Source organism: Vulpes lagopus, chromosome 6, assembly GCF_018345385.1.
Source record: "Vulpes lagopus strain Blue_001 chromosome 6, ASM1834538v1, whole genome shotgun sequence".
Lineage (NCBI taxonomy): Eukaryota > Metazoa > Chordata > Mammalia > Carnivora > Canidae > Vulpes > Vulpes lagopus.
This window is the reverse complement of record NC_054829.1, coordinates 30253990-30360164: the sequence shown is the minus strand read 5'-3', so window position 1 is coordinate 30360164 and position 106175 is coordinate 30253990. Positions and strand designations below refer to the sequence as shown.

Genomic DNA, 106175 nt, shown 5'->3' with positions numbered 1-106175 from the left:
TTCAGCGAGAGGGGACATGTATGACTGTAAACACTGGCAGTAAAAACCCTCAATTGCTTTGAAATGGTAAATTTCCAGGCAATGTGGATCTGATGTTACACGCCTCCTGCATTAACAGCTTTTTCTTCCTGTTCAATTATTTTGGCTGGTAAGGGAGTGGAAATTACACTTCAAAATATATCGATGGATATTTTCAGCCTTGCTGAGAGCTTCAAAATATGTACCAATCCCAGGAACATTCCCTTTCTTTCCAACTTCCAGTTTCTCAGGGAAAATGGAGGTATCAATGGCAGGCCCAATTAGACCAAAGGAGATGCAGGAGCAGGGCCGGGACAGAGGGAGGGGGATGTCCCTTTGCATTTCAATTTTATCTGGTCTTATTGCATAATCTCTTTCTCAGCCAAAGTTTGCTCCAGCCCTAAGTCTAGGGGTCCATCCTAATATGTGCCAGGTGATGAGGTCCTTGATAAAGAAACAAGTATTCCCAAGAGCTTAGGTCTGGGGCCTTGAAACAGGGTATCTGATGGAGTGGGGAAAAAACTGCCAGTTCTCTGTGGCTTCGTTTTCACTCGAGGGATCCAGAAGTCCTAATCTCTGATGCACATGGTTCTCTCCTATGACCTAGATGCTGGGCACAGTGGGCAGCCACCCAGGAGTGCATTTGCCCCAATTGTGCCTCTGGTTTTCTCTTCTCTACCTGACCACCTGACCAGCTTCTTCCACTCCTCTTCCTAAGCACCAGACCTGGACTTCAGCAACCTTTCTGGGCAGACCACAGAGACCTCAGGTTCAGTTGAACATGTCTCTCAAATTGTTCCTCCTCCTGTATTTCCCATTTCAATGAATGGTTCCTGACCTTACACCAAAGCACTTGTCTTTAACACAAGAAATCTGCATGCTCTTCTTAACTCCCTTCTCTAACCCCACTTCCTACTGATTGCCACATCCTTTGAGTCTGCCCTCTCCCTCTCTTCCAGAGTTTGTTTCTGTCCTCACCCAGGCCCACAACAACGACTTGCTTGGACTATTATATCATTGTGATCTTCTGCTAGTCTCCAGCCTCCTCACTAAAATTTATAACTGATCATGTCACTCCCTGTTTCAAAATCTTAGATGGTTCTCCATGGCTTACCAGAGTCAGTCCAAATGTCCTATAAAGACATGAAAGATACCTGCTAACAGGTTGATGCCTACACCTCTAACCTTGTCACTGCCCCCTACCCTGTTTCCTGGGCTCCCGTGCACTTCCACATCCTAGTGTCCTCTGTTTGCCTCTTCTTCCCAGAACACCCTTCCACCTCTTGCCTACCTGCCTACCCTTAGAGATTCCGTTCCCAGATGAGTTCTTACTCTAAGAAGCCCCCTTTGTGCTTCAATAGAATTCTATTATTATATCCTCTGTGGCAATTGATGTGTACTTCCCCATGATCAGCTAGCTACTGGGCTCCTCTGAAGCTGTGATCAGGTTTTGCTCATTTTTGTATCCCTGGAATGTAAAATTGCCTGGTGTGGTAGGCTTCAAGAAGGAAAGGAAAGAAAAGGACCAGGAACAGCACCCTGTGGGTAAGCAGCCTTTGCATTCTGAGCAGGCTTGTGGAATTTTCATGGGACAGAAGGGGGAGTCACAGCAGCCCTCCACCCTAGGTATTTACTCATCCACTCATTGCACAGATACTCAAGGAGTGCTGCCATGATGCTCAAAAACTGCTAGAAACTGGTGACAAAAGAAGGCTGCCAGGCCCTGCTCAGAGGAACTCTCATTCAAGGGTGAGAGACGGACATATAACAAGCACTGCCCTGGTATTTCGGGCCATCTGTTTGGCTCTGAGGACCTTTGCCACTCATCTCCATAGAGGCTGTGGAGAGGGGGAAGGGATGAAGGAGAGCACTGCAGAGATGAGGAGGGCAGGGAGGCCTTGCAGAGGGCTCTGCCTCTGGGACCAATTCTGCTGACCAGCTGGCTTTATTTTTGCATTTCTCCTTTGTAGAAATTCCTTACTGTTAAGAAAAAAAGCATTTGACACATTTCTAATTAACCCTCAGCCACTGCAATCTTATTATCCCCAAATGCAACAGCTGGCTCATTTTATGATCAGTAATAATACGTAGTTCCTGCAGTTATCCACCAGAACCAGGGTCACTCCTCCCAAATTCTGATGGGACCACAGGGGACCTTTCCATACACCATACCCCCTGCCCCACCATTGTGGGGCAGCAACATTTGGCCCCTGGTCCCGTGGTTGCAGGAAGGGGAACAGTGCTCCTGGGGAGGCACTGTTGGGGAACCGAGTTACTCCCCCCACTGGCCCACGCTGACTGACCCCCAGATGAGTCACTCCCTTTCTCTGGGCTCTAGTCCTGCACTGATGGTGCTCACAGCCGCCCATTCCTTCTCTTCCCTCCCTTCCTTGCATCAATAAGTACTTAACAAGCATGTACTGTGTGCGGCTATATGCCAAGTGCTGTTCTAAGTGCTGGGGAGACAGTGGTGAAGAAAACACACAAGAACTCCTGCCCTCATGGAGCTTACATTCCAGTGGCAGAAATCGATATGAAAAGCCAAATGGGAGAACAATGCCTGGGACGCCTGGGTGGCTGAGTGGTTGAGCTTCTGCCTTCAGCTCAGATTGTGATCCTGGAGTCCTGGGATCAAGTTCTGCATCAGGCTCACCACAGGGAGCCTGCTTCTCCCTCTGCCCCTCTCTCTGTGTCTCTCATGAATAAATAAAATCTTTTAAAAAGGGGAGGGGGAGACGATGACTGATCAGAAGATTCTTGGAGTTTCTTTCAAAGAGCCAGGTGCTCTCCTTGATGGTTTATAGAAACTTAGAAATAACATTCCCTTAGGTACAATGGTGCCTTAAGTGTGGCCAGCTGACAGTGGTGATCCTATGATGGCTGGGTGACCTCTTACGGGCACCAGTCTCTTCGTCTGTGAAATGGAGAGGGTCCCACCTTCGTCACCGGGTCATCGTGAGTATTCTGAGATCTTGCTTTGGCACAGTGCCTGTTGCATGGTAACACACATTCTATTCACCATGTTTGCCTCCTTTTCTGCTGAGGGCAGACACGGCGGTCTAACGAATCCCCCTCCCTCACTATCCGGGTCCCTGCTGCAGCTGCAAACAGGGCAAGAGGCTTCCGAGTTGATGGAGTCTCAAGGGTAATGGGTATGCTGACAAGAATGGACACCCAGCAGCAGCCAGGGCCCATACTCTGCGTCTCCCCTGCCCCCTCGGGGCTGCTCAGCACAGGCTCTAAAGAGGGAGGCAGCCACACACTTCTGGGGCAGGACGGTCATCCTTGTTGGGCCTGTCTGGGGTCTTTTCTCCTTCACAGCCCTGGTGAGCCGTCCCCTGCATGCACCCTGGCCAGGCCTTTCGAGAGCCCCTGGTGCCAGCAGCCAGCAGCAGTGCCTGTGAGAGGGGCGGGGTGAGGTGGGTGCCTGGAGTGGTGACCAGCACTGGACTTTCCGTACTTTATTTCCTATCTCTCCCAACAGTGCAGCAAGTTAAGCGCTGTCAATGCCCCTTGAGGAAACAGGATAGGAATATGCCCAAGCCACTCTCCTAATAGGTGACTCTCCTAACAGCTTTTGAATGCAGGTTACCTAGCTCCAGAGCTAGGATCCCACCCAGACTATATGCCCTTTTCCCCCTGTTATCCATCCCCACATCAAATGCACAGGGGCAGAGTGTTCCCTGGGGCCTCTGGGAGTGCCAAGGGCACGTGGCTTTGCCCAACTGCTGGCTTCAATGGCTTCAAAAGAGAAAGGGAGGTGACGGAGAACAATGCCACATTTTGAAAGAAAGTGCCCAAGGAACCAGCAGTCCAAAAAGGCACACTTGGAGGGACCTTGGAGGTCATCTCCGCGCATCTCTCCTTCTCCAGAGGACAAAATGGAGGCCCCAACCTGGAGGTGAGGTCCCAGCCTACAGAACTTCTGACCACCCTGTAGACCACCTAGGGTGCTCAGAAGCCCTGCACAGGCGCCCAGACACTGGCATAGGGAATGGACTCAAATCCAGCCCACCTCTTACCTGCTGTATAAGAGTTTCCCCAAGCCCGGGTCTGCAGGCTGTGGCGCTTCAGAGATCACATATGTGAGGAGCCAGCTCAGCAGCTGGCACCTGCTGGGTGCCCAGTGAACTACAGCGACTATCACCACTCTTGTTCAATGGATGCTGGGCAACACCAAGTTTCTTAGGTGTTGCTTTGATTCTATGATTCTACGGTTCCATTCCTAGGACCAGAGAGAAAACAATGCTCACTGTCATATCTGAACACTAAATGCCATCTCGGGGAGGGCTGAGCCTCAGCCATGCACCTATTTAGGATTCAAATCTGGAAGAAAGCCCATGGGCTGTAGGTAAGGTGACAGCCCGTATTCCCAGGCTCTTGCGATGTACCTGTGGCTGGAGACCCCATCACCTAACTCCTGCCTAGGTCAAATTTCTGTTGGCCAAATGAGCATGGTAATGACCTGCCTCCCGACCCCTGCCCCCACCCTGGCCCTGCCCTGGGGAAAGTTTACTGCGTCTACCCTAAGGGAAGACTGGCTGTGAAGTCTAACATCACAGAGAAGTTATGGGGTTTTTCTGGTGGTGGTGGCATGGGTGTGTGTGTTGGGGGACAGCCTTCTCTTTGGGACAGAGCTCCCAGGAAGTGACAGTTGGTACAGCGCTATAGCATCCTCACCACTGACCCCTGAGGAGGAAGAGAAGAGCCATGTAGAAATCCTGCCAAATTCCAGCTTCTGCTTCCCTCCCTCTCTTCACACAGTCCTCCTCCTTCTAGAACCATCAGAAAACCCATCAGTCTGATTTTGGTTTCCAGCTCCACCCCCACCCCCACCACCCCCAATGCCTAGGGGTGAGTTTGGAGCTCCTCACTAGGAGTTGATGTAATGTCTTTGGATCCCACATCCTCTCACCTGGTTTTCCCAAGACCAGAGGCAACTACATATGCATAGGCCAGGCCTGGCTGAGGGAAGCAGCCAGTGGCAACAGAGGGCCATTCCCCAAGTCTTTCCACTTCGCTGGCCTGAGGGCCTGTGTGGAAGTGGGGACTCCAAGAAGGCAGTTCCCGTACCTTTTCTTGATGTTTGGAAATGCCTGTGGGGCCCAACTCTTAAGCAGCAAGGTTTTTCTCACTTCTCATGGAGGACATGGCCACCGGATCAGCTCCATGATTCCAGTGGAAACCAGGCTATGGCTTAACAGTGGTTTTCTCCATCTGTGGGAGTGAATCCTGCCCCTACTGCAGTCTAATTAAACTCCCCAGGCAAGAGACACCCAGGAGGGCAAGGCTGGCCCACAGCTCCAGGGCCAGTGGCATCTCCACACTCAGGCCTCGGATTCTCTGCTACTCTTTTTGAGACCCTCTTTGTACACTCCTTTTCCAGGGTCGTATTCTTGGTGGGGTTATTTTTGGACGTGTCTACGTGTCCTCGAGGTTCATGTTCTGAGTGAGGAGGAGGGTACTGCAGTGCCAATGATGATCTTTCTGCAGCAAAAACTCATTAGGCTTTTCCTTCCTTCATTTTATTTCTTTCCAATAGCAACATAATGAGGGTCTATTACATGCATGGGTCAGTCCTTCATGCTGGAGAAACAGGGAAAAAACAAGTGGTGCAGATGGAGGTGGTTGGGGAAGGCATGCGCGGTGACCTCACCTTTGCCTGATACCTGAGGCAGCTTCATATTTAGAGTCAGGGACCTTATGTGGGCCAGGACCCTCCGTGAGAGCCAGTGTCCAACAGCAACAGCAAGAAGTAAGCTCCCTGCCAGCTCTGCCCCTGGCATTCCAGGGCTCAGCCTGCCCAAGTCAAGCCCCACCAAGCCCTTTCCAGCATCCTGGGCCCCAGCAATGCCAGGCAGCTCTCTTTTCTGGAGCACATCAAGTACTGCCATCCTCTAGACCTTTGCTCTGGCTATTCCATGCATCTAATGCTTACCCTGCCCTCCCCCTGCCCCGCCTCTTAAGAATTTATTCAAAGGTTTGTCCACCTCCTGTGAGAAGCCTTCTCTAAGACTACCTCGCCATACGGTATTTATTCCTCTGTGCCCGACACTGTGCTGCTCTCCTAGAACTAATTCAGCCCACCTTGCCTTCTGCTCTGAACAATGCCTCCAGGGCTGGGGCAAAATCTCCGTGATTTCTGTGTCCGTCTCTCACCACCGTGTTTTGCACTTTGTGGAAAGTGCAAACGGAGAGGTGGCTTCTCGGCTAGGCTCTGCCCACTAATTAGTAGTGTGTGGCCTCGGGCCAGTCTTCCAGCCTCCTCTGGCCTCCTTCCTCCCTAGACAAATAGCGGTGATGATACCCCGCGGTTGTTCAGAGGACAATGAAAGGTCTGGAGGGAAGCCTCAGGAAAGCTGGGAGCCCCGGGCCAAAGGAAGCTGTGGGGCAGCGGTACCCCCATCTTTCTTTCACTGGCTGTGAAGCAGAGCCCCATCCCTTCCGCTCTCTGCGATCGTCAAGTGCACCGGCTGCCAATCCTTCCTCCGCGCGGGCCCGGGCCGGCTCGGCATCCGAGGCTGCGGAGGGTCCCCGTGCAAACTCCAGACTGTCCTCCGCCCAGCCGTCCCTTCCCGAGGCCTCGCCGCACACACCTTGAACCCCGCGCCGGAACGCACTTGCGAGCGCAGCCCGGGCTGCAGCCGGTGACTCAGGGCCGCTCGGGCCGGCGCGGGTGGAGGGAGGCGGGGCCGGCCAGGGCCGCGCGGGGGCAGCCGCCGGGCGCTCGGTCGCGGAGCGGTGGGAGCAGAGGCCGGCTTGGCCCGTCGCCATTCCACCGCGGGCGGGCGGCTCTCGGGGCCTTGCTCCCGCGCCGCTGGGCACCCGCCGTGCTCCTCTCCCCGCGCGCGGCGGCCCCGCGGCCCGGCGGGGGCTGGAGCGCGGGGCGGGCTCTGCGCGCGAATGAATGGGCGCCCGGGGGACGCGCGCTCAGGCTGAAGGGCATTAGGACCGTGAGGATCGCTCCGCGCTCCTGTCTCTCCCTATCACCCCCCACCCCCCACCTCTCTCCCTTTTCTGCTCTGCAGGACTGAGCAGCCAGGCGCGAGCGAAAACAAACAGCTGGGGCTGCGAGCGCCCCCACTCCGGCCCCCAGAGCAAGCCGGCCCGCGCCCCCACTCGGGGCGCCCGCCCGCCCACCATGAGGAAGATCCGCGCCAATGCCATCGCCATCCTGACCGTAGCCTGGATCCTGGGCACTTTCTACTACTTATGGCAGGACAACCGAGCCCACGCAGCATCGTCCGGCGGCCGGGGCGCGCAGAGGGCCGGCGGGAGGCCGGAGCAGCTCCGCGAGGACCGCACCATCCCGCTCATTGTGAGTACGCCCCGCGCGCAGGGCGGCCGGCGGGGAGGCGCGCGCGTCCGGAGCCCCGCGCGGCTGCGGAGGGCCGGGGCCGGGGGCTGCGTGCCCGCCGCGCGCTGCCGGCTTTGTATTTGTTGGAGCATTCCTGCCCGTTGTTATGGCAACCCCTGCCGGGCCGGCCGGGCCGGGGCGCGCGGACGGAGGGAGGGTGACAGCGGGTGGGGGCTGGGAGAAAGTGCTGCAAGTTTGGTGGGCCCGGCGTGCGCGCGCGACTGGGAACGTGGCTCCCGGAGCGCTGCGCCGCGCCGCGGGGGCCGGGCCGGGCCGGGGCCGGGGCGGGGGCCGGGGCCGGGGCCGGGGCCGGGGCCGGGCCGGCCGCACCTCGCCTGCCCCAGGAAGGCGGCGGGACCGCGCGCACGGCGACCCGGCAGTGGGAACCCCGCGCGGCGGAGCGCGTAGGTGGCCGCGCGCACCCCTCTCTAGTCTCCGGGGGCAGAGGACGTGGGGTGGGGGCGCTGGGCAAGGGAGGGTCGCTAGGGGCTGAGCCCGGATCAACTTGAACTTGCTTCTTTGGCGCGGAGGACCGACTCCCCCACTCGCACGCGCGGCATTCGGCATGCTCCGGGTCCTGTGCGCGCCCTTCACCCCAACACGAGGGTCCGCGGCGGCGGCGAGCCGGCGGTGTGTGCGCTCGGGCCGGGAGATCTCCTCTCTCGAGGTCAGCCCCGCGACGCGCGAGCAGGGAAACAAAGGTGGCGGAGCGCGGCGGGGGCCTCCGCGCCTCTGCCCGGGCCCTAGGCGCTCCGGGGACCAGAGCTGGGCGTGCGGAGCCCCCTCCGCCCTGCAGGGGGCGTCCCTGCCCCCGCCTCCGCCCGGGCCCGGGTGACAGCCTCGTGGGGCAGGGGCACCTGTTGAGGCTGGAGGGGCGGGCGGGCCGCGCTCTCCCGACCCGGGCCGGTGGCGGCCGAGAGCCTCGGGCGACCCTGGGACACGCTGCCAGGCTGGGGCGGCTGGGCCAGAAGCGCCCCGGGAAGGAGGAGGGGGAGCAAAGCGCGGGGCCCAGTGTGGGCCTCCCAGAGTGGAGCTGGGGGGCCGTTCTGATGGGAAAGAGCTGGGCCCCGGGAGGGAGGAGCGTGGAGCTCCCCCGGGAGGTGCAGGTCCAGGAGGGCGAAGGCTCGTGTGGAGTAGGATCTGGGATATTTCTGCAAAGGCAGCTGAGCCCCGGGAATATGGTGGAGGCGGGTGTCGGTGTGGAAGCGTTCTTATATTCCCAACCTGCCCCAGATGCCGTGTCTTCTTACCCCCCTTCCTCCCCCGGGAAGAAGTAAAAAAACCTCTGCAAAGGAACCGCATTTCCTAGCTTTGCCTGCGGCGACCTTGGGGTTTATGGGTTTTCCCCAGCCCCCCCCCCCCATTCCCAGATCCCTGGCCTGTTGAACTCCGGGGATGAGCCTGATCAGACGGAGTGTTCCCTTTTGAGCTGAGGGTCCCTGTCACCAGGAACAGTTTCCAGAGCACTTGAGGGTATTTGGCCCCAAAGGCCGATGAGGATAAAGCCTCCCGTGTGAAGACCCCAGGGTATTGGGATCTTGGCAGGCTGACAGCTTGGAGTGGGATCTGGCCAAACCAGTAGTGGCCCCAGGCGGCAGGGAGCTTCCACAGGCGGGGCCCCTACGGGCTGCCCGCCGGCTCCTACAGCTCCTACACCGACAGGGCCGGCCAGGTCTTGGCGGAGGCGGGCTGGCCAGGCGGTCTGTCCTTCGGTGACGGTGACAGTGTCGGTGATGTGTTGGGAGGAGGGTCTGAGCCCGAGGGGGAGGAGGAGGGGAGCTTCCAGGGGAGAATGAAAGGGGAATGCCAAGGAACGAGCACAGGGTGACCGCTCCTCGGAGCAGCGCCGGAGGCCGGGTCTTCTCACGTGTGTCTCTTCTTCAGAATCCTGACCTTGCTCTTGGGCCTCTCTTCACTCCTCCTTAGCCTGCGACATCTGCCAGAAAGGCCACTCAGACTGAGAACCCTGGCGTGGCTGGGTGGGCCCTGCTGGAGGCATGTGGCACTTGTTTGGAAGGGTGGAAATTGGAGGTCCTGGGGGCGCTCCAGTGAGCATCCTCTGGCCCGCTCCTTGTTCCCGTGGGGTTTGACTTGCTGCAGATTGGAACAGGGCTGTGAACTGGAAGCTAAGTTTAAAGTGTGAAGGATTATGTGGAAGATCCCAGGGAGCCAGGGAGGACCTGTGCAGGAAGAGGGAGAGTGGGAGTCCCCGGGAGTGAGGGGAGTGAGCCGCAGACAGTCCTCTGGCCCCCGGGGGGCATGGCCAGCTCCCTCTCTGTTAAGTTTGAGCCCTGGGTGTCTGTTTCATGAGCACCGGTCCCCACACCTCCCTGGATACAGCCTTGCATTGTCTTCCTACCTCCTGAGGTATTTGACTTCTTGACGATTCTTAGTCATATACGCTGTCACACAGCGACTATGCTGGAAGCTTCTTACATCTCCATACTGATGCACACAGCAAGACTTAATAAGTACTTGTTAGGCGAAAGAAGTCGGATTTCTGCCCATCTCTGGGAGTAGCCAAGCTTCATACCTGCCTCCCCCGCCCTCGACTATTTTGTTCCTGGCTTCAACCTGACTATAGGGGAATACATGTTCATCTTCTCCAGAATTTGAACTCTGTGTCCAGTCTAAAAGAGGCAGGTGCAGCTGAGCTTTGCTTGCTCCCGGAACGCTGTGGTGAACCTCTCCCTGGTCTTCTTGCCATTCCAAAACACGTCCCTGTCTAGTTGGGCCAGGACGCTGCATGTGGGTTTTCAAATTCTTAGGGAATGATGTGGCCAGCCCTGCTGACAGAGGTTGAGAAAATTCAGACAAGCGTCATCATCACTCCCCTGGGGAATCAGAGAGCAGGGCTGGGAAGGGGGGGTCTGCATAACAGCCTGGGCCAGGGGGGCAGCTCTGCCTTCACAATGTCTGGGCTATTCGAAGCCAGCCAAGTTGCTTCTAGACCTTGGAGGCGCCGTTTGGCATTGTGGGGTGTCGGCATAGCAACCGTATGGCCCGGATTTCTCAGGGAGGTCCTGATTTTTAATACTCTGTCCTGCTGTCAGCCCGTGTGTCACAAATTTTGATGTGAAAAACTGGTTACGGAACATGTAAAAACTACAGGGAGATACTGACTCCATCCCTAAATGGCTGCTTACAATGTGGCAGCGTTTGTGATTTTTCCATGCTGTATTTTCTGGGCAAGGCATGCATGTGGGGAAATCCACTTGAGTCCACATGGATGCACGCTGGCCCTGGACAGCAGCTAATGCGGGCGGCGGAGCAGACACGGCCGGCCTTCAGTCTTCAGACCTCACAGTTGGGAAGAACATTTGTGATTGGTTTGGCACTCAGGTTTTCCATATGCTAGTTCTCTAAGAGGCATGGGTGGGATGCTAAGGTGCCACACGGAATTTCACTTTGCAGACATATTTTTAAAAGACTGTCCATTATGAATGTTTTCGGATAGAGGTACTCATTTGCAACACTTCCTGTTTGGAACTGTTAAAGTCTTAGGCATGAGTTTTCTTAGACTAGGGTTTTCTTAACCTACAATTGCAATACTGCTGATGACCGTGGACAAAATATGTGTATGTCTGGACCTTGGTTATTTTATGTCAAATTGGGGTTAAATGATTTGTCAGGTTTGTTGATCCTTAGACAAGCTAATGAGAACTTCATTTCTAGAAGCAAATAGTGGCTTTTTTTTTTTTTTTTTAATTCATGAGAGACACACAGAGAGAAGTAGAGACAGAGGCAGAGGAAGAAGGAGAAGCAGGCTCCTCTAAGGGAGCCTGATGAGGGACTCGATCTCAGGGCCCCGGGATCATGACCCAAGCCAAAGGCAGAGGCTCAACCACTGAGCCACCTAGGCACCCCGCAAATCAATGGCTTTAAGGGAATTTTCCTGAAAGGTGTTAGGTTTATTGCTTGCGGAGGGACAGTCCTCTGTCAGGAGAAGGTCCTGCAATGACACCCTCCACTGCCCCCGGCCCTGCAGGGATCCCTGCTCACCTCTCAAGAGAGGACACAGATTTGGTGCTTTTTTGGTACTATTCTCTGAGAGCAGGGACTTCAATCAGATCTGGATAGGTTTATATTTTATTTATAATGTGTGCATTTCGGAACTGTGGGAATATGCTTTGCCTAAATGACAGAAAATGATTTTATATTTCATTTGTCTAGGTGCCACACACCAGAAAGAGGGTGGGGAGAGAGATGTGTGAACACCCACAGCTCCCCCTTGCCAAAATGCTCAGATGGGCAGGGCCTGGTCTCCCGTCACTGTCACTGGGGCCCCATCCCGGGTCATGTTGAAGCCTGCCAATAGGACCTGCCAATAGGGACAGCACAGAGGCGCCAGGACTGGTAAAGGCCTGACAGGCCAAGAGTCCCCTCCCTGAGAGGCCTGAGGCCCAAGGTTCCAGGATTCGTTTTACGGTGATGCTCACTCTTCTGATGGGCCCTATATTTCTGTGTAGTAGCAGCAGTTTCGCCACTGGCTGCTCCAGGCATTGGGCCTGTCTTTCTTCTCTGGCTCGCAGAGTTTATCAGCTCTGCAAGCAGAAGAAGCCCTCAGGTCTGGAAATGTCATTTCAAGAGATGTGGAGGGCACTGGCAGGCAACGCAGGGTAGAACCACCCAGGAAGCTGTCTTGCTGTAGCAGAGGAAACCACCCGGGGGGTCAGAGGTGAGCCTGTATCGGAGCAGTTCATTACAGTTAGAAGATTGAAGATTTAGCCCCTGTCTGCTTCTGGAGAAGACCTGAAACACCTTCCCTGTGACTTGGGGGCAAAGACATAAGGAGGCTAACTAGATGGGAAACCCAGGGCTTCTGAGAGGAGCAGGGAGCAATGACTGGAGTCACTGATGATCAGGCCTGGGCAGCAGTTGTGTTCACTGAATCAGACAGTTTGCGCAGTACACTCACAGGCGGTGTGCAACTGGCTCTGGAAACGGTCTGCAGGGGCTTGGTGTCTCTCCGCAAAACAGATACTTGTGCTCTTTGATCTGTACCTGTGGGGCCTCTGTGATAGCCGTTGCCTCTGTATTTTTATGGAGGCCACATTCATTGGATACTTAGATGTCTCGCAAACTTTAACCTCTCTGATTCCCTCCAACAACCTAACAAGGTAGGTGCCATTACCAGGTCCAGTGAACATATGAGTAAACTGAGGCTTACTCATCCATGATCAGGCAACTAAGAAGTGCCTTTAAAAGGAGGTGTTTCTGTTTCTGTTTCTTTTTTTTTTTAAGATTTATTTATTTATTCATGAGAGACAGAGAGAGAGAGAGAGGCAGAGGGAGAAGCAGGCTCCATGCAGGGAGCCCAACGTGGGACTCGATCCCCGGTCTCCAGGATTCCGCCCTGGACTGAAGGCGGCCCTAAACCGCTGAGCCACCGGGACTGCCCAGTGTTTCTGTTTCTGCGGCCCATGTTATGTCTTCTTTCCCTTGAAGCATCGTTAGGGCAAGATCCAAGTCTGACGTACCTGCGTGTCCTTCCTGGATCCTAGATCAGCATCTTGCTTTGGGTTTACTCCATCAACATTTGTGGGGGGAAGAAATGCAAAAACCATATAGACCAAAATGTTAGCAGTAGGAAAGTAGAGTTATGGATAATCTCCCCTTCTGTCTTTTGGCTTTTTCAGCATTTTTTTTTTTTTTTTTTTTTTTTTTTTGGTTAAGTAGGCTCCATGCCCAGGGTGGGGCTTGAACTCATGACTGTGAGATCAAGATCTGAGCCGAGGTCAAGAATCAGATGCTTAACTGACGGAGCCACCCAGGTGCCCCTCACCTTTTTTTTTTTTAAAAAAAGATTTATTTATTTATTTTAGAGAAAGAGAGAGCAAGCATGATAGGGGGCAGAGGGAGAGGGAGAAAGAAACTCAAGCAGACTCTGAGCTGAGCGCAGGGCCAGATGCGGGGCTCGAACCTATGACCCTGAGATCAGACCTGACCCAAAACCAAGAGTCCGGTGCTTTAACCAACTGCACCATCCAGGCACCCCTCAACATTTTTATAATAAACATCTCTTAACATTACAATGATAAAGCCCATCAGGATAATTATTTTTAAAAGTATTCAGTGACTGAATAGAATCACTCTTGATTCCTCAATGAAAGTAGACTTCTTAACCATGTCTCACACTTCTGAATCTCCCATCAGTGCTTAGCATTGAGCCAACAGAAGAAGCAGCAGACTTATGGGACTTATTCTGTAGGGTGTGAAGGAGTAGAACTGGGGCCAGTGAGTAGAAGTTGCAGAGAGTGAGAAGGAAAACTTTGTCCCTGAACCATCCATCACTGGGATAGTCCAAAGCTGGCCAGGGTTTCTTTTCTCGCGCCCGTCAACAGGTCAGTGCTTCCTTCCAGCAGCAGTTGCAAGGGGGTGAGAAGAGGCTTGCTGTCCCACCCATCCCCTAAGACATCAGGCAGCTCTGTAACAGGGTTTGAAATAGGGTCCAATTTTTGCACCCCGAGAGACCTGGCGCCCTGGGAAGCAGGGCTGGCTGAGCACACGGACGCAGGCCAGGGAGGAGGATGACTAAAGGACCCATAACTGCTGCTGTGCTGTCCCCTCCCTGTTCCTTTGGAGCCGCCAAACAGGGAAGCAGACGGGGCCAAGGCTGGTCAGAGGCAAAGCTGCAAATAGCAAACATCTTTAGCGTCTTTCCTGCTCTTCAGAACGAGGCGCACAAAGCTTTGCTGCCCGACTGAAGCCCAGTCCTGCCTATCTCCCCCACACCCTGAATTTCAGCTATACCCTGTAAGAGTATCTGGCCAGAGACAGAGTGACCACCCGGAGGACTTTTGTGAACACATCAGAATAGGTAGGAGTGGCAGGCTGGAGTATTTTGGAACAGTGGGGGCAAATGGAAGAACCCTTTTTGATTATACTCCCTAAGCAAGATAAGGCTCGGGCCACATTTCAGAGACACGGAGGCAAGTCTGCCCCAGGTATACCCTTTCTGCTCCTCTGGACCCATCAGGAAGAGCTCCAAGTGTAGCTCAAGGGCAGCAGTGCCTCCTTCCTGCCATCCCACGACCGAGGTGTGGCTGCGTGTACAACACGAGCAACATTGTCTCAGAGCTCAGAGGTGGGGGACATCTCTTGGCATGCTCAGAGCGTGAGATCTGCCCTTCTGGCACTTGCAAGGCCAGGACCAGCAGAACAGAGTGGCCCCAGATGGAACAGATGTTGGCCACCGGGGATGAAGGTATGGGGGGATGGAGAGATGGTGTGGAATGAAAACCAACTGACCCACTTCTAGGGCTCAGCCTTGCCCTCAAGGGGCTATGTTTTCTTAGGTGAGGCACTTCCTTTCTCTGAGCCGTAGTCTCCTCATCTGTTAGATGAGGCTTGAACTTAGGATCTCCGAGGTGCCTCCCAACTCAAACCATCTTTGATTTTGTTGACCTGCTTCTGTAGAAGTAAGGTGGCCCCAAGCATAGCTGAAGGGCTGAAAGTGTTTAGATGAAGGAGAATAAGGCCAGAGGGTGAAGTGTACAAAGACCCAGACCACTGGTGTTCAGTAGAGTGGGAAACCTTAAAATTCTCACAAAGAATAAACTGGACCTACTCCTTCCCCACTCTCTTCCCTTGAAACACTGTCTAATGGAGCTATGCAGCTTCCCTTCTGCTAAACTAGAAGCCTAAAATGCTTGTGGATGTGTCTGGGGATGCTCAAGACACACATGTAGAAGAGTTTATGGGTGGACTCCAGACATCAGACTAGAAGGAAGCTACAAAGATCCCTGAGCAGAGAACTAATAGTCCTGCACCCTTGGACTTAACCCAGAAGACAGGTGTGGAATTGCCCTTAGGCCACAGCCTGGAAACAAACATTGTAAAAATCAGCTTAAGTACATCAGAGGGTTGGCCATCTCCTGGCAACCTTTAGGTTTTCCTGCATTACGAATACAGCAGATGAGAAGAAGCAAGATGAGAGAATTGCTAGGAGCTGCTGCTATACTGAGAAGGGACAGTTGACAGCAAAAGACCAACCAGAACGTGCCATAGGAGGTTGGAGCACCACCCCCCCTTCCCCAACAAGCACACGCTGGTCAGAAGTGCCGGTGGCATCATTTAGTCCTTCACTTAGCCGTTATTTACTGAGCACTATGTGTCAGGACTGTTCCAGGCTCTGGGATAACAATATGGGTAAAAGCCCTGCTCTTGAGGGGCTCACATCCTTGGGGGAGAGACAGACCATAAACAGATAAATATACAATGCATTGCATGGGCAGGAGAGGGGGGGAAGAGCACGAAAATAAAATCAAGCCACAAAAGGGGACAGAGAGCTGAGAAGGATGGCCAGGAAAGGCCTCTCGGGTAAGATGGTGTTTGAGCTGTGGCATGAATGGAAAAGAGAGAATCATACAGGCATCTAGCGGGAGAGTGTTCCAGATGACCAGGGCCCAGAGCACAATCTCTGCAGGGTGTGCGCTCCTTTCGCTTGGCCAGAGGGTAGGCTCAGCCAGGGTAAAAGTGGCCCAAGGTGGAAGTCCAGATCATTAGGCCTGTAGGCTGTGGTAAAGAGGGCTCAGAAACATGTCCCTGAGTCATCAGGAAGTGATAAATTACACTCAGTGTACCGGTTTGGTACGTCAGCAGACTGTCATTCAGTTCAGAAAATTTTCCAGAAATATGATCAAATATAATAGGAAGTGTTGATTCTTAAAGCGGTAAACCTAAGTTCTTTGAAAAATATTCTATGGCTGGAACACTTCATTTCCTTATAATGTGAGATCAATGAGGTACTTGTGTGTTCTCTCTCTCTCTCTCTCTCTCTCTCTCTCTGGCTGGTGAGGGGGAATGGAGGGTGCTGGTGTCTGAAGAGATTTAAAAGACAAAAGATAATAGGGCCCTTGTTGAAATGCTGGAGTGAAGCAGGCTGGGGGAGGGCTCCGTCTCGTCTCGAGGGAAGAGTTCCTAGGAGGGAGGACCCTCTGCGGAGTACCTGATGGACCCCGGCCCTCCGTTGCCCCGTCCCACTCCTCGTGTCCTCCTTGTGCATTTGGGACTCTGGAAAGGACGTTTTCTGGCCGTGCAAGAACTTGGAAGTCTTGTCCTTCGTGTATAAACCGATTCCCCTTCGGTGGCAGCAGAACCCCGAAGGCGGGAGCATCCGGGCCTTCCCTCCGACACCGGGTGGGCACCCAGGGCCTGGCAGGATCAAGGACCCCCACGCAGCCCGCTGTCAGGAGGCAGTGCCTTCAGGAGCGACACGGCCCCGCCCCGGCCTGTCTGCCACTGTGTCCGCTGCCGCTCAGGTGGCTTCCCCTGTGTCCCCGGAAAGCTGCCGGCGCTCCCTCGCCGTGGTCCAGGTCACACGCGCTCCATTACAGACAGTCAGTCATGCCCCTTCAGATGCTGCTTCTCAGAGTTCAGATTTTCATCCCTTTATCTTTTCCCAGCGGTGCTGGCTTTTAGCTTCTTTCAACCAACTGTTGGGGAGTATTTCTGACGTTCCCGGGGCTTTCATTTCAGGGAGCTCTGGCCCTGGGAGGTCGTGGCCAGAGGGGACCCGTGTGGCCGCGTTGCCAAGTCTGCATCCATTTGGGGGTGGGGGGTCGCTTCTGGTGCCTCAGTCTGTGACCGGATTCCTTGCTTCGAAGCCATCTTTTCCCCTCCCTGTGAAATTCCTCACTAGGGAGTGGGACAGGGCAAGGTTGAGGGGAGCAGCATGACAGGTTGGGGGCATTATCTCAGGGGTTGGGATGGAGCCCTGCCCGAGGCTCAGGGAGAAGGGGCATGTGATCCATTAGTGACGTCTGCGATGGTGCCTTTTTTTTTTTTTTTTAAGATTTTATTTATTTATTCATGATAGACACAGAGAGAGGGGGAGGCAGAGACACAGGCAGAGGGAGAAGCAGGCTCCATGCAGGGAGCCCGACACGGGACTCGATCCCGGGGCTCCAGGATCACGCCCTGGGCCAAAGGCAGGCGCCAAACCGCTGAGCCACCCAGGGATCCCCGGTAGTGGTGCCTTGAAGGAGCCAAGTGGTAGGATTGAGCCCCATCCCCTAAACAGTTCACCAACCTGAGGCCAGAGGGAGAGAGGAAGCCAAGGGACAGAGCAACACACTGCAGGGGCCAGGGAAGGTGATGGGAGTCTTTTGGAGGCATAAACCAAAAGGAGTTTGCCAAGTAGAGATCAGAGGCTCTCCATGGTAATGTTTTATTACAGCCTTGGTGCCACCTTGTAGGGGCATGAAAATGGCAGGGACTGTCTCCAATACATGGAAAGAAAATGGCTTGGGACGCCTGGGTGGCTCAATGGTTGAATGTCTGCCTTTGGCTCAGGTCATGATTCCAGGGTCCTGGGATCGAGTCCCACATCAGGCTCCCTGCAGGGAGCCTGCTTCTCCCTCTGTCTGTGTCTCTGCCTCTCTCTTGGTATCTCTCATGAATAAATAAATAAAATCTTAAAAAAGAAAGTGGCTTGCCCCTGAGTGTACCCCAAGATTGCCAACCCCTGGTTTTTTGCATAGCAGAGAACACCACATCACCTACTCAGGCCTCCCAGGTAAGCAGGGTCCCTGAACCATGCCTGTGCGGGGGCTGGGAGCCAGGTGGGGGTGGGCCAGCCCAAGAACTGCAGAGCACGGAGCCTGGGAGATCCAAAAGGCTGAGATGGAGCACCGCTGAGGTCAAGCCACGCAGAGAGAGTTGGAAAGGGCCTGGGCCCGGTCAGACAGTGAAAGTGGTTATGAGGTGACACACCTGAATGAGAGTCTTTTGTTTTTTTTTTTAAGATTTTATTTATTTACTCATGAGAGACACACACAGAACAGAGAGAGAGAGAGAGGCAGACACACAGGCAGAGGGAGAAGCAGGCTCCATGCAGAGAGCCCAATGTGGGACGCCATCCTGGGACTCCAGGATCATGGCCGGGGCCAAAGGCAGGCACTAAACCGCTGAATGGATCCCTGGGATCCCTGAATGAGAGTGTTCTGAAGAGTCAGGCCACAGGGACCCTGAGCAGAGTCACAGGGGCTCTGGTGGAGGACAGCACCTGCCCTCAGGCAGTGAGAACCTTGCACAGTCCAGATGTGCACTGACCAATATGTGGCCACCAGCCACATGTGGCTACTGAGCCCTTGATGTGTGGCCAGTGTGACAGGAGGAACTGAGGTTTAATTTTATTTAATTTTAGTTGATTTAAATTGAAAAGCAGACGCTCATTTCCATTATTGATAAACTTTTAAGAGTGTTTAGAAGAACTGAAATATGTGGAATCTACATTTTCAACTGTAAATTTTATGAAATCTCAATATGGATCAAGTATTTCTGCTGAAAATTTAGTGTCTAAGTTGAAATGTGCTGTCAATGTAAAATACACTGGATTTCAAAGATTTAATAAAAGAAAAGATGAAAATATCTCACCAGGGGTGCTGGGTGGCTCAATTGTTGAGTGGCTACCTTTGGCTCAGGTTGTGATCCCAGGGTCCTAGTATAGAGCCCCGTGTAGGGCTCCCTGCTCTGCCGAGAGCCTGCTTCTTCTTCTCTCTCTGCTCCCCCCGCCCAGCTTGTGTTTACTCTATCTCAAATAAATAAAATCTTTTAAAAAAAAAACCTCATTAATATTTTAAAATATTGACTAGACTATGTTTTGAAATGATAATACTTGGAGATATTAGGCTAAACAATATATATTATTAAAATTAATTTTACCTGTTTTTTTTTTTTACTCTTTTAATGTGGCTACTAGATATTGTAAATTCTCTATGTGGCTAGCATTCTATTTCTTTGGGCTGTGCGGGTCCTTACACATGTTCATGACATGTAACTTGTGTATTACTTATTTAATGCTGTGTAACAAATCACCCTAAAACTTGAATAGCTGAAAACAACCCTAAGCATTTATTCTCTCTCATTGTTTCTGGGAGTGGCATGGCTCCGGATTTCTCAGTGAGGTTGTAGCCAGATGTCAGCTGGGGCTGCAGTCATCCTCTCTAAAATGCTAAGAGGTTGTTGGCAGAAGATTTTATGTAAAGAATGTGACAGATTCCTAGTTTACCTTGACTTCAGGCTAAGTCTTTTCTGGTCGAACTGCTGCAGAGTCCTTGGTTCCCAATGCACAGTTGTCTATGGGCACAGGACACCTCCCAGCATGGGCCTTCGTCCTCATACCTTCATTAAAACCAAGGTCAATGTTTTCTTGCAGCCTCTTCTCTTTTCAAAATCCCTTCTAAGCTCTCACTGTGATGAAAATGGGTTTTGGGTAGGAGGGGTAGGAGCAGTGGAGGTGGGGAGCCTTTTACTCCCTTGGAAAGTAGAGGGATTAGTTCCAGTCTGTTGCTTTTAGTGTTTCGTCTTTATCCTGTTAGAGCCAGAATGATAAATAGGTCTCAGCTCCACTGCCAGCCCAGAACCTGTGGAAAGGCAGCCTGCAGCCTTGCAAGGAGAGTGGGAAAGAAGCGATTGATTAGCCATGTCTGTAAAGGGCATGGACTAGGACTGTAGAACTTGTGCTTTGTATATCCCGGTCCTGCCCTGATGAAGTCGTCTTCTTTGAGAATTTTTCCTCCACTTTAAAGATCTGACATGTTTTAAGAAGATGGCCAATTTGAGGTACCTGGGTGGCTCAGTGGTTGGGCGTCTGCCTTTGGCTCATGATCCTGGGGTCCTGGGATCAAGTCCTGCATAGGGTTCTCCAAAGAGAGTCTGCTTCTCCCTCTGCCTGTGTCTCTGCCTCTGTGTCTCTCATGAATAAATAAATAAAATCTTAAAAAAAAAAAAAAAAGAAGTTGGCCACCTTGAAGAAGCAGGGATGAGGTTTGCATGGAGTCAAGAGATGTGAAGAGGGGAAGTTGGTCATCTCAATGGATCAGAATCCTAACCAAGGAGATGTGAAGCTCCTTGAGCTTTAAAACACTGTGCAGACTTTTAGCAACACGTTTTCACTGACTCAGGAGAGGTGAGTTGGCTCTGGTCTGGGACCAGTCTACTGGCAGCATGGATGCAGAGCTGTAAATCCAAGGAGGAGGCTGTAAACCTGGAGGATTGGGGAGAAAAGAAGAGGCTCAATTCTTTTCCTTTTTCTCCCCATCTTCCCTCCCTTAAAAGTGGGCTCTGTGAACTTTAGAATGTTTTCTGCTTCTTTTTTAAAGATTTTATTTATTTATTCATGAGACACAGAGAGAGAGGCAGAGACACAGGCAGAGGGAGAAGCAGGCTCCATGCAGGGAGCCCGATAGGGGACTCGATCCCAGGACTCAAGGATCACACCCTGAGCTGAAGGCAGATGCTCAACCATTGAGCCACCCAGACATCCCCATTTTCTGCTTCTTGATGCCACATTTCTGGTTATAGCTTTGTTCAGGATGCAGCATGAGAGTGGTCAGGAGCACAGCCCCTGGAGTCACACCATGTCAGTGTTCATGTCCCAGCTCTGCTGCTTCCTGCAACTTATGTAAACATGCTATGCCTCAGTTTTCCTATATGTGCAATAGAGATACTAGCATTTCCCATTTCCGACAGTTGCTATGAACATTAAATGAGTTAATGCCCATAGGGTGTTTGGAATCATGCCTCCCACATAGTTAAGTGCTACACTAGCGTTAGTGTACAAGTTAGTAACTACAATGTAAATTGTCATCATTTGTTAGCTTGTGTATTACATATTTAATGCCGTGTAACAAATCACCCTAAAACTTGAATGGCTGAAAACAATGCTAAGCATTTTTTTCTCTGTCATTGTTTCTGGGAGTGGCTTGGCTCCAGATTTCTCAGTGAGGTTGTAGCCAGATGTCAGCTGGGGCTGCAGGCATCCGAAGGAGCAGGAGTGAGGGTGGCTCTGTCACATGGCGGCTGACTGGTGCTGGCTGCTGGCCAGAGACCTTGGTCCTTCTCTGTAGGATCTCTCCATGTGTCTGCTTGAGTGTTTTCATGGTGCACTGGCTGGCTCCCCCTGAAGCAAGCCATCCAGGAGACCAAGACGGATATTGCAAAGACTTCTTGACGTAACCTGGGAAGTCACACAAGCAAAGTAGTGATGTGATCCAACTCACATTTTGAGGGATGTCTGTGGCTGCTAGTTTGAGAAAAGACAGGGGAAGGGCAAGGTCACAAGCACTTTCTGACTGCCTGGTATGTACCAGAACCCTACCAGTTGGGTTTCATATACTTTCCCTTTCCCTACTATCCATCGTAGCAGGCTTGTGGCCTGAGTATTACTACCCTCATTTTACAGATAAGGAACCTGACACAGAGAGGGCAGGTTACCTGCCAACAGAGCCATGATTCACCTGGGCTGGCCTGGCACCAAAGCAAGGGGAGATGCACAACCTCTCAGGATGCCCACCTCATGATGGTATGGCTTACAAGGGAAAACAGACTTGACAAGGGTCTTAATTCCTGTATTTCTTGAAGTCAGGATGAGGAACCTGAGAAGGCCAAGAGACACTCACAGGTCAGACAAGGGAGGGGAGTGGGGCCCCAGTGATCTTGGCAACGGCCAGAGCTGGGGGGGATGATCAAGGGGCTGGGGCAAGGTTTGGAGAATTATATGGGCCAAAAGATATGCGTTGGGGAGAGTGCCCACACTTGGCTTGGCTCTCCAAATTAGCAGAACTTCTGAGGTCAGGGAAGCCTTGGTGTTACCTGAGCCCTAGGGATTTCCATGTAGAGGGAAGGCTCTCCCACCTGGCAGTAGTAAAATCAATTAGCTTGACCAGGATATATCTGTACAAATGGAGCTTAAAAACATGATATTAAGGGCACCAGGGTGGCTCGGTTGGTTAAGTGTCAGACTCTTGATTTTGGCTCAGGTCGTGAGCCAGGGGGTTGTGGGATCGAGCCCTGAGTCAGGCTCCCTGCTGGGCATGGAGTCTGCTTAAGATTCTCTCTCTCCCTCTCCCTCCGCCCCTCACCCCCTGCATGGACTCTCTCTCCCTCTAAAAAACAAAACAAAAAATCCCACCTGATGTCAGAGGGGGGATTGGAGATGATTTTTTATGATACTTTTATACAAATTTGAATAGTACAGTTGTGTCTATTGTTCCTGACTGTAATTTGTGTATGTGGGCATATGTAGCTCAAAGTGTAACAAAGAGGATGCACAGCACACTCAGAGAAGTGAATGTTCCTGGAGAGAGACGGAGGAGGGGACCAACAGGGAGTTTGACTTTATTTGCATATTTTGGTTGTTTTTTGAAAAGAGAGGCTTGAAGCCAATCTGACAAAAAGTTAACAAGTTGTTAATTCTGGTAGCTGTGCAGGTGATTCCTAGTCTTTGTACATTTTGGAATTAAAAAAAAAAAAAGACCTTAAATCAAAAAACATTTTAAAAGGAAAGGAAAGGAAAGAAAGAGCTAGTGCCCCGAGGTTGCTGGGTCTCAGCTGCGTGAAGATGGAGAAAGAGGGTAGTAGAGGACTGAAAGCAAGATACCTGCACCCCAGGCCCCCAGAAGGCCTGTCACCCACGCAACACTGTTTTCACTTGCCTGGAGGGCAGCAAAGCAATTCTCGATCCTCAATTCTCCGGGCCCAGGTGTGTCTTCTCTACCTGAAGATCGACCCAGGAGGGACTGGCATTGAGGGTAGTGGTGGTAGAGACAGCACTCTCTCCAACAAAATCCCAAGTGTTGGGGGTGCAGGAGCTGGAGGCAAAAAAGGGTCAGGGAGGGGATGCCGGGAGCCCAGGCAAGACAGATTGAGAGCTAGGGCCTGGGAGTTCCATCTATGAAAGGACATTAAGAGTAAAAATGAATGCCTCTTCACCTCTGTCAAGGGTGGAGGGGATGACAGTCTTTTGATAGATCAAAGTCATGAGAGTTTTCTTTATTGTTCTTTTCTTTCCCTTTAGACATAATACATGTTTAATATACAAAAGACGGAAAATAGAAAAGGAGGTGAAAATCACCCCAAATCCTACCATCGGGCTTACTATTATTAACATTTTGGTGAATAATCAATTCAGATCCTTTTTGGTGGGTTTTAAAAAATGAAATCATACATTTTATACTGTTTTGTAACTCAGTTTCTTTTTCCATTTAAGACTGTATCATGAACACCTTTCTCTGTCATAGTCTTCTTCCAAATATTTTTAAATGGCTTGCCTAGATTTTCATTGCATGAATATTCCATAGATTATATTATCACAGTTCATGGACACTGGAGATTAAGTTAGTTTGGATAATACAAAATTGTTGTTTTTAGGTAAAACATGGTCAACTCTTGGCAGTTTCAAATGGTTCAACCAAATATGTTTTCCAGTTTTTCATTTTTATAAACAATACAACAGTGAACATCTCTGTAGGTGCACCTTTACACATACACATAGGCTCAATTAATTCCTTAGATAAAATCCTGGCAATGGAATTGTTGAACAAAATATCAAAAATTCTAATAAAGACAGAATCAGATAGGGCTGGGATTAGGAAGCACTGAGTGGGATGAGTGGTATAAGTCAGGGCCAGATTTGTCCATATCTCAAATGTTAGTTTTTGTTCATTCTGGATATTTTGCAGTAATTTTGATTTAAAAATATTACTTTAAAGTATCTATCTTGGGGATCCCTGGGTGGCTCAGCGGTTTGGCACCTGCCTTTGGCCCAGGGCACGATCCTGGAGTCCCAGGATCGAGTCCCACGCCGGGCTCCCGGCATGGAGCCTGCTTCTGCTTCTCCCTCTGCCTGTGTCTCTGCCTCTGTGTGTGTGTGTGTGTGTGTGTGTGTCTATCATAAATAAATAAATAAATCTTTAAAAAAAATAAAATAAAATATCTATCTTGGGGGCGCCTGGGTAGCACAGTTGGTTAACCGTCTGCCTTCGGCTCAGGTCATGATCCCAGGGTCCTGGGATCAAGTCTCGTGGTTGGGCTCCCTGCCATGCAGGGAGTCTGCTTCTCCCTCTGCACCTCCCGCACTTGTTCACTTTCTCTCCCTCCCTCTTTCTCAAATAAATAGATAAAAATCTTAATAGAGTATCTATCTCGGGGTGCCTGGCTGGCTCAGTTGGTAGAGCATGTGAGTCTTAGTGGTTAGTTCAAGCTCCACTTTGGGTGTAGAGCTTCCTTTTAAAAAGTCTTTTATTTTTTTAAAAAAGGATTTTATTTATTTATTTATTTATTTATTTATTTATTTATTTATTTATAAGAGAGAAGTGTGTGTGTGTGTGTGTGTGTGTGTGTGTGTGTGTGTGAAATAGCATGAACAGGGGTGGGTCAGAGGGAGAAACAGACTCCCTGCTAAGCAGGGATCCAGACTTAGGACTTGATCCTGGGACTCCAACCTGAGTCGGAGGCAGACCCTTAACCAACTGAGCCACCCAGGCGCCCCCCCCACACACACACACACACGCAAAAAGTCTACAATTTTTTTTAAGTAGGCTCCGTACCCAGCATGGAGCCCAGTGCGTTACTTGAACTCATGACCCTGAGATCAAGAGCCGGATGTTTAACTGACAGAGCGACCCAGGCACCTCCCAAAATAAAATCATTAAAAAAAATAAATTAAAATATCTATCTTGGTTCTGGAGTTTGTGTGGTGCCCCCTTGCATTTTGCACTCAACATAAGGGCCTCACTACCTCCCCCTGCTCTGGCCCCAGATAGCAATATATTGTTTCCCTCGTGGAGTTGTCATGGTGAGTGAGGCTTTACTCAGAACAGCGTCCAGAGTAAGTGCACTCAGTAAGTGTTAGGTTTATCTCCTCTCAGAAAACATTTGTCATCCAGCATATGACAAGCTCTAAGCTAGAAGCTGGGATGCCAGGGTGAGTAAGACCCAGTTCCTGCCCTCAAGCTGCTTGGGAGTGTAAGGGGGCCGGCCGGGGTGAGGAAGGTGGTGGGTGCCATTGCAGGGCGTGTGTTGGGTACAGCGAAGTCTTTGCCCCATACACTGAGGGGTGATAATGTGGGCGCATGCTAGTTGCACATGAAGCAAAAGGCGCATCCTGCAGGAGGTGCGCCCCGAGCCAACAGGCAGCATGGGAAGCCCAGTTCCAAGCCATTCTGCTAGGAAAGTCATAGCCTGGAATGGGAGGAGGGCCAGGCCAAGAATGAGCCTGGGTGACGGTGGGGAGACCCTGGGCTCCTGGGATTGTGCCCAGAGCCCCATATCTGTTCCCAAGTCACACTGACTACAGGGAGGCCAGCCTCCAAAGGTCTGCTCGCAGTCTGGAGGGCCACTTTTCCTGTGTAACAGAAAAGGGTGACATGGATGCCCAACATTGATTTCTTCTTATTTTTTTATTTTTTAATCGTGGTGTGATATACACAGCATGCACTGTACCATGTTTACTATGTTTAAGGGTACACGGTGTCATTAAGTAGCATTAACACTCACATGGTTGTACATCCATCACCACTGTCCATCTGCAGAACTTTTTCATCATCCCAAACCCAAATGCTGTCCCTGTGAACCACTAATGCCCCAACCTCTCCTTCCCCACCATTCTACCTCCTTTTCTATGAATGTGCCTATTTTAGGTGCCTCATATAAGTGGAATCATAGGTACTTGTCTTCTTGTGACTGGCTTATCTCATTAGCATAATGTCCTCACGGTTCAGCCGTGTTGTAGCACATGTCAGAATTTCCTGCCCTTTAGAGGCTGAATAATAGTCCATTGTATGCATATACCACATTCTGCTTATCCGTTCATTCAAGGAGGGTACACTTGGGTTGTTTCTACCTTTGGGCTGTTGGAAATGATGAAGCTGTCAACATGAGTGTATAAATATCTGTTTGAGACCCGGCTTTCAATTTTGGTTGTGTATTCCCTGAAATGGAATTGCTGGGTCACATGGTAATTCCATTTTTAACATTTTGAGGAACTACTGTACTGTTTGCCTATTCTTATTATTTTTACCAGATAAGTCAGCTGAGGCACCCAACACGGTGCCTGCCCCTAGAGTGTGCAGTGAACACTGGTTGCCTGGGTGAGGCTCCTGGAGGTTGAGTAACTCGCCCCAGGCCCCACAGCTGGAGGTGAGGAGAGGGCACAGAGCACATTGGAACCCAGGGGCCAGCCCCAGGAGCCAAAGGCTCTTTATTTCCAGGCTGCACCTGCTGTGTGAGAGCTCCAGGCTCTCATCAGCCCTGGGAGAAGCCTCACGCTCCCCACTCCCCGCTTCCCTCCCCTTGGGGCAGAAGCTGAGGATACAGTCCTTAGGGAGCCCCCAAGCTTCAGAGCAATGGTTGCAAAAGTTGCCAGTGACCATGACTACTCTTAGGAAAAGAAAGGGGCAGACGGGTCCAATTTCAGTCACCCCAAGTTCAGGAGAAAATCTCAGCTTGAGCAGCTCTTGACAAATAGAAACCAGGAGCACTCACCACAGGCCCACACCACTCCCTGAGTTGCACCCGGGTCATGCCTGTCTCTGTCTCAGCCCAGCCACACTATGATTGCTTTCCTTTAGCTGTTCTGTGCACACCAGTGGCCAGAGGCGGCATTTGTGTGTGACCTCTGCAGGGCTGGGTACATGGTGAGCACTCAGGGACTCTGTGATGACTGAGCCTCCCGGGTGCCTACTGTATGCCAGGCCCGGAAGTCCTTGCCACACGCTCCTGGATTTAACTTTATGAGCAAGGGACATCCCCATATCCACTGAACAGATAGAGAAACTGAGGCCCTGAGAGGGAGCGACTTGCTTGATGTTTGCAGCCGGTCAGTCCCGGTGCTGGGGCAGGAAGCAGGCATCTGGGCTCCTCAGCATACTCTCATCTAAGGAGAGGGAAACCCACTTCAGCTCCAGACCTTGTCCCGTTTGGGAGGCTGCACGGAGGCATCCCTTGGACCCCTGGGATGAGAGGGAGGAAAAGGATGGGAGGAAACAGGCGGTTCCCAAGCAAGTGGACCCCAGTGCTCTGCTTGTCTGCCCTCGCAGCCCTTCAGTGTTTTGTGAGCTCCAGGGTTGCAAATGCCTCCTCCCCTCTGCTGCTGGCAACAGGGCTGTGTGGTCATGCCACCAGCCCTCCATCCTCCTGGGCTTCCTTATGCTCTCATGTGACCCCGGGGGAGCCCAGGCCTGGGGGAGCCCAGGCCTGCTTGAGAACGATAACCTCACTTTCTCTCCTCCCAGGACATTGGCCTGCAGCATTTCTGAGACCTGATGTTTCTCAGGCCTGATTCAGTCCCCTTTCACTCCGGGCGTAGCCCTCTGCCCAGACATAGGAGTGCTGGGTAGGAGCCGAGTCTGTCTAAATCCCAGGCCGCTATGATAGTCGTTAGAAAAACAATATTCATTCTCAGATTACTTCCTGCTGGCAAGTGCTTGCATACACAGAGCACTTCAGAGGCCAAGTGCTTGGACTATGACTTTTTTAAGTTAGGTGTTGGGATTTGCCCCAAAGGACCTCTAGGAGATGTCAGAATTGACAAAGTTTATGTCCACACTCACTGATTTTTTTTTCTTTACCTGTAGACAACTCAAGCTGCACGATGAGGTTTTATAACCTTCAGAGGGGCTTAGAGCCCAAGACTGCCCCTGTCGTCCAGACCCGAATTCTGTGTAGTTCCTGCACACTGCCTGCTGCACACAGCATTGCGTGTCGGAGCGCACGGTCAGCCAGGCCTGGTTCGAGACCTCCACTTTGCTGAGCCCTTTCGTTCCCCCTGTTTGCTGCACCCCAGCCACACGGCCCTCCCGTCTTCCCACAGGCACCCCAAGTTGTCCTGCCTCCAGCCAGCTGGCAGGTCCTCCCCTCTACCCAGTGCCTCCTTTCCTCTACCCCTGGCTCCCCAGCGCCCCACACTGGCTCCTCTCTCAAACCCTCTCCAACCCTCCAAGCTCTTCACCTTGTTTTACTGCCTTCCACAGACTCATGGCTCCTGGAAATGCTCTTGCTCGGGTGCTCTTTACTGTGCTCTGTCTCACCTGCTCCACTGGCACAGGCAGCCCGCGGGGCGAGAGGAGAGACGGTGTGCTGTGCCCTTCCGTACCGCTGGGGCAGGGCCTGCCGAGCAGACACCTGTAAACATGTGTGGTTCACCACGGGACACATGACTTGCCTCTGTTTCTGCATCTGTGCAGTGGGTGTAAAGGCTCATGAGGGCCGCATTAAAAGAGCTCTACCTTGCACCTGGGGGGGAGCACAGAGTAGACACATCCGCCAAGGACTGTCCATCTTGCTGTGCCAGACAGTGCCTGGCACCTAATGGGCATGCAGTAAATGTTCACAGATTTGGAGGGAGGCTGACCATTTGGGGTATGGCTGCTGTTTCTTTGCTCACCACATGGCCCTTTGTGGGCTGCCTCACCCGTGTCTGGGTTGTCAAGACAATGTGTTTGCCAGGTTCACACCTGGCCTCTTACAGGTCCCGATTCTTGGGCTCGGGCAGGTGAGAAGCTTGGTATAATATGCCAGGAAGCTTTTCCAGGAGAGGAAAGCTAGGGTGATGGGAATCACAGGAGCTAAGACCATGGACTCTGCTGGGGTTCAAATCTAGCTCCACTACTTACTGGCTGTGTGGTCTTGGGCAAGTTACTTCACCTGTCTGGGCCTCGGTACTTGCATCACATGGTAATACAAGGATTTGATTCCTTCCTATACATAGTCTCTTAGAATCGTGCCTGGCACTTCGTAATGCTACCTGGCTTTTGTTATCAGTATCCCTCTGTTTTCTCGGCTTCCCTGTGTCATGTCTTCATACATTTAAGATCTGTTCATTAGGAATCCACTATGTGTCTCGAGCTGTGCAGGGTGCCAGGGAATCAAAGATGAATGAGACATCCTGGCCCCTGTCCTCCAGGTGGGGGAATAGATGACAGGGGCATGGATAAATGCTAGGGGAGGACATCTCTAAAAATGTTCAGCTCAGGGCAGCCCAGGTGGCTCAGAGATGTAGCACCGCCTTCAACCCAGGACGTAATCCTGGAGACCTGGTATCGAGTCCCATGTCAGGCTCCCTGCATGGAGCCTGCTTCTTCCTCTGCCTGTGTCTCTGCCTCTCTCTCTCTCTGTGTGTGTGTGTGTGTCTCTATGAATAAATAAATAAAACTTTTTAAAAAATAAAATAATAAAATAAAATGAAAATGTTCAGCTCAGCCATGCCCTCCTGCTTTGGGAAAATGGATTTCTGCTTTGGGTATTCACACCTGCCTGCTGAACGATCTCTCTGGCCCTCTTCTGGGACTAGAATCCTAACTTCTCAGAGCTGGCAGGGGCCATGGAGAGCCTGCACCTCGTTCTCCTCTTCCACCCGAATACCTGCTGCAATTCCTCCAGGAAGGGATGCCTGTTCTTCAGCTACAGGGAACAGGGGGTGGAGGTGCCTCCTTGATGCTGACAGTGTAGTGTCCTGCCACCATGCAGCCTCAAGAGCCCCGGGGCCTGTCACCCTCAGCAAGGACAGATCAACATGGCTGTCTCGGGAATGGGGGTGGAGCAGCAGTGTTGTTCTGGGAGACACAGTGACACAGATGGGTAGACCTGAGGAAGGCCCAGGTCAGCTCCTGGGCATGCCACTTTAGGTAATTCACCTGCCTGGTGTGTTCCAAGAAAGGTGATGGTTAGGAGCTAGGGCAAGGAGGCTCTTTGCATGTGGGCTCACTTATGACAAATGTTCCAGGGTAGAAAACTCACCACCCATCCTGCACCTGATGCTGGGGCCTCCCTGAGCACCTGTTCAGACACACGTGAGGATGGATGATTCCTGAATGCAGCGAGCTCTGCTTCCACAGCTTTCAGTGAGCTTGAGCAAATGATGTCTCCGTCCTGTGTCTGCTTCTTCAACTGCAGAGCGGGGACAATGGGAGCAAAGTGCCTCTATTTGGAAAAGATTACTGGGAGGATCAGCTGAGATTATGCATTAAAACGTGCAGTATTGAACTTGGCTTTATTACCATTTATTATGCTGACACCATTTATTATGGTTCTCATTTTCCAGGGATATGTTGGTCATACCTAGAGCTCATCCCACACAGACATAGGATGGCTGTCATGTAAGAAAGATCTTTCTTTTCCAAAACAAACTGTCCTATATACCATTGTGTGTATTTCTCTTTCAGGGGGTGCTGTGGGAGTTGCACGGAGAGATGCATCCAGGTTGCCTCAGACTCCGGGCACCTAAGGGAAACTGAGGTTCTCTCTCCTGTCCCTCTCTTAGGGACCCTGTTGTCCCTCACACAGAGGTGCTGTGTCTCCTGGGCACACAACCCCGCGTTCCTCACTGGCCCTGGCTTCTCTGTACCTCTGCTGGCATGTGGCTTGTGACCATTGTGACTCTAGCCCCAGATCTGCTCAGTGTCTTTGCCCAACCAGGGCAGCCCCACTCTCCGACCTCCTGAGAGAGACCCTGATTGACCCAGCTTGTCCAGGCCACAGAGGTGAAAGGTCTCTAGCGAACACCTAGAGGGGCTCCTTTGGGTCAGGTGCCCACCCTGGGCAAATCGCTGCATCAAAGCGTTCAGGCACAGGACACAGAACACAGAGACTAAAGCAGCAAGGGGCATGGGGATGGGGTGGAGAGAAGGGGCAGAGTGGAGTCCTTAAGAAGGAGTGGATGGGGAAACTCTCCGAAGTAATATGGATGTTCTATTTCTTGGTAGAGATGTGGATTACACAGGTGTATGCATTTATCAAAATTCATTTGAAGGTATTCTTAAGATGTGTGCATTTTACATCCGCTTGCACACACAACCTTAAACAGATTTTGAACTCTAGTTAATGATGTGTGTGCCAGAAGTATTTAGGGGTGAAATACACTGAGGTCCACAACTTCCTTTGAATACACCAAACCATGAAGATTGACTGATGGGCAGACGAAAGGCTGGACAGAAGGATGGATCTATGATGCGGCAAACAGAGCAAAATGCTGATAGTGAAATCCATATGGGGGTGGGGGGGTATGTTGGGTTCCCATATAATTCTTTCAACCTTTTGGTACATTCAAAAATTTTTATGATAAAATGTGAAAGCTTTAGTAGAAAAAGAAGGGGCACTTGGGTGGCTCAGATGGTTAAGTATCTGCCTTTGGCTCACGTCATGATCTCAGGGTCCTGGGATCGAGCCCCACGACAGGCTCCCTGTTCAGCAGGGAGTCTGCTTTTCCCTGTGTCATGTCTTGTATGCTCTCGCTCTCTCTCAAATGAATAAATAAAAAATCTTTAAAAAAAAAAAGACAAAGAGGGCCACCTGGGTGGCTCAGCAGTGTCTGCCTTCGGCTCAGGGCACGATCCCAGGATCCTGGGATCCAGTCCTGCATTGGACTCCTCGCTGGGATCCTGCTTCTCCCTCTGCCTATGTCTCTGCCTCTCTCTCTCTGTGTGTGTCTCATGAATAAATTAAAAAAATCTTTTTTAAAAAGAAAAAGAAAAGGAGGGTGAGCAGACAGGCACTGTATGTCTCAACACAGTGTGCCCCTCCCAGAATACTGGTGCCCCATCCTGGCCACAGAAGGCTCAGCAGTGCTTGACCAGTATCTCACTCCCATCAGAAGCTGAGATGAGTTGATGAATAATTAAGAGAGTCTCTAGGATATGTGTGAGTCACCCACCACTCCTGTTTTTCCAGACCAGGCCCACATCAAGCCAGGTCATTGGAAAGGGGCATACATTTGGTGGTGATTTGGGATCTTGCTCCCTGTTGGATGGTCTTCCTTGAATTGCAGCTCTGTACCACACCCTCACTTCTATAGTGAGCATCTCTTGTGCCACTGCTAGTGGCATCATTGTTGTATTTCCACAGCGTGAGAGTCTCCAAGATAAAACCCCTGTCACCAGGGCCTCGGGTCTGATTGCTTTTGTAGGCCAGCATGGTAGGGCCTCTCCCACATGCTCAGTAAATGTTTACTGGCTACATGCAGGGATGAGTGAATTGTAGAATTCAGTGCAGGAAAGAAGCCTCTCTCTCCTGACTGATGGGTAAGCTTTCTCTTAGCAAACAGCGAGGACAAAGCAGCACATAGCACTTCCCTTTTGGTGTGGCTAGAAATTCAATATAGCAATTACAGCTGCTCTGGTGGCCTGAGGTCCCTCACTGGCAGTGGGAAGACTACCCACTCCCTCCCTTTAGCGACTCTGGAGTTTTTGCCTCTTTATGTCTAAAGCTACAGGGGATGCATAATAAATACATGAATAATGGGATCCCTGGGTGGCGCAGCGGTTTGGCGCCTGCCTTTGGCCCAGGGCGCGATCCTGGAGACCCGGGATCGAATCCCACATCAGGCTCCCGGTGCATGGAGCCTGCTTCTCCCTCCGCCTGTGTCTCTGCCTCTCTCTCTCTCTCTGTGACTATCATAAATAAATAAATTAATTAATTAAAAAAAAATACATGAATAATGTCAAGTCCAGTTCCTTTATTTTGCCGTTGAGGAAAATGATGCAGAGAGGTTTAGTGACTTGCCCAAAGGCAAACAGCAGTCGGCTGGGCAGCAGAGCCAACCCAGATCCCGCCTCTCTAGCCTCCAGAGTTCTTTCTCCTGGACCACACCGCCTCTCGTGCTCTGATCTGAGGCAAAGCCACAGCCTGGAAACGATGCAACTGCCTCTGAGTGAGATGTGTTAACCAAAAATCCTCACTGTGGGGCCCAAATCCAGTAGAAAATTCTCCATTTGATCCTCATCTGAGTGAATAATTCTGAGGACTCAGAGAGAGCCCTCCATGGCACCTGGAGCTCTGAATTGTCCCTGGTCTCCTGAGTCCTGAAAGACTGTGGTGCTAAGAAACCAAAATGTTCCTTGGGTTCAGTGACCTTGCAGGTCCAAAGAAAGCAAATTAGCCAAAGTATCTGCCACACCTCTCTCAAGCCCCAGCACCCTGCTTCCCAGCAGGGCCTCAGAGAAGGGCCAGTAGGGTCTGAGGAAGTGACCTGGAGGGCCACCTAGTGATCTGATTTACGGGATGGCGGGAAGGTCACAGCTGGCTCCAGTAGACAGGGCTGGGATCCAGGCCTCCCGTCTCCAGCCACAAGTCTTCCCACTACACCATGCTGCCTCTTCACAAAGCCACAGGACAGTTGTTCTGCATTAGGGCAAACCAGAAGGCAGTTGGAACGGTTGACAGCCAGCTGTGAAGAGACCTCTGATGCAATTGGTGGTGAATGAATTCAGCAGAGATGCTACCAAACCTGACCTGCACCAACATGTCAGGCCCTCGGGACCACAGGACCCCTGCCAGAGACCCCAGCACCAGAGTGTCGCCAAGGCCCTGCAGGTCCAGTGGCACTGCCTCTGTTACTTCTGCATTGAGTGAGCTCCTACGCTGGCCCAGGGCCTTGTGTTTCCAGACCTTAGTAGGAATCATTCGGACATGATGAGATTCATGGGCCTTTCAGAGGGTACATCCTGGAGGGCCAAAGCGTCCATTCGGTTTCCATCAACCCAGAAATCTGTGGATTGGAAAATAGTCTCTACAGCCTCAGAAACTTACAAACTCAACCCAGAGTCTAGAAAAGTCAGCACCTAGAGAATGAGAGAATATATGCCTGGCCCAGGCTCATGTTTGGATCTGATTTTGACAGGGACTTTTTTCCTGGCCAGTGGACAGAGGTGGTTAGTTGCTTTTCCTTTGGGGCCCCTGAGGGATGCTGAGGGGTGGAGGCTTTGGAGAGGCTGAAAGTAGGTGGGCCTGTATGCAAGTCATCACTTTGATGGGAGTGCCAATTTGGAGTCTCTGGTGGTAAGTTAGCATGACAAACAAGTCATGGGCCATGTATTGCTAGGATACCTGGAAGGCTGGGAACCAGCCACATTAGGTGATCCAAACCTCTGAAGACTTCACTTTGCTGGAAGGCTTAGACTACAATACCCTTGCTGCCCGGCTTCTGTCCTGTGGTTACCCTTTGGTAGGAAGAAACGAGATGCCTCCAAAGGAGCCTGCAAGGACCCCTTTGGCTTCCTGGGTCATGTTGGAGGAGGTGAGGGAGAAAACCCTTAGAGTTACCCTCCCAGTGAGGTTGCCCTCAGAGACCAGAGGGAATTCCATTAAAGGAAACCAGGGTGCTCTCCAAGAGTTAGCTCAATTGATTAAGTGTCTGCCTTTGGCTCAGGTCATGATCCCAGGGTCCTGGGATCGAGCCCTGTGTCAGGCACCCTGCTCAGCAGGGAGTCTACTTTCTCCCTCTCCCTCTAACTCTCCCTGATGCTCTTGCTCTTGCTCACTCTCTCTGTCTCTCTCAAATGAATAAATTTAAAAATCTTTTTTAAAAAAAGGAAACCAGGGTGCTCTTCCAAGGAGAAATGAAAAAACAAAACAAAACAAAAACAAAGGAGAAATGGATGCTGGCTTCCCAAAACAAAGACTGTGTTCCATGGCCAGTGTAGAAATTGTTCTGGGCTATTTTTGTTAATTAACTTAATATGACCATATGCTTTGTTGGTCAGTGTCAGTGATCTAACATGTAAGATTCTTAGAAGTGGAAGACAGCGCCACAGTGCTAATTACTGGTGCACACCCCTATGTGCATTTTTATTGTCAGAACTCCTATGCGTCGGAACTCTTGAGTTTGCACTTTGGCCCACACCGTCTTGCTCCATCTTTGCAAGGTTCCTGGGAGGCAGTTACTGGACTGCATTCAGTCTTCCTAGGAGAAGGACACTTTGCCTCTGGAAAACAACATCTGGGATGGCCTTACATGCAAACAGGAAGGCGGGGGAAGAGAAAGCTGTCCCAGGACCTCAGCATAGAACCCAGGCTGCCTGTGCTGGGAACCACTCTCTGGGACAGACTCCACCATCATCTGTCTTTGGTGCCCTGGAGGAGCTAAGACAAAGCGTCAGTGTGGGCTTTGCCCTTTGCTTTCACTGTTGATGATTTTAAACTGACAGAAGCAAACAAGAAGGTTATAAAAAGAGTAAGGTTCTCATTGACCCCAAGATGCTACAGTGGAAAGTGATTGAAAGATTCACATTAAGAATGTGACTCCCAAGAGCACCAACTGGCACTCGGAGCTGCTGGGGAAAATTCTCTGTATGCTCTACCTCTGGGCTGGGAACAAAATCACAGCCCAAATGGTAATGGTCTCAGAAAATCACCAGGGCTTGAAAATGAGGGTGGAGGAAGAAAATGTTATTTCAGCCCTCTCTGGAAAGAATTAAATGCCCAAACCCTCCATCCCAGCTCCACTCCTGGTGATAGTTCGGTGGTGTCAGAGGAAGCAGACGTCCCCTGGGAAGGCTCCCAGGGCTTTCAGGACACATGGAGCTCCCTGGACACCTGTGATTCTCGGAGGAAGTGGCAACTGTGGCCCACAGGGCAGGAGAGGCTGTTGGAGGTCTTCCACCCAATGGGGCTTCCTGACCCTCTTTTCATGTTTAAATTCTCAGCTTCAGTGGTTTTTACCTTAAGGGTACGGGATAAGGGAGATTCTTTTTGTTTTTGTTTTAAAATTTTTTATGTATTTACTCATGAGAGAGAGAGAGAGACAGAGACACAGGCAGAGGGAGAAGCAGGCTCCATGCAGGGAGCCCGATGTGGGACTCGATCCCCGGTCTCCAGGATCACGCCCTGGGCTGAAGGCGGCGCCAAACCGCTGAGCCACCCAGGGATCCCAGGGAGATTCTTTTTGGAAGGACCAGTCTTTGTTTGGTTATACTTAATATCTTTAAATTTTTCATAGAAAGGGTTGAGGTTTGTCCCAGGTCTCTTGGGGAGACTCAACTCTGACCTTCTGACATCACTTCACTGGCTGACTCCAGGTAAACCAGGCAGCGGCGACAGCATCTTTGGTTGGTGCAGACAAAGCCTCGTGGGACTATGAGCCTGCCGCACCTGCCCTGTTCTTTCTGGCCAGGGCAGTGGGAAGGACCACGCCTTCCACAGACACACACCAGGCCCAGACTTGACCCTGGCCTGCCAGGCCTGTGTTTGCTGACTGCTGGGCCCAGAAGCTCAGACAGGAGAGTGAGGGTGACGGGCCAGGTCAAACCCTTGTCTCTGCCAGTAAGACCCAGAATGATGTGGAACAGGAGCGTGATGCGTTGGGTTTCAGGCCCTCTTTCATAGCTGTGGAGCTCCTCTTGAATCTCAATTTTTTAATCTGTAAAATGACTATCGTGGTAAGACACAGAGGCTTATCAAATGAGATCGTGCGTGGGAAGTTGCTTTACACACTGTCTGGTGTCGTAAGGAACCTACAGTCGTTTCTGTAGTGGGTACCCCAAGTCCTCTAATGGGTGCGATGCCACAGGCACTGCTATCTAGGGAGCCAAGTGGATGTCCCTCCAAGGCTCAGACCACGAGGCATCCTGGTGGCTCCGTCTCCCAGATGGGAACCTGGGATGGGAAAGGGGACCTATGGATGGCCTGGTCTCAGCCTCAACACTAGAGGCTGCTGTTTGTGGAGCACTAACTCAGTGCTCAGCACCCGCGCTAAGCATTTACACACACAATGTCATTTTCTTTTCCCTGCATCCCTGTAGGATAGGCACTGGGGCACAGAGGGGTTGAGTAAATTGCCCAAGGCTACATGGCTGGTAAGTGACAGAGCTGGGACTCCCCACCAGGTTGTCTCCTTCTTAAGTTAATGCTCTTAGCCTGTATGCCAGATCACCTCTTTGTTTTCCCTTATGACCTCTGTGCTGGGGCAGAGGAGGAAGGTGGATCAGCTGCCTTAATGGCATTGCCTGTGCTGGGCCCTGCTCCTCCTGGGAGTTGTGACAGAAGCCAAGGGAGGCAGGGTAGGGAGCGGGAGCACCATCCTAGAGCTCCAGGGGAGCATATCTGACTGTATTCCCCTGAAGACACCAAGACAGGGCTCACTCCACACCTTGTGCTGGTCTCCTGGGCCGCAGGATGTCCTTTGTGCCTCAACTCTGGCCTCCTGCCCCAGCCTCACTCTCTCTGCTCCCTGGGGAGGATTATTCCATCTATATCTTTTTCCAGACTCACAAATCTTCAAGTCCCTCACCCTTTGCTCCTCAGTGATGCTGGCTTCCCCTCACCCATTCAGTTGGCAGGCATCCTGTGGGGAAGCTGGCAGATGCCTCCTGGGGAACAGTGGCTGCGGTGCCCAACGTTCCTCCAGTATGAAGACCGGGTTGGCCCGCTGGGCAGCCTGGACCCATTGTGGACAGTCAGATCACAGTGCTGGGAGCAATGTTTGTTTAAGCATTTGGCTCATCTTCCTCCATGAAGAGCAGTGCTTTTTTTAATGATCTGCAATGTGAAATTCATCTGTAGGTGACAAGAAATTTAGATAGAAGACATCACCTCTATTCGGGAAGGCCTATGTGCCTGCTGGGAACCTGTGCTGCTCCCTCTACACATACTGTAGCCCTCACGCACGCCCCCCAAGCTGGTACTTCTCTTTTCTTACTCATTCTACAGATGAGGAAGCTGGGACTTAGCAGAACTTAAGTATATCATCATTCGTCAGATGGCCAAAATTGGTGGAGGAGCCAGGACCAAACCTCATTCTGTCTTGCCCCAAAGTCTTGGTTCTAAATTCCTCAGCACACTGTCCCACCACCTTGCAAAGAAACACAGGCACTGAAGTACACATTAGAGATTGCATTGACTCCTCACTACTGTCTCCACCCTTTAATGTCTAAACCAGATAGGAAAATGATTTCTTTATGGCTACTCTGTAGAGTTAGCACTTTCTTTTCAGACAGACTATTGCTTTTCTTTTCAAGATTGTATTTTTTTAAAGATTTTATTTATTTATTTATTTTGAGAGACAGAGAGAGAGAGAGAGAGAGAGAGAGGCAGAGACACAGGCAGAGGGAGAAGCAGGCTCCATGCAGGGAGCCCGATGTGGGGCTCCATCTCCAGGCTCCAGGATCACGCCCTGAGCCAATGGCAGGCACTGAGCCACCCAGGGATCCCCTAAAGATTGTATTTTTTTATTTGAGAGACAGCACAAGCAGAAGGAGGGGCAGAAGGATAGGGAGAAGCAGGCTTCCCACTGAGAAGGAAGCTGATGTAGGGACTCAATCCCCGGACCCTGAAATCCTGACCTGAGTCGAAGGCCGACACTTAATTGACTGAGCAATCCAGGTGCCCTGAGACAAATTATTTCTTAAACAGGTTTGGCTGTTTACTCCATAAACATTTCAGAATACAACTGGACAACCCCAAGCCCTTTGAGTCAATTAGACAGTGGTTTCTTCCTTGGCTACCATTTACTGAGTACTTAATGTCTATCAAGTATTTTATGTTAATCATTTTTATTTAGTTCTCATAATTTGAGTTAGGTGATGGTATTGTGAGTGCAGTCCATGGTTAAGCACTTGACCCTTAAAATCAGGCTACCTGATCTGTGGCTTATGCGACCATGGGCAAGTCACTTAACCTCTCTGTGCCCAGTTTCCTCATTTGTAAAATGACCCGCACGGGAGAGTTGTGAGGCTTAAATGGGTTAACTATGTAAAGTACTTGGAACAGTGCCTGACATTCTAGTAAGCCTTAGTTATTGCACACCACTTTCCAGATGAGAACATTGGAAGGCAAGTAGCTTGCCCAGCTACAGTGGGAGAGCAGACTCTTTAATCCAATGAGTCTAATGTCAGGACCCGTGCTCTTAACCACTACCACCTCTTAGTGCCCCCAGGTTCATTCCTTAAAAAAAAAAAATCACTTTACTGGGGCATCTGGCTGGCTCAGTCAGTGGAGCATGTGACTCTTGATCTTGAGCTTATGGGTTCAAGCCCCACAGTGGGTATAGAGATTGCTTAAAAATAAAATCTTAAAAGAAAAAAGAACAAACCCCAAAACCCACTTTACTGAGGTATAATTTGCATATTGCAAAATGCACTCATTTTAAGTGTATATTTCAGTAACTTTTACTAATTTATAGAGTTGTGCAGCCATCACCGTAATGAAGTTTAGAACATTTCTATGATTCCCCCAAAAGATCCCTCCTGCCTATTTGTAGTCACTTCTCAGGCCCACCTGAAGACCTAGGCAACCACTAATCTACTCTTTGTGTCTACAGATTTGCCTTTATGGTACATTGCATATAAATGGAATCATTCCACTGGGGGTCATGTGTTTGGTTTCTTTCACTTCCTGTGATGCTTTTGCAGTTTTTATTGGTAGTTTGTTCCTTTTTACTGATGAATAGTATTTCATTGTATGGATAGACCACATTTTGTTTATTCATTCCATTCATTCCAGTTGATGGTCATTTAGATTATTTGTACCTTTTAACTAGGATGAAAACCTTTTAAATTTTAATAATTTATTATTAAATAATATTATTAAATAATTTATTATTTTTCATAATAAAATTTTTCAAACGATCCCCATAGACCCATCAATAAGCTTCATCATGAACATTAACACCTACCATGTGGTTTCATGTAGATCCCCTCAGATATCCTATCATCTCACTCTTTAACTTCTTCCTTCAAACATATGAATTTTCATTTAATTTAGAATAGGGAATATATTCATAAGATTCTAAGATCGAAGAGTATAAAAGATGTACAGTGAAAAGTTTCGCTCTGGAAACTTTTATCCCCCATCTGCTCAGTTTTCACTCAGTGCCTTTCAAAGACTGTTATTTTCGTGGATTCTTCTAAAATGCATATCTAGGAAAATATGAGTATACCATCTTTAGCCACTTTTTACACAAAAGGTAGCAAATATTATCATACTATTTTGCACCTTGATTTTTTCACTTAATAATATAGTTTAGAAAACCTTTCAAATCAGAAGATAATGTCTTTATTCTTTTATTTTTATTTTTATAGCTTCACATCATTCCACTGTGTGAAGGTGCCTTAACGTATTCAGTCAGCCACCTACTGATGGACAATTGGGCTGTTTCCAGTCTTCAATAGGCAATGCCATGGTTCATAAACTTGCATATACATCGTTTCTCACTTATAAAAGAATATCTGTATGTAAATTTCTTTAAAAGGAATTGCCGGGTCAGAGTATATGCATTTGTAGCATTTGTGATTTTCATTGATTTGCCCTCCTTGGCAGTTGTACCAACTAACATCCCCTACCCCCATGCAATATACGCAAGTACTTGATTCCCCATATTTTAACTTTTACATAATAGTTCAATTCTTGCCGCATTTTCTTTCTTTTCTTTCTTTCCTTTCTTCCTTTCTTTCACTTGTTTCACTTTATACATTTTTATGTTCAGAAGTTTTGAATGGGTTATTACCTGCACTCCTTGAGTCATTTTTAAAAATATGTATTTATTTATTTATTTATTCATGAGAGACACAGAGAGACAGAGACACAGGCAGAGGGAGAAGCAGGCTCTCTGCAGGAGCCCATGTGGGACTCCATCCCAGAACCCCAGCATCATGCCTTGAGTCGAAGGCAGACAACCACTGAGCCACCCAGGCGTCCCCCTTGAGTCATTTTTTAAGGCATTTCTGTTAACAGCTCTGTTGTGGTATAATTCACATACCACACAATTTACTCACTTAAAGTACACCTCTCGATGGTTTTTACTCTGTAGCCCATTTTTAATGCTCATCTCTAACCTTTAAAAAAAAAGTGTTTTTTTTTTCTAATTACAGAAGTAATACCTGTTCAGTTCAGAAAACTTGGAAAAAACAAAAGCCACCAAGAAAAATAATAGTGCCATCACCTAAACATATCCATTGCTAACATTTCTTTTTAAGCAAAAATGGTACCTGATGTATCTACTATGCTGAGGTTTGCTTTTGTCACTCTTAGGCCCTTAATTCTGTCACTCAGGTCTTCAACCTCTAGGACTGCTAATCCACCTTGGCACCATCATTACGATCATGATGACAATCCCAGTGCTAATCCTCCTCACTCACAGTGAGTTTGCTGTGTGCCAGGGGCTGGCTGTTGCACACTTTATGTACTCAGTCTCAACGAACCCTGAAGATAATTTGGTAACATTCATACTATGTTCATCCCATTTTTTAAAGAATTTTATTTATTCATGAGACACAGAAAGAGAGAGGCAGAGACATAGGCAGAGGGAGAAGCAGTCACCCTTTGGGAAGCCAGATGCAGGACTCCATCCTAGGACCCTGGGACCATGACCTGAGCCAAAGGCAGATAGATGCTCAACCACTGAGCCACCCAGGTGCCCCTGCTCATTCCATTTTATAGCTACAGAAACTGAGGCTCAGAGTAGTTAAGTAAACTGCCAAATGTTAAATAGGTAGCAAGTGAAGGAGCTATGGCTTGAACTCTGTGTGACTTCAGAAGCCCTGGTGACTAATCTGTACTTCAAACTAAAGACATTCAGGCTTGGTTTAAAGAAACCAGCTTTTCCCTTGGGAAGTCAGAAGGCACAGGGGTTACAGCCCCTGGAGAGCAGCCTGGGGCCCACCAACACCACCTCCAGAGGGCCTGCTCTGGAGATGGGGCTGCCTCAGGCACAATGCCTTACATTTACATTTGCAGGATTTTCTCCTGGCCTCGCATGGACTCTGTGGACCATCTCTGCTGCATGTGGACATCTCTGCTCCTTTAGCTTGCAGAAAGGGAGTGGAGGGTCAGGAGATGAGTGGCTGGGGAAGTGGCTCCCATCTCAAGAAGATGTGGAGACCTCTTCCAGTACAGTCACCAACCCATTGGTGGAGACTTATGGAGCAATTGTAAAAGCACTGAACTCTGTACTTCATGGACACCCTTCTGTTCCCTGCTCTTATTTCCCACATCCCCCCAACCATGTTCCAGCCTCACAGCCACTTTGGGGGTATCTTGCCCTGAGTTTGCTAAGCCAAATAGCCAGCGGGAGGCTTCTGGCTGTTAAGTAGAACAGCAGGCTGGCTGCTTGGTTGCCGTGGCAACAGCTGTTGTGAGTAAGTGGTCCTTGTGGCAGAAGACAATTTAATAAACCAAATTTGGAAAAAAAAATAAATTTGGGAACCCAGTGGGCATCTACTAGAGGCTTTATTGGGTGTTTTCTGTGGCGCTGGGCTGCATGCAGGGGTGTGACTGAGGAGGTACCAGCCCAGGGGTGCATACTATGTCCTCAGAGATCCTGAGAATCGGCTGTAACATCACCCAAGGCCGAAGCCTTGCACGTCATGTATTGGAGCAGCCCTCCCACTGAGAACCGCTGGAAAATCTGGACAAAGCATTAAAAAGCCTGTGTGAGTTTGAGAATGAGGCAGATAGGATAGATGTCCATCCCTAGGAGCCCATTTTGGGGCAGGCACAGTGGCCCCGGGGGAAGCGGTGCGCTGTTTCTGTGTCTGTGCTGCTGTTAAAAGAGCAAAACTCCTGCAAAAAGTTGTCGAGGCTTGCTGCACGGCGTCTCTTCCATTCCCTTCTGATCCACTCCAGCCAGGCTTTTGTCCCTACCTTTCCTCTAAAATGCTCTTGTCAAGGTCATCGATGACCTCCGGACAGATCCCATCCTTAATTCTTGGTTCACATCTTTCTTTTCTAGCAGCTTATTTTGCCACTGCTAGTCACCCTCTCTTCTCCTGTCCCTCTTGGCTTCAGGGAGACCACACTCACCAGCTGTTCCTTCCCCATCTCTGCACTGGGGCTTCCTCCTCCCTGACCCTTAGCTTTGGAGGGCCCCAGGCTCAGAGCTTGGTCCTCGGGTTTGTTCAGTCTCCACTTGTTCCCTGAGAGATCTCATGACACTCAGGTTCCCAGGAAACAGGCTCTGAGCCAGAGACTTGCTTGCGGGCTTCACTGGGAGCACCTCCGGATGAATACCTATAAGAGAGCAAGGGACTCTGGTGCACAGAGGGACAAGTTGATCTGTGATAGTGTCTGTCGCAGCAAAGGCATTAACCCACAGCACCGGGATCTAGGGAGTGCCCGGTACTGTGCTGTGCAGGAATTCACTTAGTAGGGTACCTGGGGGGCTCAGGTGGTTAAGCATCTACCTTTGGCTCAGGTCACGGTCCCAGAGTCCCGGGACCAAGCCCAGCATCGGGCTCCCTGCTCAGCAGTGAGTCTGCTTCTCCCTCTCCTCCCTCTTCTTTCTTGCTATCTGTTTCTCTCCCTCAAATAAAAATAAATAAATAAATAATCTTAAAAAAAAAAAAAAAAGAATTCGCTTGCTAAATTTGCCTAAAGCCCTCGTGAAGGGTGTTTTGTCATTGTCTCCATCTGCAGGTATAGAGGTTGAGGCTGGATGAGGTTATCCAGCCTGCTCACTGCAAGTTGCTGGGACTCAGACCCAGTCTGGCTGCCTTCCAGAACCCTAGCCTCCTGCTGCTCTCCAGAGGTCTGAGCCAGGGCCTCAGGCCCCACAAAGCTGTGCGAGACTCTTGTTTCATTCAAAGATGCATGAGAAGTTTGTACCTGCTGCTTGTTTAATAGAAAAGCAATGTCTGCTCTCCAAAATACCTGAGCAAAAGGAAGAAGCAGTGTGATTATCTCATGTCTTTGTGCTTCCCTGGATGGATTACCTCATATTCTTGACCCCTTTATCTAGTAGATGTGGGGACTCATAATGAGGGCAGGAGAGCAGAGTTTGTGCGCCACCTCCCCATCCTTCCCTTCCTGCCTTTTCTCCAGGTGCTATGACTCACAGCCCCCTGGGCTGGCTGCCGTCAGGCTGGGGGTGGGGTGGTGGAAGGTGCTGCTAGAGGAGCCTCCCTCGGATTCTGTCCCTATCTGCTCCTAATATACCAAGGCTGCTGTGTTTCAGATCTGACAGTGCTATTCTCTGCTGATGAAAGAATTTGAGCAGCCCCAGAGGCAAGATGAAGGGATGAGCACCCGGAGAGCCAGACCCCTCTTTTCCCAAGGCCCCTAGTGGCTGCTTTCAGCAGACAGCGTGCAGATTTCAGGGAGGCACATTTCATATCTTACTGCCATATGTCACAAATGGTTCAGAAATAGGATGAAAAAAAAAGTTCAATGCCAAAATAAGCAATGCTAACCTTTGGGGATGAACCCCTCTGCCTTTCTGAAGAGCTTTTATATTTAAAGGACACGGGGCACCTGGGTGGCTCAGTCGGTTAAGTGTCTGCCTTCGGCTCAAGTCATGATCCTGGGGTCCTGGGTTGGAGCCCCACATCTGGGTCCCTTCTCAGCAGGGAGTCTGCTTCTCCCTCTCCCTCTGCCCTTCCCTCCCACTCTTGCTCTCCTTCTCTCTCAAATAAAAAAAAAAATCTTTAAAGTATATGTGTATGTGCCACACATATATGCCCCACACTCACAAATGTGCCCGTATCCACACAAAAGCTTGTACCTATATATATGCGTAAGTACACCTGTGCTGCCCGCAAGTAGGCCCGTGCATACACGCAAGTGTGCCCATGTACTCATACAAGCACACAGACCCAGAACTGGAGACCCTGACCTGAGTGAGTCAGGACTGGAATGAAGCCATTCTCCCCATTGCTGTTGGTGCTGTGGTTGCTGCCAAGGCCACCTCCAAGAGTTGCTGTTCCCCAGGGGCTGGGCGACCGTCTCTGATCTCTCAGAAAACCATTCTTGCTTTTGCCTACTCAGAGCTGGGCTGATGTTTGAAGTGTGCAGAAGAGGCTTTGCATGTAGATTTGGGGGATGGCCAAGGAAGCATCTGCAGAATCTTCACAGCATCCACCCTGAGGCTGGAGGGAGAGTAGAGTAGACTGGCTTTAGATGTGATGTTCTGGGTTCCTCTGACTTTTGAGGTGCTGGGGACATCAGATGGGGGCCCCCAGGAGGAGGGCTGAGTACCAGGCTCTTAGTGGGGTGGTAGGAGTTGGAGGTGGAGGAAGGGCACTGGTCCACTGTGGAGTCTGTAGGGTGGGGTCCTGCCCAGACCGGGGAGGAAAGGAATGGCCCCCATGGCAGAGGCCAAGGACTACAATTGGCCAGTACCTGAGAAAGCCAGCTACCTGTGGTCAGTTTTAGGGCTGCAGACTGTGCCCCTACCCTTCGCCCAGCCAGACAGCACAGGAAGGACTGGAGCTTGGCAGATCCCTCCAGAGGAGCAAGAGCCACATGGCAGGCATTGTCCCCATTTCACAGAGAGGACATCGGGTCAGACAGCTCATGAATAGCAGAATCAAGAATGAAAGCCCATGTTCTTTCTTTAAAAAAGATGATTAGATTTTTAAAAAAATCACAAAAGTGTGGGCAGCCTGGGTGACTCAGTCGGTTAAGCGTCTGCCTTCTGCTCAGGTCATGATCCTGGGGTCCTGGGGTCCTGGGATCAAGCCGGGCGGCAGCAGGCTCCCATTGCCCCTCCCTCTGCTCTCACCCCGAGCTCTCTCATGTGCTACCTTGCTCTCTCTCAAATAAATAAATAAAATATAATATTTAAAAAAATAGGGCAGCCCGGGTGGCTCAGCGGTTTAGCGCCTGCCTTTGGCCCAGGGCGTGATCCTGGTCCCCGGATTGAGTCCCACGTCGGGCTCCCTGCATGGAGCCTACTTCTCCCTCTGCCTGTGTCTCTGCCTCTCTCTCTGTGTCTCTCATGAATAAATAAATAAGATCTTTAAAAATCAATCAATCAATCACAAAAGCTACACATGCCTGTTTTAGCAAAGGCAATATAATACAGAGTTATCTAAAGGAGAAGTTAAAACTCGCCTCCTGCCCCTTCTTGCCACCCCGCTCCAACACCATCTACCTGAGCTAAACAGTCACAGCCTGCCATGTAATTTTATTTGCCCCATGATCACAGAAATACACACACACATACATAGCTAGCCTCCTCTCCCCTGCTCTCTCTTTACACAGAAGATGGAATCTTACCCTTATACATGATCTATCCAATGTGCTTTTCCCCTTAAAAACTGGGGACATCTTTCCAAGACAGGGTGCTGGCTTGGATCTGCCTCATTCTGTAAAACAGCCTTACCACAGTTTGTATAATGGGTCCCCACTAACGGACACTCAGGGTATTTCAAGCCTTTGCCAATATACATGATGCTAGAGGAAACACTCATACAGGGGACTTTACACACTCGTGCTTTTCTTTCTGTTGTGCAGAGTTCCCAAACAAGGGTTACCACTCAAAGCTCTGTATGTTTTATTTTTTTAATTAAAGACGCTTTTTTTAAGCTCCGTATGTTTTCCATTTAAACACACCTTGCCAATTTATTTTCCCCAGAGTGTTAGAAAGGAATACCTCTGCTAGCTGTGTTGTTCAAAGCCTGACCAGCCGCGGACCGTGCTCTTCTTTTTTCATGCCTGCCCATCCGATAGATGAAGACGGCCTCTTCTTTTATTCTGATTCTCTCTCAGTTGTTTCATGTGTTCATTTGCATTTCTTCCTTGAGGAATTGTCCATGTCCTTTGCCCATTTATTATTTGGCTTGTTTTCCTTTATTTATTTATTTATTTATTTATTTATTTATTTATTTATTTTTTTATTTTAAAGGTTTTATTTATTTATTCATGAAAGCCACAGAGGCAGAGACATAGGCAGAGGGAGAAGCAGGCTCCCCGTAGGGAGCCCGATGTGGGACTCGATCCCAGGACCCCAGGATCATGTCCTGAGCTGAAGGCAGATGCTTAACCACTGAACCACCTAGGTGTCCCATTTTTTTTTTTTTTTTAAGTAAGCTCATAGACCCAACACAGTCATCAAACTCAAGACTCGGAGAGTGAGAACCACATGCTTTATGGACTGAGCCAGCCAGGCGCCCCTGTTTGACTTTTTCCTATCAGTTTGGCAGAGCTCTTAACATATTTCAGGCATTAACCTTTTCTCTGTCAAATGTATAAATATTGACTTATTAAATAATAGGATATTATTATTTTGAATTTGTTAATAGTACTTCTGTTGTGGGAAAATTCTTGATTTTTGTATTACCCAGTCTAGTTACATTTTCCTTAATTGTTTATGGGCTTCCTGTCCTCCTTAAGGATCTTCCTCATTGTTTGGTTATTCAACTACATTTTATTACAATATATTCTTTTTCTTTTTTTTTTTTTTAAGATTTTATTTATTTATTCATGAGAGACACAGAGAGAGAGGCAGAGACACAGGCAGAGGGAGAAGCAGGCTCCATGCAGGGAGCCCAATATTGGACTCCATCCCGGGTTTCCAGGATCACGCCCTGGGCTGAAGGCGGCACTAAACCGCTGAGCCACCGGGCTGCCCACAATATATTCTTTTTCATATGTATATTTTACTTTATTATATTTTTCTTCAAGTTTTTATTTAATGTCTAGTTAGTTAACATATATGGTAAAATTGGATTCAGGAGTAGATTTTTTTAAAGATTTATTTATTTATTTGTTTATTTATTTATTTATGAGAAACCCAGAGAGAGAGAGACAGAGATATAGGCAGAGGGAGAAGCAGGCCCTGTGGGAAGAACCTAATGCAGGACTTGATCCCAGGACTCCGGGATCAGGACCTGAGCCAAAGGCAGACGCTCAACTACTGAGCCACCAGGTACCCTCAGGAGTAGAACTAGTGACTCGTCATTTACATACAACACCCAGTTCTCATCACAAGTGCCCTCCTTAATGCCCATCCCCCATCTAAACGGTCCTCCGCCCACCTCCCCTTCATCAACCCTCTATATTTAAGAGTCTCTTATCATATGTATATTTTAAATTCATCTGGAATTTGTTTCAGTATCTGTTATGACGTGAGGGCCTAATTTTGTTTTCTTCCATATGAATAGCCAGTTATGCCAACACTATTTATGCCAGACTATCTTTTCCTCACTGAATTAGAATGCCAATTTGTCATATACTGAGTTCTTGTATATATTATTTCTAGATTATATTCTGTTCCACTGACCTGTTTGTCTTTTCCTCAGCCAGCACCATATCATTTTGATTATAGAGGCTTTAGGTTAGGTTTCATAACTGGCAAGGCAAGTCTCTTCATTGGTTTTGCTTTTTTTTAGGGTGGAGAGGGTGGGATGGAGATGTTAGGCTCTTTTCAGAGATTTGTTCTTCCAGAGGAACTTTCAAATCTTTTTATCAAGATGAAACTAAAGAGAGAGAAGACGAAAAAAAAAAAAAAAGAGAAGACGGTTGGTCCTCCCACTGGAAGGGTGTCTGTGTGGGTCTTGCATGGGTTTGGAAGCCCATGCTCCCACCACTGTACAGGGCTGTCGCCGGCCTTGGCTGGCCTTGCAATCCCTGGATCACATAGGAGTGCAGGGAAAAAGATAAAGGCAGCCTTAGCCTGAGCTTGGAACTTCCCCTCTGCAGAGTATTGTTGTGTTTTCCTTGGGAAAAGAGACGCAAATTCCTATTATGTTCATTGGGTTTGATGGTTATGTTTTGGTTTAAAACCAATAATGGATCAGAGATAACCTTGTGCTGCTTGACGTACTGCCAAAAACGCCCTGTACATGTCTTCTTGGGCATGTAGGGAAATTTTGTTTGTTCATTTTTAAGAGATGCCAAGAGAGAGTTGCTAGATGGGAGGGCGTGCACGTTTAACATTTCAATAGCTGCCCTCCTAGGCTCCCAGCAGTCTCCCCATCTTTTCCTTGGCTCCTGCTTGGTTCTCAGGGTGTAATCTGGGTTGGCTCACTGTAGAGCTGCTTAGGAGAGCTACTCAAGAGAGTGGGCGGCAGACCTGGTGCTGACACAATACTCCTTTATCGACCCCACCTCCTCCCTGCCCCTTCAGCCATCTCCCGAAGGCACAGATCACCAAGTCGGAGGCACCAACTTTGCATTTCCTTTCTGGTTCTGCTTCCTGTCTGTGGAACCCCTGCCAGCTCTAATGCTTTCCAGCAGTAATTCTTCCTCTGCATCACAGCCCACCCCCTGACCCCCCACCCCAGCCCCTCCTGCCCCTCTGCTTTAGAAGTATTTGCTGTGTGACAGAGCCCTGGGAGTGCTGAGCCAGATTCTATCCCTGGCTTTGTCTCTTTTTTCAAAATCTATATTTAACCAGTTTGGCCCTAAAGGGAATTAGCCAAGTCAGGGCTCCAGTGAGTGTCAAAGGCTTGGGATTACACCAAGGAGTTCTGAACTCAGAGTTCAGATATGGACCTCAGGGAGTCTGTGAACATAAGAACATCCCTGCAGCAGCATGTTGGTATCTGTGTGATTTTTTTCTTGAGGAGTGTCCTTAGCTTTTAACAGGGTCTCAGAACAGATGTGACCACTCCCTATCCCCCCCCCCCCAAAAAAAATAACCACTGCCATGAGGACAGGGTAAGTAGCTTTATAAGCAAGCAGAGTAAAGGAATGGTATTCTAGAAATCTAGGATAGGGTCTTAATAAGAAGGGATGGGAGGGGAAACTATGCAAAATTTTGTGTGAATACCCCTTCTAATAATAGAATATAGAGCTTTCAGTAGCTCCCCATAGGGTTCATAACACCCAAATTTAAGAATCACAGATAAAGAAGCTCAACGAAATTAAAGGATTAATGTCATCTGAGAGAATAGATATGGCTAATAGAAATTTTATTTCAAAATGTAAATACACTTAATCATTGTAGAAAAGCTGAAAAAAGTTTTCTAGAAATCTTCTAGAACTCACTTATAATCCCAACTCCCACTTTTTTTTAAAGAATTCTTCCAGAATGTCTGCTGTCTGTCTCTCATTTTCTCTCCCTCTCCCTCTCCATGTATGTGCATGTGTATATGAAAACTTTGAATCATACTGTTTTCAACATGATTTTTTCTACTTATTATTTTATGAGCACTGTCACCTGTTAGTTTTCTTTTTTTAAGTGTTTTTTTTAAAGATTTTATTTATTTATTCATGAGAGACAGAGACAGGGATGCAGAGACACAGGCAGAGGGAGAAGCAGGCTCCATGCAGGGAGCCTGACGTGGGTCTCGATCCCAGGTCTCCAGGACCAGGCCCTGGGCTGAAGTCAGTGCTAAACCGCTGAGCCAGCTGGGCTGCCCACCTGTTAGTTTTCTAAAACAGTATTTCTCAAATTTCTCCTAGGGATGGAACCCTACTTTTCTTTTTTAATATTTTATTTATTTATTCAAGAGAGACACAGAGGGAGAGAGGCAGAGTCACAGGCAGAGGGAGAAGCAGGCTCCGTGCAGGGCGCCCGATGTGGGACTCGATCCTGGAACCCCAGGATCACTCCCTGAGCTGAAGCCAGATGCTAAACCGCTGAGCCATCCAGGTGTCCCTGGAGCCCTTATTTTCAAACCAAATCTTATGCAGAAGTCTAAAATATGAAATAAAAGATGTGAAGTTCTCACTAAAGCACAGGGAGAGAAGAAACGATTTGAAAACTTTAAAAATGAATTTTAATGGCTACATAGTATTCTATCATATGGGTGTGTAGTGCTGCCAGATTTAGCAAATTTAATATAAGAACATCCAGGTAAAAGAGAATTTCAGATAAACATTGAATAGTTTTTTAGTATAACCATGTTCCAATTTGAATTTCAGAGCAACAGTGAGGGTTTTTTTTTTTTAGAATAAGTATATCCCATGCAATATTTGGAACATACTTACATGAAAAATAATTATTCATTGTTTATCTGAAATTCTCATTTACCTGGGCATCCTGTAATTTACATGGCAACATTATGATGTGCCATAGTTTATCTAACCAAGCTCCTATTGTTGGGCATTTAGATTATTTCCAATGTTTTAATAGTACAAAAAAACCTGAGTGGTATATCTTTGTACCCACATCTTCGTAGACTCATTATATTATAATGCCCTAGAATCAGAATTGCTAGACCAAAAGGTGGTAAACACTTGAAAGGCTTTTGATACATGTGCCATCTTGTTTCCCACCAAGGAAAAGGTACTGTCAAGAGCTGTGCATGCAAGTGCCTGTTTCTAGAAGAGTTAAATATGCATCAATCCATTATTAGTGATTAGTGTTATGGGTTCACTCTGCTCCAGCAAGACCCCGAGACAGTAAGCTTCAAGGCTGGCAAGTTTGATCCTTTGGTCTTTTGGTCTAGGATAGCTAGAAGGGGCTGGTTAGTCCAACGGCATCTGGGTGCTTGGGGTCAGGAGTTAGGGCTGTAAAGAGACAGGGTAGAGATGTGCTGGCCTAAAAAGAGAAGGGGTTACCGTGACACACTTGACCCCGGAGAAGGAAAAGTAAGCTGTACAGAACTAGCCCCACTGAAGGCATTATTTTTAGTAAGCAGGGTTGCATTCCATAAAGACAACCATTCCAAGGAGGGGAGAGGCCACAGAGGAAAAAGTCTCAAAGGAGGTTTTTTTCCACTTAAAAATAAACATTACATAAACATAGTAATAACCAAAAGGATAGAAAATCATCCATAATCTCCCCCTCCTAACAAACCACTATTTCTATTTTTCAGTACGCCTTTCTGGTCAAGCTCCATCATTTTCAGAAGGCTGCAGTCACCAAGCGTCTACGATTTATATCCTTTCCCTCTCCTCCCATTACTAGCATTTTTCTGGGCTGCTCCAGAGCTTTCAGAGCTAATACTGTTAATGCTATTTTTTTCTTGATTTCACAGGTAATAATTATTCATTAAGACAGATTAGAACATCCAGATAAACAAAAATGGAGTCACAATGCCCATATTAATTTCTAGCCTGCTTTTCTTCACTTAACTTTGAGTGGTGAACAGCTTTCCATGTTAAAAAAATAAAGCTCTACATCTTTTTAAGTAATTGCAGTGTATTCTATTGAAGGCTGTACCATAATTTATTGAATCAATTCCCTATTACTGAAAATCTAGGGTCTTTTTTTTCCTCCACAATCTTTTGCTGTTATAAATGGAACCCACTTTAATAATTTCCTTGGGAGGGATTTCTAAAATTGAATCCTATGTATATATCATTTTCAGACCCTTGATATGTACTGGTAAATTTACCTCTAGAAGATCTGTACCAGTTTATACTCCCTCTGATAAAGAATGAGAGCATGCTTATTTCCCCACAGCCTATAACAATCATTATAAATGGCTACTAAATATTCTTTTCAATTGATGGAACACAATTTACCTATTTTTCCCCCAATGTTGACATTTAGATTGTTTTCAAATTCTCATTCTTATAAATAAGACCATTGTGAACATCTTTGTGCCTAATATTTGTCTATGATTCATTGTGTGATTAAAACAGGAATCCAATAAATAAATAAATAAATAAATAAATAAATAAATAAAAATAAAACAGGAATCCTAGGGGGTCCCTGGGGGGCTCAGTACATTAAGAATCTGCCTTTCGCTCAGGTCATGATCTCAGTCCTGTGATAGAGCCCTGACTTGGCTCCTTGCTCAGTGGGGAGCTTGCTTCTCCCTCTCCTTTGTCTCTCCCCCTGCTTAGCTTTCTCCTGCACACATGCTCTCTCTCTCTCTCTCTGTGTCAAATAAATAAAAGATCTTCAAAAAAACAAAACAAGAATCTTAGATGAGAGGGCACATTTACTTAAGTTACTCCCTCCTTCTGAAGGTTAAATTTAAATCTTCTGGATATATGGGAGATTTGGGGCCCAACTGGCATCCTGCCATGGCTGGGGAAGATAATGGATAGAATAAAATAGAAAAGGCCATGTGCCAAAGGATATAGCACTAGAAATGTACTGCCAGATTGTTTTCCAAAAGGGTACTAATTTAATAACCATTCTGGTGGCTTAAAAACAATTTAATGTAATATTCAAAGATATTACTCAAGGAAGAAAAGCACTACCCACCATTAACCCACAACAATGTCATTCCCCACAAAAGACTCTTCAACTGCAATGAAACACACATCTCTGTCCCTCCCAGACTCAAAGCTAGCATGTGCATCTGCCCAGCTCATGCACTTGGCAGGAGCCACTGGTGGGACTCCCAGGCTAACACACATCCTGCAGCTTTTTCACTCTAGAGATCCTATGTATTTGTACCTCTTGTCCAAAGCTTAAGGAGGAAGCAGGTACTCTTCTGGTGACACCTATTCAGAGCTGCTGATCACTCTTGCAGCTGCTATGGAGCTGGGATCTCTGGGGCACCATGTATATACTTTCTTGACGTGACAAACATCCCCTGAGCACACTGTGTGTCAAGAACAGCAATTGGTCATATACAGAGAAGCTCTTGGCTCTTCAGAGGGGTTCCAGAATCTGAAATAAATACTAATTAAAGAACGATGGGGTGAATGGGTGTTGTTACAGATCATTTAATGTTTAAGATGGAAGAGGCGTCAGAGAGCATCTTGCTCAAACCCCCTCCTTTTGTTTTTTAATTGTTGAATCTCTGTTTTTAAGTTTTTCTTTAAACTCCAGTTAGTTAACATACAGGGTTATATTAGTTTCAGGTGTACAACATAGTGATCCAATACTTCCATTCAACACCAATGGTCATCACGACAAAAGTGCCCTCTACTTCACCAATCCCCCCACCCCCCTCCTCTCTGGTCACCATCCGTCTGTTCTCTATAGTTAAGAGTCTGTTTCATAGTTTGCCTCTCTCTTTTTTTCTCCTTTGCTCATCTGTTTCAAACCTCCTCCTTTTATGCAATCTTCAAGAGAGGGCCTTCCTTGGATGTGGACAGGGTACAATGATTTTATTTAATGTGCTCAAAACCCCTGGGCAGTAAGCATCATTACCTCCTTTCTGCAGCTGTGGAAATGCAGAGGGTACCTCAGGCCTGCAGAATGGCTTGTGGACTAGCCTGAGGGACTTGACTGGCAGCCCTTTTCAGCTCTCCTTGGCCTGCCTGCCCCTTTCAACCAAGTTACTAAGCTAAGCACTCCATACAAGGCACTTTACAGAAGGTTTTTTGTTTTGGTTTTTGTTTTAAAAAAGCTAAAAATAGACAAAAGATAAAGGAAATGCCTGAGTACCAACCCCTTCAGAGTGTTCTGTGGTCCGTGCCTAGATTATAGGTGAGGTTACTGGCCTATGACCAGGGCTTGCCTTCTTAGCCCTCCCCCCATACCCTATCTTCAGTTGTTAGGCTTGTGCTCTGGGGAGAAATCAAGCTGGGCCTCCAGGCTTTACCTGAACAGTTGAATTCACCTGCTACAACACCCGCTCACACACTCTAGGGCTCAGCTACCAGATATTGTTCCCTCTCGCCTCCACTTTGAAGGGTAACAGAAAACACCCCCCAAAATATGTTACTCTGGTATATTGATTATTTTGAGCTGTAGGTATTTGAAAACAAGCAAATGCAGGGAGATGCTTTCTCTGAATTATCTAAACTATCTAAACAGTTATCCTCCAAAAGGAACTCACTGGTTATAAATCCCCTTCCCATGAGTTTCAGCAAACCAAGGAAGATTGACTCTTATCATTGGAGAGAAGACTAGAAGTCAACACCGCACATGGACAGACTGTCACAAATCATCATTCCTCCTACCTAGTCTTCTAAGGGCCCATTCATCTTCCTAAAAACTATCTCCTCTCCCCTAAGAGGTCTACATCCTCTGCCCCTTTCCCTGTTAAGATGACGTGTAATCCTGGGCAGCCCCGATGGCCCAGTGGTTTGGCGCCGCCTGCAGCCCAGGGCCTGATCCTGGAGACGCGGGATTGAGTCCCACGTAGGGCTCCCTGCATAGAGCTTGCTTCTTCCTCTGCCTGTGTCTCTGCCTCTCTCTCTCTCTCTCTCTGTCATGAATAAATAAATAAAATCTGAAAAAAAAAAAGATGATGTGTAATCCTGAATTCTGAGTGCCTCGGGGAGTTATTCATTTTTCTCTGGGTATCTCCCATGTATACATGTTAATGGACTTCTGTTTGTTTTTCTCTTGTTAATCTGTTGTAATTTGTAAGAAATGTATCTTTGGTCTTGGTCCATGGTGCCTGGCTCACAGCTCCCAAACCCTTGGAATTTCCTGAGAGATAAGAGCAATGGGAGCATGTTTTATTATAACGGGTCTCCTGTCCTCAGTCATGTTAATGAGGTGACTTTGGGATGGGGGCTGGTTGCCAGGGGAACGAATACCTTGAACTGTGACTGGAAGAGTGGACCCTTCAGCCCTACCCCTCACTTCTGGGGAGGGGTGAAGAGGCTGAAGGTTGAATCAATTGCCAATGGCCAATGATTTAATCAATCATACCTATGTAATCCGAGGCCTTCATAAAAACAAAAAAAGGAGGGGGTCTGGACAGCTGCCTGGCTGGGGAACCAGAACGCTTTCACCCAAGCTCCACCAGAACAGAAGCTCTTTTGTTTCAGATTTTGCCCTATGTATCTCTTCATCTGGTTGTTGATTCGTATCCTTCAGTAGGCTTTGTAATAAATTCATGATGTAGTAAGCTCTGAGTGGCTCTCCCAAAGTAATTGAACCCCAGGAGGGGGTGGTGGGTTTGCAGCCAGTTCATCTGAAGTACAAGTAACAACCTGGGCTTGTGACTGGCATGTGAAGTGGTGGACCGTCCTGTGGGACAGAGCCCTCCACCTGTGGGATCTGAGACCGTCTCTAGGTAGACAGGGTCAGAATTGGGTTGAACTGTAATGACAGCCAGGTTGGTGTCTGAGAATTGCTTGTTAATGGCATGGGGAAAACCCTGCCATGTTGGAATTGGGTCCCAGAATTCTTTATCTGTCTTTTGTCACAGGAGTCTCGGCTAAGAACTCAGAAAGATAGAGGGAAAATTATTTTTCTTCCCCTGCAACTTCCCTTCCCCTCCTCTGCATCGAGAGTGACTGTACCTGGCTGATACTTCTGCCTCCGGGTGTTTCATATGAGCAAGGGCTTACTTTTCATCTACTTGTTTATATCTGAGATTCATTCTGAAGATGATGATGTTGATGATGACAATTTAGCTCAATTCTTTTATCTTAGGTAGAGAAAAATTAAGGTTCGTGGGTTTTTTTTTTCGAGATTTTTATTGTAGGGGCACCTGGGTGGCTGATTCAGTTAAGCATCTGCCTTGGGCTCAGGTCATGATCCCATGGTCCTGGGATCTAGTGAGTCAGGCTCCATGCTCAGGACAGGGGAGGTCTGCTTCTCCCTCTCCATCTGCACTCCACCCCCACTACTCGTGCTCTTTCTCTCCTCAAATAAAATTTTTAAAAAAGAATCTTATTATAAAAGAATACTTATTTATAAAAAAAACAGGCTTGTATAAAGGAAAAGGTAAAATTCTTCAGTCTCCCAGCCCACCCACTCCTGTGCCACCTTCTGGAGGTGACCACTGTTTACCAGTTTGCCATATATTTTTCCAGATATATTTATGCATTTACATATGCATGTATTTATGAACTATTTATACAAAATGAATCACAATGTATATACATAACTTATTCCTTCTTTTTTTTAAAAGATTTATTTATTTATGATAGACATAGGGAGAGAGAGAGGGGCAGAGACACTGGAGGAGGGAGAAGCAGGCTCCATGCCGGGAGCCCAACGTGGGACTCGATCCCGGGACTCCAGGATCGCGCCCTGGGCCAAAGGCAGGTGCCAAACTGCTGAGCCACCCAGGGATCCCCATTATTCCTTCTTTTTAAAAAATTTATTTATTTATTCATGAGAGACACACAGAGAGAAGCAGAGACACAGGCAGAGGGAGAAGCAGGCTCCACGCAGGAAGCCCGATGTGAGACTCAATCCCAGGACCCCAGGATCACGCCCTGAGCCAAAGATAGATGCTCAACCACTGAGCCACCCAGGTGTCCCAAGATTTTTATTTTTATTTATTTATTTTTATTTTTATTTTTATTTTTTTTAGATTTTTATTTTTAAGTAATTTCTACACTCAACGTGGGACTCACAACCCTGAGATCAAGAGTCACATGTTTCACCAACTGAGCCAGTCAGACACCCCTAGGTTCTTTTTTTTAATTTAAATTTTGAGCCACCTAGAATTTATTTTGATTTAAGAAATGAATTCAGCTTTATTTGTTTCCATATTGTCTGGTCACTTTCCCTAACATCATTTACTGAATAGCACATCTCTTCCTTTCCCCTGCCATTTGAAATGCAACTATATCTTGTGCCAATCCTCCATATGTACTTGGTTCTATTTCTAACCCCTCTGTTTTCTTTTATTGATTTGTTTGGCTTTATACCAGTAGTATCTTGCTATATAAATCTGCAGTCTTTCATATGTCTTAATATCTGGTAGATATATTCCCTATCTTCAATTTTTTTTTTTCAGATTTTTCCTGATTATTCACTCGTGTTTAAATTCTTCCGGCTAAATCCTCTTCTCTCCCCCTCACTCCCTTTCTCTGTGTCTCTCCTGAATAAGTAAATAAAATCTTTAAAAATATATATCTGATAGGTTCAAGTTCAGTAGACTGAATATGAAGCACTGGAAGTGCAACGATAACCTACGAACACTGACACATTACACCGGTGTGATCTGCACCGTGTGTTGGCTGGAAGGTGTTTGGGGGGTCTGGGGAGCCCTGAGGTGATCCCGTCTTGGGCAGTTCTTTCTGCTCCCTTCCTTTCTCTCAGCTGCAGGCTGCAGAACGTAGCAATGTTGGGGTGGGGTTGGAGGGGAGGTGGTACCATCCAGCGGATGAGAACCTGAACAGGAATTGGCCTTGTCCTCCTTTTCTGTGACTGCAGCTACAGATCATCAGGACTGGGACACCCGGGTGGTTCAGCGGTTGAACGTCTGCCTTTGGCTCAGGGCGTGATCCCGGGGTTCCAGGATCAAGTCCCACATGGAGCCTGCTTCTCCCTCTGCCTGTGTCTCTGCGCCTCTCTCTGTGTCTCTCATGAATAAATAAATGAAATCTTAAAAAAAAAAAAAAAAAAAAAAGATCATCAGGACCCTGAGGAAGTGCCTGGCGGAGAAGACCCAGGAGGGCCGGGACTGACCCAAGGAAATTTGGTTATGTGCTGTTTTGGTCTGACTAATACAAATGCTTATACTTTTCATTTTTTCCATGTCCTTTCTAGCCAGAGCAGAGAAGTGTTTCCATGCCCATGTCAAGCCAAGAGATGACAGCACTGGGCAAGTCTGCATCTGAGCCATGAGCTGATGCTCTGCACCCTGAGCCCAGTGGGGAGGCAGCCTCCAGCCTGCACTTGTCAGGGCTTGCTTGTGTTCCGGGCACCAGAGGCCAGCTTGTTTTGGAGCTGAGGGACTCAGAATCAGAAGGGGGTGCCAAGCACATCTGTGCCTAGGAGTAGTCTGAAGACATACAGAGAAAGCTTTGTGCTGAGGTCCTGCGGCCAGACAGCCTCAATTCCAGGCCTGGCCCAGCCATTCAACAGCTGTGTGACCCAGCATGTTATTTCATCTCCCTGTCCCTCAGTTTCCACTTCTGTAAAAGCAGAATCAGAGGAGCACCCATTTGGCAGGACTGCTTAAGCTGGAAATAGGCATCTAGCCTAGTACCCAGTTCATAGTAGGCCCTCAGGGAGCAGGGGGCATCAGCTCATTACTGCAGGAGAGGCCTCATTGCTCCTTATAATCGACAGCAGCGGTGACGGGGGTGGGGTGTGGGGTACTGCAGGGTTCCAGTACCCTTCACAGACCCGGGAATGCTCTTCTCACACTGGATAAACTGAGCTATCCCACTGCCCGTCCCTAGCCTTGCCCACCTTCAGACTCGCTCCATCCCTAGATGAGCTCTGGGCCCAGCAGAGTGTGGAAAATGGGACGTGGAAAGCTTAAATGGACTTGGAATCTCCCTGAACCTAAACAGAGACCATCTGGGGAATGCACTTCCCCTCTTTCTTGAGACCACTGGTGTCATATAGCTGTGTGGTTATCAGCATCCCGGGAGAAATCAGGTGGTGGTGGCAAATCTAACTGGAAGCCCAAGGTGGGCTTTCCAGGCAGCCCTTACCCTGTGTTCCTTGGTATGTAAGCAAGCTAGAGCCTCTAGGGCCTGTGGGCCTGTGTTGCAAGGTTGTAGTTTCTATAGTAACAAGGAAGGCTCCAGCTGAGTTCCAGTTGGCTCTGCTGTTGTTGAAGCAGTATAAACAAAGGCCAAAACCCAGACTCAAGGTGAGGCTCCTTGGGAAGGGGGTCAGGGGAGATAGCCTCCAAGGTCCCTTCTAGTCCTTGGTCCTGTGATTTCACTAGCCGACAACTAGTGCTTACTCACCATCCTGCATCTATATAAAGCAGCAGCTCAGCCTGTTAGTGCATTGGGACACCAGGAGGGCTTTAAGAGCTCCGGATACTAGCCTCCCACCTCCAGAGATTCTGAGTTGGTCTTGGGTAGGGCTTGGATATCGGGATTTTTAAAATCTTCCGATTCTTTGGATTCTAATATGCCACCAAGGCTGAAAACGAGTGGTCAAAAGGCAGGCGAGCTAATAATGATTAATAATTATAATTTATGTTGCAAAAAAAATAATTATAATTATAATTTATGTGCCAGACACTGTGCTAAGTGCATTATCTACATCATCTCTTTTAATCCCCTCAATAAGCTCCATTTTCCAGATGAAGAAACATGCTCAGAAAGGGTAAGTGACTTCCCAAGGCCAGAGAGCAGTAAACACCAGCGTTCTATCCCAGAGCCATCAGGCTGGTAACCCTTACATAACTGCTTTGGAGGTCATGTGAAAGGGGAAATGGGGACATGTCTGGGTCAGGCCCCTGAGGGACCCTCAATACCCTAGGCGAGGTTTCCTGTACCCAAGCCAAGGTCCCCAGCCCTATGCCACCCCCAGCATCTTGTCTGGTTGGATAGGAGTGCTGGCAGGCCAGGCGGGGTTGGCTGCTTCCCCAGAACCCAGTGGCTTGTGGGGAGGCCCTATGGGACCCACCTTTTCATTTGGGAGAGGTGGAACCTGACACCTTGCGCTCAGAGCTGGTGAATCATGCGCTCTGTTTCCCAGCCCTCCTGATGAATGGCAGTCTTTCAACTTTGGACACAGCATCAGATGAGATTTTGTTCCCAGGGGAGTGAGGAGTGGTTGGGAATCACATTTTGTTCACCAGGTGTTTGGGGTTTAGAGCAGACTCAGGAAAAAAGTCAGGAGCCATCCATAAAATAGAACCAGGGCCTTTTTATTTGTAGTTTCATTGAACTTGAGTGAAAGGCCAGCCCAGCAGGTACCTGTTTTACTGGCAGTAAAAGGAAATTAGGCAGCAATTATTTAAAAGGAGTTTGAGTTGTTTAAATCTCCAGTTTAGAGGTGCATGTATGTTTTAAAAGAAAGTTTACAGGGCTGAGGGATTTGGGTTGAACCCTTTTTGATAAAAATGATGTGGAAAATATTTTCCTTTCTCATTTGAAACCTTTCCCTTTGCTGTTTGTTTCCTAAATTTAGCAGTCAAGAAGAAGTAAGCAAATCTAGGTGGAAAGAAAACTGAAGCCAGCCAGGCAAGATTCAAAGTTTAATTGAAGTGACGGACTGAAAATAAAACTCTCCAAGATGAGAAATAATTCTCCCCATTTTATAGAGCAGAGTCATTATTTCAGCTTAAACGATTTCATGTGTGACTGACCTTGTTGGACGTGGCAGTACTGGGTCGGGCACTTTCCAAAAGGACAGACTAGGGGGTCTAAACGTCAGCCAAGAGCTCTTGGAGGAGGATGGTGGGCTCTGGGAGGCCCAGCAGGCTGTCACTCACCATCTCCCAACCCTTCTTCCTTGCCAGGGCAACTCAAGGGACTAAATTGTGATCCAGATGGAACCCCCCTACCCCAAAGCCTGACCACAGTCATGGCTGCCGGAGAAGGCTCAAGTCACTGGGCCAGAGGCCAGGGACCAGCCTGGTATCTTAGAATAGCTGCCACCAAACTGTGTCATTGTCATCAGTGGCTCATCTTTTGGTTTTTATTTCTTACTTTAGGAGAGTGGTTTTCTATTCTTTGGAATGACTGAGGGACTGACATCTCTGAATTTTTTATTATTAGAGAGGATAGTCAACTCAAACTAGTTTAAACAAAAAAAGGGGGGTGGGTAGTCCTAGGTGACTCAGTGGTTGAGAATCTGCCTTCTGCTCAGGGCATGATCCCGGGTCTGGGGATCGAGTCCCGCATTGGGCTCCCTGCGGGAAGCCTGCTTCTCCCTCTACCTATGTCTCTGCCTCTCTGTGTCTCTCATAAAATCTCTTTTTAAAAAAGACAGAGAGGTAGTAGATAGGTAGATAGGTAGGTAGGTAGGAAGGTAGATAAGCAGATAGGTATAGATGGATACCAAAAGACCCAAGATGAATTTGTATCAGATATGACTAGCTCCAGGGGCCCCCAAATAATATCATTATAGCTCTTTCTTTCTGTCTCTTGGCTATGATTGTTTTTTCTTGGCTTCATTCTCCAGACAAAATTTCTCCATGTAATAAGCAAGAGGACTTGCCTCCCAGGCTTAGCAGTGATGACAAAAAGAGCTCATCTTCTAGAAAGGTCTCAGGGTGGACTCTGATTGGCCCAGATTGAGTCAAACGATAATTGCTTCACCAATCTCTGTGTCTTGGAGTGTGGTGATAGATCAGCCTATCCCGGTGGCCCGCCCCTACTCCCCCCATGGTGGTGATTGAGGTGTTGGTGGGACAGGAGGATAGTGATTAACAGTCCTGTCAGGAGATATGAGTGGGAAGGAGGTCCCCAAGGCAAGCAGAAACTACCCTGCCACCAAGTTGGTCCACCTCAGTTCCAAGTAATGTGTGTTAGCCAAGTGCGTGTGTGTGGGAGGGAAAGGGGACTAATGGGGTCATGACAGCTCATCGCTCATGTATTCATTAGCCACTGATTTTGAATCCTACCAAGAGGCATGGTTCCGGGTTTTAGAATCCAGGATTAAACAAAACAGATGATCTCTGCCCTGGTGAATCCTATATTCTTGTGGGGAGAAGCTGTCAGAAAGATAAAATAACTAAACAAAATGTTCATAGAACATCAGATGGCCCTAGGCGCTGTAAGGCTATTCAGAACAAGGCAAGAGGTTCGGGAATGTGGGGCTGGGATCATAGTGTTACACGTAGGGGTTAGAGAAGGCTCACAGAAGTGAGGTTTGAGCAGAGCCTTGCAGAGAGGTGAAGGAGGGAGCTACCCAGACATCTGGAAGAGCCTTCTATAAAGGAGAAGGAACAGAAGGGTTGAGGGGAAGGATACCAGCCGGCTCAAGGAACATAAGGAGGCTAGTGTGGCCAGCACAGAGCAGAGAGGGGCAACTACAGAACCTGAGCCCAGGAGGTAACTGGGCCCCCACTCATAGAGTGTCCTGGGCCCCTGTGAGCTCCGGGGCCTGTGCCCCGAGGAAGAGCAGAAGCCATGGAAGGTCATGTGATGTGTCAGAGGATCCCTTTTGTTCGCTATCGTTTTCTCCCCTGTTGATTTTAGGGAAACTGAGAGCTGTGACAATATTTAGGTATTCATTCATTTGTTCATTCACTCATTCATTCCTTTACTCAGCAAACATCCACTTAGTACCCACTATGTGCTGAGTGCTGGGAGCCCAAAGGTGGAGAGCTCGCAATCTAGTGGAAAAGAAAGAGAAGTAAAACATAGATGTCAGTGCCACGTGATACGTGAAATCCACAAGCAGCTCCAAGCACCCTCATCCCCTCCAGAAAGGGCAGCAGTACGAGTCCCATATAGTGGCTCCAACTGGCTCCAAGCCCAGGATCTCAGGTCTCTCAGGCTGAACCAGATATAGCTCCTCATGGTCCTGCAGCCTAGAGCCAAAGGATGCATTTACCCGTCGCCAACGTGCTTAGTAAGCAGTGTGGGTGGGAAAACAGGAGAATAGCTACTCACTTCCCCTTTAGAAGAGGGGAGAAGGGGATAGCATTCACTGGCCACCAGTCTGTGGTGCACACACCATCTCTGGAGTCCTGTTCCAGCTAGGGTTGGGGTGGAATGGGCTTCCATGGCCAGTTCTCCAGCTACCCATGATCGGAGGTTGAGAGTGAGGACTTCTTCATGATTTTCCATGGCCATGGGATGGCGGAGCAGAGAGGGGTGATCTAGGTTCCTAGATTTCTCTTCTGGGTCCATACTGCTTTAGGTTATTTCCATCTTCCCAGCCTCTTACATAGTGTCTGCACATACTAGACTTGCAGGAAATATTTATTGATTTAGCATTAGTGGGGAGCCCATAGGACACCGCTGTGGATGCTCAGGGCAGTGGTCTTGGTCAGGCTGTGGCACATTGAGGAGGACATCATGGATGACCCCTGCATGTGTTACTTGGAGGACCAGGAGGTCAAGACTGCCCACCTCTGCAACAGGCAATGCGAGAGAAGAGCAACTTTGGTCTTCAGTGACGAACTCTTTTTGAGGTGTTAAGTTCAAAGGCCTGAAAGTCTCAAGAGCAAAGAACCAGGCCAAAGGAGGAGAGTTTCAAGAGCTGGGAGGAAACCAGCTGCAGTGTGATCTTCGTATGAGCTGTGATGTGGGTGTGTGAACTGGTTAGATACCAGGTAGAAGAGCTCTGGGTTGGGATGGGGTGAGGCCGGGGAGGCGCTGGATAGAGAGGAAATTAAAGCCCTGCAGAGGTCACATCCTAACCTTCCTCAGTGTCCCCTCCACTTGGCCGACTCGGGGCCAACAGATATTTCAACTCAGGCCCCACAGATGCTGGGTCAACACAAAAGCAGAGCTAAGCCCTCTGGGAGGGAGCAGGACACCCTTCCTCACAAGGTGGCTCACAGGTGAAGGCTTTAACCTTGGAGGACACTTGGAGTGTCACAGGCTGTGGGTCTGCAGGAGGGAGCAGCAGACACTTCTGAACAGCATCTTTGAGGATGACTAGCTCAGTTCTGAAGCCCTGAAAGGAACTCTAATGAACCTTGGCCTGAGCCCTGCTCTTCCACAGTATTCTCTACAGCCCTGAGGAAGCTTCACGTGAGGGAAAGGCAGCAGGCTGGGGATGGGGGAAGAGTCTAGAAGCCTTCTTGCCCTTGGCACAAGGGAGTGCTCAGCGGAGCTCTGCTGAATGAATGGGTGGCTGAATGAAGGATGAATGAATTCAAACATTCTTAAACGAATGAATGAATGATCAGATAGGCCTTAAAACTTGTGGAGGAGAGCCCCAACGTCTGGTAGATGAGCCACTCTCAATCAATGTTTATTGTGTGATGGGGTGAGTGTGGGATGAGGACTCAGAGGTTTCTTCAGCCCACAGAGTGGCCAGAAGTCCTAAATAAATAAACACGGTTATTTCCCACAGTTGACTTGCAGGATAATTAAGTGGCATACTCTCCCTTTGGGAGCCTCTGCAGTTTTTCTTTTATTTTACCTCAGACATCAACTGAAGACTGCTTTCCATTTCTCCGATCTGGTCTGGGAAGAACTGTGGGGACGGCGGGGCGGGGGAGTAGAGTTAGCGCCATCCTTCTCCCAGGTGGGAAGGACACAGAGGTCCTCTCATGCTCACTCTCAGAGTTGGACAGCTTGGGTCCTTCTAGCAACCCAGGGTTTGAGTCAAAACATTCTCCCTCTACCTCTCTCCTTCCTTCCTTCTGTGTTTCCTGAAATGGATTTCCAGCCCACATCTGTCCAATCTCTGGCATGGCACCAACTCTGAATACCAATCACAATGTAGCAGTCGAAGCCATGGTCACCATCCTGACCATCTGTGTGTTTCATGGGGTTGGGTCCGGTGAACACAAGGAAACTTCCATCACTGGCTCTGGTGTAAGGGTGCTCAGGGGCTGGCTCCCAGCATGGGGTGCACGTAGAGGCTGGAACAGAACTGAGTGGCAGCCCTGAAGGAGATACTTGATCCCTTGAGCCTTCTGCCTTCCTGTATGGTGAGGCCTGGGGCCAGGCTTTCAGGGGAACATGGACACCCTGGGCCACTGTGGCTGTTCCCCAACATTACCGAACACCTTGGTCTCCTCTCCCCCAGATCCAGCTGCCTTGCAGGGACCATCCCTCTAGGGCTAGGCCTGTGATGGAGTCCTCACGCAGAGGTTCTGTGTACAGACCATCCTCGCCCACCCTGCCTCTGGGGGCCTGTAGCTCCAGCACAGGCTGCTGGGCAGGTGGAAGGGTTGCAGTCAGGATATGCTCAGTGTTGATGATGTTTCAAGGCACTCTGGGGAACATCCGGCCAGCAGTTTGGTTCAAATAATGAGATGTCAGGATCCATCCATCTATCCATTCATCTCAGATGTGTCCCTTCCCAGGGTCTTTCGTGGGGGGACTTTGGGAGCACCGAGTGGGGTGTGTCATCCATCACTCCCCAGCACTTAGCACCGGGGAGCCAGTGGCTCCGACATGAGGCTATTTCAGCAGCAAGCACCTGTCCCTGAGAAGATGCATCATTGTCTGCATTTGCGGTCTGGCAACTCTGGCACAAGCCGGGAAGGGCCTCCTTGTCCTCCCAGGTAGCTCTCTGTGCAGCTTGTCCAAGCTCTGGGTCACCTCCTGCAGGCCTAGGCCACGGTCAGGCCCAAGTTCATCCCTAGGAGACTCTAGATTGCTTGGCTACCTCCAGCTTGGTTGGTGGTTCCCCTCAGGACACCTCATCTCGGGGGTCACCTTCTCCAAATCCAGCAAAGAGCACTGGTAAAGAGAATGACCTTCAGGGTCAGAACAACCAGTTTGGGGATCCCTGGGTGGCGCAGCGGTTTGGCGCCTGCCTTTGGCCCAGGGCACGATCCTGGAGACCCGGGATCGAATCCCACGTCGGGCTCCTGGTGCATGGAGCCTGCTTCTCTCCCTCTGCGTGTGTCTCTGCCTCTCTCTATCTCTGTATCATAAATAAATAAAAATTAAAAAAAAAAAAAGAACAACCAGTTTGAATCCAGAACCTGTGACTTATTATCTTTGACCTTGGGCTTTTTTTTTTTTAAGATTTTATTTATTAATTTGACACACAGAGAGAGCATGTACAAGCAGGGGAAGCAGCAGAGGGAAAAGGAGAAGCAGAGTCCCCACTGAGCAGGAAGCCTGATGTGGAGCTCCCAGGACCCTGGGATCATGACCTGAGCCGAAGGCAAATGCTTAACCAATTGAGCCACCCAGGTGCCCCTCACCTTGGACTTTAAAAAAAATAAATAGGGGGTGACTCTCTGTCAGATAAATAAGTAAAATCTTAAAAAAAAAATAGACTTCGGATCCTGGGTGGCTCAGCAGTTTGGTGCCTGCCTTTGGCCCAGGGCGCGATCCTGGAGACCTGGGATCGAGTCCCACATCAGGCTCCTAGCATGGAGCCTGCTTCTCCCTCCTCCTGTGTCTCTGCCTCTCTCTCTCTCTCTATGTCTATCATGAATAAATAAATAAATCTTTAAAAAAATAGATTTCATGTTTTTAGAGCAGTTTTAGGTACATAAGTTGAGCAGAAAGTACAGAGGGTTCCTATATGCTCCCTGTATACATGGGGTTACTGTTTTTAACCTTCTTGAGCCTCGGTTTCCCTATCTGTACAATGGGGGAGATAATGATCTCTTGCTCACAGAGTTGGGATAAGGTACAAGTGAGGTAACAGCAGCTGGCTCCTGCCTGTGTGGTAAGACCTGAACACACAGTGGCTACTTTATCCTCCTGCCTGTGACCCCTCTGATGCTGACCTTTGTCTCAGGTGACAGGAACACCCTCCAGAGGCTTCGATGAGAAGGCGTACCTGGCAGCCAAGCAGCTGAAGGCCGGAGAGGACCCTTACAGGCAGCATGCCTTCAACCAGCTGGAGAGTGACAAGCTGAGCCCGGACCGAGCCATCCGGGACACCCGCCATTACAGGTACAGCCTCCATGGAGCTGCAGAGGAAGCAAAGTGGAGGGAAGGGCCGACCCCCATTGGCTTACATCCTTGCAGTCAACGTGGGCCTAAGAAATGAGAAAGATTTCCTCAGACTCAGTCTGGTTACTGAGACAATCAAACCCTCAGCTTCAGTTCTCCTGACTCCACTCATGGAACCCACTGAGAGCAGGCTGCCAGGGGGGCCGCAGGGGGGTCGGAGGGGGTGGGGGAGCCTGCTGGTGCTGCCTGAGGTGAAGGGGGCCACCAGCCCTGCCCGCACCGTGCAAACAGTGGAGTGCTGTGCACTGCCCCATCAGAAGCCCTTTTCTTCTCTCCTTCCAGCCCCGCTGCCCCACTTCCTCAGCAGTTCCCAGAAATGCTTCCCAGCCTCCCTCTTGGGCCTCTCAGTGTGGGAGGTGGGAGAGGCCCCAGAGCAGGACCAAGGAAACCTTCCATGATGATCCCTGCTCTGACTCTCCTCCATGTGAGTGACCAACCTTGGGCAAGCCATCAATGCCCCATCCTTGGTTCAGGCCCTCGATGTGTCACATCTAGGTTATAGTCGCCATTTCCAGTCCCCTCTTCTGGCCCTCACCTATGGGAACAATCTGAGGTCTTTACCTTGAAGTGCAAGCCACCCCTCCTGGCCCTGAGCCTCTGCTCCTTTTCAGCCAGCACTCAATGCTCCCTTAGTCCAATACCCCGCTGTCCTCTCTTGTCTATGCACACACGTTTCCTCTGCCTATACCCCGCCCCCTCACTTGCACCTGCACGACTCCCCTCAGTGTCCTGTCCTCCAGAGAAAGCTCCTTGCCAGCCCAGGCTGGTTTGGGGGCTTCCTCTGTGCTCTGTGCAGATGGGGCAGTGAGGGCCTATTGGAGCAGACTCACCCATGTGTCTGCAGTTTTGAGTCACCAGCATGGGCTCTTGGACCCGCCTATGTACCTATCACCTGCCTGGTCCTGGTCTAAGTGTAGGTGGGGATGATGCAGGTCAAGATTGCTTTTCCTTCTGAAGCAGCTACTCTACAGCACAGAAGGTATATGTGAGGGATCCCTGGGTGGCGCAGCGGTTTGGTGCCTGCCTTTGGCCCAGGGTGCGATCCTGGAGACCCGGGATCGAATCCCACATCGGGCTCCCGGGGCATGGAGCCTGCTTCTCCCTCTGCCTATGTCTCTGCCTCTCTCTCTCTCTCTCTCTCTCTCTGTGTGTGTGTGTGTGTGTGTGTGTGACTATCATAAATAAATAAATTTTTTTAAAAAAGAAGGTATATGTGAGATAAGGGTGCAGGAGGGGACATGCTTCTAGCACCTTTCATGTTGCTCATGGAGGTGTGCCTGAAATCCAGTGGGCTTGGCAGCCTGTCAAGGTGAGATGAACATGGAGTTGGGGGTGCCCCAGACTGTCCCCACTGTATCGGAACCCTAGCACTGCCAGCCTCCAGAAACTCATGCTACCAAATAGGACAATAATCCTGCTACTTGGAAAGGCCTCCACCCGGGTCCAATGGCCAGCTCAGATCTCAGTTCTTTCTCAGTCAGTCCTGGTGCAGAGTTCGCCTGTGCTCTGGGGCCTACAAGGCTATGTTCACACAGCTCTACTTGGAGACCTTTCCTGGCAACCCTGACCGTGGCTAGCCTAGACCCCAAGGCCTGCTTCTGTGGACCCACATCTCTGAACTTATCCAGGGTTAGCCTGAATCACCTTTGCCCTCCCTCCCACTGAGTTCCCCTCAGGTGTTCACTGAAGAAATCAAAGGAGGAGTTCCTCTTGGGGCAACGCATGTTTTAAAATGTGTTCAATCCAATTCAAATCCAAGGCAAGGGTGGTGATGCTGGCCTCCCTTCCTGCCCCAGTATTGCCGTCAGCCCTTCTGGAAGCCCGAGGTGGATCTGGGTGTGTGTGCATGCCAGTGCATGTGTGTGGAGGTGGAGCAACCAAGGTGCTGGCTTTCACTTGGTGGGGTGAGCCATCCTCTTCCCCTTGGCCCTCCAGACTGCAGCTTCTGCTGGACTCCAAACTGTCAGGCTAGTTCCTAGTCCAGCTCTCAATCTCAATCTGTTCCCTCAAGAGGAACAGAGAGACCAGGCAAGACAGACCTACCAGCATCACAAATAAAACCCCACCAGCCCCAGACTTGAAACACAGACATAGGACAGACCTCTTCAGAGGCTCTTGACTCCTGGGATAAATCCCCATCATCATAGTTGTAAATCCTAGAGAAATGCAGAGTGGAGAGAGTTGGAAGGGGCAGACTGGGAGGAGGTCAGGTCCACCCTCCAGATGGGGTATAGGTAGGTTGGTCACTTTCGGGTGGAAGATGGACATCACTATCCAGATTCTCTCCTATCCGGGCACCAGATGGTTGGGGTTCACAGTCAGGACCTGGTCCCTAGAGGTCAATGCTGGGAGCTGGGAACCCAGGAAGTGGCTGTTTCTCCCAGCACCCCCCATCTCAGTAGGCCAAGCCCACTCCCACTTCAGGAAGCCTGGCTTCTCAGGGGGCAGACGTGCATTTCCCTATACATGGAGAATTATTTTAAAGCCTCCCAGGATTCCTCCCATGGGGGTCCCAGGCTGGTGCAACTCCTGCCTTTCTGACCCAGTCTGGTCTGCGGAGCAGGAAATGGGCCTGGGAATTCAGCTGTAAGCTGCTGTCAGTGGAGTGAATGCTGGAATGAAAAAACCATTACTGCTGGAATAGTCAGAGAGCAATTGTAATAAAGAAGATTGCCGTGAAAACCAGCTGCCTTCCCGCCGGCCCCAGGAGCATGAAGAGACAGGGCTGAAGGCTGGCAGGAATGGATTGTTTTAATTCCTTTTCCTGAGGAGGGGGAAGCCAATGGCTAAAAATGTGGTGTGAGATGGAGAAGAGGATCCCAGAGCTGCTGCGGGAGGGAGCAGGGTGGCAGGAACTGCTCTGCGGGCTTCTCGTGTGCTCCAGGAGGAGTGAGGCTGCTCCCCTGCCTGGGTCACCAGCCTACTGTTGACGCTGGGCAGTGAGAGGGAGGGAGTCACAGCAGGATAAGAGAGGGGTGATTCCTCGCCAGATCCTACAAGTGCGGTGAGCCAGGAGAAGAGAAAGAAGCTACAGGGTGCCAGACATGGAACAGGGGCTGTTCGCCCCTGTCCCCCATTTTGTCTCTCTCCAGCAGGCCCGGAGTTCTGTCTTCTGGCCCAAGGCTGGGTTCCCCAGCCTAGAGGGGTGCCTGCCCCCACATGGTGGTCAGAGCCCCCCTAAACACTTCAGTGATGGGGGCTCCAAGGTCTGTAGGTCTTTGGTAAAGATGACCGGGCCTGGGAAGGTGCCCCAACCTGTGGCATCTCTCCAAGGACTCCAGGCCGGGTGGGCTGAGTGAGGTGGACTGTGGGCGGAGAGGGGCAGGGTGCACCCCTGGCTGCAGGCTTGCCTTCCCTGTCCTACCTGGGGCAGCAAGCTGGACAGAGAAAGGCCTCGAGCCTGCCCTGTGGATACTCTCACCGTGCCCTCTGACCTCTGTGCTCCATTCTCAGTTGCCCATCTGTGTCCTACTCTGCGGACCTGCCAGCCACCAGCGTCATCATCACCTTCCACAACGAGGCCCGCTCCACCCTCCTGCGCACGGTGAAGAGGTAAGCCCCATCTCACCAGTGCTGCTCCCCGAGGAGTTCTCGGGAAGATCTGCCTGGCTGGGTGGGCACATTGAGACAGGGTGCTGGGCCAGACGGCATGAAGATCTCACCCAGTGGGAGGGGAGTCCTTGTCCTTCCGAGAAGCTGGAGCTGATCAATCAGCAGGAAATCCAGTTGTCATTGGGACACACAAACACAAGGTCAGGTCCCCCAGGACAAGGGCAGATATTCAAGGGTCGGGAGCCATGAAGCCATGAGGGAGGGACATGAAGCCTCAGGTTGATGGGATGTCCACCAGTAGGTGCCGGTCAGCGATTCAGAGGGAGGTGTCCCTCTGTCCTCCTCAACTTGGCCCTGTGGTCAAGTTTAACTCCTACTCACACCATTTCTTTTTTCTTTCTTTTTTGTTTTTTTAAGATTTTATTTACTTATTCATGAGAGACACACAGAGAGAGGTAGAGACATAGGCAGAGGGAGAAGCAGGCTCCTTGTAGGGAGCCCGATGCAGGACTTGATCCCAGGATCCCGGGATCATGATCTGAACCAAAGGCAGATGCTCAACCACTGAGCCACCCGGGCACCCCTCACCCCATTTCGTTAATGAGAATAGGATTTGGATTATTCCAGGGATTAAAGATCTCCTTTCTTCCCAAGGAGTAGAGGAAGAGGAAGGATGGTGGGAAGGAAAGTTAAGGAGATTCCTTTTCTGGCAGGTAGTTCCAGGGCCAGCTGGGTGCTGCCCTCCCCACCCCTACGCCAGGGCAGGGTTTGTTAAGCCTAAGCCATAGGAGCAGCTACAAGTCGTCCTGTCTTGACCTCTAAACTGAGGCAGTCCCCACAACCAAACTGAGGCAATCCCACAATCTGGCACAGGTCCCTGCAGGTGCCTGCAAGTCCAGGCAGTGGGGTCAGCCAGGTCCTCGGAAGAGCCTGAGGACCACGCCACTCCTCAGCCATTGATCAGGGCCGGGGAGTTTTTCGAGAAGCTGCTCTTGGAGAGTTGCTGGCCCCTGAGCTGGGCACGGGGGATCCCTGTGGCAGGGAGAGGTAAATGGACGGTGACCCCTAAATCCAGGCTCCTCTGTCCCCATCACTCCAGTGTCCTGAACCGAACTCCAGCCAGCCTGATCCAGGAGATCATTTTAGTGGATGACTTCAGTTCAGACCGTAAGTTTCCACCTCCTATTATTTGCACCCTTCTGAACCCTCATTTTCCCAGAATGTGGAGGCCGCCCTGGATATCATGGGCAACCTCTGCCCCTCCGCCTTCCACCCCCACTGGGATCTTTATTCCTTTGTAGGTGCCCTCCCTGACTCTACTCTCAGGTGCCAAAAAAAGGGAAAGAGAGCTGTTGTTTTCATGGGACACCAGTGAGATGACATTTTTTTAAAATAAAGATTTTATTTATTTAATTCATGAGATACATAGAGAGAGAGAGACAGAGACAGAGGCAGAGAGAGAAGCAGGCTCCATGCAGGGAGCCCGATGTGGGACTCAGTCCCAGGACTCAAGGATCACGCCTTGAGCCAAAGGCAGACGCTCAATTGCTAAGCCACTCAGGCGTCCCAAGATGACATTTTTTTTAAAAAAGGCCGTATACTGAGGATTGTCCCTTAAGTGTGGCTGCGCTGGTGTTGACCTGGCTCTGTGCGGACCTGCTGGTGCTCTCTGGCGCCCCCTGGGGGGCAATGCCCTAAGTACAGGCGGTCCCCAGTCTGGCCTGGGAGTGGAGCACAGGGCAATCCTTTGGCCATTGGAGATGACCATGCTCCTGTGCACCTCCCCAGCCCCAGCTCTTTCCCTGGACCTACTATGAGACACCTTCTGGTCAGTTCCAAGGGTGATCAAACCCCTTTTGGTCTGATGCCCATATCTGAATGAGCTTGCTTCCTTCTCTTCATCTTCAGCTGAAGACTGTCTGCTTCTGACCAGGATCCCCAAGGTCAAGTGCCTGCGCAATGATCGGCGGGAAGGTATGTTCTTAGACCCTGGGTGCCATCACAGACCCATTTTGGTCTAGACCACTGCACCTCCTTTCTCCCTTTTGACACCGTGTCACACGAAGCCAGCATGCTCCTGCTGCATTCCTGGGGGCCAGGACCAAGGTCTGTGGAAAGACCCTTCTGCTATCCCAGGTCAGCCCCTGTCATGGCATGATGGTAGGCAAGTTGCTCTACATCTGGCTGCCTGGGTTGTCTCTTGAGTTAATAATAGTACCCTTTCTGCCTTGCGTGGCTGTTGTAAGGGTTAAATGAGATAAGCTCTGTGGAAATGCTTTGAGAAAACCAGAGGACATTATCAAGCAGATGCAACCTCAAATCCAATTGAGAGGTGTTTTGGAGCATTAGCCATGGCATAGGATTGTACATGGCACTCTAGGAGGCACAAAAGAAGTATAAAACATGGTCCCTGCCCTCGGAGAGCTAAGGAGTCAGGATCCACCACAGGGACATGCTGGTCGTGATGATATGGGGGTCGAATGGAGACCCCAGGAGGGGGCATAGATGGGGCACTGTGAAACAGGTGAAAGAAACAAGGCAGGGCAGTCCAGGTTTTAGGACTCTGCAGCTACAAGCACTGTTCAGGCCTGGGTACACCTGTAATACTAACAAGCCCTCTTCCTGAGTGCTCACCCACAGGAGCCATTCCCTTTGCCTGTGTCCTCACATTCATTCCTCATAACAGCTCATTGTCCCTGTTTTGAACATAAGGAAATTGGGGCCTAAGAAGGCTCAATAATTTGCCCAGGGTGGTGAATAGAGGAGCCAGAATTCCAACATGGAGGAGGGAGGCCACCCTTAACCTCCCTCTCCTCCTCCCTGCCTGGGAAATCTGGATCTGGTCAGCAGGGGAAATGGCACAGTGAGGGCAGAGAGCAGAGCACCTTGGAAGCCAGAGAAAGGCAATTTAGACCTGATAAGGCAACTAGTAGGGAGCCACTGAAGGTTTGAGAGAGAGAGATGTGAGGGGCATAATTAAGAAAGACCAGTCAGGCCAAGGAGACCTTCTAACTGACATGGAAGAGGCCAGAGAGAAATTTCTCCTAGGCACTGGGTTGTAGGTGCCTTTAGGCCTAGGAATATAGTGTTTCCTGGGGCTTGCCCAACACAGGTGTAAACTTTTATTAAGTGCTTTCTAGCCACCAGTGGAGTGCAAGGATGGGACAGATGGATGGATGGATACTCCGATGGATAGAGGCAGAGTACAGGGCAGAGGTATGGCCAGGGAAATCTCTCCAAGAAGCAACTGTATTCTGAGCTCTTAGGGCACCAGTGGCTGCTCTGTCAGCACCAGATGGGCCTCCTCTCTCCTCACCAGGCAAGTGCCTAGCCCTGCCTGGGGAGATGCCAAAAGTGAGGCCGTTCTTTGACTGGCTGCCAAAAGTGAGCCATCAGCAAGACTGTTTGGGATGAGGGTGGAAGCAGACCAGAATCTAGCATGTGTAGGGCTCCTAGACACAGGCACTCTCCCGCACAGGTGGGGATTATTTTCTCTCGGAGTTGTTTAGATAAGAAAATCCAGGCTCAGAGAGGTTAAATAACATGCTTAAGGTAAGTGAAGGCACTGGCATACTAACTCCAGCCTGACTTAGTCTAGAAGATTCTCACCAGGTCACACATGATGATGCAGCTGAAGGGGATGGCCTGGAAGTCCCTGCGGTGGGCAGGGGGATGGGGGTAGAAGGGAAAGAGTTGTGGTTTCTGGTTTTCTTTTGGTACCAAAGCACACTTTATTGCACTGTCCACTCACCCCTGACTGTTCATCAGTGTGTTCCCAGAGCCCAGAACAGTGACCGGCATGCAGAGGGCATTCAGAGAATGACCTTGGAACAGTGATAGTTGATGAGTGGATGAGACAAAAGAGAGGGAGGGAGGAAATAATCAAATACAAAGTAAAACTCAATCATGGTAACTCAGAGAAAGCCTTGGCCCCTGACGGGTGCAGAGCCCTGAGACTTTGAGGGATGATGGGGAGGCAAATTGACCCCGCCTCAGCACCAACCCCTGTCCACTCCCACGGTAGGGCTGATCCGGTCCCGAGTTCGTGGGGCAGATGTGGCCACAGCTGCCGTCCTCACCTTTCTGGACAGCCACTGCGAAGTGAACACTGAGTGGCTGCAGCCCATGCTGCAGCGGGTGAAGGAGGTGAGTCCCTGTGTCCCTGGGGGAGCTCTGTCCCTTGGGATGGGCCCACGATGTACTTGCCATAAGGGTGTGTGAATGGTCTTTGAAGTTGGATAGGCAGAGTAGGGGGCTAAGTGGTCTGCTTCCCCCAGAGTGACTTCACGTTTGTGAGCTTTCTCCTCTGAAAATGGGGGCAATTGTAATATTTGTCTCTTGGGGTTATGTGGATGAGAGCTTGGGTGAGCTAAAAGCTCCTCCCATGAAGAGTGGTGGTGTTTTCCTCCTGGGGGAGGCGGGTTCTGTGCTGGGGCAGGGGCAGCTTTGGGTCAAGGCTGGGAAGCCTGAGAAGGAGGGAGGGGATGGGGAATGGTGTTCTCAAGGAGATATGAGGACAGGGGGTCCCCACCACGTGCTAGTGTTTGCTAAAAAGGGGAAGGGTAGGACAGGTGGAGGGAAGGATGAGGTGATTACAGATCAACCGTAAAAAGACAAATAACCCAACTTAAAAATGGGCAAAGGATTTGAATGGACATTTCTTCAAGGCAGATACACAAATGGCCAACAAGCACATGAAAAGATGCTCAAAAGATTCAGACTTCAGGGAAATGCAAGTCAAAATCCCAGTCAGATACCATTCGATACCTACAGGATGGCTGTAACCAAAGGATGGACAATATCCAGTGCGGGCAAGGATATGGAGAAGTAGGAGCCTTTTCACTCATCGCTGGTGAGAATGTAAAATGGTGCAGCCACTTTGGAAAACAGGCTGGCGGTTCCTCAAAAGTTTAAACATGGAGTTACCACATGACCCTTCCACGACTGGGTACATACCCAAGAGACATGGAAAGATACTCCACACAAAAACTTGTACAGCAAAAAAAAACAAAACAAAACAAAACAAAAAAACTTGTACAGCAGTGTTCAGGGCAATATTATTCAGAATAGCCAAAATGTGGAAACAGCCCAAAGGTCTGTCGATATAGCCATACCATAGACTATTATTCAGCCATAAAAAGGAATAAAGTACTGATTTAATGTGGATGGAAACATTTCTGTAAGTGAAAGAAGCCGATCAAAAAAGGCCACGTATTATATGATTCCATTGATACGATATGTCCAGAATAAAACAAAGCCATAGAAATAGAAAAGAGATTAGTGGTTGTCAGGGGCTGGATTTCTTGTTGGGATGAAGAAAATATTCCGGAATTAGATAGGGGTGATGGGTGCATAATCTTGTGAATATGCTGTAAGCCATCAAATTTGTATACTTTACCATTCATAGTGGTGAATTTTATCATATGTCAATTATGGCTAATGAAATTGCTATAAAAATGAATTATATCTCAGAATAAAAAAGTCTATAAAAAGGTGAAGGCGAGGCCCCCACAGAGCTCTGTGAGAAACCATGGGTGGTCTCCCCTGCTCCGCCTCCTCCCAGGCTTTCGCGGTCCTGAGACGAGTTGTGAACTGAGGGCAGAGTGAGGCTCCAAGTGGCAGACAAGAGGATTCTGAGGGTCAGCACAGAATGTGGGGAGAGAAGAGGCTCTGTTCTGGGTCCCTCCGTAGAGGGAGAGCCAAGAGCGAGGCGGTTGATAGTTTTGATAGTTTTTTATACAGCATAAGCTACCAACAACATCACTACCCACCCCTCCAAAAAAGAAAAAACTAGTAAACCTAAATCTTTAGTAAAATGGACATTACCCACCAATGTTTTGGAGGTGGATTTGTGACTAGGAGGATGAAGGGAGTAGTGAATCTGACCTAGAAGCAGATGTGGCATGAGAGAGTGACACCCAGGTTGTATAGGGAAAGGAGTCCCGGCCCTCAAGCTGCCAGGAAGACTCGACTCAGACATGTACAAAGGTGGTTGACAATTAATAAAACAACAATTCAAGCCAGCAACAGAAGAGTCACCTCAGGCAGCATATGATTCGGTGCCCCAGGAATTGTCTGGCCTGTACTTGGGAGAGCAGCTTCAGAGGAAGAAATCCTCAGCCTGCCTCAATCAGGCAGGGTTTCACTGAGGAGGTGAGATCCCAGCAGGGCTCAGCATGATGTGAGAGGAAGAGGCTGGGAGAGCACTGCGCCCGTGGGACCCAGGTAGAACCTTCCAGGAGCCTGGATGTGATGCTGCAGGACAGCTCGCGCGAACCCGTGGTGTCCTACAAGAAGGGCCAGGTGCCCCAGGCCTCGGAGAGAACGTCTTCCCAGAGCAGGCAGCTAGGCCTTTCTTCACAGAGTCCCTGGCCTCACACCATCTCTCGTTCCTCGCCTAGGACCACACCCGTGTGGTGAGCCCCATCATTGATGTCATCAGTCTGGATAATTTTGCCTACCTCGCTGCCTCTGCTGACCTTCGTGGAGGTGCGTCCATCTCCTGGGGGAGGGGCTGTAGACTTGAAAGGGGCCGGGGTGGGCAGTCTAAAGCCTTGATGGGGTGCTCTTCTTCCCCTCTATGCCAGAGTGTCTCACACCACCCCCTTACCTCCAGAAAATGAAAAGGGATAGCGTCAAGCCGTCAGGTTCAGGACAAAGCCCTCTGGCACAATCAGGGACAGAGCCAAGCTAGTCTTTTGTCTTCCTCTCCGCACAAACCCTGACACATCCTTCCCAAATGCTGTCAGCCCAGGGAGCATGCCCACAAGTCCTGGCAGGAGGACATGATACGACAATGTCTTGAATGAACCCCTGGTGTGTATGCCTGGAGGTGGTTCTGGCCCCAGGCTGGCAGCCACATATGGCTATTGAACTCTTAACATGTGACCAGTCTGAATTGAGATGTGCTGGAAGGGTCAACTACACACCAGGTTTCAAAGTCTTAGTATGAAAGACTGTAAAATACCTCATTGTTTTTTATATTGATTCATGTTGAAATGATAACATTTTGGTTAAATTGCATTAAAATATAGTGTTCAAATTAATGTTGTATGTTCTTACTTTCTGATATGGCTACTAGAAAAATTTAAATTACACATATGGCTTGCATTTCTGGCTTGCATCAGACTTCTTTTGGACAGCTCTGGTCCAGACTTTACACTGTGTTGTCCAATATAATAGCCATATTTGGCTATTTAAATTTTTTAAAGATTTTATTTATTTATTCATGAGAGACACAGAGAGAGAGGCAGAGACACAGGCAGAGGGAGAAGCAGACTCCCTATGAGGAGCCTGATGCAGGACTTGATCCCAGGACCCTGGAATCACGCCCTGAGCCGAAGGCAGTTGCTCAACTACTGAGCCACCCAGGTGCCCCTGGCTATTTAAATTTAAATTAATTACAACTAAATAAAATTCAAATTCAGTTCCTTAAGTTGCACTAGCCACATTTCAAGTGCTCAATAACCCCACGTGGCTAGTGCCTACCATATTGAACAGTGCAGATAGAGAACATTTCCATCATTGCAGAAAGCTCTATTGGACAGGCTGCACTAGAGAATCTGTTGCTAGGAGCTAGTAGGCAGAGTGGTTTTCCTATTTGGGGCCCAGCCTTCCAAAAAATTGAAACAGCTATTACTTAGGTCTTAGAGTTGAATGGGATTCTGAAGGGAGCCAGGCATTTCTCCTGTGAGGAATCACCTCAGGGCCTTTGCACTTGCTGTCTCCCCTCTACCCCCACCTGGACTTCCCTTTCCCCACTCCATAGATCAGTCCATCATTCAGGTCAAATGTGATCCCATTACAGAGACTTTCCTGACTACTCTTACTAGAATGGGCACCTCTCTTCTTTATTTTTCTTTTAGCACTTTTCACCTTTGACTGGCAGATTATCCTCTTACTGATTTACCTTTGTAGTCTCTGTCCTACCCAGTAGATTGAAACTGTGAGGGCAGGGACCTGTCTCATTCTGAGTGAAGGAACGACTGCATGAATTGCCCAGTGCCCTCTGTGAGCTGGGCTCTGATCAAGAGAGACCGAGGGCAGTAGCTCTGCCCCCAAGCTCTGTCCTCACCCCACTCTATCCCTTAGGATTTGACTGGAGCCTACATTTCAAGTGGGAGCAGATTCCTCTGGAACAGAAGATTGCCCGGACCGATCCCACCAAGCCCATAAGGTCAGTGCTGCTGCGGGCTCTGTGGACACCCCTTCCTGCCCTGGGTTGGGGTCCTGGGAGGCCACTGGGGGGCCATCTCAGTTGCTGGTGCTCCTGAGATTGCACTAAGTGCTGACTTGGTTCTGGGCCCCAGGGACAGGGAAGACAGAGGCCAGGGAGCTGCCAAACATCCTGCCCCTGCAACTCTGCAAGCCAGGGATTCTGGGGGCAAGTGGCCCATCTGGAAGGGCTCCCAGCTTAACCAGCTTACGCATGGCTTCATTCCTCTCCTTGCTCCCAGGACCCCTGTCATAGCTGGAGGAATCTTCGTGATTGACAAGTCCTGGTTTAACCACTTGGGAAAGTATGATGCCCAGATGGACATCTGGGGGGGTGAGAATTTTGGTAAGTTGGAAATAGCAATAGCAATTACAACAATAATGGGTAACCCTGCTCGAGCACCTTCTGTACCTAAGGCCCTGTTCTATATGTGTAATTAATTCATTTAATCCTCACAAGTCCTGAGGTAAATACTATTATATCTCCATTTTACTGATAAAGAAACTGAGGTACAGAGAGGTTAAGTAATTAGTCCAGAGCCACACAGCTAGTAAACAGAGATTTAGGTGGCCAGGGGGAGTGTGTGGTCACATGGCTAGACATGTATGTGGAAAAATAAACTGTAACCAGGGCTGCAGCTTAAACACACAGCTGCTTCTCTTCCAGAAAAAGCCAGAGGTGGGGTGGGGGGTGCAGCAAAGTTTGGCTAAATGTCAGCAATGGGGGCAGACGGGCCTCGGTGCAAATCCTGGCCCTACCGCCCACTAGCTGTTAGGCCCTGGACAAGTTAAAGCCTCCCTCAGCCTCATGTCCTCAAGAGGCTGGCATGAGTACCAAATAAGAGAGGAGTTAAAATGAGTGGCGCACTGCTGGTGGCCGTTGTCATTACCTATGGCGCTAGAGGAGCCCTCTGGCTCCAGCAGGAAAGGCAAGAGCCCAGTGAACCCCCAGGGTGGCCAGCGAGGTTCAGTTAGTTAAAGGCCTGATACAGAAGGAACATGGGACATGGATAACATAAGGGGGTCTACTGAAGACCCTATGCCCACATGTAGGCAAGCTATAGGGAGCCACAGGGACAGCTTAGTCCTGGGCTGGGCTGGTGACTGCTGCGAGGTGCAGCCACTCCTAGTTCTGAAGGATAGGGAGGGAGTGCCCTCTGACAGGAGCTGCGGTCTTGGGGCACCTGTAGGCAGCCCACAGAGCCCAGGCGGTGGGTGTTGGAGGATAAACACCCACACTCATATTCCCCTCCTCCGACTCTGACTGACCCTGCCAGCCCGCAGGAGGGAAGCCCACAGTGGCAAGGAGCGGGGTGAAGGATGGGGAACAATCCGGGGCTCTCCTGTTCTTTGCAGAACCTTTTGTTTCCTTCTTCATCCTCACCAGTTTTCTTGTGAAGTAAATAGGGCTGGTGGTATCCCACCCATTTGACAGGTGGGAAAACTGAGGTCAACGCTGCCTTCCAGATTTCAATCGGGAAGGTCCATATCTGACAGGTTCATGTGCTGCTCCTATGAGAGCCGCTGAAGTGTTGTGAGGTGTGATCAAAGCGAATTCTGTGTTTCTGGAAGGTGAGGAGCAACTCTTCCTTCTCTCTCCCCGATCGGGACACAGAGGAGCAGTGAGGCTTCTAATAGGTCATCCAGAGGCACCTGGGTGGCTTAGTCAGTTAAGCGCCTGCCTTTGGCTCAGGTCATGATCCTGGGTCCTAGGATCGAGCCCCACATCGCGCTCCCTGCTCAGAGGGGAGCCTGCTTCTCCCTCTGCCCTTCACCCTGCTCTCATGCTCTCTCTCTCTCTCTCTCAAATAGATGGATAAAATCTTTAAAAAAAAAAAATTGGTCTGATCCTAATTCAAAACCAACTGGAGTGGAATCAGGCGTGGAATGTTCTCCCCTTTGTAACTTACTCTTGGAAACCATTTGCAGACAGGCATTTGGAGAAATAAATTCTGGGAATTGGGGTGCACTGACTCTTCCATTCTGACCTCCTTTCACATGTCTTGGGCCCTTGTTTGTCCTCAGTCTCGGCCTCAAAGGAGCTTTGGCAAAGCAGGTTTCCCGTAAAGACTCAGAGGACTGGGAAACTAATAGTCTCTCCTACATCCAGGAGCCTTTTTCTTTTGGCTTTTTAGTCTTCTTTTTTTTTTTTTTTTTAAGGCTGATGATTGACAGAGAAACAAGTAAATGATCAAATGGCTAACTTCAAATTCTGCCTGAGGCAAGGGCTCCATGGTTGGGGAACTTGAAAGGTGAACCACAGAGTGGTTCTGGGAAGGGTTTTGTTTCTTAGAAGAAATTCAAAGAAATTTCTAGGCTAGCCATGGTGCTCAGATGTTTAGCTGCTGGGAGCAGTTTTGAGCCAAGAGAGCCCTGCTGCTAGTGGGTTTAGGCCTTTCATTTTTATTCTTTTGTTGAAGGAAGGGAGGTGCCCAGACTGAGACTCATTCCCGTGTCCTCTCAGAGAGCGGAACTCCGGCACCCCAGAGGCCACCGTATATGGAGGTGGCAAACATGAGAACCTTGGGATTCCCACTAGAGGTCCTTTTAAAAGGTAGTCAGATTGTGGCAATCCTCTGCTCATGACCCTGCAAGGACTGTCACATCACTGCCATCAAAGCCCACAGTCCTCACACCATCTGCCCTGCCCCCACAGCATACCAGCAGCTCTGTCCACATTCTCCTGCCTCTCCCACTCGGCCTCACTCGGCCCCCTACCCCGCCACCCCCCCGGCCACCAGCCCTGCCAGGCCTCCCTGTGGCCCTTGGAACTTGCCACCACTCCAGCCTGTACCTCTGCCCTGCTGGTCCTTCTGCCTGGAATGTTTCTCCCCAAAGAGCTGTGTGACTTGCTTCTTCACCTCCTTCAGGTCTTAGCTCAAATGTTCCCTTACAAGTGAGGACTTCGCAATCAGTCTGACTAAAACTATAGCCCTCCCTGCTCCACTGGTGTTCTTCAGCCCCTACCTGCTTCATCTGTCTCCACCGGACTTAATGCCGTCAGACAGACTACACATTTTACTCATTTTCTTGTCTACTTGCATTTTTGTTTCTTATCTTAGTGAGTTCCTGTCTCCCACCCATGAGTGTGGAAGGATTCTAGAACAGTGTATGACACATAAAATCGGGTACCCAATACAATTTTGCTGAATGAACTAAAGAGTCTGGTTTAAACAGTACAGCTTGTTGGACAAAATGTGAACTTGACATTGTAATTCTGCAACAGAGAGTTTGTGTGATCCTGGAGAGGTTAACATGTTTGGGCTTCCCAGACCTGATTAAAAACATAGGGACAGGGATGCCTGGCTGGCTCAGTCTGTAGAGCATATGACTCTTAATCTCAGGGTTGTGAGTTTGAGCCCCACGCTAGGCAGGGAGCCTACTTAAAAAAGAATAAATAAATTTTAATATTTAATAAATATAAAAGCAAGCAAAACCATATGGGGATGATAATACCAGCTTCACATGCTTGCTGTGAGAATTAGACTTGGGTTATAGAGCATGGCACATAGTAAGTGCTCAGTGCTCAGTAAAAGGGCAATGTTTACTGCTTCTTACTGTGTTGTGGGTAATGACCGTAACAGTATGGACATAATGCACTGGTGAGATGAAGTGACTTTCCTAGCATCACCAAGTTGGTCCAGCAGAAATGGAACCAGAATGCAGCTCTCTGTCTGTTGGCTGACCTAGGGAAACCCATCAATCTGGTTGATTGGCCAACCCTGATATGCCACATACCCAGCCCTGGCCCCTGGCCCACGTCTGAAAGTTGTCTGCTGTACATAGGCTGGCCAGAGGTGGGCATTAGTCACTGCGGGGGTGGGAGTCGGCCCTGATGAACTGCACCAGGTAAGAACCCCCAGGCCTGGCCAGGGACCATGAGTGTCCATACAGCCAACTGGGGAGTGGGAAGAGGGACCAAGTCTAGAACTCATGAGAAAATGGCCTTTTTTTAAAAGAAAATTCAAAACAAAACAAAAAACAAAGGTTGTGTATTTTCTGGGACAGGAAGGAGATGTTTTAATGTCACAGAGTGTCTGTCCCACTGTAGGGTTAATATGAAACAGTAATCAGAAGAGATTAGGTTCAGACAGCTGCTAAGGCGAGTCCTTGCCAGAAGTGATAATGTTGAGTCAAGAAAAGAGTAGGCAGTTTGTGGTGTCCCCCTTCCAGGAAGCAGAACAGCCCCTTGCACCTCTCAGCACTGAGGGACCACAGTTGCCCGCAGAAGCTCATTCAGCATCCCCACCGCTATCAAAAGGAAACCAGTGGTAGCCTGTACATGGAGACCCCCTGCGCCAAGAGGGAGGTCTGGGGCCAGAAAGACCTGCTGGAGCGGTCTGTGGCCAGGCTGATGGTCTGTTTTCCAGCCTCGTGGATGCCCAGAGCTGACTGACAAGCAAATGCATTCTTTCTTAACAATGTCTGGATGGGGCTTTCTAGTCAGAGGCTGGAAATGATGCCACATTTGATTCAGTTTTCCTTCTCCTCATGGTCTTGGTGTTGCTTCAGAGCTTTCCCCACTGCTCTTCCAGGGCTCAGAGGCGGGCAGTGTATAGGGGGGTTGGCGTGTATGTGTGTGTGTGTGTGTGTTGTGGTGTCTGTGGGGTGGGGTATGTGGAAGGGGTGTGTGTGTGTGTGTGTGTGTGTGTGTATTGTGGTGTCTGTGGGGTGGGGTATGTGGAAGGGATGTGTGTGTGGAAGAGGTGTATGTGTGGTATGTGTGTATAAGATGTGTGTGAAGAGTGTGTGTGCAGTATCTGTGGGGTGTGTGGAAGGAGTGTGTGTGGAGGGGGTGTATGTGTGGCATATGTGGGGTGGGGTGTGTGAAGGGTCTGTGTGTATATATATGTGTGTGTGGTGTCTGGGGTGGGGTGTGTGTGGTATATGTGTGTTTGTGATATGTATATGTGGTATGTGTGGAAAGGGTGTGTGTGGTCTGTGTGACGGGGTATATATGAAGAGTGTATGTGTGTACGTGGTGTGTATGGAGGGGTGTGGGGGGGACAGGGTATGTGTGGGATGGGATGTGGGGGGTATATGTAGGGGTGTGTGTGTGATGGGAGTGGGGTGTGCACATGCATGTCAGGAACATGTACAAGGATGGGTACATCCTGTGTAAAAGGGCCCAGGAGCCCTGAGCCCGGCATGTGCCTCCAAGGAGACACCAGAAACAAGGGACACCTTCACTCAGCGGGGACTTGCCGAGGACTCATCCCTCCTGACAGCTGCCATCTCCTGCAGAGCTCTCCTTCAGGGTGTGGATGTGCGGTGGGAGCTTGGAGATCGTGCCCTGCAGCCGGGTGGGCCACGTCTTCAGGAAACGGCACCCCTACAACTTCCCTGAGGGCAATGCCCTCACCTACATCAGGTAGGTCACATGCAAAGAGCACCAGGCTAGGAACCAGGACACTTAGGTCCTAGACCCCACCAGCCCTGTTAGTTACTCATGTGGCTTTGGGCAGGTACCCACCCCTTTCTAGGCTTCAGTTTCCCCATTTGTTCCCTCCAATTCTGGGATGCCAGGTGCTTTAAGGGGTGAAAGGATGAAATTGAGAGTGTTGTCGCCAGGCCTCCCTTGTCTTGACCATCTTTGTCCATAAGTGTCTTGGAAAACTGGCCCAATCATTAACTGGGGGCCACTCACCACTCACTGGGTCCTGGGTTCTGGTCATGAATGCCATGTCCTGAGCCTGACTTGCTCAGCATCTGTACATCCATGTCCCCAGACCAGCTCTCCTGGTGGGGATGGAAGGGGAAGAGTCTCCTGAGCACCCCCTTTGAGGACAGTTCTTTGGCTCCATCAGGCCCATGCTTCCTTGTTTGCAGCAGGGGCTCCCTGGTCCAGCTAACCAAATGGCTTATTATTTTGGTTTTCTTCTCCCCGATACACACCCCAGTTTTTAATTTTTATTATTACAAAAGTAGTACATGTTCGCTGTAAAATACAAGCTGTGCCAGTATATATTATATGGACCTACCTGTACATATATGTGTTTTTACTCTTTATATTGTATACAGAGGAAAAAACACAAGTTCTTTTTACCCAGTCTGACTCCTATCCGACCTGTCTCTTCAAAAGTTAACTACAGTTACTAGATTTCTGGTCTATCATGTCAGGCCTTTTAACTCATTTTCGTATATGTAGTTCATGTAGAGAGAAGCACATACACCATAACTTTGCATTTTTGTATAAATGGGGTCATGCTCTGTGTTCTTTCTGCAGCGTGCTTTCTGCCCACACTAAATTATAGCCAACCTTCCGTATCAGTACATCCTGACCATGGCATGTACCCTGTCATGTAAAAGTAGGGGCCATTATTTTCCTATCGATGCACATTTAGGCTGTCACCTGTGTTTTACTAAACAAATATTTGGTACCTGTCTTTTTTGCCCACACGCAGGCATGTTGGCAGGAATAGATTCCTCCAGTGGAGTGTGAAGAGTATACGGACATGAATTGTTGGATGTTAGCAAATCATACTCCTTGATACCACCCCAAATAGTGTTATTTTGCATACATTCCCAAGATGCTCATCACCCTGTATTGCACAGAGCTGATCTTGATCCTAACTCTGTCATCACACTGGTGACTTTATTTTGTTCCTTCCTCCCCTTTTAGGAATACCAAGCGCACTGCAGAGGTGTGGATGGATGAATACAAGCAGTATTACTACGAGGCCCGGCCCTCAGCCATCGGGAAGGCCTTTGGCAGGTGCGCCCCTCCACCAGCTGTTTGCTTCCCTCCACCCACGTTAGCACAACCATAGCAAAACATAAAATGGTCTGGACGCCAGGGAAACACTCACAGTCTCCTTGGTGACTGAGGCCCTCCCTGCTGGGCTCTTGGGAGGGGGGGTTCTGGTAGGATACGCGGCATGAGACAAGACTGGGTCCTTGAGGCGCATGTAGCCTCGTGGGGAGAAATAGCCAGAGAGGGCTCGGTGATGAGAAAGAGCCACCCATTCACAAGCTGCCTGCAGGAAAAAGGGTATGGGTGGGAGTACTCAGGGCTGGGCTCTCTGCAGAAAACACTTGGGGTTTTGCTGCCACCCCCTGCTGTTCAAAATACGTTTGTGATCGGTTAGCCTGTTTTCCTGTCCTGGACTGGCATGACTACAGTCTAGTTAAACATTTTCAAAATGTAGATTGGTTATGAAATCAATTTCATGGGTCGTGACCGGCATTAAAAAAAAAAAAAAAAAAACAAAACGATAGAGAACACTCTAGATTGGTACAAGCAGAATATAAAGGAACAGTTGATTGTAGTTAAGCCTAAGTATTGTTTGCTGAAATTTATTTCAGTTATACATGTATATATGTGTAGCTATATATGCACATGGGAATACTCGATCACAATATAAGATATATTTCTGGGATCCCTGGGTGGCGCAGCGGTTTGGCGCCTGCCTTTGGCCCAGGGCGCGATCCGGGAGACCCTGGATCGAATCCCACGTCGGGCTCCCGGTGCATGGAGCCTGCTTCTCCCTCTGCCTGTGTCTCTGCCTCTCTCTCTCTCTCTCTCTCTCTCTGTGACTATCATAAATTAAAAAAAAAAAAATTAAAAAAAAAAATAAGATATATTTCTTTTTTTTTTAAGATTTTATAAATTTATTCATGAGAGACACAGAGAGAGAGGCAGAGACACAGGCAGAGGGAGAAGCAGGCTCCGTGCAGGGCTCGATGTGAGACTTGATCCCAGGACTCTGGGATCATAATCTGAGTCAAAGGCAGATGCTCAACCACTGAGCCACCCAGGCACCCTACTTCTTTTCGTGGAAAATTAACCTTTACTGAAGACCTCCCCTGTGCAAGGCTCTTAGGCACTCTTAATTCATTTGATTCTCCAAAAACCTTCTGAGATAGGTGGTCATATTTACTGGTGGAGAAAGGTCATCAGCCAGTGGCCATTTCCATCAGTGTAGCAGAGGATGCTGGGGAAGTGAAACTGTGGCATCCATGGCTACATCAGAGCGGTCTTGTTTGCCAAAATTCCTGAAAGATGTTTTTTTTTTTTTTTTTTCCTGAAAGATGTTTAAAGCATGGTTTTCTTGTTAAACCTTTTCTGCTAAAATTGGAATACCGGAAAGGAAAACTTAGAGCTCAGTAAGACTCTGCTCTCTGAGAAAGTAAGGACCAGCTAGTGATGTGCTGAGATCTCAAGAAGTGAGAAGCCAGAGCAAAGCAGGGCCCCAGCCAGCTCCCCTGATCCAGGAAAGTGAGCAGGAATTTAAGGAAAGAAATCAGGAATGGCCAGGAGACCCAGGGTGACCTTGCAGGTCAGAGATTTATGGCAGGTGGCCACGGCTAGAGGGCAGGCTGGGGACAGCTTCTGGTTCTGCCCAACCTGGGGTGGGCAGAAAGAGAAGGCCCGCCTCCTGGGGCTTCCTCCCTGCACCCACTTGTCAAAGCCTGAGCGTTCCTTCTCTTTCAGTGTGGCCACGCGGATTGAGCAGAGGAAGAAAATGAACTGCAAATCCTTCCGCTGGTACCTGGATAATGTCTACCCAGAGCTCACGTGAGTACAGCCCTCAGCTTGTGTGTCTTGGGGGACCCGCCCCCTGAGATCTCCCCAGCTTGGGCAGTCAGGCTCTTTCTAGTTGTCACTGTTCATCTTCACGTGAAGGCTCTGGGGGGAATGGGAAGGAGTTAAAAGTGAGAGGTGGTAGGAACCAAACTTTTAATGGACTGGGTTGTAGAGCCAGAAGTGGGCATTGTCCCCATAGGGAAACAACACTGCATTATGGAGCAAAAACCACAAAAGTAAAGATTCATTGCTTTTGACTCTGTTCTCTCCCTTCTGGGAGTTTATCCTAAGGAAAGAAAGCAAGCAAAGCAAAAGACTATCGACAAGATGTTCATTCAGCATAGGCTTCTCTGCTGCTGTGAAAAATCTGGAGATAACTAATAATAGGAGGTGGGCATAGTGAATCCCAACGCATGGATCTGAACAAATATTATCTGTCCATTAAGACTGCAATCATAGAGACGGAAAAGCCATGGGGAAACGTTTGCTTTGACAAACTCTAAGGAGGATGCAAATGGTGTGTGCACTGGAGCTGAGAAGCTGTATCTGAGTGTGTGTGTGTGTGTGTGTGTGTCAGCTCCTGGACTGGGGGTGAAGTTGTAAGGCTGGGGCAGGGCAGTGAGGATTCCGTTTTTCTCCTTTTAAAATCCTTTTCAGCCTCTTAACTACGTCCACATGGCTCATTTCCTCACCTCCTTCAGGTCTTGACTCAGATGTCCCCTTCTGAGGCGGGCCTTCCCCCACGAAGTCTCTGTTTGCAGAGCACCTCCCTCCCCCAGCATCACCCGCTCATTCCACCATTACCACCATCAGGGCCTATGTGGCCAGGTAATTTTGTTCTTGCCTCCCTGCACGTGACAGTACACGTGTGAGGGTAGAGGTGTGGACCTGCTTTGTTTGCTGCTTGATCTCCAGCCCCTGGGACAGAGCCTGTCACAAAACGGGCACTCGATAAATATTTTTGAGTGAATAAATTGCATAGTCAATAAGCCTCAATAGTAATAACTTGGAAATTAGCATTCTCCTTTCTATAGCTGTCACCTCAGGGAACGGATTATTTCATAACTGCCAGCTTTCTCCCAAGGATGGTGCTGCAGCTTTCCAGAACACTCACCCCTCAGAGCCTGCATGTCCTCAAAGAAGGCAGATCTTTGTTTTTTGAAAGCAGATTTGATTTTTGGAAAAGAGCCATAGTTAGGTTGTCACCAAATCCAGTGAACCAGGTGATTACCCCCAGATAAGGTGATCCTGGGTCCCATCTAGAGTATGACAAGGAATGGAACAGGTATCGAGAATAAACTGATTCTGGGAGCAAGTTTCAAGGAATTTCAAGACAATGTGAGCAACAGCAGCATCCTTGAAAAGAGTTGGCAGCCTGGCTAAGCCAGCTCCCCACACAATGGCTGTGGAGGGGAGAATGTTGATTTAGAAAAGTATAATAAATGAACCACTTTCTCCAGTGGCCACTTTTAAGGGGATGGTTTCATTCAAACATGTCATTTCTGAGGAAAAAAAACAGTCATTCCTTTATATCTGTCAGAGTTTAGACAACATTGGGAAGGAGCCATGGGCTCTAGACCTCAGGCCGGAGCTGGGAAGCCTGTGGGACTCATCAAGGAGGACTGGGAACGTTACCTTTCCATTCCACACCCAGTCCCCACACACGGTGTCCCATGTCCTCCCCTGAGAACCAAGAGGAAAAAGTGCTTTGTAACTTTCAGAAACTTGGATCTATCACAAGACAGGAGAGTGGATGAAACCAGCTCTGTTAAATGAAGAGGATGAGTCATCTTCTGTTTGTTCTGGCACTGTGGGAAGTTTTAAAATATGATTTTTTTTTTTTTTTTTGTCGGTAAGATAGAAACTGCAGACCTCATTCCTGTCCAGGTTACTCGTCCCTGGTATGCTCTTCAAGGTCGGCCTCAGTTCTCAGGGTGCCCGGAGAGGAGTGCCTCTAGTTGTTGGTTAGGAAGGGCATCTGGATGCCAAACTGATACCAACTTTCCTCCAAACAGGGCATCCTAATAGTTGGCGCAGATGGTTGGTAGAGAGACAAAGGAGGCGAAGGGAAAGGCCTCTGCTTTCCTAGGCCTGCTTACAATCCCACCACAGCTCTGCCCCCATCAGACCAGAGTCCAGCGGCTGCCCTCAGCTGCTGCTCCTTTATTATTTTATTAGGATGGTCGGGAACGGTAGTGCAAGCTGTGCATGCCACATTTGCAAGGGCGCTAGCCGGACAGTGGATATTGCACATTTATTATAACAGTTCCTGGCAGATGGTGGTAAAAGTCTTCGGCAAAACCAGTATAATCTGACAGTTTTCTAACAGATGGAAGTGAAATGTCTCGAGGAGGGGATGCTTTTGCTATTTCTACAAAGGCCTCATAAGGGCTCATGGCAGCCCAGCTGGGAGGAGGCCCACAGGGAGGGAAGCAGCTGCGGATGTAGCCAGGAAGCCGAGGAAGGGTGGTGGAGATGACCATCACAGTGGCCCCAGGGTTGCTGCCACATGGACACCCCTGGAGCTACATCGGGTTTGGAGATTGTTGCCCATACCCCAGGTTTCCTCCATAAGCTTTGGTGGGCAGGCCTCCATGGACAGCACCCACCTCAGCTCTGAAAGCTGATCCCCCTACACATGTCCCTGAGGACAGGGGCAAGGAGAAGAACACAGAAGGATCTGGAACAGCTTGGGCTCTGAGCGGCTCTGGGGGGGGGGGGGGTGGTCTCAGCAGGCATCTCATCTCCATAGAGAGGGCAGTAGAACATGTCCCTGGATGAAGCAGAGGGTGGGATATCTTTGCACCCCAGCACCTTTGCCCTGGTAGAGGTTGCGAATTCAAACCCTGATCGGATGGGCAATGCAAATCAATCCGGTGGGCAGCAGTGAGACACTAGGGAGTTGTGGGGACCATGGCAAACTGGGATGCAAAAGCCCATCCCCCAGGGGCAGCCACTACTCACGATGGACCAACCATGTGTTAGTACGTCAAGTGCCTCGCTGGAATGCAAGCTCAGTGTGGCCTGATCTTTCTGTTTTCTCAAGAGAAGCTGGGTTCAGATTTCTTTGTGTAACCATCAGATTTTTAATATTACCAATTAATTAAAAGCAACAACCACCACACTCTGCAGGTCGGACAAAATTTTGGGGGGCCATATTCAGCTTGGGGACCAGTTTTTCAACCTGTGGTCTAGAATTATGCAAACTCTCAAGAGGGGCCTGGAGAGTGCACACTCCTGCCAGGAGTGTGCGAGAGGAAAGTCAAAGTATCTTCCTGAGGCTTTGTGGGAGGGGGTCATGGTTTGGGGCTTTCGGGAGCTTCCATCCAGCCCTGAGGAAGGAAGACCTGGTTTGGTTGAGATCTTGCAAGTGTCAACAGCAAAGAATGCCAAAAGTCTCATGATGCCCACCTCCCCAGCCCACCTGGGTTCTCTTTGGATAGAGGTAACAAGAGGTGGTTAAGATTAGGCACATGGCCAGACTCCTGGTTCCCTATCACCTCCGGAGGCCATAATCCAAGAGCATATATGACCAGTTGGGGCCAGCAGCCTCCTTAAGTTCATTATCCAGAGTAAGACAATGTGTCGTGTGTGTGTGTGTGTGTGTGTGTGTGTGTGTGTGAGAGAGAGAGAGAGAGAGAGAGAGAGAGAGAGAGAAAGATGTGTGTTTAAGCATATTTTCCTGCACGTATACATTTTTAAATAATATAATATTTTGAAACACATCTGTTTTATTTGACAGTATGTTATAAACCTTTTCCATGCTATCAGATACTCATTTGGAGTCATTTTTTAATGGCTATGCAGTTTTCCATCTTACAGATAAATCAGAATTTATTTAGCCTGTCCTCTATTGTTGATATCTACGTTTTCAGTATAACCAATCACTCTGAGATGCATGTCTTTTAAATTAAATCTCTGCAAACATCCAGAATTATTGCTGCATGATAATAACTTTCCAGAAGTAGGATTGAGGTTGTTAGGCCAAAGGTATGCACATAATTTTTTGTGTGTTTTTTATTATTGGAATACAACTGACATCACTGTTGTATTCATTTCAGGTGTATAACACAGTGATTCAACAATCCTATTCATTCTGCAATGCTCCCCACAATGAGTATAGTCACCACCTGTCACCATATGACATTATTACAGTATTATTGACTATATTCTCTATGCTGGACTTTTCATCTCTGTGGCTTATTTTATAACTGGAAGTTTGTACCTCTTAAGCCCCTTTATCTATGTGTGCACATTTTTAAGGCTTTTGAAACACAATGAATGCCCTCCAGAACTTTTGGGCCAGTTTATGCTCTTACCCATAGGGTATGAGAAGATCCGATCCCATAGCTATTGCCAACACTGGGAATCGGTATTGATTGGTGTTGATATAATTGTGTATATATGATAGATTTTATATAAATAAATATGTAGAAATAATACACATTTATTACATATTATATTTATGTACATGTATATGGTAAACAAACAGTGGTGATGCTCTAATATGTATTTCTTTAATCATTAGTGCGATTGAACACATTTTTTTTTAACACATTTTCACGTTTGTGGGTTTTAAATTGCCTCTCCGAAGTGAGCTCTTCCCTGTCATTTTTAAATCACATATTGAGTTCGTATTTGGGCCCCAGTGTCTCCTCAAGTTTTCTTCTTTCTGGACTGCGGAGCCCTGGGTTTCTGGTGTGAGCTCTCTTCCCAGGGTCCTCCCAGTCATGGCTTCCAGGGTAGGAGGCTCTCACAGCTGCTCAGACCCAGTGGGACAAGGCTTAGTCTTCCCAGAGGCATCCCTCTCCTTCCCGTCCTCTGCCCTCCTGCCCCTGCTGGCTAGGGCAAGGCCCCTTCCCCTGAGACCGAGACCAAGAGCATGGTGCCTGGGGAGCTGGAGCACCACCTCTGGCTGAGGGGTGAGCAAGCCTGGAGAGGACAGAGGACAAGCCTGACTGCTCCCTTTTCTCTCAGAGTCCCGGTGAAGGAAGTGCTCCCTGGCATCATTAAGCAGGGGGTTAATTGCTTAGAATCCCAGGGCCAGGACTCAGCTGGGAACTTTCTGCTTGGAATGGGGATCTGCAGAGGGTCTGCCAAGAACCCCCCAGCACCCCAGGTAAGCTGCTTACTGCCTCAAGGTCAGGACCAGGAAGGGGAAAGGAGCCAGAGTCATTGTCCAGGAGTGGGGTGGGGGGCTTCCCTCTGCTCATTCTCATTTTCTCTCTGCCTACACCGTCCACAAACCTACTTTCCCAGGGACCCGGCATGCTCTCCCCTCACATGGCTCCTTAGGTCTGCTTCTGCCACATTCCCATCCCTTTTACCCACTTGTCACACAGTTGCCCTCTGTGCACCACCCACTTCCTCCTTACCAAGGAAGAAATGCTACCCACACAGCACCCAGTTCTCTCCTGAGATGCAGCTATGGTCAGCGTGTACCATGGGCAGCAGGGCAGCCAGGACTGCTGTGTGCACATGCGTGTGCCACACACAAGTGTTGGTGTGCCCATGTCAAACTGCTGCCCTGGTCCCACAGCCTGTCTCTCTCCCTATCCCCCCAGCAGAGCATCCCTTAGTACACCCCTGATTGCCTTCTGGCCAACTCCAGCTAAGCTCCCTGCCAATACTTTTTATCACGAAAACTTTCAAACATGTAGAAAAGTTGAAAGGACTATATGGCGAATACCCATATACTCTTATTATTTGTAGAAAATTCTACCGAAACACACAGTGTTTGTTTTATCCCCTATTACCTACCTGCCCTTCCATCACTGTACACTTTGACTCGGCCTTTCATGTCCCTGTTTTATAGGCATGGCTGTTCAGTGACCATCTCATCCAGCAGCAGGGGAAGTGCCTGACCACCACCTCCACCTCCATCACCCCAGGATCCCTGGTCATACTGCAGGTGTGCAACCCGAGAGAAGGCAGGCAGGTAAGCCTCCTCACCCCCAGGGATGTGCAGGGTAGGTGGCAGCTTCTGGCAAGGGAGCCCTGGATTGAAACAGATGGACTCAAATAAGCCCTCCAGAGTGAGGGTCACTCCAAGTGAGCATCCAGATCAAGTCTATTGTATTCATGAAGAAACACTTCTCTTTTTTTTTAAGATTTTATTTATTTATTCATGAAAATACACAGAGAAGAGAGAGAGAGAGGCAAAGACACAGGCAGAGGGAGAAGCAGGCTCCATCCAGGGAACCCGGACGTGGGACCCGATCCCGGGTCTCTAGGATCACGCCCTGGGCTGAAGGCGGCGCTAAACTGCTGAGCCACCTAGGCTTCCCTTTTTTTTTTTTAAGATTTTATTTATTTATTCATGAGAGACACAGAGCAAGAGGCAGGGAGGCTCCCTCCATGCAGGGAGCCTGATGTGAGAGTTGATCCGGGATTCCAGGATCACACTCTGGGCCAAAGGCAGGTGCTAAACCGCTGAGCCACTGAGGGATCCCCAAGAAACACTTCTTTAAGTAAATATTTGTTAAACGTCCATCCTGCCAGCCTGTGAGTTCCACTAGGGCAAGGACCGTCAGTCTTGTGTCCCTACAATACTGCATCCCTATCCCCTGACAACCGCCACAGCCAAACTTGTGTTGGCTTTCACCAAGAGCCCATGCTAGGAATTTTACATAGATTGTCTCATCTTATCCTTGTGCCACCCAGGGATTTGGGCCCTAGTACCATCCCCATCTTAGAGGTGAGTAAACCGAGGCTTGCTGAATTTAAGAAACAGGTGTCAGATGAAACATAGTTGGGAAGTGGTGAAGATGAGATTCAAACCCAGGTCAGTGTGACCCCTAAGCCCAGAGTATTAACCAGGAACACAGTAGGTGCTCGATAAGTATTTCTTGATTGTGGCTGCTGGGAAACTGAGACCCAAATACACCGATTTCCAAGCTGACATGACAGCCTCACGTGAGCGCTGCCTTTTCCATTTGTCAAACACTCAGCCATCCTGTCTCCATGAATCCTGGGAGAGAGGCCAGGCCCACCTGTCAAGAAATAAACTGATGTTCCAAGAAATGACATCACTTGCTCAGGATACACAGCAGCCCTGGGAGTCAGCCCAGCTCCCTCCCTGGCTGGGAAAGAGCCCCTCTGCCTGAGGAATGGGGACACAAAGGCCAGAGGTCTGCTCCAGCCTTCCACTGCCCACCCCGGTAGCCCTCCCTGTGCCTGAGCCTGGCCAGCCAGCGGGACGTGCAGGGGCCAGGAGGGCGCCTGGCTCTCAGACTTGGCCTGCAGGGTTTCCTCCCACCCTTTTCCTGTTTGCCTGGGGCAGCCCTTTCTGTAGAGATGCCTGGCAATTTGTTATGCCCTCTGGAAAAGCAGCCAGATCCTCTCCCTCCAGCCTGTGTGTGTGTGTGTGTGTGTGTGTGTGTGTGTGTGTGTGTGTGTGTGAATTGTGTGCCATGATCTGCTCACTGGGCCTGCTGGACACTTCTGAGGGCCTTCTGATGGGCAGAGGAAGTCTGTCCTGCCCCCTCGGGCTGCCTGCCGTGCGCCCCTGCCCTGCTGTAGGGATGAACTCTCTTTCACTGGGGGCAGCAGACCTCTCTGAGGGTCAGGCTTTGAGACCCCTCCCATCCCTGCTTGCCGAGGCCAAGCTAGGAAGTAGCTCCTGGGGCAGCCACCACTCAAATAATTCTCTGGAGCTGGAGCATCAATCCCCCTCTATACTGACCTACCTCCACCTACTCTGCTCCTGCAAGTCCTCCAGGCCCCAAGCAGCACCCTGGGTCCTAGGGCCTCTCCTCCAAGAGGATAGGATGAGCAGGTCTCCCACTGCCAGTGTCTTCTCAAAGCTAGGCCTCCTTTCTTGGTCCCCCTTTGGCTTCCAAGGCCACTGGGCATCATGTATCCAAGAGGCTCTGTGTCCTTGAGCCAGTGCGATGGAGTCAGCAGACCCCAGCCCAGCCACCCCTCACCTCTCGGAGCCTTGGGCTCCTCCCGACCCACCTTGCAAGGTCCCTGCAGGAAGGGAGGCTGATGAGACGGGAGAGTGCCATGAGGGACACTGTTTGACCAGGCCCAGGACAGAGGGCCAGGAGAGTGCCCGATGGCATGGGTAGTAAGTGGGAATCCTGCAGTTTGGAGAGCACCTCCAGGGATCGGGCCCTTCATTCATCTGCGCATTCACCCTTCATAAATAACACCGGACTGGGTACCCGCCTGTGCTAGGGAGCGTGCAGCTCATGTTGGCCCCAAGACAAAATGGAGGACATGCCCCAGCAATGCCCAGGAGGGGAGAACATGGCCAGCCCCTCCCAGGAGGTCATGGACTAGAAGAGCACAAAGCAACAGGATGCTGTGAGTTCCAGAGGGACCAAGGCCCTCCTACCCACTGCTCTAACTTTTAGGCCAAGGGCCTCTCTCTGCTGGGGCCACATGGGCACCCCACAGGCCCACATTCCCAAGAGGAATCTGCAGCCCCCCACATCCCTCCTGGGTGCACCTCCCAGGTCAGTTCCCTCCTCTGCCGGCCCAACCCCTGCAGACCTAGACCTGGCCCCACAGCTGGGTGCAGCTCAGCCCCTTTGCAGGCATTCCAGCAAGCACATGGCCCCACCTTCTCCAAGTGGGGGGTCGAGGGGGCTCCATGCATCAGTCTGAGCACTCCCCACTTCCTGTGGGGAACAGCAGAGACACAAGGAGAGGAAAGATGGACAAACAGATCTCTCTCACTGTTTATTCTTTCCTGAGCCTTGAAGCCTGGGTCGGCCTCTCACCCTTTCTCTGGAGTGTTCCAAAGGACACCGTGTCCTTCTCCCAGCACCTCCAGATGTTCTGCAGGAACACGTCTTTTCCCCTTTGTCAAGCCTGGAGAAGGGGAGACCCAGGAGGGGACTGTAACAGGGACCCCAGGCCTCCCACCATCCTGCTGGTCTTACCCCTCATCACTACAGACATGGGGGCCAGTTCCCATTTAGGGCTATCGGTCGGTCACCTGACACACAGGTACAGCCAACAGGGAGGGGTGGGGTGTGCTGCAGGGGTGGGTGCACTGTCTGGGGCAGGACCTTGGTAAACGGAGAGCAAGAGCAGGAGCTCAGTCCCTGTTGCCCCCGTGCTGCCAAAGACACTGGGCCCGTGTCTAAAGAGAACCTAGAAATACAGATTTCTATGTGACAACTAAGCCAGATTTTAAACAAACACTGTACTGGCCAAACAAAATACATCCCTGGGTCAGATTCATTCAGCCCACGGGCCTCTGATCTAGACTCCATGCTGCACTACGGAAGCAGTGTGCATCGGAAGGGAAGGGGTTTGAGGCCATGTGTGGGGTCGGGAGCTCTTGTGAAAGGGACACAGTCTGCTCTAAATGAGAGGGGGGTGTCCTAGGGATATTCAGGCCATTTACATACATGTCAAATGAAGCTCTGGACATTATTATTTTTAATCACTGTGTTTTCTTCCCGGTTCTTCCCCCCCAGAGGTGGAGGAGAAAAGCCTCTTTCATCCAGCACTCAATCAGCGGCCTCTGCCTGGAAGCCAAGCCCGCCCAGCTGGTGACCAGCAAGTGCCAGGCCGACGCCCCAGCCCAGCAGTGGCAGCTGTTGCCGCACACATGACGGTAGCCCGGGGCCTCCTGTACCTTTTGCATGAGACTTTGGGACTGGAAGCGGGTTAGGGTGGGGGAGTGTAAAGCAGGCCGTTCCCATCTCCTCACATTTCTGCCGGAATCATCAGCAAACACCCCTGCCACGACACACGTTTCTCCAAAGCTTGTTCGGGGAGGGCACAGGGGAGCAGGCCCTGATGCCCTGGCTGCCGTCCCTGCCTTGCCCCAGAAGAGGTCAGGATGCTGGACTGCTGCTGGGAGAAACTGGGCAGGCCCCGTGGCCCTTTGTCCCCTCCTTTCACCCTCCTGGGGTCCCGGACAGTGTTTTGCGGGCCCTCCCCTGTTGGCTGGGGAGAGAAGGACAGAAGCCCACAGAGGGCCCCCATGGGGTCACAGGGCCCACCTGTGGGATCGGCATGTGGGCAGCATGGCTGGGGAGGCTGTGGGCGGGAGCAGGGAGAGGCAGCTGGAGAACAGGAAGGAGGCCAGAAGCTCCATGGCCTGTCCCAGGCAGGTGCTGGGCTGAGTGTGGGAGGGATGGATCTGGAGCAAAGGATGGATAATTTGAAGAAGGATGTGGATGGAAAAGCAGCAGAGCACCAAAAGAGTTAGTTTCTTCCCAACAACCCACAGTTCGTCCCATGCCATGTCAACCCTGGGCATTGTGCCCTGCACTCTGGTCTCCACATTCCCAGCAAGAGGCTGCCAAGGGGGTCTGCACGGGCAGCCTTGGGACACAGTTTATTAAACAGATCCCACTTCTGTTTGGCCATGTGTCAGGCCAAAACCTTTCTCTTGGGCCTTAAGACCTGCTGGTGCCCTGTTCCCTCTGCCTGGGCCCATGGTGATGACCATGTAAGGGCAGGCAGCCACCAGTGCACCACTGAGCAGCCCCCATCGTCATCCAGACTTTCTGACTCCTGCCTTCTCAACAGCCTTTGCCTCTGTAAATGCAGCATTATGGGGTCGAGGCGGCTGGGAAGAACAGGACCTCCCTTCTGGAGCTAAACACTCCCGAAGACATTAGGGAGTAAGTCCTGTGGCCTAAGCCTCATCCTTACCCCTCCCCACTGCAGGAGGGAGTTCTGAGAGGGTCAGTTCCCACAGTGAGGGTGGGGGCAGGAGCTGACTGGCGTCTCTCCTCTGTGTGGAGAATCCCCGGTTTCTTCTCACGGCCACTGGGCTCAGGGCCTGGTCTTAGAAACGTTTCTGCTATTCTCATATTCTCTTCCCCAACCCTACTGGCTCAGGCAGTGTGATCTTTGGCAAAAGACCAGGGGTATGAGGACCCCTGGGCATCCCCCTCCCAAAGCAAATCAGCCTGAGACCTCTAGGGAGTTCATGGATTCCAGAGGGCCTGGGAATCTCCTGAAATTGTCCCCCAGATAGTGCATGTGTGTGCATATGAGCATTTTCCTGGAGAGAGAGGGTCCATGGATTTCCCCCAGCTTCTTACAGAGGTCCCTAATCCCCAGAGGATCTGAACCTCTGCTCTAGATTGGAGCAACCATCCAGCCAAGCTGCCATGCCCCTTCTCCCTCCCTGGCGTGCCTAGACTGGTAGGGTCCTGCTCCTCCACATGCCCTCAGGCCAGCAGCCCCACCTGGGGGGGCTCAGTGGCTTCTTGTCACCCCCTGGCTCTCACTAGGCCCTCACAAGCAGTGCTCTTGTGCCCCAGCACGGGGCCCTTGGCCCCCAGGGCCACCACCTTGCATCCTCTGTCACCATGTTTCTTCCACCCCCATCTCTGTTGTATGTGTCTCTCCCCCTCCCACAGGCAGTGTGGACCCTTGAGGATGGGGGAGCACAGCTTCCCTCACTGAATGTAAGGGGGCTACTGCTCAGAGAAGCCTCTGAGAACTCCTTGCTTCCCCCTGGTCAGACTGTGCTTGTCAGCCACCCCTTGTGGGACTCAGCCCTGGTCTGTTCTTGCTTTTCCTCTCCTTGAGCAAAGCATGTGCCACTAGCTGTCCCTGAGGGCCTTGTCTTTATGAAACACACACTTGGAATAAAACCACTTCTCACATGTACGTGTGCACCAGTGCCTTCCTTTCTGACTCCAAAGCCACTGTTCCCTGCCTCATGGAGAAGTTGGGGCCTCGATTCTATAAAAATGAAACTGAACACACTCAGGTCTAAGCCCCTCTTGTACCTGACAGCTTGCTCTTCAGCCCATATGCCCCATGGTACCCCAGGGAGCCAGCAGGTGGCCCTGATGCTGGGCAGGGTGGGACCAGAGCCCAGGCTCCTGTGGCCTCATCGCGGGACCGTACTTGGGGCATTGAAGTGGAAACCACAGGGCTTTTCCCAACGCTGGCCTTTTGCCAACCCTCTCTCCTTCCCTGAGTGACAGCCCTGACCCCCCCTGAACTGCCCTGCCCCACCTCTCCCACACAAGAAGGCAGTGGTAAAATGCAGGTGGGACATCTTCCTGGGTAGAAACAACAAAATAATTCCAGAAAGAATCCTATCAGCGTAGCCTTGCTGATTGGGTAGCAGATGCTCTGCCTAATGTTTCCATGGAAACCAATGGAAGGCCCCCACCACTCCTGTGATCAGAAACTGAACCTACCCAGGTAAAAATAAATGCTGCTTCAGTGCACATCCAAACTGTGGTGGGCAGACCCATGTGCAAGTGAACCTCTCCTGCACGCAGCCATTTCTGCCCCCAGCCCCCCACTTCATCTCAGGGTCGCTCACTCGGGGTTCCCAGAACTTCTGGCCACCATGCCCCTGGCTGGTGACAGTTTTGAGCACACAGAGTGGCAGCAGAGCCAGGCGTGGGCTAACTGGACACAGACAGCAGTTTGCCCCAGAAGCCTCTGGCAGGAGTCTGTCTCCCTCGTGGAGGGAGGCCATCCCCTCGCGGAGCACATCCACTGCCCACCTCCTTCGCAGGACCTTATCCTGGCCAAGCTGGGCTCTCCCGTTCCATCTGTTTTCCTTCCCAGCCTCCAAGGGCTCTGGTGCTGCTTCTCATGCTCTCTCGCCCTCCTCCAAACCTACCTCCCTGGAGGCCTAGTTTCTCTTCCACCACCGCCACTTTTTTTTTTTTTTTTTCTGGAAAGCAAGGTTTTAGCCAGCTCCTGGAGGGGTCTGCCCAAACTCTCAGGTGGCCCTTAGCAACAACGCGCCTTGCAGAGCACAGCAGAAGAGTCTCGAAGAGCACGCAGGTGGGGAGGGCAGGAGGGGCATCAGCAGGAGGCCAGCCTCCCATTTATCCAGCAGGGAGGGTTCCCTCCATCCCTGGACCCCTGTGACTTGGCCTCAGTTTTCCCAGAGGCTCTGCCCCATGCCTTTCAGGAGAGGGCTCTTCCGTCTGCAGTTGGGAGAAATAACATGGGTGACACCAGTCTTCCAGGGGGTCCGGCACCCCCAGGCTTGCAGAGGACCTTCCATCACCGAGCAAGGTGTGGTCCCCTCCCACCGAGGGAACAGGAGAAGAAACCAGGAAAGGAGAAGCTACAGTTGTGACACACACCGCTTCGTTCCCGACAGTGCTCCCACTGTCCCTGCTATTGCTGGGCGTCCCTGCCATGTTTGAACCTGTTTCCTCCAGAGAGAGGGGCCCAGGCAGCTTCTCACCTTAACATGTCTTCACTGTTGGGCACTCAGCAGAGACCTCAGGTGAGGCAGGTGGGGACCACCCTCTCCTGGGCCCACAGCTGGGCTGGGTGGGTCGCCAGGAGGATGGAAGCTCCAGAGCCATCCGAGGACAGCCCTCTGCCGTGGGCCTGGACCCCACGAAGTGTGAGGAAGCCTGTAGATGGAGTGTGGACCTCAGGGCCCCTGTCAGTCAGTCTGTCCCCTACTCTGCCACTTACTGGCCATGTGGTCTTGAGTCCCTTACGTCAGCCTTGGGTTCCTCACCTGGAAGAAGGCAGGTACTCCTAGCCCTGGAGGGGTTTTGGGAGGAATGATTTATTTCAGGAGTGCAGAGCATCTTTCTAAAAGCCTAGTAAACATGCATTAGTGCTCCTATTAATAAACATCTTGGGAGTGCCCGCTACATACTAAGCACTTCACCAGGGGTGGTGACACAAACAGAAACAGAACAGAAACCGTCTCTGCCCTTAAGGACTAACATTCTAGCAGGAGACATGGACAAAGCGGCAGGCCACCGTGATACCCCATGATAAAAGCCACAGGGAATGCGGGAACTATGGGGGCAGCCAGGGGGAGCACCTCTCACTGTGGTGTGGGGGCCAGGAGTCCTGATGCTTCCAGGACAGCTGGACGGGACCCTCGGGACAATGCCTGCCTCAGGCTGGGCCAAGGGCAGGCTGGATGAGGCTTGGTGGAAGCTAGCCATGCTAGCCAGGCTGGTGGCTCAGCAGGTTCATGCACACAGCATTGTGGCGATGTAGACCAGCCTGTAAATCATAGAAGGATTCTAGAAGGAAGTTATGGCAGCCGTTTAAAACCAAATAGACAAAAGGGTGCCTGGGTGGCTCAGTGGTTGAGCATCTGCTTTGACTCAGGTCGTTATCCCAGAATCTGGGGATCGAGTGTTGCCTGTGGTTCCCTGCAGGGAGCCTGCTTCTCCCTCTGCCTGAGTCTCTGTTTCTCATAAATAAATAAGAATCTTTTTTAAAAATAGACAAACTCTTGGGCAGCCCGGGTGGCTCAGTGGTTTAGCACCGTCTTCAGCCCAGGGTGTGATCCTGGAGACCCCGGATCCAGTCCCACATCAGGCTCCCTGCATGGAGCCTACTTCTCCCTCTGCCTGTGTCTCTGCACCTCTCTCTCTCTGAGTGTCTCTCATGAATAAATAAAATCTTTAAAAAAATGGACAAACCCTTTGCTTCTTTTTTTTTTTTTCTTTTTTAGATTTTATTTATTTATTTGAGAGAGAGAGTGTATAAGCAGGGGGAGCTACAGGCAGGACCCGGAGAGGGAGAAACAGACTCCCTGCTGAGCAGGGAGCCCAATACAGGGCTCCATCCCAGGGCCTTGGGATCAGGGCCTGAGCTGAAAGCAGACACTTAACTCACTGAGCCACCGAAGCACCCCAACTCTATGCTTCTTGAGCTAGTGACAGTTCCTCCAGGGCTCAGTCTTCTTTGTTGAGAGCAGAGGAAGGGAGGATAATAGATGGCTTGGAGAATTTGATGATTCTTATCTGGAGAGAATGAATACCAATGACCAGGTGGTGTTCCAGAAAGACTTGTTTTCTCCCTCCTTGGTTCAGGTTATCTCTGATTCACTCAAACCATCTGGAAACCGAGCCTGTCTTTCAACAATTTGTCTTTCAAATAAGCATCTCTCCAGGTTCAGCCCAGATAACCTGCAGCAATCACCTGAGGTGCTTGTAGGCATGTTTGTCCCGGGGCTCCCACCCAGACCTGCTGACTCCGAATTCCCATGTGTGCCCAGTGGCCTAGGTGATAACGGAGGCAGGAGGCACAGCGAGTCAGCAACCCTGTGAAGCAGGAGGGAGGATTGGAGGCCCCGAGAGGAGAAGCCATGCAGGGGATACTCGGGATGAGCCCTGGCTTTGCACCTAGTGCTCCAGTATGTGACCTCACGCCAAGAAGCAGAAGCCAAGAGGAAAGAAGGCCACCCTCGCGCTCCTTCCCAGCGGCAGATATAGGAGCCAATGTCTGAGCCAGAACTGGCTCCTGAGGAGAGCAGCTAGGAGGAAGCCCTCATTTGAACAAGAAACCAGGGCTGGCAGGAGAGCCTGGGTTTCTGGATCCAGGGCTAGGAGGGAGCGTCTCCAGACGTAGCTGCTGAGGCCTCCGCTGGGCCTCTCGCCAGCATCTGAGTTAGAGGCAGCCCCCTGCCCCCGGCTGAGGTAGGGCAGCTCGCTGAAGTGCCCGTGGCCCCGAGGCCCCACAGCACCCTCAGACCCGGCCACCCACGTCGCGAGGGCTCCCCTTGCCCCGGGATGACTGCTCTCTAGAGCCTTGTTCTCCGCGGGGGCTTGTTAGGGTCAAGTCAGGTCACGGTGAGCAGCGGGGGCAGCGGGGGGCAGCGGGGTGGCAGCAGGGGCTTTCTCCTGGGCGTCCGGTGCGCCCCCAGCCCAGTGCTCACATCCCGCAGCCGTCAGGTGGAGCCTCATCGCCTCGCATCCATCGCAGGGGGTGCCGGGCGGGTGAGCGGGCTCTGGCGGCGGTTGGAGCCCCCCAGGGCGCCTCTCGTGGATCACGCCATCTCGTACACCTGTGGCACATTCGTCATGACCCCACCATGCCCACAACCACGCGCTGAGCAGCTACCCCAGAGGATGTGGGGCCCAAGGAGTCCAGGGCCATGGGTTGTCAGACACCAGACAGCCCGGCCAAGCGCAGCTCCCACCCGGGTCCCTCACCTGCGCTCCGGCCACACTCACCTGGGTCATTCCTTGAGGCCTTCTCTGCCGGTGCTTGCTGCTCCTTCGCTCTCCGCCTGGCCGTCTCCGTGGCTCGGGCTACCCTGCTGCCACCAAGCAACGTTCCCAGGTCTCCTGCTCGTCTGAGGCCACCCCGCCTGCTTGTTTCTTCAATGCCTTGAGGGTTCCTCTCCAGCCACAGTGGTCACCTCCCTCCCTGTGCTGTGACGAGGACGTGTCCTCTCTAGGCCCTATCCGTCCTCTCCTGGCGGCCAGGCTGCAGCCCTTGGAGAACATGACCGAGGCCCGCTCCCCCCGCCCCCGCTCCTCCCCCGCACGGAGCCCGGCTCCCAGGACCACAGTAAATGCTGGCTTGCCCAGAGAACCAACTCACAGAGTCCCGCTGGGCCGTTTGGTTTGGTTCGGTTCTGTTGTGTTTTAGTGACGAGGCATTTTTACATTTAGGAATTAGGACCATGCATAGAGAAAGCCCTCAATCCATATTTGCTCATTTTTCCTGTTGTTCCTCCTTACAAGCTCCATATCTTCACAACTCCACCCTCCCTACTCATTAGTTGTCTCCAAACCCCCGACAGCAATATGCTGGTGAGGCCGAGGGCTGACGCAGATTGAGCATTTCCTGTACAATGTGAGTAACAATTTCCTGTATACCCGACACCCTCAGTGAGGTAGGTTCCAGTACGCCCACTCCATGGATGAGGGGGCCGGGGCTCAGTCAGGAGAAGAAACTTGCCCAGGAACAAATAGCAAGGTTTAAACTTGGTCCCAGAAAAGTATGTGTCATGTGGTCCCACAGGTCAGGAGCATCTGGGAACCTACTAGCAATGCAAACTCATGGGCCCCACTCAAACCTACTGAATCAGAAGCTCTGGTGGTGGACCTCGGAGGCTTGCAATGCTCACTCAAGTTTGACAGTCACTGGTTTGGTGACTGGGATGGGTGCTGGTCCCCTGAGTGGAGGGCATGGGTCACCACCTGGCACAGCTGGCCCTGTTCTGCCAGGAGGGCTGCCTCCCACAGAGCCCTGGGCTGTGATGGGTCTCTCTGGGGCAGAGGGTGAGGAGATATGAGACGGGGCTGAGGCTTGCTGAGGAGCCACATGCCACATGCCAACCTTGCTTTGTGTGATTTATGAGTTTCTGCCCCAATAGCAGCCACAGATGGCTGACATGGTTATAGAAGAGCTCCCACCCCAGAAGATTCATTAATCAAGGAATCAGTGGTGCACTCTCCCCCTGGCCCCAGCCTGAAAGATGGGCAGACATTTTATCATGAGTTATGTATGTGGTTAAGTTCTCTCCATGGACCATCTGACCGATGACATTCTTGGCCAGTCCCATAACGTACTCACCAGGCACTGAGCCTCCCACGTTTTAACTTCTTTAATTCTCACAGCAGCTCTGCCAGTTAAGTGTTCTCATTAACACCCCATTTACAAGTTGGGAAACTGAAGCGCAAAGAGGTTAACACCCTTCCCCAAGATTACCCAGCCAGTAGGGGCAGAGCCAGGATTTGAGACCATGAAGTCTGATCCAGGCTCCGTGCTCTACGCTGTCCTTTATTGCCTTTCACAGATGAGTTCATAGCCTCATACCAACACTCACACTTCTGTATTGTTCTGTCCCCATCTTGCACTTCAGGAAACTGAGGTCCCATCCAAAGCCCTTAGTCTCAGTCTGGAGCCCAAGACTTGTCCCCTGCCACCCCACATCCTTTCACAGCTGGTTTGTAGAAGCCTGGGAGGGTGCCCAGGGCTGACTCATCACATCACCTACAGATGTAGAAAAGACTGAACAGCCGATGAGCCCTAAGTCACAGGGCAAGGCATCGGGAGCACCAGGACTTGATGGACCAGAGAGTGTGATGGTGCTTGTGACAGGGACAGAAGCAATTGCTGACGACTCTAGGTGTCTGGCTCCACGTGTCTTCTCTGGAGCTCAGGAGGGTGAGACCCTTAGCATGACCTGACCCCTCAGGCTCAGGGCTGCTTTGCCTTCTCCCTGCATGATGGCCAGGGCTTTTATTTTCCAGATGCATTATTTCTCTTCGGACAAAAGCCTTGTGCTTGTTCAGGTAGAGTTGCCTTCTGCAGATCTCTGTCACTTTGGCTCTATCCACTTACAGTGGGGGATTTGAGGGTGCTTTGTGTGGCCCAGGGGTTCACCCACAGTTTGCACAGGAATCTGGGTCTTCCTGTGCTCATTAAGCAGCTGGGCTGATGAAATTTATTATAACCAAATGTGTCCGTCCTGATTAGGTCTTGGCTGATTTACTGTGTGTCCACAGGGGTGGAGATGAGAGCTCCAGCCTTGTACCAAAGCCTTGTAGTAAGACAACATTTGTTCCACTTCTGGCCCAACCACTTATTTATGAGCCCGGTGAACTCTGGCAAGCCACTTAGGCTTCCTGAGCCTTAGTGTCCTCAGCTGAAAAATGGGGATGTCGTGGGGGAAGGTCAAATGAGAAAATAGGTCTGTGCCCAGGTCTCATAAACTGGGAAGCATGTACAGCAGTCTGGGAACCACAAGGGAGTGTTTCTCTGACCCTGGGGCAGGCCAGAGCTACCAGACCCCACGGCTATGGATTTTCCAAATGCTAAGGACAAGGATGTGCTCCAGCCATCAGAGCTCAGTCATGGGGCTCAGGGGCCGGGGTGGGGGTGGGGGTGGAAAGCTGACTCAGATAGTAGAGATGAGGAGTCCAGGGGTCCACCTTGTTCCTGAGCGGGAGACTGTTGATTTGCCCAGGAGCATATTTTGAGTGGCACTTGCTTTTATCTTTGAGAAGCAAGAAAAGTAGATCCAGCAGGGGACTTGATGTTACAAGAAGGCTTTGAAAATCTTCAGACCAGTGGAGTAAGCCAGGATGGGAGCCAGGAGGGAGATTGAGGCAGGAAGAGTGGCTCAGTCTGGGATCTCCAGAGCAGAGCTGCCTCTCTCTCTCTCTTCTGCATCCCCACCTGCCATGGAGCAGGGCTCACTGGGCCTGCCTCCTGGAGCAGAGGAGATGGGGACTGTGGTGACTGTCCTAACCCAGGGGGCTCTGTCTGTGGAGGACACGCAGGATGAGGCCTGGCCACTCTCTGAAGGCCTCAGGGAGGCCACACGGTTAAGAAGGCCTCACAGATACTAATCAGTGACACAGAGAAAGCCATGGTTGGGAGGCTCGTCCTCAGCCCAGGGTTCATCCTTCCTGGCGAGGCAGGAAGAGCAGGGGCTGTGGAGCCAAACCTAGAGCTGAAGCCTGGCTCTTTCTCTTAGTAGCTGGGCAACATGTGGCAAGTTACTTTACCTTTCTAAACCTCAGTCCTCTCACTGGTAAAACAGGGATAATACAACCCACTTCTTAGGGATATCATGAAATTTGAATGAGCTGACAGCTGAGG

At 50.1% G+C, this 106175-nt stretch overlaps 1 protein-coding gene across 1 annotated transcript; it reads left to right on the top strand.

Moving 5' to 3' along the window:
- Positions 1-6705: 6705 nt before the first annotated feature.
- GALNT16 (polypeptide N-acetylgalactosaminyltransferase 16) lies at positions 6706-98482 on the top strand. Its single transcript, XM_041759598.1, has 15 exons — positions 6706-7336; positions 66384-66541; positions 70055-70153; positions 71253-71320; positions 72062-72127; positions 74178-74299; positions 76555-76642; positions 78245-78329; positions 78610-78713; positions 83612-83738; positions 84990-85082; positions 86802-86885; positions 91872-92013; positions 92710-92832; positions 96329-98482. The coding sequence occupies exons 1-15, from the start codon at positions 7160-7162 to the stop codon at positions 96464-96466; spliced, it is 1674 nt and encodes a 557-aa protein (XP_041615532.1). The 5' UTR covers positions 6706-7159; the 3' UTR covers positions 96467-98482.
- The last annotated feature ends 7693 nt before the right edge of the window (positions 98483-106175 follow it).

What these genes read in the sequence shown, in the direction of transcription:
- GALNT16 (XM_041759598.1), top strand. Translation starts at nt 7,160, where the DNA reads ATGAGGAAGATCCGCGCCAATGCCATCGCCATCCTGACCGTAGCCTGG. An exon ending in ACCGCACCATCCCGCTCATT is followed by an intron (nt 7,337 to 66,383) that starts GTGAGTACGCCC and finishes CCTTTGTCTCAG; the next exon opens with GTGACAGGAACACCCTCCAG. An exon ending in ACCCGAGAGAAGGCAGGCAG is followed by an intron (nt 92,833 to 96,328) that starts GTAAGCCTCCTC and finishes CTTCCCCCCCAG; the next exon opens with AGGTGGAGGAGAAAAGCCTC.